The 123985-nt window shown below is 40.8% G+C and overlaps 18 protein-coding genes and 1 long non-coding RNA gene across 34 annotated transcripts; 4 read left to right on the top strand and 15 right to left on the bottom strand.

The window, feature by feature from the left end:
- The first annotated feature begins 14144 nt into the window (after positions 1-14144).
- LOC127243440 (uncharacterized) lies at positions 14145-17542 on the top strand. Of its 2 annotated transcripts, XM_051263455.1 has the most exons (4): positions 14145-14398; positions 14526-14640; positions 15225-16177; positions 17222-17542. In XM_051263455.1, exons 3-4 carry the CDS (start codon positions 15227-15229, stop codon positions 17225-17227), a joined length of 957 nt encoding a protein of 318 aa, XP_051119412.1. In that variant the 5' UTR covers positions 14145-14398; positions 14526-14640; positions 15225-15226; the 3' UTR covers positions 17228-17542. The 2 variants fall into 2 exon arrangements, with proteins under 2 accessions (XP_051119412.1, XP_051119411.1); XM_051263454.1 differs by lacking the exon at positions 14526-14640 and having other exon boundaries at positions 14147-14398.
- A 575-nt stretch (positions 17543-18117) lies between these two features.
- On the bottom strand, positions 18118-20070 carry LOC127243506 (polygalacturonase-like). The gene is made up of 3 exons (XM_051263564.1): positions 19354-20070; positions 18626-19174; positions 18118-18517 (listed from the first exon to the last, which is right to left on the bottom strand). The coding sequence occupies exons 1-3, from the start codon at positions 19897-19899 to the stop codon at positions 18257-18259; spliced, it is 1356 nt and encodes a 451-aa protein (XP_051119521.1). The 5' UTR covers positions 19900-20070; the 3' UTR covers positions 18118-18256.
- A 2387-nt stretch (positions 20071-22457) lies between these two features.
- Positions 22458-25653, bottom strand: LOC127243399 (ATP-dependent Clp protease adapter protein CLPS1, chloroplastic). The gene is made up of 3 exons (XM_051263392.1): positions 25387-25653; positions 24866-25010; positions 22458-23305 (listed from the first exon to the last, which is right to left on the bottom strand). The coding sequence occupies exons 1-3, from the start codon at positions 25445-25447 to the stop codon at positions 23035-23037; spliced, it is 477 nt and encodes a 158-aa protein (XP_051119349.1). The 5' UTR covers positions 25448-25653; the 3' UTR covers positions 22458-23034.
- A 351-nt stretch (positions 25654-26004) lies between these two features.
- LOC127243597 (kinesin-like protein KIN-8A) lies at positions 26005-29248 on the bottom strand. Its single transcript, XM_051263688.1, is given in 8 exon segments — positions 26005-26151; positions 26561-26792; positions 26794-27217; positions 27220-27295; positions 27386-27751; positions 27830-27914; positions 27916-28224; positions 28352-29248. Coding segments are annotated over 8 exon segments (2277 nt in total). The 5' UTR covers positions 28990-29248.
- Positions 29249-29797: 549 nt separating this feature from the next.
- Positions 29798-32917, bottom strand: LOC127243612 (cysteine-rich receptor-like protein kinase 29). Of its 4 annotated transcripts, none has more exons than XM_051263710.1 (6): positions 32309-32917; positions 31591-31801; positions 31275-31512; positions 30986-31136; positions 30525-30565; positions 30259-30446 (listed from the first exon to the last, which is right to left on the bottom strand). In XM_051263710.1, exons 1-6 carry the CDS (start codon positions 32495-32497, stop codon positions 30410-30412), a joined length of 867 nt encoding a protein of 288 aa, XP_051119667.1. In that variant the 5' UTR covers positions 32498-32917; the 3' UTR covers positions 30259-30409. The 4 variants fall into 4 exon arrangements, with proteins under 4 accessions (XP_051119664.1, XP_051119665.1, XP_051119667.1 ...); XM_051263709.1 differs by having other exon boundaries at positions 30525-30625; positions 32309-32916; XM_051263707.1 differs by lacking the exon at positions 30525-30565 and having other exon boundaries at positions 29798-30465; positions 32309-32908.
- Positions 32918-34033: 1116 nt separating this feature from the next.
- Positions 34034-36313, top strand: LOC127243486 (protein PLANT CADMIUM RESISTANCE 6-like). Its single transcript, XM_051263530.1, has 4 exons — positions 34034-35024; positions 35302-35373; positions 35477-35689; positions 35819-36313. Exons 1-4 carry the CDS (start codon positions 34448-34450, stop codon positions 35893-35895), a joined length of 939 nt encoding a protein of 312 aa, XP_051119487.1. The 5' UTR covers positions 34034-34447; the 3' UTR covers positions 35896-36313.
- Positions 36314-38925: 2612 nt separating this feature from the next.
- Positions 38926-56533, bottom strand: LOC127243657 (DENN domain and WD repeat-containing protein SCD1). The gene is made up of 30 exons (XM_051263781.1): positions 56400-56533; positions 55372-56178; positions 54603-54744; positions 54394-54494; positions 53999-54062; positions 53710-53823; positions 53054-53268; positions 51883-51937; positions 51715-51798; positions 51355-51550; positions 51091-51220; positions 50934-50997; positions 50807-50851; positions 49335-49410; positions 49098-49171; positions 48969-49019; positions 46526-46683; positions 45463-45510; positions 44330-44387; positions 44143-44226; positions 42826-43078; positions 42551-42750; positions 41757-41821; positions 41479-41602; positions 40997-41178; positions 40811-40882; positions 40578-40738; positions 40422-40463; positions 39751-39959; positions 38926-39463 (listed from the first exon to the last, which is right to left on the bottom strand). The coding sequence occupies exons 2-30, from the start codon at positions 55839-55841 to the stop codon at positions 39368-39370; spliced, it is 3633 nt and encodes a 1210-aa protein (XP_051119738.1). The 5' UTR covers positions 55842-56178; positions 56400-56533; the 3' UTR covers positions 38926-39367.
- Positions 56534-56557: 24 nt separating this feature from the next.
- On the bottom strand, positions 56558-59720 carry LOC127243658 (uncharacterized). The gene is made up of 5 exons (XM_051263783.1): positions 58977-59720; positions 58171-58323; positions 57291-57389; positions 57046-57201; positions 56558-56972 (listed from the first exon to the last, which is right to left on the bottom strand). Exons 1-5 carry the CDS (start codon positions 59553-59555, stop codon positions 56808-56810), a joined length of 1152 nt encoding a protein of 383 aa, XP_051119740.1. The 5' UTR covers positions 59556-59720; the 3' UTR covers positions 56558-56807.
- A 6692-nt stretch (positions 59721-66412) lies between these two features.
- On the bottom strand, positions 66413-68423 carry LOC127243314 (T-complex protein 1 subunit delta-like). Its single transcript, XM_051263279.1, has one exon. The coding sequence runs from the start codon at positions 68307-68309 to the stop codon at positions 66711-66713; it is 1599 nt and encodes a 532-aa protein (XP_051119236.1). The 5' UTR covers positions 68310-68423; the 3' UTR covers positions 66413-66710.
- A 115-nt stretch (positions 68424-68538) lies between these two features.
- LOC127243309 (DExH-box ATP-dependent RNA helicase DExH3) lies at positions 68539-78376 on the top strand. 3 transcript variants are annotated; one of them, XM_051263267.1, is made up of 20 exons: positions 68539-69078; positions 69949-70103; positions 70196-70283; positions 70474-70716; positions 71185-71280; positions 72135-72323; positions 72432-72591; positions 72658-72788; positions 73046-73213; positions 73295-73567; positions 74497-74691; positions 74807-75010; positions 75091-75160; positions 75281-75429; positions 75888-76193; positions 76476-76535; positions 76651-76803; positions 76892-77002; positions 77123-77342; positions 77434-78376. In XM_051263267.1, exons 1-20 carry the CDS (start codon positions 68716-68718, stop codon positions 77484-77486), a joined length of 3387 nt encoding a protein of 1128 aa, XP_051119224.1. In that variant the 5' UTR covers positions 68539-68715; the 3' UTR covers positions 77487-78376. The 3 variants fall into 3 exon arrangements, with proteins under 3 accessions (XP_051119224.1, XP_051119223.1, XP_051119225.1); XM_051263266.1 differs by having other exon boundaries at positions 68540-69078; positions 77123-78376; XM_051263268.1 differs by having other exon boundaries at positions 68949-69078; positions 69920-70103; positions 77123-78376.
- Positions 78377-79336: 960 nt separating this feature from the next.
- Positions 79337-82554, bottom strand: LOC127243317 (cyclin-dependent kinase D-3-like). 2 transcript variants are annotated; one of them, XM_051263282.1, is made up of 9 exons: positions 82001-82554; positions 81446-81590; positions 81292-81364; positions 81083-81191; positions 80821-80946; positions 80452-80687; positions 80064-80375; positions 79756-79881; positions 79337-79675 (listed from the first exon to the last, which is right to left on the bottom strand). In XM_051263282.1, the coding sequence occupies exons 1-8, from the start codon at positions 82109-82111 to the stop codon at positions 79818-79820; spliced, it is 1176 nt and encodes a 391-aa protein (XP_051119239.1). In that variant the 5' UTR covers positions 82112-82554; the 3' UTR covers positions 79337-79675; positions 79756-79817. The 2 variants fall into 2 exon arrangements, with proteins under 2 accessions (XP_051119239.1, XP_051119238.1); XM_051263281.1 differs by having other exon boundaries at positions 81292-81590.
- Positions 82555-84830: 2276 nt separating this feature from the next.
- LOC127243321 (uncharacterized) lies at positions 84831-86765 on the top strand. The gene is made up of 2 exons (XR_007836974.1): positions 84831-86316; positions 86483-86765. It is a non-coding gene; the product is annotated as an uncharacterized LOC127243321 (long non-coding RNA).
- On the bottom strand, positions 85575-92953 carry LOC127243318 (peroxisome biogenesis protein 3-2-like). 3 transcript variants are annotated; one of them, XM_051263283.1, is made up of 8 exons: positions 92572-92953; positions 92088-92249; positions 91788-91987; positions 91583-91713; positions 91191-91318; positions 89620-89670; positions 88535-88762; positions 85575-88227 (listed from the first exon to the last, which is right to left on the bottom strand). In XM_051263283.1, the coding sequence occupies exons 1-8, from the start codon at positions 92574-92576 to the stop codon at positions 87972-87974; spliced, it is 1161 nt and encodes a 386-aa protein (XP_051119240.1). In that variant the 5' UTR covers positions 92577-92953; the 3' UTR covers positions 85575-87971. The 3 variants fall into 3 exon arrangements, with proteins under 3 accessions (XP_051119240.1, XP_051119241.1, XP_051119242.1); XM_051263284.1 differs by lacking the exon at positions 89620-89670 and having other exon boundaries at positions 92572-92944; XM_051263285.1 differs by lacking the exon at positions 92572-92953 and having other exon boundaries at positions 92075-92215.
- Positions 92954-93842: 889 nt separating this feature from the next.
- On the bottom strand, positions 93843-95747 carry LOC127243320 (guanine nucleotide-binding protein subunit beta-like protein). The gene is made up of 2 exons (XM_051263287.1): positions 94743-95747; positions 93843-94148 (listed from the first exon to the last, which is right to left on the bottom strand). Exons 1-2 carry the CDS (start codon positions 95625-95627, stop codon positions 94047-94049), a joined length of 987 nt encoding a protein of 328 aa, XP_051119244.1. The 5' UTR covers positions 95628-95747; the 3' UTR covers positions 93843-94046.
- Positions 95748-96940: 1193 nt separating this feature from the next.
- On the bottom strand, positions 96941-102671 carry LOC127243311 (uncharacterized). Of its 6 annotated transcripts, none has more exons than XM_051263273.1 (12): positions 102053-102140; positions 101721-101773; positions 101253-101629; positions 100849-101048; positions 100260-100427; positions 99505-99819; positions 99249-99407; positions 98999-99148; positions 98696-98899; positions 98577-98621; positions 98277-98483; positions 96941-98203 (listed from the first exon to the last, which is right to left on the bottom strand). In XM_051263273.1, exons 3-12 carry the CDS (start codon positions 101421-101423, stop codon positions 97162-97164), a joined length of 2661 nt encoding a protein of 886 aa, XP_051119230.1. In that variant the 5' UTR covers positions 101424-101629; positions 101721-101773; positions 102053-102140; the 3' UTR covers positions 96941-97161. The 6 variants fall into 6 exon arrangements, with proteins under 6 accessions (XP_051119230.1, XP_051119231.1, XP_051119226.1 ...); XM_051263274.1 differs by having other exon boundaries at positions 101721-101767; positions 102053-102076; XM_051263269.1 differs by having other exon boundaries at positions 101253-101773; positions 102053-102671.
- A 920-nt stretch (positions 102672-103591) lies between these two features.
- Positions 103592-106377, bottom strand: LOC127243315 (beta-glucosidase 44-like). The gene is made up of 10 exons (XM_051263280.1): positions 106101-106377; positions 105948-106006; positions 105720-105795; positions 105526-105597; positions 105345-105432; positions 105010-105262; positions 104793-104908; positions 104457-104674; positions 104306-104337; positions 103592-104210 (listed from the first exon to the last, which is right to left on the bottom strand). Exons 1-10 carry the CDS (start codon positions 106324-106326, stop codon positions 103836-103838), a joined length of 1515 nt encoding a protein of 504 aa, XP_051119237.1. The 5' UTR covers positions 106327-106377; the 3' UTR covers positions 103592-103835.
- Positions 106378-107271: 894 nt separating this feature from the next.
- LOC127243313 (actin-interacting protein 1-2) lies at positions 107272-111443 on the bottom strand. Of its 2 annotated transcripts, XM_051263278.1 has the most exons (6): positions 111404-111443; positions 110704-111146; positions 109916-110077; positions 109333-109519; positions 108243-108665; positions 107272-108156 (listed from the first exon to the last, which is right to left on the bottom strand). In XM_051263278.1, exons 2-6 carry the CDS (start codon positions 111093-111095, stop codon positions 107488-107490), a joined length of 1833 nt encoding a protein of 610 aa, XP_051119235.1. In that variant the 5' UTR covers positions 111096-111146; positions 111404-111443; the 3' UTR covers positions 107272-107487. The 2 variants fall into 2 exon arrangements, with proteins under 2 accessions (XP_051119235.1, XP_051119234.1); XM_051263277.1 differs by lacking the exon at positions 111404-111443 and having other exon boundaries at positions 110704-111284.
- An 847-nt stretch (positions 111444-112290) lies between these two features.
- On the bottom strand, positions 112291-114497 carry LOC127243319 (uncharacterized GPI-anchored protein At4g28100). Its single transcript, XM_051263286.1, has 2 exons — positions 113423-114497; positions 112291-112866 (listed from the first exon to the last, which is right to left on the bottom strand). The coding sequence occupies exons 1-2, from the start codon at positions 114119-114121 to the stop codon at positions 112513-112515; spliced, it is 1053 nt and encodes a 350-aa protein (XP_051119243.1). The 5' UTR covers positions 114122-114497; the 3' UTR covers positions 112291-112512.
- Positions 114498-114864: 367 nt separating this feature from the next.
- LOC127243312 (mitogen-activated protein kinase 9-like) lies at positions 114865-120593 on the bottom strand. The gene is made up of 11 exons (XM_051263276.1): positions 120053-120593; positions 119181-119589; positions 118979-119106; positions 118829-118888; positions 117724-117873; positions 117387-117542; positions 117162-117299; positions 116991-117067; positions 116365-116466; positions 115549-115777; positions 114865-115449 (listed from the first exon to the last, which is right to left on the bottom strand). Exons 1-11 carry the CDS (start codon positions 120482-120484, stop codon positions 115378-115380), a joined length of 1953 nt encoding a protein of 650 aa, XP_051119233.1. The 5' UTR covers positions 120485-120593; the 3' UTR covers positions 114865-115377.
- Positions 120594-123985: the final 3392 nt, after the last annotated feature.

Below are 123985 nucleotides of genomic sequence, written 5' to 3'. Positions count from 1 at the left end.
AATCGGCCACCGTCAGTCGCCTCGCCACCCCCATATAAACCCCCCCCTACACCAAACCTCATCACCGGAAAACGCCCCCAGCCGCCGCTCTCGTCAAGGCCCGAAACGACGTCTCCGGCGAACTCGCCGTTCCCGGCGTTTTCGGCCCGGCGCTTCATCAGCATCGTGACCGCCGTCCTTCACAACCCCCGTAGCCGCCTTCCCGCTGTCGGAAACCACCCCGCGGCCGCCGTCACCATCCGCCGGGATCTGCCCAGCGCCGTCGAGTTTGTCGCGGCCCCTCCTGACGTCCAACGGCGATTCGGCCACCGTCACTGAACTCGCAGGGTTGAGGAGTCCCCGAACCCACCCCTCGATCGCCGGAATCCGCCGCCGGCCCCGGCCCCGACGGTTTGCCTCCTGAACCGTCGCCACCGCTGTTCGGCATCTCCCCGCCGTCAGACCACTATTCTGACGACGGCATCGTACTCCCCGGCCCGGAAAACCCCTAGGACCGTGCTACCGCCGCGAGCTGCCACCTCTCCGCCGCTGCCGCCGTTGATCTGATTTGCGTCACCTTCGGCGCCGCCGTACTCCCATCTCCGACGCCGGTTCGTCATTCGGCCACCGTCACCGACCTCGCAAGGTTGGGGAGTCCCTGAACCCACCACCCGACCACCGGAATACACTGCTGGAAGCCGCCGTCGACTTTGCCCTGCCGGTTGACCTCCGGCAACCCCGACGATTGCCCTCCTGACGGTTGACCTCCCGACGGTTGATCTCCCGACGGTTGGCCTCCTGACGGTTGAGTTCCCGAGACGCCGCCTCTGCTTCTTCGGCCGACTCCGCTGCCCGACCAACTCTCTGGTCCCATTACTGTATCACCCGACCCCGACATACGCCTTGGTCGGTGCTCCTTGACGCCAGAACATCTCCCGACTGAGGCCCAGGGATCGCGACTGTTGTTTCTCCCGACGGTTGATCTCCCGACCGAGGCCCGACCGAGGCCGTCTCTGGTCCCGAAGGTTGATCCCGACCTAGGCCCGACCGAGGTCGTCTCTGGTCCCGAAGGTTTCCCGACCGAGGCCCGACCGAGGCCGTCTCTGGTCCCGAAGGTTGATCCCGACCGAGGCCCGACCGAGGCTGTCTCTGGTCCCGAAGGTTGACCCCGACTCGGCGCCTCTCCGCCCGACTTCGCTGCCCGACCACAGTTCTGGTTCCATCAGTTCCCCGACCCCGACAACCCCCTTGTCGGTGCCCCTGACGCCAGAACCGTTCCCGTCCGCGGTCCAGGGATCGCGGTTGTCACTGATCCCGACGGTTTATCCCGACTCGGTGCCACCACTGTTCTCCCCGACCCCGCCAACCCCCAGTCGGTGCCCCGACGTCAGAACAGTTTCCGACTGGGGCCAAGGTGTCGCGGCTGTCACTGACCCCGACTTTTGACATCCCGACACGTCGTCCCCGACTCTCCGCCCGACCCTGACGTCCGACCACCCCCCCAGACGCTGGAACAGTGCCCGCACGGTGCCAAGGAATTGCGGCTTCCTGCCGCTCTGGTGCTCTGATCGCAGGTCGGACGGCACTGTCTGGACTAGCTGGCCCTGGAAACCCCAGACCCCCACCCTCTGCCGCCGTATCTGATGACAGACGCTGACTCCTTCCGGAGCTAGGTTTCTGCTGTGGATTTGCCGGACATGGCTGCCCAGACTACTGCCGGCCGCCGGCAGCCTCCCGAAGTTGATGGTTCGATACGCCCTGTCTCTGCTGATAACCATCCCCATTCACGCAAGTCTTTCGCCACTGCCGTGACCTCCGGACTCAATTCCGATGCTCCTGAGGACAGTCCCTACTCCTTTCTGGCGGAGCCTCGTCCGACTGCTATTGGACAATGGATTTCCACTGCCGGACAACCGCGCCTTGCTTTTACTGCTGACGAAACAGCAAGGTACACCGCCTCGCATCCGTTCACTCTTATCGGTAAATTTTCTCACGGGTACTCTTCTTGGAAAGATCTTACCGACGGTTTTGCGAGTTTCTGTTTGGCGGGGAAGTTTGTTTTGCAGCATCTTAATCACCGCCATATTGTGATTCGCCTCACTACCGAGGCTGACTACATGCGACTTTGGATTCGGGGGACTTGGTTCATCAAAGGATTCCCGATGAGAGTTCTCAAATGGACCCCCGATTTCAAAACTACCGAGGAACCTCCACATGTTCCGGTGTGGGTTACGCTCCCACTTCTTCCTCTCCACATGTATCACAGAGATCTTTTATTTACAGTTGCTGCTGGCATTGGGACCCCTCTGAAGGTTGATACCCCTACGGCGACTCGGAGTCGGTGCTCCCACGCCAGAGTCTGTGTGGAAATTGACCTTACGAAGCCCCTTCTGCATGCCTTCGAGATTGATGTGGGTACTGGTGTGCTCGAGCAGAAGGTCATCTACGAGCGGCTCCCTAGCTTCTGCTCACTCTGCCGCCATCTTGGGCACAAAGCGGAGGCTTGTTTACGCAGACCTTCTTCGCAGCCGGTACCAGTTACCATCTCAGCTGCGCAGGATCCTCCTGCTGCGCCTTCTGGTCGCCATGACTCGGTGCATGGCCCTTCTGAGATCTCTGCAGCCCCCGCCTCTGGTGATATCATGGAATCCCGGCCCCCCACTGCTCGACGCCGTCGTCGGCGCCGCAATCGAAATAGGGGTACGCCTTCTACTGGTATTACTAATGCTTCTGGCTCCTTGCAGGCCCCTCCTCAGCTCCTCCGACGGGACCCCCAGCCTTCTACCCGGAGACCTTCCGATGACATCCCGGAGTTGAATGGCTCCAGACGTCTTCGCTCTGGTGTGCGGGTGACCTTTGGGGAGATACAGGTGGCCCCAAATCCATCACAGACGCCCGAGAAGTCACTGCAGCTCACACCGGCGCATCTCAGCGGCCCTGCGGAGGCTCATCGCCCCCACGCCCCTCCTCGGGTGACCTTTGCCCACTCACGGGGGGATGCCTCCGCGATGCTGCTTACTTCTGGTGTTCGAGTTACCTTTGGGGACTTTCTGGCGCCTTCGGAAACCTCGCCGGCCCGCCCTCTGGCCGGACAGACTACAGCTGAGCCTCCGATTGACAGTCCTGCCTCCCCTCTGGATGACTGTCGACTGAGTCCCACTCCAGCGACTCCTGCCACCGCCTCGGCCCTTGGTCTCCTTCCGCAGCCCCTATTGGCCACTCAGGTACCCTCGTCGCCTTTACCACTGCTTGCTGATGATATGCAGGTGCCGCCGGAGCCTGTGTCGCCTCCTCCTGCTCAATCCTTGGCAATTTGGGGACTCCCCTCTGGTCATGGCCTGGATAAGGGGAAGGCAGTGCTGCTCTCTGAACCTCCTGCATCCCCTATCCGCGATCGACGTGATCTTTCAGTGGACACATGCCTATCGGCTACTGGTTCCCCTTCCTCGGACACCCAGCGGGACGAGGACTCTGCACTACAAGCCACCTTCGCCGAGGACTCGGATGGTGACTCGCCCCTTATTAAGGATGGCCAACCGCCCCTCCTCGATTCACTATCTCTTTCTCCGAGAGGTACCACTGATTTTCACTCTGGTGATCTACCTGCTGATGCAATTACAGGGACAGAGCTCCTCCCTGAATCTGGTCCGAACCCACCCCTCCTGCGGACTTCATCGGAACCGCTCCCTGTTGTCGCTCTGTCGACGGAGTCGCATCCGAGCAGGGGGGTGTGCGTTTTAAACCAGGCCGCTGAACCTCCGTCTCTCAGCGGATCTTTGGAGACAGTGTCAGATGACCGGCCACAGGCTCTGCCGCCGGCCTTCTCTAGACCGATCACCCGCAGCATCTCCCGTCAGCAAGTAAGTGCCTCTCGTCGCCCTTCTGCCAGTTCCCGATGACAGACACCTCCCTCTTGGTTTGGAATGTGCGCGGAATTGGCAACCCCCGAGCTCAACGAGAGGTACATTGGCTCTGCAAGCAGCACCGTATCCGCATTCTTATTCTTCTGGAGCCTATGGTTTTTGCGGATGTTGCTTTCTTTTGCCGGCGTTTTGGCTTCTCCCAGATGCTTACTAACGCGGTCAATTCTATCTGGATTCTTGCTGATGACTCCTATAAACTGGAGCCTATTTCGGAGATCGATCAGTGTCTTCATGTGCAGGTTTCGTCTCCGCAGCACCGCCGGCCCTTTTTCCTATCTGGGATCTATGCGCGATGTTCTGTCACCCAGCGCCGTGCCCTCTGGTCTTTCCTACAGGACACAGCGGCCTCGTCATTGGGGTCTCCTTGGCTTATCGGTGGCGACTTTAATGCCATCGCCGACATATCTGAACGGAAGGGCCCAGGTCGCCCTAAGTTGCGCTCTATTCAGGATTTCTCAGCGGCTATCCTTGATGCGAATCTTATCGATGCCGGTTTTGAAGGCTCCCCCCATACATGGACAAATCGACGAGTTTGGGAGCGCCTGGACCGCATTCTCTACAACACTGCCTGGGAGGATTTCGCTGAGACGACTCGTGTCAGACACCTCCCGCGGATGCACTCGGACCACGCCCCGCTCTTGGTCCGATTCTCGCATGAAAGACACCGCCTTGCCTCTGCATTCCGGTTTCAGAACATGTGGACCAGACACCACACTTTTCAGGACCACGTCCGCCAGAGTTGGGTTGTCCCGACGGGCACCACCGGTCTCCTCAACCTGCGACTGAAACTTGGACGACTCAAACAGGCTCTGAAGTGGTGGAACAAACAGGTATTTGGGAATGTTTTTCGGGTATTGGCAGCAGCAGAAAAAGACGCAGAGGAGTGTGAAGCGGAGTTCGATCGGGATCCCTCTGACGCCAACCTCCTCCGCCGTCAGCGTAGCGCTGCGGCTTTGACGCACGCGATTGCACTGGAAGAGGCTTACTGGAAACAGAAAGCAGCCTGTCGGTGGGCGGTCGAGGGAGAACGGAACTCCCGTATGTTCCATTCCATGGTGAAGGAACGACGCCGGCGGGCGACAATCTTCTCGATGGCTGACGGTGCTCGTACCCTCACTGATCACTCAGATATTAAGCAGTCAGCCATTTCCTATTTCTCTGGGATGTTGGGACAGCCTGATGATGCCGACACGTCGGAAATGGATGCCTTGGCAGACCCACCGCCCCAGGTTCCGCCGGCCGAGTGCACTCGGTTGCTTGAACCGCCTACACTTGCGGAGACTCGTGCTGTGGTCTTCTCGATTGATCAAGATAGTGCGGCTGGTCCCGATGGCTTCTCTGCCGCCTTCTACCAGAAATGTTGGGAGATCATCCGGGAGGATGTGTTTGATGCTGTACTGGATTTCTTTTCGGGAGCCCCCCTCCTGAAGTTTTATACAGCGACGACTCTTGTACTTATCCCCAAGAAGGAGGGGCCACTTGCATGGGCTGATTATCGACCTATCAGCCTCTGTAATGTCAGCAGTAAGATCTTCACAAAGCTACTCACCACGCGCCTTAGCCCTCTACTGCCGCGGCTTCTATCGCCGCATCAGAGCGGCTTTGTCAAAGGCCGCGCGATTGCGGACAATATCCTGTTAGCGTCGGAGATGGTCCATGATCTTAATCTGAGAGGAGGCTCGCACAATTTATTGCTGAAATTGGACCTTAACAAGGCGTACGATCGGGTGTCATGGCGGTTCTTACGGCACGCCCTTTCCAGGTTCGGTTTCCCGGCTCACTTCATCACTTTGATTATGAACTGTGTTGAGCATGCGTGGTACTCGATCCTTGTGAATGGGGACCTGGGTGGCTTCTTCCCCTCCTCGCGAGGCCTTAGGCAGGGAGACCCCTTGTCCCCGACCCTTTTTGTCTTGGCTGCAGATCTCTTATCACGCGGCTTGGAGCGCCTCTACAGCCGTTTTCCGGATCTGTACTATCGGTGTCGTGGTCGGTTCCGGCTGACGCACCTTGCTTATGCGGATGATGTCCTCATATTCGCTAATACCTGTGGCAATCGCATCAGCCTTCTGACCGACTTTCTGACGACTTACGCACGGATTACTGGCCAGAAGGTGAACTGTCAGAAAAGCCAGCTTGTTTTCAGCCGCCAGTGCCCGGAGACTGTTCAACGACAGCTCCAATCGGTGACTGGTTTTGGCGCAGCTGAACTCCCTCTTACATATCTTGGCGCGCCCCTCTATGTGGGCAATCGGCGCAATATTCTTTATGAGGAACTCCTTGGAAAACTCCGTCGTTATCTGCAGCGCTGGGATCGCTCGGTTCTATCTCACGGGGGTCGATTACAGTTAATCAGGAGCACTTTGTTCTCGCTCCCCCTATATCTGCTGCAGGTACTTTGCCCCCCCCAGGCGGTACTTCACTCTGTGGAGCAACTTTTTGCTCGTTTTTTCTGGGGTTCTTATCACGGGCACCGCCGCCGCCATTGGATCTCCTGGGCGGATATTGCACGGCCACAGGAGGAGGGTGGGCTTGGCATTCGTCGCCTGGCCGATACGGTTCGGGCCTTCTCGTTTAAACTGTGGTGGCGACTCAGAGATGGCTCCTCCCTTTGGGCTCGCGCGCTTCAACAGAAATATTTTCGGAATTCCTTCCCAGGACTTGCACCCTGCAGGAGCTACGACAGCCCGGTTTGGAAGCGTCTCTGCCAGGTTCGAGATGAGGCACAGACTCAGATCACTTGGAATTTGGGGCGCGGGGACTGCTTCTTCTGGTATGATATTTGGTGTGGAGATCGTCCGCTATGCGCTGACCGCCAGGACCGCCCTCCGCCGATACGGGTGAAAGAGATGTGGGTTAACGGGACGTGGGACATGCCGCGCCTCCGAGCTTACCTCCCTGAAACCCTTGTTCAGCAGGTCTCGGCGATTCCTCCTGATCTCCAGACTGCGGATCAGCCGATCTGGAAGGCCTCGACCACAGGTACTTTCTCTACAACCTCAGCATGGGAGATGAGCCGAACAGCTGGAGCACGGAGCTGGCTCTCTTGCAGCTTGTGGTCGCCGCTTCTTACTCCTACAATGTCGGTATTCCTATGGCGTTTATTTCGCCGTCGGATACCCGTCGATGAGGCCTTACGGAAGATGGGCCTCCCTATTGTCTCTTGCTGCCAGTGCTGTCGGGAGTCTGAGACGATCGAGCACTTATTCTTCTCGTCGGCGGTTGCCCAGCGCGTGTGGCGCCATCTTGCTGATCTATTTCATATCCAAATCCCGCGGACACATGCGCCCCACCTGATGGTTTCCGCTTGGCGTCTGTCCTCCCCACATGCGCGGAGTATCCGTACTTATATACCGCTCCTGGCCTTCTGGTTTCTTTGGACGGCACGGAATGACGCCAAACACCGAGGTATCCAGATTTCATCTGACCGGATTATTTGGCGTATTCACTGTCATTTGCAGGTCTTAGGCCGTGCTGGCCTCCTTCAGCGTCAGCACTGGCCTGGGGAGGTGCACCTAGCCTCTAGTCTCGGTCTTCGCCTCCCACCTCCGGTTCTTCGGCCGCCGGTCATGGTACGCTGGGAAGCCCCGTCTCCAGGCTGGTTCAAACTCAACACTGATGGGGCATCGCTCGGGAATCCAGGCGCCGCTGGAGCCGCGGGCGTCATTCGGGATGCCACCGGCGCCCCAATTGTGGCATTCCAAGTTCCCCTTTTGAATACGACGAACACTTTGGCCGAACTGCAGGCGATTCGATCTGGAGTGGACCTGGCGGTTGCCCGCGGCCTCCTCCCTCTCTGGATCGAGACGGACTCGGCCAGCAGTATCTCTCTCATCTCCTCCTCGACGGGACACTGGACTCTCCAGCCTTGTCTCCACCACCTGCGCCTACAGCTTCGCAGCATCGAGTGGAGGATCTCTCATATTTTCCGCGAGGGCAATAAAGCGGCGGACAACTTGGCGAACACCTCTGTTGCCCTTCCTCATATGCGGATCCTTGAGCCGGCGGACATCCCAGCGAGGACCCGTGGCCTCATCCATGCTGACGCGGCGGGCCTCCCGTGCTTTCGCTTCCGTTAGCTTTTAGTTGCTTACAATCTTTATTTACATTTACAGCACTTGTACCGAACTTTGCAGAACTACGTATGGCTTGATCCCGTTGGGGTACGTAGGCAGCTCTTTGAGCCCAGCCAAAAAAAAAAAAAAAAAAAAAAAAAAAAAAAACCCTAAACCCTAAACCCTAAACCCTAAACCCTAAACCCTAAACCCTAAACCCTAAACCCTAAACCCTAAACCCTAAACCCTAACCCTAACCCTAACCCCTAACCCCTAAACCCTAACCCTAAACCCTAACCCTAAACCCTAACCCCTAACCCCTAACCCCTAAACCCTAAACCCTAAACCCTAAACCCTAAACCCGAAACCCGAAACCCGAAACCCGAAACCCTAAACCCTAAACCCTAAACCCTAAACCCTAAACCCTAAACCCTAAACCCTAAACCCTAAACCCGAAACCCGAAACCCGAAACCCGAAACCCTAAACCCGAAACCCGAAACCCGAAACCCTAAACCCTAAACCCTAAACCCGAAACCCGAAACCCGAAACCCTAAACCCTAAACCCTAAACCCTAAACCCTAAACCCTAAACCCTAAACCCTAAACCCTAAACCCTAAACCCTAAACCCTAAACCCCAAACCCCAAACCCCAAACCCCAAACCCCAAACCCTAAAAAAAATAAAAAAAAAAACCCTAAACCCTAAACCCTAAAAACCCTGAACTCTAAATGCTAAACCCGGACACTTCTTCCGACAGATATCCCTTTGTCGATTAAGGGTCTCCTTCGAGCAGATGTAGATGGTTTCCCGACTTTCCATTTCAGGTAATAGGCTTCACCCCTTACTAATTTTTTGTGACAGTTTGTGTTGATTATTTAGACCTGATAGGCTTAGTGTTGCTTGGTTGGTATTGATGCAATAGGCATGGTGCCGTTGGCCTTGATAGTTTAGTACTAGACTTGATGCCTTAGGCATATTGCTTTAGGCCTTGATACTTAGACTACTAGCTTGTCTTGTCTATTTGCTTCACTACAACTATATAGTTTGTATCTCTAGAACTACGTATGGCTTGATCCCGTTTGGGTACGTAGGCAGCCCACTCTGGGTGCAGCCATTGCTATATAGTTTTTTTTAAAAAAAAACCCTAAACACTAAACCCTAAACCATTCTAGTGCGAGGACAGCAGCTGCGGCAGTAGTGGCCCAAGACGGATAGTGAGCAACTTCGTGAAGATCTTACTGCTCATATTGCAGAGACTGATCGGGCGATAATCAGCCCACACAATCGGCCCGTCCTTCTTGGAAATGAACACAATAGTTGTCGCTGTATAGAATTTAGGGATAGGGGTGCCCGAGAAAAAATCCAGGACTGCAGCGAGCACATCTTCATGAATGATATGCCAACACTGCTATAGAACGCTACAGAGAACCCATCGGGGCCAACAACACTATCCTGAGCAAATGAGAAAACAACCACACGGACCTCTGCAATCATCGGCAGCGCCAAGAGCCCGGCACACTCAGCCGGCAGAACCTGTAGCGGCGGGTCAGCCAACTCATCCATATCGGAGGTGTCCGCATCGTTAGATTGCCCAAAAATTATAGAAAATTAAGAAACATCCGACTGCTTGATGTCCGAGTGCTCCGTAAGATTGCGGACACCATCCCGCATTGAGAAGATTGTCGCCTGAAGGCACTATTCTTTCACCATGGTTTGGAACATCTTGGAGTTTCGTTCCCCATCAACCACCCATCTACAAGCAGACTTCTTCTTCCAGAATGCCTCTTCCATGGTGATTGCATGCGTCAGAGCAGCCGCACTACACTGCCGACGAAGAAAGTTAGCCTCGGACGGGTCCTGATCAAAGTCCGCTAGTTGGAAAAAATTACCAAAGACATGTTTATTCCACCACTTGAGAGCCTAGTTAAGGCGCCACAGCTTCATCCATAGGTTGAGGAAGCCAATGGTACCGGTTGGGGTCTTCTAGCTCTATCGAACGTGGTCCTGGAAAGTATGGTGGCTGGTCCACATGTTCTGAAACCTGAAAATAGAGGTAAATTGATGTCGTTCATGCGAAATATGAACTAGCAATGGAGCATGATCAGAGTGCATGCACAGCAGATGCCGGACACGGGTCAACCCGGAAAAATCCTTCCATATGGCATTATATAGCATCCGATTGAGGCATTCCGAAACCTGCCAATTTTTCGATGTGTTTGTAGGGCCCTCGAAACCGGCATCGATGAGATTTGTATCGAGGATTGCAGTTGAGAAATCCAGGATTGAGCGCAGCTAGGGCCAGCCAAGGCCCCAACACTCCGAGATGTCCAGGATGGCATTAAAGTCACCATCAATCAGCCAAAGAGAGCTCACTCTAGAGGCTACTACATCCTGCAAAAAAGACCATAGATCCCAATGTTGTACATAGAGCATTGAGCATAAATACCTGAGAACAAGAAAGGGCGGCGGAGCTGCGGAGATGATATCTGCACACGAAGACACTGATCAATCTCCTAAAGAAGCTCCACGCGAAAGGAGGTCGCATAAAGGATTCAGATGGAGTTGGTCGTGTTGGTTAGCATATGAGAGAATCCAAGTTGGCGGCAAAAATAGATAGGATCTGCCACAACCATAGGTTCCAAAAGGACAAGGAGGCGAATATGGTGATGTTTGCAGAGCCAATGCACCTTCCACTGAGCGCGGGGGTTGCCAATGCCCCAAAAATTTTAGATTAACATAGAGATGTTCGTCATTGAGAAATTGTGGAGGGGTGATTGGAAAAGTTGTCACGTTGACGAGAGATATTGTGGGTAACCGGCCGAGAGAAGGCCGGCAGCAATGGCCACTGCTGGGTGCCCGTCGATATTGTATCAAACGAGCCATTGAGAGATGGGGGGTCTGCAATTGTGTTCAGAATGCACTCCTCCCTGCTCAGAGCCGCCGCCAATAGAAAAGGGAAGCGGCTGCGAAGAAGTCTGCAGGAGGGGTTGCTCAGAACCACGGCCGTCCCCAACATCAACTATGTCAGGTGGTTCCACACTAGGGGTCCCAGTGCGAAGGCCCCGAAAGGGACCAGCTGTGTCATGGGGGGATAGCGCTAGAGAGTCAATAAGAGGAGCTCCATCCTTGATAAGGGGCGAATCCCCTTCTGAGTCATCCACAAAGTCTGTCTAGAGGGCAGAGTCATCATCATATAGGGGATCCAGAGAAAATGTGTGAGAAGCTGAAAAACATGTGTCTACTGAGAGGCCACATCGATGGCGATTAGAAGTCTCAACCGAATCAGAAACTAGCACCCATTTTCCTTTATCAAGGCCATGTCCAGGGGGAAGCCCCCAGAAGGCCGGTTGTGTTTCAGGGGTACCGGCATATGGTCCGTAGCAGCCACCAGGGAGGCCGAGGGCACCAGACCGCCCCTCAAAGGTAGCAAAGAACCAGGGGAGGTGCTTGGCTGTCTGGCTTGCACAAGTAAGGTGTCAGCGAGCACCTGGCAGAGGTGTAGTCAAAGGGGTCCGCAGGTCCTGCAAGGGGCTGCTGCATAGCTTCCGAGGGTCCTTGTGCACTATCAGGAGGCACACGTGTTGCCCCAAGGGACTCATACTCGCCCGATGAGGGCTATTTAGGTATAGAAAGGGCAGAGGCGGTGGAAAAAGCCGTCCGAGGGTAGGATGGCCGCCGCCCTTGCAAGGGGCCATCGTTGGCAGGTCCAGCCGAGGGCTGCATAGTTGAAGGACGTTCTCTCAACTCCATCAGCGAGTCTTGTACATTCCCAAAGGTCACCTACAATAAAGAAGAGAGGTGTAACGAGGGTCCATTTCCTGTGAGGGGCGCAGGAGTTACCACAGTATGAGCTGGTAGCACATGGGCCACCGGGGGGACATGGGTGGCGCCGATTTGTTCTGGGTTAGACAACATCGATTGGTTGTCATACAGTGAGTTATCCGTGACAACCATTGCATCCCCAAAGGTAACCTTCACCCCGGAGCAAAGTTGTTTTGGGCCCTGCGGTCTATGATAGGTAGCGGGAGGCGCCCGATTGGTGTCTTGGGATGGCCTCGGGTGCTCACGCCGGAGGATTTGAACAGCTCCCTGCACAGTGTCATGATTAACAGTAGGGTCATTAGTAAGCTTACCCTGGGTGCGATTGTGGCGACCACGACAGCGGCGCCGAGGGGGTTGTCGGGACTCAATGGCGGCGGCAGGTGTCGGGGCCCCAGGGTTGAGGGAGGGGGCAGTGACACAGTATCAGGGCGAGGAACCACGGGAAGAGGGAGGCGGCTGGCTGTAACCTTGACCTGCAGTGGCGGGGGTGCAGCTTGGCGTAGGCAGACAGAAGCTGCGTGGACGAGGTGACGGCAGAAGGAACAGAAGCTAGGAAGACATTCATAGAGGACCTTCTTTTCGATCACGCCAGTGGCAAGATAAATCTCATAAGTATCAATGAGGGGCTTTGAGAGATCAACCTCCACAATAAAACGTGCATGGAAGCAGCGGCAATGGTTGGCAGCGGCTCCGGTTGGCAGTGGGGTGTCGACTTTTAGTGGGGAACGAATACCTAAAGCAACTACAAAGAGCATATCCCTGTGGTATATATGGAGAGGAAACAAGGGGAAGGTCACCCACACTGGAACATAGGGTGGCTCCTCTGAAGTTTTGAAGCTCGGGGTCCATTTGAGGATGCACATCGGGAATCCTTTGATGAACTAGGTCCCTCGGATCCACAGGCGAGTGTAATCAGAGGTGGTCATCAGGCGAATCGATATGCCTATGGTTCAAACGCTACAAAACAAACTTCCCTTGCAGACGAAAGCTTGCAAAGCCATCGGTAAGATCCTTCCAGGAAGAATAGCCATAAGAGAATTTACCAATCAAAGTAAACGGGTGGGTGGCCGCGTACCTGAAAGTTTCATCAATAGTAAAAGAAAACCACGGCGGCGCTCCCTTGCAAATCCATGTCCCGACAGGGGAGGGATGAGGTGCTGTCAGAAAGAAGAATTGATTTTCGTCATCATAGGGGGTTGCAAAGGCAGTGCCAGAGGTGACTGCCCTAGCAAAAGACTTGTGGGCAGATAGAGTGGTAGCACTAGTCGGAGGTGTAACTGCCTTGGTGGGGCCAGGTGACCGCGGCTGAGCACCGATGGCAGCCGAGGACGGCAAAGGAGACCGAGACATGATAAGCGGCGACAGTGGGCATCGCAGCTAGCGACGGAGCAAAGCGGTCCTCGCATGCGACCGCAACTAGCGTTCCAGTCACTGACAACGGGTGAGGCCCGGTTTCGGCAACAACACTGCTTTGGGTTTAGGGTTAAGGGTTCAGAGTTTAGGGTTTAGGGTTTTTATTTAAAAAAAAAAAAAAAAAAAAAACTATATAGTTATGGTTGCACTCAAAATGGGCTGCCTACGTACCCAAATAGGATCAAGCCATACGTAGTTCTACTGATACAAGCTATACAGTCCAAGTTAAGCTTAGATACTAGAATAGGTTAGGTAGTCTAAGTATCAAAGGCTAAAGGCAACATGCCTAAGGCATCAACACCAACCAAGCAACATTAAGTCTATCAATTCTAAGTAATCAACACTAAGTGTCCCAAAAAATAAATAAGAGTGTGAAGCCTATTACTTGAAATGGAAAGTCGAAAAATCATCTGCATATGCTCGAAGTATCATACACCAGTACAAAAATACTTATCTTTTTTACCTAAATTACAAATATATCATTACATATACAATTATTTTATATATAAAAATAAATAACAAAAATGTCAAAATTTCTTATATAATTTAACTAACTAATAAAAGATTATTTTTTTTAATTTAGTACAAAATTCCGACTCTTTTGCCCGGAACGAAGAGAGTATGAATTGGGGTAAATGAAAGGATACAATTTACTTTTATTTATTTTGTTTTATAAGTGGACATTTTATAATAAAATTAAACACATGTCTATGGTGGCTTTTTTTTTATTATTACTGTTAGCTTTTTTTTTTTTGTCTGTTGCTTTAAGGACGGTAGATGTGTGGGCAATGAAAGATCGATGGACGCTGAATAAGGACCGTAGATGTATGGGCCACAGGAGATCGATGGACGCTGAATAAGGACCGTAGAGGCTCCTCCATCTGTCCAGCCCGCTGTCGGCAAAGTATAAATCAGCACAGCGGATATTAATTAATTGACTAATAATAAAAATAATCCTGTGTATTGTACTACTTGATGAGATACCCTGAGGTGAGGTGGGAACACAGCACAACACAGAGGACACGACCGAACGGCACCACCCAAAATTCTACGCCACGTGCTCTTTGCAACTCCGGTTGCTTCCCCTTTTCTGTTCGGCGCTTGATCTTATGTCCTCTCCACACTCCACACTGATATTGTCATTCCGTCCCTTCATTCGTTTCTGATTTCCTTCCACCTTGCCATCCGCTTCAGCGCTTCATCTCGGTATAGTAATTTATCTACCCTTCTATTTATCTGTGATTGACATGCGTATGTGGCTTCATCCCTGCGGATTTGTTTTCAATTGTATGCTCAAATTTTGGTCTTTTACCGATCGGTGCATTTGGATCAGATCACTCCTCTTAGGACCTACGTTTGTTTTTGGAGGACAATCTCAAGTAATTGTGGGCATTGTTTGGTCCTGAGCTTGTTGGATGATGGATCTCTAGTCTTACGCAGCTACACACGTATACACATATATATACATACATATATATTATATATATATATTCGAATTTCTGATTTCATTTGCAATTGAAGTCTTCGAAAGATGATTTACAGGGCTGTGAATGAGAAGGGTGCAAAAATGGATAAAATCTGTGATCTTATCAAGTTACTTGATAACACTTGCCTCTGGATTTTGGATCTTTCACCTTCTCAAGTTTATTCTCATGGAATGAGCTAGATCTGCAAGAACTCTTGTTTCACCAAATATGATGCTGATGTTTCTTTAATAATTATTCTTGTTTGGGTTCCATTTTCTAGTTTGAACTTCCATTGCATAGCTAATGGGCCTTGACCTGACTCTATTTCACATTTGGAGTTCTGCTACTATTAAGTGGGATTGATCAATATATTAAAACTACTGTCATACTAGTCTCCCACAATAAAACTAGGGACTACAAATGCAGATCATGATTATCGCGCTTATTCTTTGCATTTTCTAATTTCAATTTGATATATGCTGTACGTAGCCCTGTAGCTTCACTGAACTCAATTTCTCTTTAGTTGGCTAAATTATGTTAACTATTTTAATTTCATTGCCTGGCAGTTATGGAATCCGTTGGTAAATCAGAGGTTATTGAGAGGGAAGTTAAAGACAGGGAACACAAGGAAGACAAGAAAGACCAAGAAGATGGTGGGTTTCTTGGAAAGGTTAAAGATTTCATCAGCGATATTGGAGAAAAAATTGAGGAGACAATTGGATTTGGGAAACCAACTGCAGATGTTACTGGGATTCATATTCCCCACATCAATCTTGAAAAGGCTGATCTAGTTGTGGATGTCCTTGTGAAGAACCCGAATCCTATTCCCATCCCTCTCATTGACATAAACTATTTAATTGAGAGTGATGGGAGGAAACTAGTTTCTGGACTTATTCCTGATGCTGGGACGATACACGCACATGGTTCTGAGACTGTTAAGATACCAGTTTGTTTGATATATGATGATATCAAGAGCACTTATAATGATATAAAGCCCGGAAGCATCATTCCTTACAAAATCAAGGTTGACCTCATAGTGGATGTGCCAGTGTTTGGTAGGCTTACTCTGCCTCTTGAAAAGACTGGAGAGATCCCTATACCTTACAAGCCAGACATTGATATTGAGAAAATTAAATTTGAGAAGTTCTCTTTTGAAGAGACTGTCGCCACTGTTCATTTAAAGTTGGAAAATAAAAATGACTTTGATCTGGGGCTTAATGACCTTGACTATGAGATTTGGTTATCTGATGTGAGCATTGGTTGTGCAGACCTTGCTAAGTCTGCTAACATAGAAAAAAATGGGATCAGCTACATTGATATTCCCATCACTTTTAGGCCAAAGGACTGTGGTTCTGCGCTTTGGGATATGATTAGAGGGAGAGGAACTGGCTACTCGATGAAAGGAAACATCAATGTTGACACACCCTTTGGAGCTATGAAGCTGCCCATTTCTAAGGAGGGCGGTACAACCCGCCTTAAGAAGAAGAAGGAAGATGGAGGTGAAGATGATGATGATGAGGTATGCTACCCTCTTATCATAAGTAAATCTGAGTGTGGTTCATTATACATAACCTGATATAGACTGGCTGGATATTTATTTGATGTCAATGCATATAAGAAATGTGAGTCGTAACTTGTTCTTTAGTGATAGGTATTAATATCAAAATTATGAGGGAATAAGTCACAGAAAATTTTACAACCTGGCATTGAGAGACAGCTTCCATGATAATGTTTGAATATGATTTACTCTGAAAATTGTGTATATCTGGAAACAAAACCACTGTACGGTTCCAATATCCATTTACTTTGGGGCATGAATTATGAATCTCTCAAATATTTGAGTGCCAGTGTGGTGAGTTGTGGGACATAATTGAAGTACCAATAAAATTTTAATTATGTTTGAAGTGATTTCTTGGATGACAGATTATCAGTTACTATGTTTTTTAGTGTTTACTTTTTAGGACAAAAATAATTATTAGAAGTGTCTTGTAGTTTTCTTTTGTATTTGTATTTCTGTGGGATATCTCTCACTTTTTATATATTTTGAACTCAATGCAAGACAAGACCTGGGACGGGAATTTGGTTAGGTTGGAAAGAAAGCATGCAAACTTTGTGTTAGGTTAGAACTTGGGTAAACCACCAATCCACCATATCCATCCCATTATCCTAAATGTTCCTAATTTCTTTGTGATAATACTTAAAAGAAATAGACCAGGGTTAAGAGATTTTTGTGATCTGACACGAGCAACCCACTGCAGTATCTTTTTCTTTTTTTTCCATTGAGTTTGGTAATCAACTTTATTCATGTCTTTCATACATAGCTACTCCATAATAGAGATTGTTAGATTAGTATAATGCACTATATTAGTTCACAAGCATGGAGCTCTATGGGTGCGTGCTTGTGAATACATATGCATATTGTGCTCCATTGGTTAATGGTTATGGTTCTCCCAAGGTTCATTAGAGTAACTTGATGGGAATGAATATTCATTGTCCTTCATATATTATGGATGGATTATTTCCTTATTAATGAGTTGGGCTGCGGCACTCTTTTCTTGTGTAGGATTGATGATTTTGTTCAAGCTGGGAGATGGTGCCTTCTGTAACGACTGGATATCTTATCTGCATTACTATAACATACACATGAGTTGCAGCTCATGTATTGGTCAGACTGTTGATGAGTCTGTGTTTGTTTAAGATTGTCTATGGTGCAATACTACTACATGACTTGTTGCTGCAGTTTACATGAGCAATTAGTTTGGTGATTCTATGGTGGGATTGCTAGTGGACCGAGATATGATTCTGATCCTTTCTTATTTAGTACTATTTGGTCAGACTGTTGACGATTCTGTGTTTGAATTTGAAAGCTGATGGAGTCTTATTATGTCATTTGGCTCAAAAGTTGAGCGTGGCCTTTTTTTTTAAAAAAAAGAAGAAATAAATTATATATATCAAATCAATAAACTGTCTTGATTTTGTCCGATAAAAAATTTTAATTCCTGAATCTTTCCCAAATATAAATTTTTTGGACTAAAAACAACCAAGAACCGCTTGTTGCAATCCCCAGCCCTGTTTCTTCCATCCTTAAATTAATTTACTCGAGAGTTTCAACCAATGCCGATTGCAGTGCATGCATACACTAATGCTGTTGGCTATTATTCTCACTCCTCTCACTCCTACATTCGACAAGATCTCTATGCCTTCCTCTTCTTCATCAAACTTGGTAAATTCCGCCCGTACTCATATCAACCCAAATTAGTGGGAGGGAATCACCAGCCCCCTTCCCTCCCAGCCCCACCCACCCCCCTCTCACATACACTGTATGTGTATATATGTGTATGTATATGTGCATTTATATGTATATAAACATACATGGATACATACACATGCAATGTGTATCCCAAATTAATATTTGTTTTACAGTAGCCTCAGCTCAGCATGCACGTTTGTCTCTATACTCTTACCGCAACAAAGTAATTAAGATTACGACCAAATAGGAAGTCAGTCTTGCCTTTTGGCCGGTTACATATATATATATATATGTATGTACGGAGACAGGCATACTAACATGTATGCATATAAATGTATAATTAATTAATTAATGCATAGAAAACAAGCAGCTGGAGGGTTGGATGTGGCCGAAGGAGGTGCCGGCTGCATTTGAGCAAGATGATTGTGCTGCTCTCTGACTCCGATTTTGGTTGTCGTTGTCGTCGACATCGTAGCTCAGGTTGACGTTGTCCAGCCTGATGCCGCGGCAGGGATTGGCCTTGCTGCACTCAAATTTGACGGCCACTTGTGTTGCTGAGGTGCCCCGGATGTCTCGGTAGGTAACACCGCTGATTTGCACACCGGATACCTGCAAAATTAATTAGCAGATGGAGATGGCACGAATGAAGAATATGTGTATAATGAGTGAGTGAGTGATGAAGCTGGATGACGCGCGGCGCGGCGCGGCGTGGCGCACCTGCAGCCCTCGCCCTTGGGGAGGACATGAGCGTGCAGCATCATTGCGGTGGTCCGGGCAGTAGTTCTGGTCGATGAGGATGGGGTTGCGCACGTGGTCCATGAGCGCGCGGTCGAAGAGGACATTCCTGACAAATCCCCTGCTGGGCCTCCCCCAGGTCTTGATTCGGAAGCCGTTCTGGGTGCCCCTGAAGACGGCATTCTCCACCGTCACGTTCTCCACCCCGCCCTCCTCGTACTCCTTCCCCAGGCTCCCGATGCTGATCCCGTGCCCCGGCCCGCACTCTACGCCCTCCACCCGCAGGTTAGCCGTCCCCGGCCCGACCGACACGCAGTCGTCCCCCGTCCCCACCCTCGCCTTCACAATCTCCACCCACTTTGACATCTGCACGTGGATCCCGTCCGTGTTGGGGCTCTCCCCCGCCGCAGCCACTTTCACTTCCTCCACCCTCACATTCTCGCACCCGTCGATCACTATGTGGAACATCTCACTGTTCACCCACCTCAACCCACTCATCACCACATTCCTCGAATTCCACAGCCCCAGAGTCTGCCAGCCAGCCAGCGAGCAAGCAAATATAATTAATTATTGTTTATTTAATGCACGCCTGTCCAATTGTACAGGATGCATGGCGACGGCGTGGTAGTAAGATGATCGATCAGTTGTGTACATGCATGTATGTATGTAAGTATGTAATTAAGTACTAAGGTGGGCAGGCAAGCGGGTACCGTGAGGCCGCTGGGACAAAGGGTGGCGTCGGCGGCGGATTGCTTGCAAGCCCAGAGGGCAGCACCTTGGCCGTCCAGAGTTCCGGCGCCCCGTATGGAGATGCCGTCTACTCCTTCAAATAGAAACCAGTAATTGCTGTTAGTATTACTATAGTTATGGCGGCGGATGGCATTGACGAGGGTGCCGTCGATGTGCAAGGTGATGGCTTTGTTGGCGCAGGGACCCTTAAAGTGCAGGGGGCTTTTGAGCAAGAATCTGCCTTGGGGTATGTGAATTGTGGATGGCTTCGTGGAGGCACAGGCTGAGGACCATGCCTCCACTAAGGAATTGGAATTAGAACTTGAATTAGAATTAGAATTTGAATTTGAATTGGAATTGGTGGCTGCCCATGCCATGCCGCCATCATCAACCTCTGCTCCCAAGTCCAAAATGTTATACGTGGCAGCAGCAGCAGCAGCAATGGGGATCAGCTGGTGCAGGAAAAGGTTTCCAGCCGTTGCGATCAATATTAGATAGTTAAGGGTGGTCTGAATAGTCACGGCCATGCTAATATAGATATGTGTATGTATATTCGTATGGATGGATGCAGAGGAATTTTGATATATATATATAATGGTGAGAATGTCAACAGTGCAGCTGCAGGCAGGGTAGCTGTTGTATGTCTGTAGGTGGTGATCGATGAGATGGAAGAGGGGATGCAATTTCGATAGCGTGGGTTGAGTCGTGGGGGATGAGTTAGTTGAATTGAGGCGAAGACACATGGGGCCGTGTGGTGGTATTTATAGTGGAGTTTGACTGAACGTGGCACACACGAATATAGAGATTCTCTCTCTCACTGTGTCTCTCAATAAGGTTAGAAACCTTTATCAGTTCGTTAATTATCCAAATAGAGAGGTAACTGATGTTCTGGTGGCCCGAGGGTGGACTTACGATCCTTTGTCTTATCGAATTTAATTTGCAAATTATTAAATTTGATGGGCTACCAGTTTTCATATTATAAATAAAATAAAATAAAATATACAGTTTTCATATTATAAAAAAAATAAAATAAAAAAAAGATAGAGAAGTAACTACAATTAATCTTAATTTTTGTGGATGGGATGTGAAGGAAAGGGAACGATACATGTTATAGGATGGATCAAACAGATGCATGCATACACTCACGCAGCAGCAGCCAAATCTTGGGAGTATAGATTCTGCAAACGGTGCAACGAATTGAATAAACAATGTGGACTATATGTATGTAAATATGATCGTGATTTTGATTGTGGATAAGATTGATTAATTAATGCATGTTTAGGAAGGATTCATTTTTACCATTAATAATCCATATTAGTATGGCAGTTGGTTGTTCCTTGGCTTATTACACAGAGCATTACTCGTTCTAGAGAAACCATGCACGCAGGCAGGTAGGCCGGCAGGCACGCATGAATAATAATTATTGAGGAAGGAAAGGATACCAATCATTATTATTATTATTATTATTATTATTATTATTATTACTACGTGGTGTGCGGGTGGTGTTGTTTAATAGTTCGAAATTGCATGTATTTTATGTGATATTTAATTGATTTTGATTGGATTTTATGTGTATTATTTATTTTCGATATACAGGAAAAAAAACAAATTTGATGAATTTGAAAATAAAATAAAAGAACAAAAATCAGCATTCCACAATGAAGTTGAAGGCCCAAAAGCCTAACTGCTACAAAAATATGGCAAAATTAAAAGAGAAAATGAGAGAGGGAGTTACACAGAGACGAAGAGGACGCCGTAAGCAACAGAAAAGATTTTATCTTTCTTTATTGTTCATGAAGTAGATATTTTGGAGATTCTTAACTTTTTTATTATCAATATTTATCTAATCCCGATAATAATATTTGTAATTGTTAGATTGATTTGATATTTTGGTACTGATATTTAAATTGGTTTGATAATCTAAAGTCAATTTAAGTATAATATTTGCAATTGTATTCACACAGGTGATAAACGAATTGAATAGTTTCTTATAGATAATCAAATCTAATTGCTCATCTGAGATAGTAATTGCTTAAAATTGAGTTTTTCTAAATTAGAATGCGATTATTTTTTATGGACATACCTATGTTTATTAGCTTAAGTAGAGATAGTTAACGGCGTACTTTAGTTATTTACACAAGAAAAAATTGGTTGTCAGATCTTATTATAACTATAACCAATTTATTGATAATTTAATGAACTAACTTATTGAATTGATAATAAAACACAACTGTATAACTGCATCATCCTCGAGTCATCCATCCTTTAATAACTAGTTCTTCGTTAATTTAATTATTTTGTTATTTTTATTTCATTAGACAATAAAAAAAAATTCCTTTTTATTTATTCGATTATAATATGAAAGAGTGAATCACACGGTTCAGACTATTCATTCATATGTATTGGATTAAATTGTGATCATAAAATACCTTGAGACCCATCATTGCATTGCCCCACCCCCCTCCATGCCCCACTCCCCTCCATTCTCAATACATGCGTCATTTGTGGATGGATAATTTTTAGCCCATTTTGATTATTATATTATGGCCTTCAATGGGGCTGCTCTTCCTATTAATGTAGGCAAAAGTTCCAATGATAATATTAATGATTCCTAGCATCCTCGATAAAAATGGGAATGGGATTGATTATCGCAATTATAATCATTAGAGGACAGGAAAATAAATATCACTACCGTAATTTACCGTAGAGGTTGTTTCTGTCAGCGTCAATTACTACTCTTATGGGTAGTTAACGGGACATGCTATACGAAAACCAAGCTCCAGTCCAGGCTCCGACATCGTAATGTTCACTGTATATTTTAGCCAGTCAAGTGCGCTTGAGGCAAGAAGTGCAGTGAGTTCAGTTCCCTCTGTCTGGGAGTTATTAAGGGTTGAGTAGGGCTCCGGGTTATAAAATACTCCTTCCGTCCCACGTATCGTGTCTGCTACACAGACATGTATTTTAAAAGGGATGTAATCAATAGAAAATAATTATCCAATAAGATTAAAGTGTATAATTATTTTTCAAAAAATGAAAGTGACATAGTATGTGAGACGGACAGACATAGTATGTGGAACAGAGGAAATAATAAGTAGAGCTGCTCCTGCTGTTCCAGGGAGAACATTCGTTTTCGAATCCATTCTTGCATCCCACCCTACTGCTCTTCTCTCTCTCTCTCCCCTGTCCCTCTGCGTGTACTGGGGTGATTGCAAGGGCAACCCATGGCTACCTAATGCATGCATGCATGCATTCAGGCTGTTGCTTACGATCGTTTGGCCTTTTGTTTGCACAATATTGATTACTACTCTTGATTATATGCTACCCTATCCTATCCTATAAAATCAAAAGCATACGCATCTGTAATTAACAAATAGTCAGTCTCTTGGCACTAGTTCCTTGTATTCTTCGTAACCCAGGGGTGGTGCATGCACTGCCATAGTAAATTCTGCTTACCATACTATAGTTACTATACTGATACACCAAACACATATGAAGAAGGTTGTCCTGAATAGCAGTCATTCGGCACTGCACGGCACAGCACTGCACTGAAAAATATGTAGGGTTCTCATGGTAATGTGGATGAACTATCCAATTTCCAGAGTAGCTTCCGTATGTACACGCCAACATATTTGTACCATTAGCGGCATGCGTGCATCTCCTATTCAACATCCCCCACCACCACCGCTGGCAGGCTCTATTGAGCTCAAAAGCCCATTACCTCTGAGTTGCATGCAATGTTCCTCTGCATCATCTTGACCGCATATTATCACCACAGACATTCCATTGTAGTGTGCCTCCTGCATTATATTCACAGCATTGTCAAGAGTCATTCCTGGTATAACCTTCATGAGCACTTGCACCACGTATTCTCTCTTGTTGTAATTGTCATTATGCAGCAGCACCCTGTAAGGAGGGGACATTTTCCTTGCCTTCCTGGAGATAGAAACAAAGGATTTTTTACTCATCCTTCTAAACAAGAAACATTGAATCTCAAATCTTGCATTTGTTATCATGACAAGAAACCCCTCAAAAATCATATGATACCAGCAGAAACTAGATGCAAACAAAAGAATTGCTGAGGTTGCTGACTGAAGGCCAAGCTTTTGTAAAACCAAATCAATTGAATCCGTTCAAACCGTAAAGCAACAATATGGTATCACATACTGCATAATTATTAAATGGAATTTTGGCATTATAAGTGTTTAGAACACAATTGGTTTGTAATAAGCATAAGCGCAAAAAGCTCCTGCCTCCAAACATGGAGAATAAACCAATACGAATGAAGCAATATTAAAGAATAATATGGAACACTTTTTAATGATACCAACTAACTTCTGGTGAAAGTTATTCATATTTTCCATTATAAGAAACTCCATAATGCCATGAACAGTGACAAAATTGATAATCAGACAAATGAAAGTAATATGGGGCAATAATCACACTAGCCAAGCCAGACGCTTGCTTGGTTTGATGATTAAATGGTGAGGGTCTTACAAGACTTATGGTAACATAAAATTAGGGAGATGTTAATATTCTAATATGGTGTGAGTTAAAAGCATCTACCTTTCCCAGTATTAAAGTATTAATCAAGTTGGGATAATGGAGGAATGCAAGATAATAGATGACAGTATTAAGGTATTCTGACTACAAATAATATGAGTACCGAGAATATGACCCATATAATTTCGTACTTCAGATACAAAGTAGTCATCTATATTATGTGACCATAAAGTCCCCATTCTGACCTAAAGGACAGAAATTTTAGGGCAAGAACAATGATGGATTGGAATGTTTAATGATGATAAGGTATGTTGAAATAAACACAGAATGAGGGTGGCTAAAATTAGAATGGTGAGATGACATGCAAGTATACAAGACTAGCCAAATTAGGTAATGTATACATTAGAAGGGAAATCAGGACAGCTCTAATAGGTGAAAAATGAGAATATAATGCAAAACAAGGTTTGGAAATGTGAGCATAAAACCTCCAGGCCCAATAAAATGCAGCGAAAATAAAAACTCGTCACTCCACATTAATAACGATAAGGAAAATTCCAAAAAAAACTACAAAGAAAATAGAAGAAACATATACTGTGAGTCTTAGATAAAATATGCCCACTTGAGAATAAATGCTTAAATGAAGATAATTACGACATTGATGATTAAGGATGGAATCAGCCAAGTACTACATAGGGAGTTTGATACGTTGTTTATGGGACTAGACTCCCCTTCAGCACTGAACATCCAAGCTTACTGACACTTTTTTTTTTTTTTTTGTTAGTTAAAAGAAAACCCCAGAAAATTATTGTGGTGAATCTGGACTAGTTAAATAGATAAACTGATTTTAAGAGTTACTAATGTAACACGGAATAAAACAAGCTTATGAAATGGTTTAGGGTGCAAGTCCGATATCTTAAGCTAAATCTTCATTGAAGTTAGTGCTCCAGCGATGCCATTGAAAGTATGGGCAAAAGTTTCAATATCCATCCATACCTCAAATCAAACTCAGATTCACGGCCAGGAGTGGTCTTTTCTATGACAGGTTTATCCAGAACCCCGCCACCTTTCCCAAGACCAGCAATCGGCATTGTCATAGAGGTATTTCGGTTGATCAATTGTTTGTGAAGCCATCTATCTCCTGTATGGTAAGAAGAACAGTTGCAGTAAACAGAGTGACCTAGGCAATACAGGGGCTCGCTCAAATATGAGGCTGTAACTATAGCATAAGAAATTGATTGAATGTATGTAGTACACGCAGCTGGCAATCCAAATCCAATATAGTGAATTTATAGGGATGGTGGTATTGTGTGTCTGGAACTGGAAGGAAAGATATCCCAGTTAGAGCACTTCATCAACATGGAATTGATTGGTTTCAACTTGTGAAAAACGTTAAGCGGAATGAATGAGTATGCAGAAGTGTTCCGTGTCTTCATCGGTAGTCAAAGTTCCTCCTCCTCCTCGAGGGGGGGGGGGGGGGCACAGGTGCGAGAAAGAGAAAGCGTTGAGCGAGTTACCAGATGGAGAGGGAGAGGGAGGAGGAGGCAAGCAGCCGCATCTGACGACGACGGTTTCCATATGCCGCAGCAGCCCTTAGCAGTTCCGGAGGGAAGCGGTGTCTGCAAAATCAAATCAATCGACAATCTATTCAATCCGAAACGCACCAAACCGTATGCTAGCGCTGCGCGCGTGACTCCGATTGCTATTGATATTATTAATTTATTAATGGTGGTTATGCTGCTATTGTGGTGTACGTGTGAGGCGACTCTTCAGTCTGCCTGCCCACCTAAATTGTGAGGACAGAAAAACATACAAAAACTAAAAAATCTAAAGGGATCTACTCTCCTTTTTTTTTTTTTTTTTTTTTTTTGCTGTTTATTTTTTAAAGCTCTCAAGTCAAGAGAGTTCATACGCTTTAGCTCTCTTCTCTCCCTTCCTCATTCATCACATTAGTCCACGACATTCTGATTCTTGACCGGTAGGCATTCTCCTCTTCCTCCCACTTTTGAGGAGCGGCCTAGGAGAGCTACTTCAGATGTATGGAATCCCACCACAAAGTTTTGTTTTCCAAGTGTGACATTGAAAAGCGGGCTTCTCCTTTGCTTTCGAGGTCCCTTTTTTGCCAGTGCTGCTGCTTATCCGAAAGGGTTAATAGTGGCCTTATCTGTGTCCTTTTTGAGGGCAATGGACATGTCCTCTTGGCTGCTCAAAGTCTTGGATTGGGACCTCGTCTGACGCAGGCAGGTAGGCATTTTGCGCTCCATTCCTTCTCTGTGGGATTTCTTGATAGCACAGAAGAGTCAAGGATGATACAAGATAAGAGTTGAATCAGGTTGTGTAATTGCTGTAATTGGGGAGAAGAGACAGAGGGCGGGCGTCAGGAAGAAGGGTTGTTCTCCGAATTGAGGTTGGGGTTGATTTAAAATTTTGGGTTGTTCATTGGGCATATAATGCAATGTAATGAAGGCAGTTGCTACCGACGGTAATAAATCATTCGCTCCTCCCCCAACAGTAGCATACTTTGGCTAATTGCTTTCCAACGATAGATTCAGCAAACTGCCATGCACCCCCACCCCCCCCCCCCCCCCCCCCCACCACGTAAGTTGGACAGGATGGATTGGGAAATGGGAACACGTAAATTTATGCATGCACTACTCCTCTTCTTTCTAGGAAACAAGTAAACACAACTACCTGGGGAAGCATGGAAGGAACTGCTGCTGCAGTATGGCTTCTGGTCTTTCTTACAGTTAATTGCACTACTGAAGGACTGGTTGCTGTTGCTATGTCCCAAAAGCTGCGTTTTCTGACAGTGGAAGTGGTGGGTGATGATGACGGTACAAGCATCTTGTTTCGGGGGCTTTTCATCAATCCACCACCACCACCGGTTGTTGCTTTATTCTTCTGCATCAAATGAGCTTTTGCTCGCCCCAGCCGCTTCACCACCGCCTAGCTCTGAAACCTTACTTGAAAGCTCACAGATCAGTTCATCTTTTTGCTTTATTTGCACCGCAAAATCCTTATTAATTCTCTCAATTTCTGCCTTCAGTGCCCTTACAGTTTTTGCCAGTTCTCCTAACATCTCATTTTCCACTCTTCCATTTAATCTTGGTGAAAAGCAACCCCCTCCCAAGAAAGAAGGTTTCAGCTTCCTTTTTCCATCGGTCTGATCATGAGAAGATGGAGTAGGGGATAAGAAAGCCGCAGCCTTTAACGGGGTTGGTGCTGCTGGGGATAAGAAAGCCGCAGCCTTTAACGGGGTTGGAGCTGCTGCTGATGCCAAGGTCTGCGCTTGGATTGTCATCAGCTTTTGGTGCTGCTGAGCCAATTCCATTCTCAACTCTCTGTTTCCTTCTCCAACTCCAACACTAACCTGTCCTGATCTGTTTCAGAATCTGGTTTCAGCTTTTCCTCGTGTATGTCAGAGACCTGCGCAGCATCCTGCTTTTTATAAACCAAAACTTAATTGTATGTATGTATGTATGAAGGGCAATAGAGACACGGTGAAGCAAGACCAACCTTGATGCAGATCTGTTTGGCTCGGTCTGCCCAATGAAGTGTGTTTTGAGTTTCTGCAAAGGACAGGCTGCTGGGGCTGATGTTTGCAATCATCACTGTGATGCAGGTGCCACCAAGGGAATCCTTGAGCAATTGAGTGAGCTTGGAATTGCGATATGGTATGTGCTTCTTGCCCTCCGCAAGGGCATTCATGCAGCTGCTCAAGGCAAGGAGAGATTTATTGATGTTAGCGCCCTCAAGAGACCTAAGTGTCCTCTGATCTGTTGCCAGAGCCCTCTCCGAACCAGCCAGATCAATGAGCGATAGCTTTCCTACTGCATGGGCATCATTATTCAAACCATTCTGCGCTTGGTACCTAATCACAACCTGAGATTGCATTATGCGGATCGAATAGACAATTATGTAAGAAGGATAGTTTTACAGATAGCAGCTGCTGCTAGCTACCTGCAGAATTGCATGAGACCTTGACGAAGTTTCATTGGCACGTGTTGGTTCCATTGTCCGATTTAGATTTCCTTGAAGAAGAAGAAGAAGAAGAAGAGTTAAAAGAGGTACCCACCTGCTTATCTTCTCGAAGAACAAGGGGCCTGCCAGGGGACAGTAAATCTCTCACAGTTTCATTGTAAACCTCAAGGTATGAGAAGTGAACCACATGGTGCCCTTGCCCGCCCGAGCTCCTCAGCCTGATCTTGTTGAAGAGATCGTTGATAGCCAGGATCATCACCCCTGGATTCTCCACCGTACCGAGCATCGTGTATGTCTTTCCAGCCCCCGTCGCACCGTAACAGAACACCGACCCATTTCTCCCCTTCAAAACAGCTTCTACAACGTGTGCTGTTCTGTGAAAAGTTGAACATAACTCACAATCTAGATTGTTTGTATCATCTTATATACAAACATTAAGGAAACTTTGCCCAAAATGTTCATGATGGATAGCGAAATGCCAAATCTTCATGAGCAACTTACGTGGTGGAATAAATTTGGGGCTGCGAGGTGGAGTCTGGAAATGAAGCATCAAAGGTGAGGTGGCGGCTGCGAGGCCTTTTCAGTCGGAGATAATCCTAGTCCTTGTCATTTGAGATTTCTGTTAGGCAAACATCCCTCTTATTTACGACTCTGACGCAACACTTGGATCCTGCCTCTCTCTCCTTCCTCGTCGTAGGCCTCAGCCGCACGAACACCAGAATTCGGCCACGACTGGAGCTCTCTAATTCTGCGGCATTCTCCTCCTCCTTTTTGGGAGGGCCCAGTGAGAGCTTCCTGGCCACTTTAGGTTGATGAGCTGCCACAAAGTCGTTCTCTTTGAAGACGTCGGACCCTGAAGTCGGGCGTGGCGTCGCATGAACAATGTTTTGAGAAGAAACAAGACCCATCACAGTGGGTTGGGTGGAAAAGTGTGCTTCTTCTTTGCCTTTGAAGAGGGCACTTTTGTGCTGCTCATACAAAAGGTTTAATGCCCTCATCTTCTGCTTGAGGGCATCGTCATCCTCTGGTTGACGACATTGGTCGGGGGTGGAGAGTGGTTGGGTTCTGCGTGCTGCTGGTGTAGTTGGATGGCTTTTCTGTTGGCTGCTCAAATCCTTGGACCTAGTCGATACAGGCATTCTACGGTCTAGACTTTCTTTGCGGGATTTCTTTCTTGGCAGTAGAGAAGAATCAAGAACGATGTAAGAGCGAGCCCCAAATTGGAGTTGGACCAATCAAAGGAGAGAGGGGGAGAAAACTTAGGGGGTGCAGGTGCGAGAGAAGATGGTGGTGTTACTGTAAATGTAATTGTAGTTGTAATTGGGGAGGAGCAGAGAGGAGAAGTGGAAGAGGAGGATGTAGAGAGGGCGAGGAGGGTTGTGTGTTTGAATTGCTAAATTGCAGTAGGGGTTTGGGCGGGTTGGCGTTGGCGTTGGCGTTGGGTTTAAATTTAGGGTTGGGCATTTAGGCAACAAAGAAAGTGCGTGCAGCTGCTGCTACTCCAGGGGATAGTCCAAAGTAGGGTGGGTGGTTGTGCAGGAGGGCCAACTTCAACGGTCGGTAACAATAAAGCATTCATTGAGGAGTGTTTGTATGATATTTTAAATACACAGTTCGTCCTTTTTTTTTTTCTTAAAAATATTAAATTAAATATTTTTTTATATAATATTAAAATTAATTTTATATTCAAAATATCACATCAATATCTATTTATTATTCAAATTTAAAATTTTTATTCTTTAAATCTCAACTTAAAATTCAACTCCCAAACAAACACAAAAGATTGGAACCTCCAGCCGGCGTCGGTGTCGTCAACTAAGAGTTTTGAACTCAGGTCTTACACCAACTAAACCTTGAGGATGACTGGATGTATTTATTTATTAAAATCGAATAAGGATACTTTGGTGCCGATGATCCATTCCATGCTATGGTACAGCCCCATGCGTCTGTATAATAATATGTATACTCTTTCCACTCGGCGGGAAGAAAAAAAGAAAAAAACACAGAAAATAAAGAAACCAACCTACCCAATCAAGGGTCGACGACACCCATTAACAACTCCCTCTATCAATTTTTATCGCATCTACTACGTACGTATGTATGATGTATGGTCATTCTACCTTTTTACCCAATTGTATTCATAAGAAATATTACTACTAGACAGAGCGGGCACAATGCATGTCAGTAGTCAACACATGGTATCCTCTATCTACCTATCTGCCTTCATCTATGGACGAATAGGACATTGAATTTGTAGACAAGTCCTCCGAAAGATTATTTGTTGTTGTCGAGACCTTGGCGGTGGCACCCATCGTCACCGTGGCTGTGCTGCCGGCATACGCATTCTCCGTGAAAGGATTAGAGGAGGCGGTTGTCCACCCTCCCACACGCCCGTGTACCGCAGGTTTCCCAGGCCGTGGTAGAGTGAATGAATCACTTGACAGCATGAGGTGAACTGCATGCATCTCCGGTCTCTCCACAATCCTACCTTGACAGCACAAGAGTCCCAGCTGCACGCACATTGCCATTGCCGCCTCATCCTCAACACATCGACCTGCCTTAAGGGTTGCATCCACTACTTCCAGCGCCCTCCCACCTTCAAATAATTTCCAGGCCTATCAACAATAAAAAATCAAACAAACAAACATTAAGGATCAAGGATCAACCAACCTACCATGACCATGACCATGAATGCTTGGGGCGGGGAGGGCATTTCTGCAGTTGACATGAAGTAACAGCAGTGCAAGTCACACTAGAGAGCACAATAGTATAAACCTAGATCAAACCACAACTGTTTAGCTATCAGGTTAAAATCATGCGCATAATCGAAACCATATTAAGCCAACTGTTATGGATTTTGTAGCTGCTCAATAATGATGGTATACAGTATAGAGTAGTCTATGACTGAAGTGGCTGTTTCCGGTGCCAATCAAGCCAGTTCTCATTGCTCCTTGACTTTATACACATTAGCAACTTTAGTGCAACACTTCTTTAAGATACCAATTCTTTTTAACCCTCTTGGAAAACACCTTCCCTAAATAGTCGAGGATTTATATCACCACAAACCCACACCCAGACACACTATCTTGACTGAGGAAGAAATTGCAGAGAAAAAGAAACCGCATTGAGTCTTACAAAATTCAGCAGGTCGGCCTTTTCAGAACCAAGCGAGCGATCATGATTCTTCCTTCCACTAACAATCTCCAGAACCAGGATTCCGAAACTAAAGACATCAGTCTTCACGGACAAGTATCCACGCATTGCATACTCAGGAGCCATATAACCGCTGTTTTCAGCAAAAAGCAAGAAAAAAAAAAAAGAAATCAAAATTCTTGCCAATATGAGGGCAGGAAGATGGAGCTATACTAGATGTAAGGGAGATGACTTCAGAAAAATTGAGACAGATGGATAGGTAACTGCTTACAGAGTTCCAGATATCTTAAATGTGCTTAGATGAGTCTCGTCCCCCGGAAACAACCTTGCCAGACCAAAATCTGCAATTTTTGGATTTAATTGATCGTCGAGTAAGATATTACTGGCTTTGATGTCTCTATGGATGATTCTTTCCGGAGCTTCTTCATGCAAATAGAGAAGACCTCTGGCAATACCCTTCACCATTTGGAATCTTTTTGCCCAGTCAAGAAGTGGAGATTTCTTTCTATCTGAAAATGAATGTTATCATTTTCAATATCTTATTCACGATCAACATTCATCGCATGCAGAGCCAGGTAGGTCCATACCAAAAAGAAAGTAGTCGAGACTCCGATTGCGCAGATACTCGTAGACAAGCATTTTTTCAGGTCCCTCCACACAGCACCCTAGCAACATGACTAAGTTCTTGTGCTGTACCCTCAGCAACAATTTGACTTCATTCGTGAATTCTCTCAGCCCTTGTCTTGAATTCAAAGACAACTTCTTGACGGCAACCTCCTGACCATTTGGCAACAATCCCTGAAAGAGAAGCCAGCCAACCTTAATACTTAAGCATGCACAAGGAGATGAAAGCATTGATTGGTAGCCTCCCTCCTGTGTAGTTGCAGGAACGGGGAAAGCCAAAACCACTGGGGATTCTTTTATTAGATATACAAAAATGATGATACAGAAAGCAATAGAAGAAGAATTATTCATGTATCCTGCTTGTCTGGACCCACCCTCGTGGGCATCACAGTGGGGAAACAAACAAACAAATTGAATAAATGTAGGTAAAAGAAAAAAAAAAAAAAAAAAAAAAAAAAAAAAAAAAAAAAAAGATCAGTAATTGATTATCTGTGATCACAAGCAGACTGATCCCCCTTTACGAGTTACGACCGCCGCCAAATTAAGAACGGAGCTCATGGATGGAGGGGCATTTGGAATGGAAACCTAGCCAGCAGCCTAGCTTGCTGGTAAGGATAAGATGGAGTTCGGAGAGGAAATTAATTAATTAATTAATAAAATTCAAAGAAATTGATGATAGACCTTGTATACTGGACCAAAGCCGCCGCGACCAAGCTGGTTCAAGTCGGAGAAAAAATTAGTGGCAATCTGCAACGCCTCGAGCTTGAAAAACAAACCGGAAGAATCTTGGTGAGCGGCGTCGTCCGTGGGGGAGGCATCGGCGTGGTTGGCTCTTCGTAGGCAGGTGCAGATATTGGAAAGGATCCCCATTGGGGCGGCAAGGAGAAAGCTCCAGGGGCTTTCCCCGGAGGTAAGGCCACAATCCAGGTTGATCGTGAGTGAATTAGCAAGACACACACTAAGAGAGAGAAGATCGTGGAAATGAAGGGGGTGTTCAATGAATGGTGAGGATTGAGAAACAAGAAGATGAAAAGACGCCGGCGGCGGCAGTGGTGGAGGAGGGATAGTTGACCTTGACCAAGTGGAGATGGAGGCTGTAGGGGAGAAGAAAGAAGAAGAAGAAGAGGAGGAGGAGAAAGGAAGTGGTTGGAAGTCAAGGACGTCAAAGGCTCTGGATGTGCCGGCTGCCTGCGGCTGCTGTTTAAGGAAATGATGAACAATGTCACCAACACCAGTCAAAAAGACGTTCGCGTCGCGTGTGAATTGCCTGTGGACCTAGTTTGCAAACAATAGATAACGGATTAATCAATAGCTTGTCGAGAATACCAGGTGTGTGTATTGGTACCCTCTAAATTATTTATTCACGGAACAAAATATTTAGAATGCTTTCATTTGAGGTTTTCAATTTTCAATAATAAAATACTATTTTTTATTTTTTTCTACTTTTTTAAATTTGTGTATGATCAAATATATATATTACCATACATCTTCAGTCTAGAAAAAACATTCTCAAAAAATGTAAAATCACATATACGTAGTTTAATTATTTATTTAAAAACAATTTTAAATAAAAAATATCTTAGCATATACTAAAATACAATCAAATGCGTCACCAGGTAAACATGTAACTATGTTTATTTGGTTGTTGTATGAAATCATTTTAAAATAAAAAAAAATTTATTTAAATTTTTGTTTAAATAATAATTTGATAGGATGTTTTATAAAAAAAATATATTTTTATTAAAAATGGTATAAAATAAATAATACTATTGAGTTTGATTTAAAATGATAAAAGAATAAATCATCTACTAACTCATACTATTTGTCATATTATATACATATATATATATAGATGAAGAGAGAGAATTAGTTGTTAGTTCATATGCGTAGATGATTAATAAAAACGAAATTAAGTCGGGTTTTGCGAGTCAACCAATATTGTCTCCACGTATTCACTATTAATTAATTAGTTAGTTATATATGAAATTCATCGTCTCTCTCGATCCTCTACCTATCTATGTATCGATCTATCTGTCTATCAATGGCCACAAAAGTCAAAACTTGGGATTGCCAACAACAGGAGGCAGGCCAGCTTGCATTTTAATTTGATTTTGTCGTCGCTATACATCCCACACACACACACACACACGGAGGGATCTCAGCATCGCCCCTCCTTTCCTCTCTCACATCATCACATATCCACATATAGATAAATAGGTATGTATCTATAAAGTCTGATAAATATATACAGCTGCGGTCGCCTTATATGCTTAATTGATGATATAAAATCAATATAATGAGATATTAATTACAAGTAGTTTGTTGAACTCCCTGACTTGCTCCCATAGTCCATATATATTTGCATTTATATATATATATATATAGCTGTACACTGTATCATCATCGTCATTATTGTGATTATTGTTATTGTTTTCTGGAGTTAGGAGGACATATATAGTTGGGTTGGGTTAATATGTGCTTGCCCTTGACAGTAATTGGGTTGGGTTAATATGTGCTTGCCCTTGACAGTAATTGGGTTGGGTTAATTGAGGTGCAAGCAGTGTAAATGAGAACTAACTCGTCGGTTGCTGCTGTAGGCATATGCATGCACGCAATGCATTCCGAGAGAGAGAGAGAGAGAGAGAGAGAGAGAGAGAGAGAGAGAGAGCTACAACGCAGTAGTATTATTCTTTGTTTTATATATAGAGGGAGAGGGAGAGGGAGCAAGCGAGCGAGTGCAGAGCTACAGATTCCTCCATCCATCCGTCCATCAGAAATTAATTAAGACTTAACATCAGATCAGATCGGATCGGATCAGATATGGGACGGGTGGGAGACAACGCCGGCACCCCTTACCACCACCACCGCAAGGACCAAGATCTCTATGAACCACCACCACCACCACCACCTGCGCACAATTTTGATTCTAACAAGAAGAGCAGACCTGCAGCAACTCAGGACTCTGTTGCTGCGTTTCCTCCGCCTCCAAATCATGATGAGGATGATCATGAGGATCTTTTTAAGACTCAGGCCTTTCCTCCTCCTCCTCCAGATCATAATAATAGTAATCATTATAATCACGGCGGTGCTGTTGTTGTTGATGATGATGATGATGATGATGACCTCAATAAGACTCAGGCCTTTCCTCCCCGTCGTCGTCGTCAAGATCACATGATGATGAGCACCACCACCACCCACCTGCAGCCTGCAGCTCTCCCGCCAAGTACTCGGCCACCTGCTGCAGCCCAAACTAATAATAATTATATCGGGATTCCGGTGGGTCATCCATTCACTGCTGCTGCTCCAAATCCAATGCTGCAGCAGCCCCCCCTTCAACAAATCCCCAATCAACCTTGGAAGACACATCTCTTTGATTGCATGGCCAACCCCCAAAATGGTATGTGCGTACTAGCTCAATTAATATACGTACCGGTATTGTTAATTAATCCCTTTTTGTATCTATATTTCATCATCGATCAGTAGCTAGCTAGCTAGCTAGCTTGTATGAAGTCACATATATATCTAATATATAGCTGTTGATCTTGTTGTTGTTGTTGTTGATGATGATTATGATAATATTAGTTACACCATCGATCTGCTGATAATCAAGTGATATATATATATATGTATATGTATACACGTGTGACTGACGACTGTCCTCTCGGCCACCTCAGCTCTCATCACAGTGTTGTTCCCATGCGTGACATTCGGGCAGATTGCAGAGATCGTGGATTCCGGCACGACATGTAAGTACGAAGCTAGCAGCCAATGAGGTAGCTAGGGGCAAATGATTAGTAATTGATTGATCAATTAATATATATATATATATATTGGCATATTATCTTACAGCCTGCGGGACGAGCGGGATGGTGTACGGGGGGGTAGCATGCTGCTTGGCGGTGCCGTGCGTGGTGTCGTGCGGCTACCGGAGCAAGATGCGGGCCAAGTTCGGGCTGGCGGAATCCCCCGCGCCCGACTGCCTCGTGCACTGCTGCTGCGAGTGCTGCGCTCTCTGCCAGGAGTACCGGGAGCTCCACGCCAGGGGCCTCGACCCTTCCATTGGTAATTAATTATATTGGAACATACCTCCATCCCTACATACATACTACATCTCATTCATTCATTAATTAATTGGTTGATTGATTATTTCATTCATTCTTTTACTGCTACTGCTGCTACTACTACTACTAGGATGGGCTGGGAACGTGGCCAGACTGCAGCAGCAGATTGGCATGATGACTCCTCCCATGCGGCAGATGATCGGGTGATGCATTCATTAATTAGTTATCTTTATCTTATATTGCTCTCAAATCTCTATATATCATATATATATATAATATATATATCATATATTTGCTCATATATGCTGCTGCATGCTTAATTTCCTCAATATTTCCAATCCACTTCCATCTATATATGTTATCTAAATTCTGCTGGTATGGAGGGCGCTTATTGATACTATATAATATGCTCTAATAATTACAAACATCCAGTACTATACTATACTTTTTTTGTTTTTTAGGCTTTGTCCTCCATTTGTCTACGGCTGGTGACCTTAATTAATCAAGGAACAGCAGCCACACACACTTATATATCTATTCATATATATATATGTCTGCAACAACATGGTGAAGACTGTATACTTCCCGAAAATAAAAGTTAAAATTAAAATAAAAATAGTCGGTGTTCTAGCTCATCGAAAGTTTCCATGTAGCTAGTTATATCAATAACCTTAAAAACAAGTTCTCATTAGCTCTGCAATACTGGCAAATTAAACAACCTCAAGCTTAATGATATGCAAAAATATCAATCTATTGATCAAAAGTACTTGCAACATCAAATATTGCAGTGACCCGGCTGTGAACTATATATATATATATATGTGTATATATGTATACATCTCTACTTTAATGATATGTGGAATATATATCGTTAGCACAATATAATAATTTTCGGTAAGGAATTTTAGTATTTAAACGAGCATTATAGCTTATATAATTAAAGCTATGCCACAATTCAATGCAGGTTGACATATCAAAGCGTAACAAATTATATATATATGTTTCTAATAAACAAACTAGTCATATTAATTATATTGTTGTATTATAAGTATGCATATTGTCCGCTTTAGGTGGAACCTACACAAATTTATTTTTGAATTTTTTCCTAAAGACCTCGTATTAATGATATTATATGTGGGACTTAAGGTGTAGATATTTCTTCTAATTTTTTAATATAGAACTTGAGTTTGCATGTCACTACATTTGTATTATGATAATATTGTGATAACGAAGGAATTCGTTTTCCAAGGGAATTAAGACAATTTTAATGGGTACAAAGGACAAGAAGTGTTATATATTTTAATAGCTATCTCCTAGTACGTAAGGAGTAGAGATCAAAGTAGCAGCTAACTAGGAAATTATGTATGTATTAATTATATATATACCAGTCCATTGGGTGCTACTTCAATTAATTAATGTGCTTCAAAGGAGGGCAAGAGCTGTATGCATGCATGCATGCCGATTTCGTTAGTAACACACACACACACATATATATATATATATATATATATATATATAAGCGGAGGCTGCTGTCATTATTGGTTTATTCAGTAAGAATTTAGTGATTTAAACTGGCTCAAATTAACTCTCTCTCTCTCTCTCTCTCTCTCTCTATATATATATATATATATAATATGCAAAATGATGGTATATGGAGATCTACTAATTGCTATATATGCAAGAAGACGCTTAACCAATATAGCGAATTAAAACAAATATAAGACAGAAGACAACTGATAAAGGCCAGCTGGCATATGAGAAACGGTGCAAATCGGGTAAGAAATTAATTAAGTGACTTAACAACAACAACAAAAACACGAGGAGAATTAGTCAATCATCGACTTATGAAATAAATAAGTAAACAAGTTGCAGAGGAAGGGGAGGGTTGCATTGACAATCCATATATATATATACATTGACAATCCATATATATATATATATATATATATATAGCAACTTGTTTGAAACATGTAGCAGCAATAAAGAAAGACTATGCAGCCATAGATATAACTAGCAGAGAAGCAGTCAAGTAATGCCTTTTGTATGTGCATGCATTCAACTTCTTCAAAACGTACCGTACTACTAACTACAGATGGTTAGTCGTCATAATTAATTTGATATATGGGGCTGTATACTGTTATAAATAATGTTAATAGTATTATTTATTGTTGTCTGTATGAATATGATTGGGATGGATGGGATGAGAGAATGGGAATGGGATCCAGCCACCCGTAACAAAATGTAATCAAAGTTGGCTGATTGCCCCCAGTCAACGCTCTTACCTAACTTTGCACTCACCTACCTCCTCACAAAGTCAACTTGCCCGCTATCAGTATGCGATTAATTAATTTGTCGTGTTTAACACTTAATATACATGCACGTCTATCAAATGTTGATGAACTCTGATTCATTGCTTAAAAAAGAGGGGGGGGGGGGGGGGGGGTGAGTGATTATAGTGGAAAAGAAAGTGATTATAGTATATACTATATAAATAAAGAAGAATGATACGAAACTGTGGGCAGGGCAGGGCAAGTATGTTATCTATCATATGTTGATGAACTCCGATTCATTGCGTTGCTTAATTCGTGGGTTTTGCATTACCGGACCGGAGGAATTAATTTTCTTTCCAACTCTCTAGTTTTCTATCATAATAAAGATGCAGGGAACAGTGGTGTGGTGTAGTGTGGTGTGGCGTGGGAGTGGGAGTGGGAATTGGTGGCAACACTAAGGAATTGTTAATTAAGTGAAGAAGCAAATATTATATATATATATATATATTCATCATCCGACTGTAATGATAAAGGAGTAGAGAGAGAGAGAGAGAGAGAGAGAGAGAGAGAGATTGACACTTGGGTAGGTGTGGGCACGCAGTTTGTTTTGGTGCTTAGCCAACAAGATAGACAACACAACACAGGACAGGACAGGCAATGAATGGCATTGCATTGCATTTGCACCAAGTAAACGTGATATTAAGATTCATTCCCTCATTCATTCAGTGTTGCTTTAATTTGCTTCCCCTTGTGCCTGCCTGCCTGCCTGATGTGGTGCAGCAACACAGACGAGTAGGTTTCAAGGGCCTCAGGGGTGGAGCATTGATGGCTGCTGCTGCATTTCATTACTAATTATGTCCGCATGCATCTTCCCCATATTATTTGTGAATGGATACTCAATGCCCCTTTTTATCTTCTTCTTTTCGTTTCTCCGTACACACACACACCTATCTATAATGCATCCAAGGAAACTAACTCACATGAAAATTTATACAAAACAAAAAAAGGAAAGTGATTTCGGTAAAAATCAAACCAATTGAATGAGAGTGCACACAGACAAGACGAGAAAAAGATGGAATCATAATACCAAGACCAAGACAAGACCAAGACCAAGACCATACCAGCCTTGAAGGACGCCAGCTTAATACACCACTAACACAGCCAGGCAATGCATAGCCCAGCGAAGCGAGAGATGAACAAAACTCACGACACTGCTTCATACCTGGGAAGAACCACCCGACCAACCAAAACATCGCATTTCCAATTCAAGCAGCAACAACAGTTGTGCATACCTACCTAGCCTAGCCAACGCTCCACTGGTTCTGCTCCAATCCCCGACCGGCGTAATTCAATATCGCTTCACTGGTTCTTCTCCAACTGTATACAGCGTGCAATCCAGGCAAACAAGTCTAGATGTTAATAGTTGCATCCCACAACCTCAGCATCCCATTTCGTCCCCCACTGCAGATCCTCTTCCTTTCCAGGTCAGAAGCTACACATCTAACCTGAAGCCATCACCAACAAAACTTACTTGAATAGTGTTTTTGAGCATATTTCACTCTCATGCTGTTGATCAGACCCAAGGGGTATCTGCTCAACGCCATAGAGTTCAGTTACCGATAAACATGGAAATTCTGTTTTTGTCATAGAGCCAGTGGCCCATTATCAGATACATCAGAATATACTGATAGTGTGAATAAAGAACCTGATGGCTGTCTAGAGCCAGTGGCCCATTCATGATGTTACTTTCCAACGTAAGTAATAGTAGTAGTAAGTAAAGAGGGAACCTCACCATAGCGACTGACTTTTGCGGAGTCCTATAGAGCTGCCACCCAGCCATCTTTGAACCTGTACTGGAGAGTCCACCAAGCCTCTCTTGAGGTCGGTGGAAGAGGGACATCGAATTATCGGCTGCTCCTACTCCTAACCAGTGCTCACTGGCATTGATAGACAGTATCGAGGCACTATGGATAGTAACATTCTTGACGCATCTTATACCGCCTGCATAATGAAACATGAAAGTATTAGCAGTGTGTATCTATGCTCCAAGAACATAAGTCCTACATGAACAAAAAGCGTGCAGAAACACAAGCTGTTGAGCTGTGTCAATCACAGACAATTCCTTGCATCCTAAAAAACAGAGAACAAGATAAATTTATAGCGTCTCATTATGAAATCCTTGTTCAAAGCATTTAACCACCAATCACCAATATCACAACAATTCCAAAAGATACTCATTTCAAATTAGAATTAAAACTTATTTTGTACAACGGAACAGAGATGGAGAAAAATAAATCACATTCCTCAACAAAATCAGAGAAGCTAAAATAAACTTGTAATATTTACATTGATTAGTTGTATCTAAAAGAAGCTGGTGCAACTTTTAAAAAGGAGGCATGTGTAGCTGTGTACTATACCCATGAGATATCCGATAAACAACTGAACAAAATTGAACCCTGTTACCTTCATCAGTTTCCCAAAAGCGAAGAAGTCCATCATTGGATCCTAAATATAACAAAAAATGTGATAAGATGCGAACAATGTGACACATTAAAGTAAATTTTAACTTTGCAATAACAGCCACAGAAAAGGACTGGTTGCAAAAACAGTGGTTTTAACCTGTAATGATTCCTTTATCTGCTATAGAGTACTCCACAGATAACACTGGACCATCATGGCAAGCTAGAACAGCATCACATGTTCCTTGAGAGACAGACCAAATGCGGGCAGTCCAATCATCACTGCCTGTTACAAGCATGTCTCCAACCATTCTAATGGACCTGTGTAGTCACCAAGGAATTTCAGATTCCAAACTTACAAAGCAGCAAAAATTGTTCAAATGACCATCTCACCTGATCCATTTTGAATGCCCTGTAAGTTTGTGCATCTGTCTTCCAGCCCGAATGTCCCAAATGTTTGCAATCCTTAAAAGTGGACATACAAAGAGGGAAAAAAAAAAGTCATTTTCAGTGGCCACTGCAACTAGAATTTCTCTTCATTGCGAAAGGACACCTATACAAGGAAATTAAGTAGCTTACGAATCTCTGCCTCCAGCTGCCAAGATCCCATTGGAATCATCGTATTCCATGCAGAGAACCGGATTAGAGCAACGGCCAACAGTTGCAACACATGTATCTGTCCTCACATCCCACATCTTCACAGTTCCATCATGTGCAGCAGTAAGGACACGCTCACCTGAAAGCATCCGCACAATGCTGACCTAAAGGAGATATAACAGACAGTGTGCGCTCTTAGGAGAAGTAACTGAAAGGTATACAATTGTCAAGTAAAAGGAACATAGAAACATTATATGTATTGGAAAGAAAAGTTAGGATCTGAGATGTAGAGTGTTCTCTTTTGCATACAATTAACAAATCAGACCAAAACCTTCCTCTCTAAGCAGCTTTTTCAACCTATACTCCCAGAAGCAGAAGAGATATAATAATCAATGCGGGGGGGGGGGGGGGGGGGGGGGAGGTGTTTACACATAGTGCAGTTTAACTGTAATGCCCAATCAGACCTGTGCATCATGGTCCTTCAGCTCTTCCAGAAGCTGACCTGTCTGTTTATCCCATACAAGTACTGACAGATCATCTGAGCCAGAAACCACCTTCCCTCTATCAGAACTTATGGCCCGGACAGTTCTGTTGAAAGATGTTAAACAGGTGATTATAAATTATATATGTCAGCATTAAATTCTTTAGCAAGGGGAATCCACCAGTGATATTAAATAAATCATCAAAGAATGTTGATCTAACAGATGTGCGCGGGGGGTAGGGGTGGAGGGGACGTGAATACCTAGTGTGGCCCTTCAAAGTAGCCCGCAGTTCAGAACCACGGAGACTAGGATCCCATATCTTCACCTGAAATTTTGTTCCATAAGCTATCAAACACAATCAGCACAGCACAGAAAAGAACACTTCAATGACTGCAATTTGAAAGGCAACAGGTAGGATGAGGTCATTTTTAAAGTCTTGCGCAGGTTATCTATGATGAAATCATAGATTATGGAGTTTCTGTTTGGTACATCTAAAAACCACGAGGAGAATGGCATGAAATTAATTTCAGATCTAAATATTAAATTTAAAAGGGTTTTCACTCAACTTAGCAAAACATAGTAAGAGATTTAGATATCTAACACATGACAAACAGAGATAATTTTTCTTTTTGTTAGGAAGTATATTAGTACAATAAATATATAAAAGAACTTTAGGAAATGTTCACATTTGCCATCTGGTAATCCTGAACTAAAAACTTCTCTTTCTTGGAGATTTATATGTGTATCTATGGATCATATCCGATAGCATATGATGATTCAAAGTGCAAAATAGTCACAGTTCTGTGTTCTGACACATTGCACAATCACTTTGCCTGGGCAAATAAACAGTGTTTAAATATCATTTTTTACTGATATATTTTTTTAAGAACAATGCGCCAGTTTATAAGGTAAATAAAGTGCTCAACAAAAGTTTCTTCGGCTACAAAAAAATAAACATTAGTGTGAAAAAAGAAAAAAATCAATAGAATGCTTTACGTTTTTCCTGGATGATCACATTTGAAAGTAAAAACTTTGAATTATTATCCAATCTTACTGTACAATCTGTGCTTCCACTGATAATGAATCCAGCATCCTCACGGTCACCAACGAGATCCCAAACCTCTCTTTTGGTCACACAGTGCAATGCAGTGACTGCTCCGCTATGACCTCTTAGCATACGGATGTTTGTCTGTATTTTCTTCTGCCCTGTTGGGGACAGATCTTGCTTCTGAAGGGATCCATTTTCATTTGCAGCTGTATCAAAAATAATAAATTATTATTTAAGAGAAAATTTAGGTAATTGTTCCATTCTAAAGAAGACTAACATACCTAAATTGCCACCATCAGATGTCCATTTACGAACTCGACTAAAGGAGCTCGCTCGATCCCGGCTAAACATGCTCTGTACCCAGCTCCTTCCTACGCCAGATGCCTCGGATGATTGCTGAGTGCTATCAGCAGCATGTTGTGGACGCGGAGAAGGCAATCCAAAGGAGGATGCAGACTGAGTTTTACCAGAATATATTCCCCAATATCCAATCCAAATTTGTCTGATATGCGATAGGAACCCTCTAATCTTTATCTGATACACAGCAAATTATTTATAAAAGGATATATAAATTTATCGATATAAGAGGAATATAATGATGCATTGAATGACAATAATAAAGGCAAACCATGAGCATCTCACGAGACACTATGGACAAGCATATTGATATCCTGGCATATCAAGTTGGGCATCTTAAAAGCATGCCTCAAAGGATTTACAGTTCTTTTCAATTGATTCAGGTGGTATTGGTTAGCATGCAAATACAATGAAAGCAGAAAAACGAAAATGGGAAATAGGCATCATTCATAAAATATTACTACTAAGCCTATTCTAGATAATCAAACATGAATAACCATACAACTACACGATATTTGTTCACACCATAACGCACATAAATATTTGTTCACACCAAAACGCACATAAATATTCTGATAGATGAATATGGAAGGAAGACTCACATAATTTTCTAGTATTCAAAACATGAATCAAATGTCAAGGACTAATGTCAATTTTCAAATATTTCGACACGTTAAAAACATGACAAGATAATAATGATTTGGAAAGTAATATTTGAGCAAAAAATAGATAGAGTTAAACATGATGGATAAAATCATAAGGTATACATACCATGAGTTGACAAAGTTTAAGTTATCCAGGAGAGTTTGTAGTAAATTAACTAATAACACTTAATTTGGTTAGAGGACGCAGATCTCTTGCTTATTGAGTCAACCCAATCTACATATATACTAAAGGTAGGTAGACATCAGATGCTCTGTTACAAATATGCTATGATGTCTACCTTTATTATGCATATTGATTTGATCAAATTAGCACCATCCTGATTTGACCCACTCACTAAGAGATCCGCCTCCTTGGTTAGATTATTAATACAACATTAACTATTACAATGACGAGCAATTTCTCAAACCAGGTCTCATATAATTGATGACAAATATAAAATTAAGGTAGATAAAATAGCCTATCAATCCAAATCCTTATGATAAACGTGCCCAAAAGTAAATCAAACTATCAATAACTAATGACAAAAAGATCAGGTCAGATTAAACCATTTGACAAACATGGATTATGTATCTTACGATGTGCTTATATCCAATATTGTTTTTCCCTGCTATTGTCTCAATCATGTACCATGCATCGAGGTCAGAAAGTCCCAAGCCAACCTATATAGGAGAAGAAAATTGATATTCAATTGAAAAAACGAACCTTAAAAAAACAGAGAATAGCAATAGCATGAGAGAATGACAGCAAGAGGTAGAACAATACCATATGAGTTGCTACTATGATTAGTTGTGTTGTCACTAACGTAGCATAATTGGTTGACCTAAGATAAGAAAGACCACAAAGATAACTGGTGAGTGTAGGCATTTCAATTTCAGAATGGGGTTTTCAACTATTTTGTGCATGTTGCATATGAAGAAAAAAAGCCTTCCGATCAAAAAAAAAAAAATGCCAAATCACTAGCTAAAATCAAGGATTAAGACTACAGTACATGTAACAAATAATAATCAATTCACAGTCCAATATACTGGAATGGTTTACAAATATCTAAGATTCAAAATATATAGAATATATATCAAGCCACGGAAAAGGAGCTCAAGGCTGCACCAGATCCTTCCTCAACTATGTATACGAAGTAAACAAGATCATTTCACCTTTTTATCTATAAATCTTAAGCACTCTTAAGGAACACTGTGCAATGTTAACCAAACTACCACAGGTTGCCCATCAAAGCATAAAACTTGACTCATAACAATCTATTGGCAAGGGAAACACTTTACACAAGTACTTGTGAACAAGATTTGGTATACCAAGTTTTGTAGAATATTACTTTGCGTCAATTGCAACCTAGACTTGCTTACAAGTTCCTTGCACATCATCAAACAGCATGGAAGATCAAACAATGGTTGCTTCAAGACTTTATAAGTTGCAATTTGATTTATAAGATGGGAGAGTTTAATGACCATAAGGAACTAGGACTCTGTGGCAGGTTCAACATTTATAAGATGCTCATGACTCAACCGTTACAGTTTAAGCAAGGATAAAAGTGGAGGTAGTTGATATTTTTCTTGTGTGTGGATCTATCCATGTTACAGTTTAAGCAAGGATAAAAGAGGAGGTAGTTGAGATTTTTCTCGTGTGTGGATCTATCCATGTTACCTGGAAGAGAGCACCATTTACTGACATTCATGAAACTAAATGCCTCTTAATATAATCATTTGAGAAAAATTGACATCATAAATTAAAAAGCTGGCACATTATAAAACATAAAATAAAATAAAATAAAGGACAAATTTTCATTACTGTATCATAGACTGAATGAATCAATTTAACTGCAACACGAAAATGATTTTGATTCCATTAACTGAAATAAAATGGAGCATAAATGATGTTCTTACTTGCTAGAAAAGCGGTCAAGCAGGTACTCAAAATATCCTTCCCAAAAGCTGCAACAGATCATAGAAACAATCAACAAAGCTTATAGCAGAAAGGTCTAGAGAACAATGTGTCACAAAGAGAGGTGAACAGCTTCATAGAAGACTCAGACTTTAATTTCTACTTATTAACATATGTCTACTTATTCAGGGCATATCAATCTATTCTACCTTACAATTAATGAATCGTTCTCAAATTTCAGTTGGCAAGTTACTGGTTAGCAGCAAACAACCTATTCTTCTATTTTATTTCCATATTCTAATTATGTGGTTTCTTTTTTTCATTTATTTCATTACAGGGTTCAGGGTAATCACACCATACAATGAAATCCACAAATGAGGGGGAGTGGGGGGTGGGGGTTATGCCAGCCAACATGTTACAGATGCAAATAATCTCTCTTTAATGAAATAATTCTTTTCTATTCACTTGATTTGGGAACTAAAAGATCTTTCTATAGAGTATTTAGCACTAGTTGCTGACTGAGCATTGTACAAGATTAAATCCTCAATCCATCAACAAAAAACACCATTTCCTTGTCCATGCTGTGTATTTGTAGGAATTGAGGAATTTTATCTTTTACAATGCACAGTTAGTGACTAGTCCTGAGAACTATTTAAAAATGTAAAGATTCGGTCATTCACTATTAGGGTGATTTTGAATCGATTGTGCCAACCCATATTTCTAAATCCACCCCACACCACAGGAATATGCTGCTATTGCCGCGAGTGTGTAAATGCACTGATATGGAACAGCTGTCGTAGTGGACAGCTGTTTCACTCCTAGGCGGCGCAATAGCGCTACTATTGACTACTATGTCACTCAAAAATTGTTACACTTGTGTCTTCATCATTTTTAATCCCCAGAATTGTAAGGCCAATGTCCATTCAACAAACCAAGAAGATCAAAAAATAGAAAACATCCAGAGGAATGACAGTCGGACAAATAAAGTGGAGCACAGATCATGAATTATATTGCATTACATTAGTAAAGAAAGCAACATCACCATATGAAAGAATTCATGCATACCGTAGTTCATCCCAGATGGAAAGAGAGCGAAGATGCCTCTGAACATAATCTGGAATATTGTTTACATCCTTCTTGTGCATTTCAGCAGAAACTTCAAGGGCATCCCTGATAGTTATCATGTCATTCCGGGCTGTTGCCAGGCTGATGGCTGTTTTCAGCTGTTAAAAGCCCAAGTGTTACTGTAGAGCTCTAGATTTTGCCCAATATAAGGACGCTTCCTTACTGTAACTATTAATTGTGTCATGTAGGCAGTAATATTTCATATTGTTAAAGTTATTATAAGATCCTGAAAATTTGAGGATCTCAGACTAGTTCAGAATTGCGGATGTACCTTATACTATGGATGCTTTATAGACAATCAAAATGCATTCGTTCAGGGGCCATAACGACTAATGAGGTCAATATGTGAAACAGAATGGAGGGTAGAACCATATGACATTCATCTTCTATTACAAAATGGAGTCGAGTTTCTGTCAATAAAAAGCTACCAGCTTCAGGTTGTTTCATGATTTCTCACTATCTGCATGTCAGGAGATGCATCTAGTTGTACTACCGAGGAAAAAACGATGTTATGTTTCACATTCTCTTTAATTCTACAGTTTTATTGGTCCCCTTCTTCTCCTAACCCCCATAATAATATTGACATCTATTGTTACAAAATATACACAAACAAATAAGTAAGGTAATAGACATACGCAAATAATCATCACTTAATCTAACATATGATAACAATAACCATCTAATCTAATATATAGTAACAAATATAGTGCATATATGTATATATCTAGCATCTGCCCTCAAACTTAAGGTTGTGTTGTAGAAGCTAGGTTGCGTAGAAAGAATAAAATGAAAATTATCAAAATCTTCCACAAGTCAAAGTCAGAACAAACGGGTCAGGAATTCCTTCTAGAGTCAGGGCGAAAATTATCAAAATCTTCCACAAGTCAAAGTCAGAACAAACGGGTCAGGAATTCCTTCTAGAGTCAGGGCGAAAATTATCAAAATCTTCCACAAGTCAGTCAGAACAAACGGGTCAGGAATTCCTTCTAGAGTCAGGGCAGTCGCCTTGGGAACTCTAACAAGCGACAATGTCCGAGTCAGAATAGACAGGGTCAGTAACATTAAAAGGAATTAAAGTTAGAATAGACATGGTCGGGAACTCTAGGAGTCAGAGCAAAACAAACAGGGTCAATAACTCTGAAAGTGAGTCAGAATCAAAACAGGATCTAGAAATCTGAAAGGAGTCTAAGTCATAATAGACATATCACAGAAATTCTGAAAAGAAGAGTATCATAAGGCTTGATCAAAACAGGAAACAAAGTTGACAAATAAGTAGGAAATATTCCCCTGATGCTGCCTCTGGGACAATTTGGTTGCCAAACATGGGACGCTTTCTCACACGCAGCCAGCAGTGACAGAGGGCGAAACTGGTTGGTGTGTGTGGCTCATACTTGCAGCTTCTGGTGGCAGCATTCGGTGGTCGGCTTCATTTTGAAGTTGGAAATTCGAAATGTGGGTAGCGACGACGGAATTGGTCGGGAAAAAGGAACAAGTCAGAATGGTTTTGATATATTTTATTGTGGCTCATTGCGTTAGAGAGAATTCAAGTGGGATGGCGTCAATGGAGATTGGAGTGGTGGTGATGGCATGGGGTAGGATCTCCAGGTTGAGGATCTCATATACCTATAGAAAATATGACTTTAATACCCTATTACATATCTAAAGATATTTTGAAATGTATTGAATAATAAATCATTGCTTATATATAGGCGATGTACAAAATAGATGGATGCAAATATTAACCAACTAATAATATATATGGAAACAATAATGACCACTTAATTTAATACTCCCTCCACTCCATATAATTTGTCCATATTTTTCATTTTGATTCGTCCTACATAATTTGTCCTTTTTTTTAAATATGATTATACACTTTCACGTTTTAAATTTCATAATTTATAATTTTTTAATTTTAATTAAACTAATTAATTTTCTTACTCTTTAAGTATAATTATTTTATTATACAATAATTATTTTTACCAATACACTTTTTAATTACTTACTAATTATACTTTACCTAAATTATCGTATCTATAGTAACATGGACAATAAAGCTGGGAAGGAGGGAGTATACAGTAAGACATATATCAAACATATGTATATATCTCAACATCTATCAAGAAGTTCATTTGTTTATCTATAGTGAAGGTAAACCATATTGATAACTTTATAGCTGACAAAAGAAAGTTCTCAATAGACAACCTCTGGAATAAAGCCTTTAGACATACAAATTTGCCCTAATGACCAATCTGAGGGTCTTGCTTTCTATTCACGTTTACTCACATTTGCGGTCGAGAGCATCCATACTTCCATAGCTTATTGATAGTGTTGAAATGAAATTTATATGAACACAGCATGCGAAGAATTAAGTAAAACATACCAGTTCTTTCACTGCAATAAACTGTTCTTCCGTCAATTGACCAGTCCATCCCTGGGGTGGAGGGTTGTCAACGTTATTTTACAATATGATGGCATATTTAACCAAGTTTGGCGGGAACCGAACATATACCGAATGGATGTGCTCTCGTATACATTCAACAAATCCACTACCGCCAATTCCCTCAGCATCAGACTCTATTAAAGCTGATAAAGCAATAACAAACACCAAGATATATATTTGTCATTTCAATGCCCTTACTAAAAAAGCTACAACTACAGAATCTCCAGAAACGGAAATCAATTTCGCTGCATTAAATCTTTCAGAAAAATAAAAACGAAAATGAAAATCACTATCTTAAAATCATACCCAGGATGGTTCCATACTCAAATGATGAAAGAGGATCATCAGTTGGTCCCAATTTCAAAAGCCGTAGCCACAATCCCTGCTCAACAAAACCCCAAAATATTACAAGTTCTTCACTGTATCAGACAAGATATTCTACTTTGGGGAAACACCTTATTTCAAAGAAGAATGACATGTCAAAATTGATTATAATCTATTAATGTTATTATGTGCAAGTTCTGTTTGTAAGAAAACAAACATAACAAAAACTTTTGTAACGACAAAACAAAAGAACTACATATAAACAATAGAAAGTTTCGGGTCAGTTTGATCATGAGTTAAAGGAAAGTTGGCGCCGTGCTCCCAACATTTTCCATCTCAAACATTTTCCAATTTTTTTTAAAGTTAGACCACTAATCTTGTATTCCTATCTCTCTACTAAGTAAACATATATAGTTATATATATTAAAAAATCCCCTTTTTTCTATAAAATTAATTCATAGATCATGTATAAATATATATTTATTTATTTATTTATATTATATAATTTTATTTTTTACAAAAAAAAATCATTCATATTGAATATACTTGTTGAAGCATAGTTTTTAAAATACTTCAATATATTTTTTTAATTAATTTTTAATTAAATATATATTGCATGATAACTCAAACATTAACCAAATATCTTTCATTCCAAATAGTAAAACCGAACTTCCAATCACATAACCAAACAGACCTGAAATTTTGTTGAAAAATGAGATTAGACAATCAAGGTGCACCAGGTCTAGTACAGCACAAGCAACTTCAAATTTCACGATTCCTAATGAAGCAACATACTTTAGGGTGTGTTTGGAAATGGACTAGGGGTCACACTCCCACTATTCATCACTTTTTTTTTACCCTCAAAAAATAAAATCAACTCCCTATTTCTTACTCCTCTGTCATGTGAATTTTTCTAGTAGATTAAAAAATAATAATACTTTATTTTTCGTACTCATTTGAAATTTTGAAGTAAAATAAGAAATATTAGTATTTTATTTTTCGTACTCATTTGGAATTTTGTAGTAAATTAAAAAATAATAGTATTTTATTGGTTAGTAGAAGTATGTAAGATGGTTTTGACATTTTTTGTCTTTATATATTATGTATATGTGTAATAGCATGTGTACAATTTATGTAAAAGTTAAAGGATATTTTAGTATTAGCATACTTTCACTATAATAGGAAAGTAATACCGGGACAAATATAAAAACTAAAAATGGTACTTTTAATTATGAGTGAGGGAGTATTTTTTAATATTACATCAAAATTAATTTTCCATTCAAAATATCATATATTAAACACATATATATACATCACATCAAACACCTATGCTAATTCAAATATATACTATTCCCAACCCCAAGCCCAACCCCCTATCCTACATCCAAACACACCCTTAATATTCCAACCAATCACAATACCACCGAACAATACTAAAAAGAAAATCAACATACCTGCAACTTCACTTTAATGTCTAGGACCATGCGCTCACGTTCAGCCTGGAACAAGTTGAATCATATTAATGCAACCACAGAGATGAACCAGTGGAAACCATTAGAACTACAATGATAGGATACTCACAGCTCTCTCCCTCGGACTCAGGCTTTCAGTCTTAGAATCTTTACCAGAATGCATTGAGGGAGAACTAAATGAAGAGACAAGAGAAAAGAGTTAAATTAAAGAAGCAAGCTTGCTTAGCAGCAGCAAAGGGAACTACCAGCAAATTTATACAGCATACCTAACAGTGTGCTTTACAGAATATTCAAGAGCTCCAGTTGCTGCTGCTAGAATCTGCTTCCTCTTTTCTTCTTGCTCCTCAGTTCTGATGTTTGCAGGGAACCTATCATAACGATACTTAGCACCTGACCCTGCGGGGCAGAAAAGACAACGACAAAAGAAAAAATAAAAAAGCATTAATATCATATCCAGTCAGTAGTATCACGACTTCTTTTAAAAGGTGTGCATATCAAGCAGATCCAGTTCAAAATGCATTTTAAATTACCTGACATTCCCAATCCAGGATCAGAAATAGTTGCAATTTCTGGCTCTGTCAATAATGATGGAAGAATTGAAAAAGGATTTTGCCCCCTCCCAATAGCATCTTGTAATTTATCAAGAAGATTGCTTCCATGTTCTTCAGAACCAAGGCCTCTCTCCAAATAATCTAAAAAACCTTGGGAATCTAGAAATTGGCTTATCTGTTATAGTAGAGCACATCAAACAAGTTCACGGATCTTATGTCCTCGACATGACTATTTGAAGAGCAACTAATATACATAGTGCATTCAAATAGTCACTAAACATCTGAAAAAAAATCAGAAAGTACAATTTGGCACCCAGAAAACACAATTAAATGGCTCACCATAGGATCCAGTGGCTGGTTTGTAGACCGAGAGCGCTTTTTCAAGAAGGCCTGGCTGTTGAATATTTGGGTTGCAGTATTTTCCTAACAAGAAACAAATTAGTCATAACTTCACAGACTGCTGATTGCTAAACTATCAAGACAATAGTAAGGTTAGAGCTGTCATACTATAAAATTGCGATAGCCACCTAAGATTGATGCAAAGAATTTTAGGAATATAAACCTGCAAAAATCAAACAATATTTCACATATGAGACAGGCATATAGCATCATTTTCCTCTTAAGAAATTGAGAAAAGTAGGCAGAAGATCCTCAAGTAAGACCATAAACCAACAAAATTATCAAACTGTCTAATTCCACACATTATAAAACAAGTCTAGTGCAACAAGCATCTGAAAGTGAAAACTATCTATAGTGTGGGAAAATATGTGAATCAATTTATTTTAGGAAACAAATATCTTGTTGGTCATGTTTCCTTTGTATAGCTAGAGATCCCATGAATATGGGATTAGATAGAGGTTAGTTTCTTTTATTTTTAATAGGATGTTTTGTATAAAAGCCTGCCTATCCTTGTATGTAAAACACAGTTTTTGATAGAAATTAATATTTCTTTCATTTTGATTTTTCTGTTCAAAATCGGAGATGGTACCAGAGCAGCTCTGTCTTGGGAACAGTTTTTGATTTTGCTAGTTCTCCTTCTTCCATTCGACCAGCCTTAATTTCTGAGTATTTTGGACTAATTCTCAAGTTTATTAGTCCTAATCACCTGAGGCTGCTAATTATAATATGTCAAACCTAACAGAGGCTGCACAGTCTGGGGATGAAATCCGAGTCCAGCATGCTGGTGAACTAAGGGATTCAGTCGGCTTATAGACTAAATGGAAAAAAACTACTTCAATTGGCAATTAAAACAAAGACCTGAGAATAAACATGCAAAACACTAGAAAAACAAAACCATTAGCAATTAGAACAACATTATAGGTTTCTCATACAAAAGGATTGCATCTAATGCAAGGAGACAGTTTCTTCGTCAAAGACAGATCTCCCTTCAATCACATGACCACATATCGAGCTGTATGAATCATGTAATAAGTTAGAAATCAAGTTAAAACTATTGTGCACAAATTACCTGACAATCAACTGTGTACTCCATATAACTCAAAATTTTATTAACTTAAATGTCATTGTCAGAGCATGAAATGCTACAATAGAGCAGAGGAACTATCTAACTGCAGTGGGAAAGTCATTAGGAAGAGACCAATCAGGTAACTAGATAAAGAGTGAAGATAAGCAACCCATGATTACTTGAGAAATTTTTAACGGGGCTGACAACATTCACCTGAGATGGAGATCGTGATCCTCTCCCCAAACTTTGCTGCCACCTCTAATAAATTGCTCAGAGTAGGTGCCACCCTTCATCTGGTCTATGCCAACCACATTTGGATATAACAACTTCATTATCTCTCCACGCAAAGAACTAAACTCAGGCTCAGGTATCACAGGGATATCCTCAGATGTCGTAATGAGATTATGCTCAAGATCAACCACAACTACCTGCAATGTAATATAGAAACCAGAAACTAGCCTCGTATGTAATGATGATATTCAACCAACATTGCATACAATGCAAAACTAGAAGACCCCTAGCCTAAGACAACAAAATATACCAACAAAGTTTTTCAGGCACGACAACAATGAACTAGTAGTATTCTGGGAAAAAACTTAGGTTTGACATTAGAGAAAGACAAATCAATGGATAATAAGCTTTGTCCTTCAGCTGCTACCTACTCTAATATATATTGTGAATTCCAAAATCATGCCGGATTGCAATTAAAATTATAAAGTTATGCAAATGTCCAGTTAAATTATGGAAGTAGAATATAATATGTCTTCCTACTCACCAGCAATCAAGCTTTAAAGGCTGCAAATTGAATAAAAAGAAACATGCCATATATTACACAATTTTTGTACATCTAAATTCAAGAAACAACTTACCCCATCCATGACTAGCCCGTAAGTGTCAACTCCTGAATGAAGCCCCATCATGTATGGTGTTGGAGCATCAATATAGTCAACTCCACTGAAAAATAGTAATGGGATGTATACATGCTTCAGAAGAAGAAGAAGAAGAAAATCAGAAACTGGTCCTCTTAAATAGTCAATTGAATAATAATAATAATAATAATAATAATAATAAATGATGATGATGATGCAACAAAATGTGTAACTCTAGTGAAGCGTGGGAAGTATTATAAAAATGTGTATTTATATAGTATATATATACCTGCCACCTAAATGGGTATATTAAATGGCATATGGCCTCCGAAACAAGAGTTAGAAGAGAATATCTGCACATGGAATGCAAATAACCACTGTAAGAAACATTGAAACAGAATAAGGACAAGTTGATCCACACTTCCAAGAATTAATCCTTTTACTGAGTCAGCCCATCAAGTCTCCAGCGACAACAATTTTCCAAGAGTGACAATAACAAAGTTGTGTTGAAGGAGTAGCCAAAGTATCATAGCATTCTCAAACAGTCAATGAAAATGTAGAACCGTTGTGTAAGCTTTCTAACACAACCACCCAAATCAAAAACATATCTCTAAGTGATGTAAACAATATTTGTAGATTGTTAGAGATGACAATGGATCCTTAATTTAGTGCCAAGGAAAATACTTGTCTGAGCGGAGTAATATCCTTCTTTCAAGCAGCACAGCCGTAAATAGTTTGATGACATTATCAACATCTAAACACTGGACCAATGGCTGGAAAGATATCTACATTGCACAAAAGATACAGTTACTATCAAATTAAAATGGTGCCGACCATCAAGTGAAAACATTGCTTATATCAAACTTTGAGTTAATCAACAGTTGGTGACATACATCAGCATGAGGGAGCCCATCCCTTGGTGGAACATCTACAGCAAGCAGGCTATTCTCAATTGCAAACAACACTCGGTCCTTTCCAGGTGTAGGCAAAGGGACATTGGAGACTATATATGCAATGACATCCCAAAGTGGCTTGCTGAAATGGTTTCCAAAGCAAGGTATTACAGGCATTTACAAACAATTACAATATAATTATACAACAGTGTGAAAAAAAAAAACAAGGAAATGAGAATTGCTTCCTATTCAATGGTACAGAAGCGCTATTGCAACTATGTGCTATTTTCTAGGTGACAAAGTAACAATGCTCTAGGAATATTACCAAAAGAGGTCTCCTGTTTCCATAAGTTCTGATTAAAGATACAAAAACACATATTGGCTAGAACATGACATGATAGTCATTTCTTAAAAACACTAGGTATTTATTTACAACACTGCCTAGCCATAGGAATACAGAATTCAGGAAGCACCAATGCTTCAGAGGGTATAGAAAATTAACCTGGATGGATGATGCTCGGGAATCTATGCGCTACAATGCGGATTAAGCAGAAAAGAATATGCTCAAGCCTAACAGAAGTAATACTACAAACTACAAGTTTGATTGCTAATTCGCAACTTGCACTGAACTAGAAAAATGTGACTTGTTGTTGATGATTATCGCCATGGTGCACAATTGAGTTATCAGCACTTGAAAACTAGAAACTGAGGTCCCCATGCTTGCGGGAATCAGGCTAAACTAGATACAAATAAACCCGATATATAGTACCTGCTTCCAGAAGTTGAGAAACAAAGTAGGAATATTTCCTCTAAGACGTCGCGCAGAATGCGGAAACTAGGAGACCGCGACACGAGGCAGATGCATTTATCGGCAAAGGAATTGACAGGTATCTGATAAGCTTCCGAAATGTCATCACACACAGGATCTCTAAAGGCAATGCAACTGACATAAATCTTGGACCCATCCCCCTCGGTCAACACTATGGGATAGCTCCGAGGGAAGGATGAATGATCATTGGAATCGAAGCCGGAGGCATAGAATTGGACACCGGCGGGTAAAACGCAGGTGGGCAGTTGAGGCGGAGGCGGAGGATAGAGAGAGTGATCGGAGGGAGGGTATTGATCTAACAGAGACGGCAAGTACATGATGCCGGTGCCATGGTAACCCCTGTTCCCGTCAAGGGTCCGGATTTCTGGCCCAATTCCACACACCACGAAGTACTCAAAGATTCGGGCCATCGGATTCAAGTTGGTTCGTTAGTTCCAGATCACCCGAGAATGGCTGCTCTTTAAGCTAAGCAGCCGTCGAGCATCTTCCGGCGAATGAATTGTTGGAGGAGAAATATGTTGGAGACCAAAAGAAGGGCGTGGGATTATATGTTCTGTCTCTCTGGTCACGGGCATGGGTAAGAAAGTGATTTGCATATGAAAAGGCCGGAACTTGGCTTGGCGCGACAGCGAGATCAGATCAGAGGAGACGGCAGTGAGTGGGGTTCACTGGTCTAGATTTGGCATCTTGCCCGTTCGGTTCGAACCGAACCCGGTCTTTACACGGGTTCGCTACGACATATCTGGCCTGGCACGCCATATATAAAAGCAAGGCAAGCAACAACAGTCAACAGCAACAAAAAAACAAATTAGGTAAATAAATAATAATAATCATAATAATAATAATAAAGTATGGATAAATTGATTATCATTTATTCAAATAAAAATAAATAAAATTATTTATTACTCCTATAAGAGAGTTTGCATGTCGGATGTAGGTAAGAGTTAAGTAAAGGCAGGGTCACTCACTAAGTCACTAGCTGCTGCAGATTGCTCTAGCCAGGCCAGGCCATGTTGTGTTAATCGGATCGTCACTGCGTACAAGTACAAGCAACTCAACACAATACAATGCAATGCAATGTAAAACAAAGCAAACAGATGTGTGTGATCACAAGTACAAATCGGAGTTCCATCAACCAGACAACAAACTGCAGCCAATCCCATTTGGGATGAAGAAGAACACACCACATCTGTGATCAACAAAAAGAGAGAGATGGCACGGCATGGCAGTAGCCCCTGCCACACCACATCAAAGAATGATCTTTTTCTTTTCCAGAAAATGAAATTTGAAATCATCATCATCATCATCCTTATATACATACAACACATCCATCCGTCTGTCCATCCATTCTGTGAAGGAAGGAAGGAAGGTTCTATTCAGCACGTTGAGGAGGGAGGCGCAGGTATAGGCTTGGCGGTGGCTGCTGCTGTTTTACATATGGGGCAGCTGTTCTTATTCCCCAGCCACTGCTTTATGCATTCCAAGTGATACAAGTGCCCACACCTCAGCTTCCCCATCTCATCTTCTCCTTCATATTCCTCCTGCAATGGCAGACAACAGCATAAAATAACCGCACTCAAATCAACCAGGGGGAAATTCTTGCTACGACTCTACCTGGCATATACTGCATTTTCTTTCCATTTCTGAAGCAAAATGTAATGACAGATCACCCAACATTGCCAGCTTTGTTCTCCTCAGGCAGCGAGTGATGTCGTCTTCGCCCAGTCCAGTGTTCACGTACCCGATCCTATCACCAAGTTCCAGTAATTCCTGTTTGTCATACCAACCAAAATTCTCTTTCAGGGAGGAGTCACATAAAGCAAATCCATTTACTCCATTGGTCAGGTCCGGTCAGATACCTCATATGACATGTTGTCAACATCAAGTCTCAGGTCTCTGTATCTATCGAGCCCATCCAACCTCCCTCCCATCAACAGACTGTTTTGGAGCATCACAATCTGCAACAAGAACACAATAAATGCTATAAAAATATAGCTACTTGCCAACAAGCATGATGCTTCCCTGCATTCAAGAACACTAAAAATCCTCATCCACAAGCCATTCCTTGAGCTGGTAGGGTAGCGGTAATAATACTTTCAACTAAAACCTATGAAATAAACACAAAATGTCAACTCTATATTACACTAAATTCTTTGTACAAGCACTTCATAATACCTGGAAACTACATATACAATCAAAATGTGGAAAGACGGTTTCCAATCGGTGACACTGGACATTCATGTTATAGTTTTTATCTTCGAACAATCCAGAAGAATACCCCTTCCTTTCACAAAACTATTCACTTCCCTCCAGCAGTCATGATGAAGTGCTGTACTGATGTTGATGGGCAAACATAGTTGCAAGATTCTTCTCCCATTAGCGCAGATTAACACAAACTACCAAATTCATCACCTCCATTGGATCAACCACTTTCATAGACTTTGCTATAAAAAGCATCTAGTTAGTTTGAATTCTAAGATGATATCTGTAGAAGTGAAGTACATCGATACTTTGGTATCTGTGTTCCCTTATTCCAATAGAAAAAGCTTACCATCTGTTCTAAGAGTTCAAAGGACAGTTTATTGATATGCCCATTGAGTATAAAAATAACAGCATTCACCATATCCATAGAATCAGATATCAGTGGGCATCTAATATAGCTAAAAATGTGCACAATTCTGATGTAAAGAGTAATAGTAGATGAAACGTCTATAAAGTTGAAATATTAGGGGACTTAACCTCAGCAAGCCCTCCATGGAAGCCATGTCTGGCATTTCGATAATGTCTTGATGCTGAAACCCCAGTATGAATGCGAGGCACTCCAGAAGTAGTGTCAGAGTCAAGGAAAGGATCGTCTTCAGGAGCAACCATCCTCCTCATATTATTTGAACGCTGCAATTAACAGAAGCAAAAATTGAGACACTGACGAGCAAAATAACCAAAAAAGAAGAAAAACAATAGCCAACAAAGGCACTACAAAGCTTATATCCAGAGCATGGAATGAGATTATACACACGAAAAGAGACAAATGATGTGAGATGAGAAGAGATCCAGAAGGAAGTAAGTAGAAATCAAGGAGTCATCATAAAACCCAGGGTGACAATGCCCAGTAATCTATATATTGGATGTAGTACTGCCAAATCTCACGGAGGAATGCAATGGAAAACAGCTAACAAGGTGAAATAAGATTTGAGCAATCCCCATTTCTGAGAAATCATCTTAGCAATAACAAATATGAGAACTCATTATTTATATATGCCACCCAACGAATTCTAGTCCAGGAAACTGTTGAGCTAAAAACCACAGCCGAAAATAAGGAACCATTCAATTTTGAATGCATTGAAGCGGCCAAGAGTCAGTTCAGACGATAACTAAAATCACGAGAAAAACCATAATTGAATAGATCGGATGAAGCCAACCTTTTCTAAAATATACCATTTACCTTAGGGCGAAAGGCAGGCAAGGCACCCATAAACAAACGCAAAGGCGAGGCGAGGGAAAGAATAAGAAATCGAAAAAATCAGCAAAAGAAATATCACGATTACCTCCCTCGGACCAAGAACACTTCTGTCGACACCATCAACTTTGCCCCTGGCAGGGCGTCTCGAAACAACACAATCTACAGAGGCGGCATCAGTGGTTAGCCCCATTCCGGGTCCGCACCAGACATCGGGCACACTCACACAAGTGGACGACAATGCCAAAGAAAGCGAGGATTGTGGGGAAGGATTGTTGTTGCTCGTAGCAGCTGAAGCAGAGTTGTTTGGAACGGGGGGTATCTTGTCGTGGGCACTTTTCTTGGTCTTGGTCTTGAGCCTTTTCTTTTTCAACTTCTTGGTTTCCCAATTGGCCGATGTTCTTATTACTGCCGGCACCGAGACTTGCGAGGAGGCGGTGCAGCCCAAACCTCGGAAGGTTGCAGATGTGAAATTCTTTTTCTTGGAGTTGGAGGCAGTGGTTTCATTGGCAGGGCTGGAAGAAAGGAGGATAGAGGAAATGGTGGGCTTGCAGCGGACGGGATCCGGATCTCTTTCGGGGTTGTGGTGGAGGAGAGGATTTCTGGACTTTCTGCACCTAATTTGCTCAGCCATTGTGGTAGAGTCGTCGGCAAGCACCACAGGCATGGTTGTTTTTGTTGGTTCTTTTCTTTTAGTCTGGTGCGGTCATGGAAGAAGAAATAGGAATCCCAACAACAACAAGGGGTAAAGGGTAAAAGGGTAGGAAGTGAGGTGATGAAGAAGGGGATGGGATGGGAGGAGGTGGGGCGTTGATGGAATTACAAGAAAGAATTTTGTGAATTAGAAGAGAAGTTTCTATAATAAAATATAGTATGTATATTTTTTATTTTAAAAAAAAAAAAAAAAAATGTATGTGGGCCTCTGGGGTGTGTGTGAGAGAGAGAAAGAGAGAGGCAGAGTGGTGGCGAAGGAAAATGAAAGAGGAGCGAGGTTGAATGAGTGGATGGAAGGAATTTCGAGAGGCCCAAATCTCTTCTTTGGAGAGAAGGGTGGAGTGGTTGGAGGGGAGGGGAGGGGCTCTACCGGGACTGGGAGGCATCAAAATTTCAACTCATCGTGTGATATTATGATCATGAATCTATTTCATATTATTATCCTGAACATATTTTGTTCTGTAGTAGTAGTAGTAGTAGTAGTAGGAAGGAGGGGTTGAGTTGAACTTGAGGATAATTACAATTATAAATTAATAACAGTAAATTAGTAATAAAAGCTGGCGGGCACAAAAGCTAAAGCCTAAAGGCGTGCTTATGGACTGATTGGTGGGTCTGGTCTGATTGATTCTTAGGTGTGTTTGTTCGAGGGATTGAATTTTTTTTTCCAAAAATATCAAATCAAACATTTATTTTTTATTTTTTATATTATACTAAAAATTAATTTTACATTCAAAATATCACATCAACACTTATTTATATATCACATCGTACAATTATTTAAATTCAAAATTTTTACTGTTTAAATTCTAATTCAAAATCCAAACCTCCAAATAAACATACAGATGACACTGAGCGTGTCAAAATGCTCTACTGCTGCTATTTTTTATTTTATTTTTTTCATAAAACAAGCAAGCTGCCAGCCGCGTGATTGTAGAGTTCCAAGCAGTAGTGTATATATATATATATATATCTCTAACTATAGAGTGATAGTCTCTCCGGCGGCATGTAAAAATATGATCAATTAGTTTAGATATGAATTTTAATATGTTGTCTATTTCTTGCGTTTAAAAAAAAAAAAAAGAAGAAGAAGAATTAATTAAAAAGATTAAAGAATAGTAATTTTTTTTTGCTAAAATAAAATATACACGCACAAACCAAAAAATAAACATATCTTTTTTTTTTATGACAAAAGGAACAGTAAACAAAAGCTACAACTAACAATGGTATTAGTATTGATACCAATGGTGACATTATTATTAAGGAAAAAAGTTTTGTTTTATTTAAATAACAAATTATCAAATTTATTTTGAATATTAAAAATTCATTAATTTTAATTTTATTATAAATAATTTTAATTAATTTTGTTAATATCATTAAAAAAAACTAATTCAAAATATTGACGTAGACATAATAAAATTTGATGTGTGATAGGATTTAGATCGAACATAGTTGTATTTGTCCAATTAGCAAAAGAACGCCTAATAAGCGTAAGAGCAAAAACAATGGCTGGCTCGGCTCTTGCCTTCATACGGAGCCTCAGTCCGACGTGTCAGGTGCTACCAGCCTGTCAAATTGATTTGGAGAGGGTAATAAAAAATTCACATCACAGTGCCTCTCTTCAACCCACTCTCGAAATTCAATTTTTATTTCTCCCATTTATTTGTTAAAAAATTTAATAAATCCTTCCTCCCTTGAAGCCCTAGCACCGCGTTGCCCTTTTCCGCAAGTCAAAATGTACTTTACTAGAGTGAATTAAAATTGATGAAATCTGACTTGTATAGTTAAAAATATGGGGAAGTCAAAATGTGCTTTACTAGAGTGAATTAAAATTGATGAAATTTGACTTGTTTAATTAAAAAATGGAAAGTATCTTGATAAAATATTTTTTAATACTTGTATAAAAATGTGAATTTCCTCATTTGCCGGCTCGGTGGTTGTGGCGGTGGATAAGAAGCAGATTTAGAGGAGGTTTTATTTTCCCGCCTCATCCTTTTATTGTGCCTACGCTGCTGTTAAACGATGATGCGGCGGCGGCGGCGGCGGTGCTGGTGTAGGTGAATGAAAAATAGATCTAGAAGAGGTTTTATTTTTGGTCTCATCATTTTATTGCAGCATACGATTCAAATACAATAGTGTATTGTGTTTGGTGTAACATGTCGGATCCTATTAAGTCTACATTAATTGTAAGTTAAAACTAAGTAAAATCATTTGTAATTGAATTGAAATTGATAAATTTTTTTTATATTAAAACTAAAATTGATTATTTGTTGTTTCAATAAGACTAATTTAAATTTTTTAAGTTTATTTTATGATTACTTGCAAAATTCTTTATTATTATATTTTCATTTAAAATAACTATTTTATATAAAAATGTGATAATTAAATATAGCATTTAAATTTATAATAATAAAAAAATAATTAAAAATACTCATTGAAAAAAAAGAAAAAAAGAAAAAAAAAAGGGAGGAAACAAAATCAAGTTATATAGTATCATATAGTAATAGTAACAGTAATAAGATAAATAAATAGAATTTTCAAGTAGATTCACAGTTATTTATATATAAATTATGGAACAAAACAATATTATATATTGATCAAAAAAGCACTGAAAAATGAGTATGACCATTCTGCTCCGAATATGCATGTGTGTTTTGTGTATGAGTCCTCTGCCTGGCGGCCTGCCTATATACTGCATATTGATTCATGTGGCTCGCTCGATCGATCTATATAAGTATAGCATTAATTCATTCCTTAGTTACTCGATTAATATTCATGTGCACTGCTGGTAGTCGTCACTGCGCCTCGTCTTGTCTCGTCGCAATCAAATTAAATTAAAATCGTTCGTTTGATATATATATATATATATATATGTGGATTTATTGGCGGAGGGGATGAGGAGAGGAGAGGAGGATGCACAAATCCGTAACTGAGTCCGAGTCGGAGTGAGTGGGCTGCTCTATATATATGTACAGACAGATAAACATTGCATCAACAACATACATAATAATATATGTGTGTATGTATGTATCCCTGGAATATATATATATATATATATGTATGGAACTGAAGATGATACGATGATATGGTGTGATGTGATATGGATCTGCAGCTAGCTAGCACGATTATTATTATTACTACTACTACTACTACTACTACTACTACTAGGAGGATACATAACATATATGGTAGCAGCTAGATAGATGATAGATAGTACATACACTCACTCACTCACTCACTGATACACACAATACACAATACACACGCTGGATCGGATCGGATCGGATCCAAACTAACTCAACAACCGTATCACACGCATTTATTAATTGTTGCTGTTATTATTATTTATTTATTATTATTATGAATGAATGAATACATACCATTGCTATAGTGTATCGTGTGTGTGAGTATCAAATGTGCAGCACAACAAAGAATGCAATGCTGCTCAGCTGATGAATCATTCCTTGACGTAATACGCACTATCAGTAGTAGCAGTAGGAGGCAGAATTAAGAAGAAGTAATTACTAGTAGTAGTAGTAAGTAGACTGTCGATAGATGGGTACTGCTAGCTAGCCCTTCATATTCGTAGCCCCAGCCCTAGCCTGCCTGTCACTCCTACTATACATATATATATCATATATATTTAGTTATTTATGCATCACTATACATGCATGCATGTGACCCTCCCTCCCTCGTGAGAAGCTCTGTTACAAACAACCAACCCTCTTTAATTTGTGGTGGTGGTACCCACCCGTACACACCTCGACCTCGACCTAGTACTAGAAGTAAGTAGCAGTACAAGGGAATGGGAAGGGGAAGGGGAAGGGGAAGGGGAATGTGAGGCGAGTGCTGTGCATGTGTATTGTGTGTGCCTGTGACCTACCTACACTACACCTTCATTTCATAATAATTACCATCATATAAATTAATTGATCAACTCATGAACTGAGAATAATAGAATGAATGAATTAAATGGTGACAACTCCACTTCCGGGCCTCCTTCTTTAAATACACCCACACCCCGCGCATCCCATCCCATCCTCTTTCACTTCTCATCTCCCATATCAATGCTATATGTGCTCTGCCTCTGTACCCACGCACGCACTACGTGTGTATATATACATGCCATAGCATAGCCTAGCCTAGTGCGTGCATTAGAATATTGTTATGCACAACACAACTACCCGCCTAGCTAGCAAGCTGTCAAGAGGGAGTTGCAGCTGAATGAATGAGTATATGCTCCCCCACTGCAACCTCATCCTCATCCTCCTTCTCATTATGATACATACATACTACATATTGAGCGCAGAGGCGAGTTCAGCTATCCAGCAGCTAAGCTAGCTAGCGGGGATTTGGCTGGCTGAGTAGTAGTAGTACTAGTAGTGACCAAAGAGAGGGGGGGGGGAGGAGGAGGAGGAGGAGGAGAACTTTGGTTGTTGACAGAAGATAGAGAGCACAGATGATGATGAATATGCACTTTCACCCATTCATTCATTCATCCACTCATTACCACTTACCAATTACCCATTACATTCCCTCCCTCCCTCCCTCTCTCTCTCCCATCTCTCACTACTACTACTGCCACTCTTTTACAATATGTATATACATATATATAAATATATTCATTATTATTCCAATCCATCCATCTATTTGCATCTCACTCCTTTGTGCTCTCTATGCTTCTGTCATCATCAACACCACCACTCTACTCCATTCAGGATACCCTTCTACCTCCTCCTGGTTGCTCCCTCTCCATCTCTCATCTCAACAAATTCAATCAATTCCCTGCTACTGGCATCGTCCTCTCCTTGCTACATATATATCTCATAAATCTAACACCTCAATCAATTCACTTCCCATACATGCGCATGCTTCTCTCTTATGTAAATAATCCCCCTGCTTTTCATTCCCTGCAGGTTATCACAATTTCTTCCACCAAATTCATCTGCCTGCAGGCTACGGACCGGCACCAGCACCTTCCATGACTACCCGCTCTACCACCATGGTCATAGTTATAACTTTCCTTCTTTCTCAACCTATTAAGAGAATCTCTCTCTCTCACACACACCCACCCACCTATATATCTGGAGCCCAGCTCACCCATGACAAGGATAACCATGTTGGCCTAGGCATGCATGATCTCTAGCCATGTATCCATCTATCAAAAGCTTCAAACATAACCTTACTTCAATTCCAACAGCATGTCATGGTCTTCTTCTCCTAATGCTTAATACCAATTGTGTCAGTTCTTCTTCTCCTAATGCTTAATACCAATTGTGTCAGTTCTTTACTTTGTCCTGCTGACCATTAACGGTGGCCCCTGGCTACTTTGAATGAAGACAGAGGGGGCGGTTCTCCTTTGGAAACGTTTGTTACAACTTGCCCGTGTTCCCAAAAAACAATATGGGGGCCATGTTATATACATTCATCTGCATAAATCAGTTTAGTTTCTGCATTCTTTGTTTTCAAATGACATGAAAAGCACATAATCAAGGAGTCTATCTCGCATGATTGAAATCAATTTTACTAAAACGACAATGATTGGTTCTTCTCACAGAGGGAAAGACATGCAAATGAAGGAACTAAACAAAACAAAACAAAACTCAAGAAAGGTGGACCTCCTCAAGCTAATTAATTAATTGCTTCACATGCCTATGTATTATTATGAAACAATTAATTCTGTGTATCCAAATTAGAGGATTCTGAATTCTGAGAGTATTTTTGTGATGCATGTGCAAGTGCTTACCAAGACCAAGACATTCGGTTTTTCAATGACAACAAACTCAAACCTTGACCCCCTCCCTCCGTCCCCTAATTGATTAAGTCTTCCAAACATGATTGATTACCCAATTTGTCAGTGATACAAGTTGCTGCAGGGCACATGGTTCATACAGATGTTTGGGTTCATGTTGTAACTGCTTCCCGACACACGCAAGACTCATTCTTATTCAAAGTACCAAGCAATAGTAGATGCAGTGAAGGGTAACGGATATAAAGTATAGCTATTTAAAAGTGCTCTAGCTCAATAGATTGCAGAGATCTCTCAAACATTAAACTGATTGATGGGTGAGCAAGGAAACTCAGGTCGCAGATAATTGTAGGCACAGTACACAGCTGACAATATGTTACTACTGAAACCAAATGTTTTTCTAATTTTCTGACTTAAGAAAATTGCCAACTTCCTTCATTCCTACCTCAGTGTCATATGGGATACAGCCTTGCTTAATTGGGACTCTACTCCTTAAGAGTTTGCATTAGAGATCACAACTGCTAATTATTATTATTATTATTATTACATTTCTTTTGGCTACTTGATGACTGAGAACGCAAGACCACCTTTCTAATTTGGATCCAAAGAAAAGAAATGCTGTGGCTTCATAGGGAAGAAATAGGGCCCACCCAATCCCTCTGCCTTACATTCTATTTGCCGTGTCAGTATTCTCGAGTGAATTATAATAATACCATCATTGGGTTAATCCAATGTCACATCTATTATGGCTGATATTGGCCAGCAGCAGCACCAAAGCGAAAACCAACTGGATTAGCAAGCATTGTTTCGCCGATCAGTTGGTTTCTTAAACCATACATTTGTAACCACTTTGCATATTAAATAGCCTAATATGGTGCACTTTGGTAGTGGGCTATGCAGTATAAGGGCTTTCCTTAGCAGGTTCCAAGAACAGCATCAAGGCTATGTTTACTTTAAGATTTATTTCAATTTCTTCAATATACAAGCCTCACGATTCCATGTAAAGTTACAATATTTTTTTCTCATAAAATATCACATAAAACAATAGCACAAAGGCAGCAAGATAGGTTAAACATCGAGGTATCTGTTTGTCTTCACAACATTTCATCACGTCTAAATATGACTAATCACCAATTAAAGAAGCTAAAAACTAATATCACACTGTGAAATTCAGTTTCAAAATGGCCCAAAAGACAACACAGAGCATCATCTAGTAACCGATATCAGAAACTAACTAGTGTTCAAAATAACCCAGAAGACAAGACTGAACATCATATATTAGCAAGCACACCAAAATGCAAAGACAATATGATGAGACATGTGGTTTCTCATAAAGCCAAGATAAATGGTTCAATTGTTGCTCTACCTTACAGTAACAATGTCGTCAATCTTCAAAATCATGCGCACACACTCTATGGCCAAGGTAATTGCACTTGTACTAACCAGCAGGGGCTGGACCACATTCTCCTCTAAAATGTTAGTGATTTGTCCCTTCCTCACATTGATCCCAGCGTTGTTTTCGCCTTGTGCATGTCTATTCCTCAACTCGGTGACAATGGAAATTGGGTTCAATCCTGCATTTTCAGCCAAAGTGTAAGGAATGACCTCAAGAGCTTCCGCAAATGCTTTCACACAGTACCCTTCCATGCCCTGAAGCACCTTTGCCCATGCACCCAGCTGTCTTGAAAGCTCAATCTCAGGTGCCCCACCACCAGCAATCAGAAACTTCTTGTTCACTAAACACCTCACCACACACAAAGCATCATGCAAACTCCTATCAGCCTCATCAATCACCAATTGGTTTGAACCACGGACAAGTACACTGGTAGTCCTCCCCATCTCCTTAATTCCAGTAATTTTCACAATCTTCCCACCATCTCCCAGTGGCACTTCTTCCACAAGATCTGCATGCCCTAACTTTTCCGCACGGAAATGTTCAATGTTTGCAATGGGCAAACAGTTTAAAGTCTTGGTGATGAATTCAATCTCATCCCTCTCAACATCTTTAATGACTAAAATTTTAGCCTTGGCCAAATAATGCAAAGACAAGTCTGTGACAGCATCCCTCAAGATACTCTTCTGGATCAACAAGACATTACAGCCTGTGGCTTTAATCTTCTTAATCATCCCTAAGATATAGTTTCTCTCTTCTTTCAAAATCCTATCCATCTGTGAATAATCAGATACTACAATGCTCTGTTCTATATCTGTTTTAGGGGGCGAAATCTGAAACTGTATCACACCAATCTTAGCATTTTCAACTCTAGTTGGCCCTCCAGCAGCATGACTCACCTTCTTATCAAAGACCAGCCCTTGTATCAATTCTGTATCATCAACAGTCCCGCCTAATTTCTTGACAATTTTAATATCCCTCAAATCTACTAAATCAGGCTTATTGGGATCCACCACAGACAGCACAGCGTCAACAGCTAAAGGAGCTAAAAGAGTAGAGTACTGCGAGACTACCTTGGAGTTGAGAGAAGTCGAAGCAGATTTGACGAGGGAGTCCCGATCCGACAATTCCACAGGCACCGCCATAGCAGATAAAATCTCAACGGCTTTGTTGGAAGTCTTGTGGAGAGAATCGGAGACGATAGTAGGGTGTATGCCCGAGGTCAGGAGGCTAAGCGAAGCTTTTAGAAGAGCGCCAGCAATGACGACAACAGTTGTAGTGCCATCTCCCGCAACTATGTCCTGAGATTTGGAAAGCTCGACGAGGAACTTGGCGGCGGGCTGGAGAACTTCCATCTTGTTGAGAATGGTGGCGCCGTCGTTGGTAATGATCACCTCGCCGGAAGAGGTGGAGATCATCTTGTCCATACCCTTGGGGCCGAGGCTAGTCCGGACAGCATCTGCCACTGACTGCGCAGCTGCTATGTTGGCCATGCGGATGTCGTCTTTCCGCTTGTTGTCGACAAAGGTCTCCGATGACTTGGGCTTCGCAACTGCCGGAGCAGCCATTGATTGAAGGTGGATCGAGGAAGATTGGATGGATGGGTTCAAGAGCAGAAGCCCTAATAATAAGAAATGGGGTGAAGAATAGGAAAAGAGGGCCTTTCTGGAAGTTAGTAATAAGTGAAGAAGGTGGAAGTACGGATCACACATGTATATCTCTATTCACACACATGTGTGTTGTGTGTATACAATAAAATGCTAGTAAATAAATTAATAAATAAAATAAAAATGCAGGACCAGTGAGGGAGCGCCACCTGCTGCCGCCTTGCCTTGCCTTACCCCCTCCTCCGCCTCCCTCGTCTGTTCCAAACCCTAAACTAAACAGCAGCAGCGGCAGCAGCAGCAGGGGCCTGCCTGCCATTGCCAAGTTTTCTGGCATCGGAATCACTATCATGACTTGCTGTCGGTGACCATGCCCTTCCCCTTGGCCTTGGCCTTGCCCTTGCCCTTGCCCTTGCCCTTCTCTTCCATGTTTGTCCACCGCTCTCTCAAACGTTTCCAGCTCGGAGCACTGTCTCCAGCACGCCTCACCTCCGCACCAATATCATTGTCTTCCACGCACCGCCGCCTCCATTACCTGTATCCAAAACATCGTACCTACAGGACCATCGCTGTCACTTGTCCTTCTCTTCTCCTGAGCCGCACCCGAAATGCTTCTTCTTTTCTCTTGCCGGCTTTTTACCAGCGGAATATCGGGTACGGTAGGTTGGCTTACGATGATTACTTATCGTCCGAGGATTCTGATGCCGAAATTCAGTCTTCTTCCAAACAATTGGTAATCCTTGCTCTCTAAAGTAGAAACCTTTCCGAATATATCAAGTCTCTAGCCAGAACAAGTATCAAGAAACTCACTAGCTATCATATAATGCACCTTGCACTGCTTGCTTGAGTATTCGCGGTTCTCTACCTTTTCTGTATGGAGTTTGTGTTTATTCTTGCTTAGTTGTCAGTATGTCCTTTAAGGCACTCGTTTCTCTTAACATTTACTTGGAATTTAATGATGATTGAACAAGAGAGAAACACTAAACCCTGAATCACATCAATTAGTAGCCTATCCTGTGATCTCCAGAATTGTTTTTATGGTCTTTTGCTGTCAGGGCAACCTTAAGGCTCTTTCTTTTCTTTTTCTTTTTTTCTTTAGCTTTGTTTCAGCTCTTCTACTATGTAATTCCAGCGATTTCCCATGAAAATATCCCATTTTCTGTATCAATACATCTTATTCAAACCACTATTTAAACTAAAAATACAAAATCAAAATCCAAAAGCCAAAAGCCAAACTCCAAAGTAACACAACGTAAGATTCTGTATGCAATGGCAATTGTTCTTTGGATTATAACAGATTAAGCCATATATATCTTATACTGTTTTTGCTTTATCTTACTATATACTTTGAAAGTATTTTATGTGGGGATGCAAAAGGACTGGTTTTTTTTTATAGATGTTGAAATTAATCTAAACTTTCATGTTAGACATTACCCAAAAAGTTTAGATAATGTCAATTATACAGCTAGGAATTTGATCTTTGATGTTGGCTTCAGTTACTTAGAAGTTTTGCAATGAAGGTCCTATTTTCTGGTTGAATTTGAATGAACTTTACAACATTTAAAATCCAATAGTTTGCATGTTTTTTATTTATGATTACCAGAATGCCTCAACACTTGATAATGTTGAAGACTGGAGGCATAAGTTGACCATGCTATTGCGATGCAAAGATGAGCAAGAGTTCATATCAAGAGAGAAAAAGGACAGACGTGATTTTGAGCAACTTTCAGTACTTGCAAGCAGAATGGGATTGCATAGGTACTTGGGAGAGATATCTATGCTTATGTTTCTTTTGGTTTTTTTTTTTTTTTTTACTCGGAAGTGACTCTTAACATATCTCTTCATTGTAGCCGCCAGTATGGAAAAGTAGTAGTGTTTAGTAAAGTTCCTCTTCCAAATTATCGATCAGATTTGGATAGCAAGCGTCCTCAGCGAGAGGTTTGACTCAATTATCTAAATTCATCTTCATCTTTAGTTGTGAGGATTTTACGGTTTAACTCGTGATTAATAACTGAACCTAGTTTCGACAAGATGCTTCTTTAACATCAAATGCGGTTTAGCATGGCAATAATAGTTTACTGATTGATGAATTTAATTAGGTGTTGACACATACAATATTTCTTCATAGGTGATATTGCCATTTGGGTTGCTGAGGCTGGTAGATTCTCATCTCAGGAGTCATCTATCGAGAAAATCTATGGGCAAGAAAGAGTTTTCACATGATGCCTTTTCAACATTAAAAGAGAATTGGAGTTCATCACTTGATGAAGGATTTAATGAGCCGAAGATGCCTTCAGGCCAAAGTGTTATAGCTGAGAGAATTATTAGGCAGAGAAGCTTGCAAATGCGCAGCAAACAAGAAGATTGGCAAGTTAGTATCATGCATATTGATTGCTGAGTGATAACCTATTTGCTGTGTTGGATTTTTTTTTTTTTTTTTTTTTTTTTTTTCTGTTTGTCTTTATACAGTTTATTTATGGTCATTCTTCCATGATTTTTGCACTTTGATTGGATTTTTCAATAGTTGAATGCTGCCATTTCCTCTTTGGCTTCTTTCTTTTTTTATTTATAACGGTTTCATGCTCTTCTCATTTCCTTTATACGGAGGAAAAAGCACTCTGTTACGAGTTAAGTTATTCCTTTTCATAATAATGCCAGACTATAAACACCGGATTTATTGAAGTATACTTTCTTACCTAGTATAGAAACTAGCTTTCTAATCCCAACAATTGTTGGGGTGTAGCTATTTGAAGATGATTGTATTTACTTCTGGATTGAAATATGTTTTGTTGAAGTGATTGAAGTAACTGGCAGTTGTCCTGACCTTTGTATCTTACAGGAGTCTCCAGAAGGACAGAGGATGATGGAATTTCGTAAGAGTCTTCCATCATATAAGGAGAGAGAGACTTTTTTGAATGCCATATCTCGAAATCAGGTTTGTGGTTTAACTGGTGGATTATTGCAAAAATATTTGGGTGTGTTTATTCGAGTGATTTGTTTTTATTTCCACTATTTATAAAAAAATTCTCCTAAAAACATCAAATCAAATACCTATTTTTTATATTACACTAAAATTCAATTTTACGTTCAAAATATAACGTCAATTCCTATTTATATTGCATCAAACAACTATCTAAATCCAAATTTTTACTATTCAAATCAAAACTCTCAAACAAACACACGCTTTATATTCTCCTTGGTGACTGATTGTTCAATCATTTTTTAGGTATGTTTAATAATGGTGTTTGGTTAGATATTTAGTTACCCAAAACTATTTGCTTCAAAGATCAACAGCCCTTGATTAATGACGTAAATGAAGGGATAATTCAATGGACAGGACACAACGCTCCACAAAATGAACATTGTCCCTATGTGTAGTTAGCCTCTATATAAATTTCTTTATGATACTATGCTTTTGCATGAGTTGGTGGTCTAAAGAAATTTCTATGTTTGTTATAAATCCTCAGTGGTCAAGAATGCCCTGGAGGAAACAGCATGAATTTTTCGTACTGTTTTGTGCATCTGGGAGGCGTAGGGGTCTTTCTTTATTCTTCCACACCTCTCAATGGTTGAGAGCCCCCTGGCAGCTATGAGATTAATTAATGCCTTTCATTTCCATGTGCTTAACATATTCTCTATCTCAACCCCACCACATCATTGTGCCTGCAGGATAATTTGTCATCATGTGTCATGCTGTTATTAAACCAAATCTTTAAATACTCTCATCATGTAATTTAAGGCAGGTCACTTGTGATTAGCTGGTAACCTTGATTGGAGTTGGATTTGTAGGTAGTTGTTGTCTCTGGTGAAACTGGCTGTGGAAAAACTACACAACTGCCACAGTATATCTTGGAATCGGAAATTGAAGCAGCCAGAGGAGCAGCCTGTAATATTATATGTACCCAGCCAAGAAGAATATCTGCTATGGCAGTTGCTGAGAGAGTAGCTGCAGAGCGTGGTGAGAAAATAGGAGAATCTGTAAGTCTTTTATCTCCTAAGATGTGGTCATTATTAGCACCATGATGGCTGTATGGCAATTGAACCTTCAGTTTTTTTTTTTTTTTTTGTGGAACTTACACCTTGAAGGTTGGTTATAAAGTTCGCCTTGAGGGAATGAAAGGACGAGATACTCGCCTCCTTTTCTGTACCACTGGGATACTTTTAAGGAGGTTGTTAGTTGACAGAAGTTTGAGAGGTGTGACCCATGTTATTGTTGATGAGATTCATGAGCGTGGAATGAACGAAGGTATTTCCCATATTCATTTCCATATTTTTGTTTGATTTCTTAAAGACATTTGCTTTTTCATGTCAGACTTTCTGTTGATTGTGCTGAAGGATCTTCTTCCTCGTCGACCAGAATTAAAATTAATCTTGATGAGTGCAACTCTAAACTCTGAGCTCTTCTCTTCCTACTTTAGTAGGGCTCCAACTCTCCACATTCCTGTGAGTAAGAAATAGTAAATTTTACGCTGATATGCTGCATACTTGTTGTATATTACTGCAGAAGGCGTGGTTTGTTTGATGCATTTCCTTTCTAATTTATATCTAATCTTGTTTTTGCTTTATCAAAAAAGAAATTACAGTCATGTTCCTCTTAACTCATTCTTGCAGTATCTTTTTCTTTTCTCCCATCTTTCCCCCTATCTTTTCTCACTAATGTCCTAATTCTATCTTCTTTTATATATGGATCTTTTTCTCAGGGTTTTACATTTCCTGTGCGGACTCATTTTCTGGAAAATGTTCTAGAAATGACAGGCTATAGGCTAACAACATATAATCAAATTGATAACTATGGCCAAGAAAAGATGTGGAAAATGCAGAAGCAGGCTGTAAGGAAACGGAAGACTCAAATAGCATCTTCTGTTGAGGTATGTCTTCTGAGATTAAAGTGCACCTCCTTGGCTCCTATCTTTGTTATATTATTTCATTTTTTCTGACTGTATTACCAGGATGCTCTCATGGCTGCTGATTTTAGAGAGTATAGTCCTCAAGTTCGGGAATCATTATCTTACTGGAATCCTGATTCAGTTGGCTTTAACCTAATTGAGCATGTGTTATCTCATATTTGTCACAAAGAAAGGCCTGGTGCTGTGCTAGTCTTTATGACAGGTTGGGAAGACATAAATTCTTTGAAAGATCAGCTTCAAGCTCATCCCCTATTGGGAGATCCAAACAGAGTCCTGTTGCTTGCATGCCATGGTTCCATGGCCAGTTCAGAGCAGGTTACTTGCATGCCCTTTAGTTGTTCCACAGCATGCATTTGTAACCCAAAATTGTTAGAATGTGCAAGTGACATATTAACAGCTGATTTTTTTTTATTTTTTTTATTTTTAATGACATTTCATTCTGTGAAATTAAGCCATTTTACCATAGTTATGCCACAGTTACTCCATATCTTTCCTTTAGTGCAAGGATAGAGGATTTATTATCATGGTATGAGATCCCCCTACACCTTTTACTCTCTCTGTATGCAGGCATAAATGTACAAAGTGTACTCATTCCATTTTTAGACTTGAAAACTTTTGATCTGACTTGTATTCTTTTGTGTTAAACTTGTTTTTATAGAACTTACTAGTATTTTAGGTTGAGTTTAGATATGTTTTGAAAGTGTTTGGAGTTTTGAACTTTTGTAAGAAATAGGTATTTTATATAATGTTGTGTAGAAAAATACTTGTTTATGTAATAATGTTAAATAATAAATAGGTATTTGATGTGCTGTTTTTTTTTTAAATATATATATATATATGATGTTGATGAATAGTGCAAAAAGTGATTTGACAACAGATGCAAAAAGAGCCACTTTTTCTATAGGTGTTTTTACCTTTAGCATGGCGTAAGATTTCTAAACATGGAAGTTTAAGTTTATGTGCAGATCCATTTGTAACCTTAAAACTTTAAAGCATGCATGCATCTTTTCTGTTAATTGTTTAATTCTTCATATTTAACTTATTACTATCAATTTTAATAGGTCTGTTTACCTATGTTTGGCACCTTACTCAAGTTCCTAATATATTATTACAAAAATAAGATTGAGTTGTTCAATCTATTGGCATGTTAATTGAACTTATGGTGCAAATTGCAACAAATTCTATTCAATCAGCCTATTATGTAAACTTTGATCGATCTTTTACATTTTCTTCTTTTTGGACAGAAACTGATTTTTGATAAGCCCGCTGATGGAATCAGGAAGATTGTTCTGGCAACAAATATGGCTGAAACAAGTATAACCATAAATGATGTGGTATTTGTTGTTGATTGTGGAAAAGCGAAAGAGACCTCCTATGATGCTCTAAATAACACTCCTTGTTTACTTCCTTCCTGGATCTCAAAGGCTTCTGCTCGCCAAGTAAAATTTTTTGCCTATTTTGTTATTTCTTAGCATTGTCTATATTGGACTCTCAAGTCTCAGGAAGAAATATTGGAGCAAAGTTCTGATTTGATTGCATAAAATTTGTTATCAGAGAAAAGGCAGAGCAGGCCGTGTTCAACCCGGTGAGTGTTATCATCTCTATCCTAGGTATGTGTATGACGCCTTTGCAGATTATCAATTGCCAGAACTTTTGAGAACACCCTTACAGTCTCTTTGTTTACAAATCAAGAGTCTCCAACTTGGCAACATCTCAGACTTTCTTTCAAGGGCCTTACAACCACCCGAACCTCTATCAGTAAGCATAATATCTTGAAATTATATGTACCCCACGTTTTGACATTGTATCTCATGTTTAGCATTGTATCTGATTTTCAGGTTCAAAATGCAGTTGAGTATCTAAAAATGATTGGGGCTCTAGATGAAGATGAAAATCTCACTGTGCTGGGTAAATGCAAATATTTTGACTTAATGTGCTATTGTTTGCAATTCCAACTTAATCTCAATGGGAAGTTCTGCTCTTAAAATTTCTAATACAAAAGATGTACTGATAATTGTTTGCTTACAGGGCGCAACTTGTCTATGCTTCCAGTTGAGCCTAAGCTTGGGAAAATGCTTATATATGGTGCTATTTTCAGTTGCTTGGATCCAGTAATGACAATCGTTGCTGGCTTAAGTGTCAGGGATCCATTCTTGATGCCCTTTGACAAGAAGGATGTAAGTGGCCTAATAGTGTTAGAATGTAATTTGGTGCTTCATTCTCCATTCCATGTTTGTTGGGTATGAAAATCAATGTAATGTATATCAAAAATAATGAAATTAACTATAGTTATTTTCTGATTCTCAAAGTGGCGCTATTTTGTGTGGTATCTGTCACACAACTCCAGTTTCTTGTAGTTACATTATCCTATTGCTATATAAATTTCATTATTCCACCCATTGCAAAAAATGTTTCTAAATCGAATGCCTGCATTTGTATTAGTTATCTAACATTACTGTGCAATGCCTGCATTTGCACTGGTAAGTGCATTATGATTTGTGAATACTGTATATACCCTATGACAATATCAACAATAGCATTTTATTTTGATCTCCTTTTCCAGGATAGTTTGTGTTTAGGTTGTAATTATTAAATGTTGAAAAAACAACTTCACAAATCTTGTGACTTCTTGCAGCTTGCTGAATCTGCAAAAGCCCAGTTTTCTGCTAGTGACTTCAGCGACCATCTTGCTCTTGTCCGGGCTTTTGATGGTTGGAAAGCTGCTGAAAGGGAACAATCCGGTTATGAGTACTGCTGGAGAAATTTTCTTTCTACTCAAACACTGAAAGCCATTGATTCCCTAAGGAAGCAGTTCCTTTATTTGCTCAAAGACATAGGTTTAGTTGACAACAATGACAGTTGTAACACATGGAGTCATGACAAACATCTCATTTCTGCAGTTATATGTGCTGGTCTTTTCCCTGGAATATGCTCTGTTGTGGTGAGTTGCCCTCTTAGCTCAGGTTTACTTTTCCCATAATTTAGTTCGTCGGGGCGTGACCTAAATTCCTGTGTAATGTCTCCAAACTTTTGTTACTTCAGTAACACAGAGTTCCAGTTTTCCCTTGTGTTTTTATGGGTTTCTGCAGGAAAGTGGGAATGATTTGGTTCCTTTCTATGTAGATTGGTTTCTAATGACTATGCTCTAATAAAATATTGCTTTCATATATATCTTGTTTAGTTTTGGCACTTTTGAGGACTAATGGAAATTGGATTCATGCAGAACAAGGAGAAATCAATATCACTAAAGACAATGGAAGATGGTGCAGTGCTTCTACATTCGGTAAGTTAGTGATTATAGTTTATACTAACAAGCTTGAATGGATTTATTGTTAAGATTTGTTTGGACTTTAGATAAGTACCCTTTGGACTAATGTCTGTCTCACTTTTCTGGTCAGAACTCTGTGAATGCCCAGGAAGCCAAAATTTTGTTTCCATGGCTTGTCTTCAACGAAAAAGTAAAAGTCAATTCGGTGTTCCTCCGTGATTCAACTGGTGTATCTGATTCAATGGTTCTTTTATTTGGGGGAGATGTCTCTAGTGGTGGACTAGTAAGCATGATTATATACATTGTTGAACTATGGCTTTCAGTTTTGATAAATTTTGGCTTCTTGTAAATGCCTTCATCATTGTTTATAGGACGGTCACTTGAAAATGATGGGTGGGTATTTGGAATTCTTCATGAAGCCTACAGTGGCTGCTACATACCTGAGTCTGAAGAGAGAGTTAAATGAGCTTGTTCAGAATAAGGTAAATATATCTATCTGGCTCCAATAGACAGAGTTAACCAAAACTTAATGCGCTGTATTGATGTGCCCCATCCATAAAGATTGTGCACTATCTACTTCTGATCTATTTGCTTGATTGTAGCTTTCCAATCCCAAGTTGGACACACATGGCCATCACGATCTTCTAAAAGCAGTAAGATTATTAATCTCGGAGGACCATTGTGAAGGCAGATTTGTATTTGGGCGTCAGATACCAACATCCTCCACAAAGTCCAGAAAAGATAATCAATCTGGTTCTGGTTCATTGAACGGAGGGGGCACTAATGCAAAGTCACACCTCCAAACCTTGCTTTGTAGGGCAGGTCATGAGTCACCTTCATACAAGACAAAACAAGTGAAAAACAACAAGTTCATATCCACTGTTATGTTTAATGGACTAGATTTTGATGGCAGACCTTGCACTAGTAAGAAAGAGGCAGAAAAAGATGCTGCTGCTGAGGCTGTGAGGTGGTTGACTGGTGAAAGCCATTCATCTGAAAGAACTGTTGAGTACATGGCTTCCGTCCTGGGAAAAAGTAGAAGGAAACGGAAAAGTTGTGTTGCAAGGTGGAGGTAGTTGTAATGAACTGTCTCCACTGTCAGGCAGCAAAAATACAATACAGTCAAGATCTTGATGTCGGAGAGAATTCTTTGTTGGTGGAAGCCTTTGTATTGTGAAAATTATTTGGAGCGGAAGAGCAGAGTGTGTTAAGATTATGCTGCCACAGAGAGAGGGAGGGAGAGAGGGAGGGCATGAGCATTGTATGACGTCTGTATATAATATGACGAGAGGGAATCAAATGTGGAGTTGGAGCTGGGAGTTGTGCTAATTCTTGCTTTCCTTCTTTCTTTCAGGGAATGCGGTAGTAATCCTACTTGACTGAATTTATGATATGAGATTAGCACGTGGGCTACTTACTACCTGTTATATGGCATTTTAATATCGACCTATTTTTTTGCGGTTGCTGCTGCAAGATTTTAACTGAAGTTTGATAGATGATAGCTTATGCGAGGAGGCGGGGTTAGGGAGACAAAAGGATGGCAGCCATTTCAGAGAGAGAAAGATAACTCTTAATTTATGTATACTAATGATGCAGACTCAGGAAATAGTATTGGTTTGGAGGTGATGAGTTTCAATGGTTTTCGAGATATATGTATTACATACACATATCTATCTGTTCTCGAATTGAAAGATGCAGAGCTTTTTTTCCTTTTCAGCTACGATACGTGAACGTGATGTCTGTCCCAACAGAGCAGTAGTAAGTAAACATTTAGTGAGGTGATGACTGATTGTGCCATTTGCATGTTGTAAGCTAAAGCCAAGCAAGAAAAGAAGAAACAATTTGTGTGCGATGCATGACAACCAGAAATTATATAATAAACATATATATATATATATATATATGCTGCTACTGTCTTGCACAAACAAACAACACAGATAGAAAAGCTGTTGGTGTTGGCGCGTCAATGATTATAATAATATTGATGATGATTCTACTACACTCGTATTAATTGTGTTGATCTTCTTGCATCACTGCCCAGACATGCTCCCTATACAATTCAAATTATGTCTGCCTAGCCAAGCCTAGATGTAGAACTGTAAGTAATATGACTAATGACCACGGTAGGGATGATGGATGATTCAGTTTGAGCGATAGTGTAACAAGAGCAGAGGAGAGCATAGCATAGCAGCGTGAAGCAGTGGAGTTGCAGCATACACAACACAAAGAGCAACCCACGCCAGGCCCTGCTGTTAGGACATTCTCTACTCTATTAAACCAAAATGAATGTTCTCTACACTCACAAACCCATCCATCCATCCATCCATTCCCTCTGGCTGGATCTGCCGTCTTCTTCTCCCTATAAAAGACCAGGGCAGAGCGAAATCGGATCCACACAAGTTTGCTGCCAGCCAGTTCAATTGAGAGCGAGCGAGCGAGCTAGCACGCACTCTCCCTCGCGACCCTGTCAGCTGCTGCGCATTGCACTCACCTGTCGTGCTCCTCTGCAGACTCAGTCGAGCAAAATGAGAGCAATACCACCACCGTGCATATTAAATCACAGGTTCAAATTAATTGCCTACCACCTTCTGAAAGAGCCAGCAATAAGCAGGATGAAATTAATACATGCTTTAAAAGCCAGATAATATATATGTCTCTTTAAGATGCAAGCAAACAGTTGTCAGCATCTTAAATGAACTTTTTAATACTAAGGGAGAAAGAAGGTATTATGGATGCAAGAAATACACCAGAAATTCTCTAATTTAACTTACAACCCAAGGAATATGCTATAGTACCAATAGCAGTCAGCAGTTCACTCAAAAAAAATAAAAATAAATGCATTTAGTGAAGATAAAAAGTATTCAATGCCATACTAAACACAACCACGTGTGTTCTGTAGTGAAAAAAAAAAAAAAAAAAAAAACCCTCAAATACACACAATCATATATCATATACAGAGAATGATTCTTATGTTGGATGTAGCCCAGGTCGCTGTTATCTGTCAATATATGATTGTTTCTATAGTGCTTCAAAAATCTCATCTCTTTCTAGCGCACACATTATCAATTTCATTATCCGACAGTTTTATGTTGGTTAAAAACATCAATCTTGCATCTGACTTCAGTCTTGTGAATAATTCAGCCTCTGGAATCCTCCTGTTGATGGGCAAAACAATTAATGTTTTCCACTACGTGAGAAAAATCAAGGTTTCAAGTTAATCAATAAGCTAACAAACCTCGGTATGCATGCCTTTCAACACAATCATATCAGGAAACCAGATATCTCTATGTCTACAAGTTATTCTTGTTCAGGTATTTGAAATTCAAGATCCAGCTTTCTCTTCAGATGTGATCTGTCAGCACTGTATAAAGAAAAACATTCAGGACATACAAGATAAACATAACCACACTCATCATATTCAAGTCTCGCTTTCTCGGTGTGGGTAGCAATTCCTGGCAGAGGAATATGCACTCTAAGACAAGATAACTTCCTAAAAGTATTCCACAAACGCAAGAGTCATGCCTTGGATGATAGAATGCCTACCTGTTAATTGTTGGTCTAATGGGCGGTCTCGTTCCAAACACAGAAAAGTCCAGAGACATAGGAGCCTGTCCACTCTTCTCCCCAGTTGACTGCCTAATGTCATTTCCATGTTCATCAGGCTTATCAACATGCTGTGCATTTAAATCAAAAACCTCACGATTAGGCATAACTCTCCTCAACTTTCTTGGAGGAGACAGAACAGTGGGACCATCCTGGGGATTGAAATCTGAAGCCCTTGAATTGGACTCTTTCTTCGGGGGAGGTCTAGGCAGCAAAGCAGGTTCTGTAGGTGGAGGGATGGAAGAAAAATACCTACGAGAAGCATCAGGTTAACACCCATTTCCAAACTAGTGCAAGGAAAAAGCAAAAATGTTTGTTTTTAACACACCGATGTTCCAGTGCCTGCTGTGCTGTGATCCTTGATTTTGGATCATACGTGAACATCTTTGATAAAAGATCCAAAGCATCATCAGCAGCCATGGGGAACAAAGTTCTCAGTGGTTGACCAGGAACATGTTGGTATTCCACATAATCAGGGAGGTAGACCAAATCTGGCCATTGGGAAGGTTTTGGTGTCCCAAAAGCAGCAAAAATCTTCCCCAGTTGATCTATATCACTGTTTCCCTAAAGCAATGCGAAGAAAAAAGATTAAAAAATATTAAGGCTGATTGACAACATCATTCCCGCTAGATCAATGCCATTGATAATCTAAAATATTAAATGATAACAACGAATCTTCGCCAGGGCTTAGATCAACCTGAAGAAAGGGTCTGCGTAAAAGCAGTTCAGCAAATATACAAGCTGCAGCCCATACATCAACCCCTGGGCCATATTGCTTGGCACCAAACAACAGCTCAGGGGCTCTATACCATCTAGCAAAAACCTAACCAGCATATGAAAGTAGAACAGAATTTAGTTTACTTTGCATATGATGAACAAAAACAGCAGATCCCAGGTTATTAATCAAATAAGTAAATGATATTTTGTGACAGGTGATATCATGACAGGAGACAGCATACCTGGTGTGTGAACCTCCTATCTGGGCTACCAAAAATACGAGCCAAACCAAAATCAGCAAGTTTAAGCTGTCCAGCACCTCCAATGAGCAAATTGTTTGGTTTCATATCCCTGTTTCCAGAAAAAAAAAAAAAAAAAAACAAAAAACAAAAAAAAATGGAAAGCAGGAACTGAAAAAAGCTGATGCATAATGAAATTGACAGAGAGGTACCTATGCAAGACCCATTTCCTGTGGCAAAATGCAAGCCCTTTAAGTGTCATCTGAATGTATGACTTTATATCGGCTGGAGAAAGAACAATGTTTCTATCACGGATAACAGCTTCTAGATCTGTTTCCATGAACTCAAATACAAGGTGTAAATTACCCTTGTGAGGGAATGCATCGATTAATTCAATTATGTTTGGGTCCTTAAGCTCCTTGAGCAGCTTAATTTCTCTTAAAGCGGTAAAATTCACCCCTTCCTTCTGCTTCCCAAGTCTAATTTTCTTGATTGCAACTGTCTGACCGGTCTGCAGAGACGAGGCGTGAAGGATTATTCATTAGTCACCAGGCCATTTGAAATACAAGGGGATTGTACCGTACAAACCGTCTATGCTCTTCTGGTAACCCAGCCACACAAAACTTGATGTATATCATATTACAATCAATAGCTTAGAAAAGCAATCAAATTTCACATTGCAGCCGAAAAAATCAGACCCAGAATAATAATAGTAGTAGTAGTAGTAGTAATAATAATAATCTAGCAACGTTGGGCATCCAACAGTAATGCGAGGATTTCGAATAAACCGATAACTGGGGATTAAGGGAATAGATGTTGAGAGGAGCAAAAGTAAAAGCAGAAGAAACGAAACCCTAGAAGATAGACAGGAGAGAACAGGAGAGGAAGCGGAAGCGCGGAATCCATCCACCAAAAGGGTACCTTAGTATCGATGGCTTTGTATACGACGCCGTATGTACCTTCACCGAGGACTTCGCGCTTAAGGTAGCGATCGGCTACTTTCTTGGTAAGCAACTGATCCACCTCCGTCATAATTGCTCGAATTTGACGGAATTAATTGAGGGTGGAGAAGGTGGAGGAGCTTGGAATCCTTGAAGTGAAGTGGGTGTGGGTGTGGGTGTGGGTTATTCCATGATTGGAGAAATGAGTAACTGAAGGAAAGAAACCCTTTGTTTGATTGAGTTGGGAATGAAAAAAGAAGAATATAATGAGAAAGAGAGACACAGACGACACACAGTAGTAAATCAAGAATGGAGCGGAAGGGGAAGGAGAAGCAGAAGCAGCCAGCAGCGGTCGGTGGTGGTTTAGGGCCTCCTCCTTGTGGGGAATCGATTCGGGAATTAAGAATTGGGAATAGGGTGTAGACTCGCCCAACCCAACCGCGGTTCGAACCGGCATCTCGACGAATCGAATCGAATCGACTCGGGTGTCTTTTGTGAATGAACGAAGAAGAGAATTAGAGAGGAGAACAGGAGGGGGGCGCTGGGGCATATACGGACAAGGAGAAATGCCCTCCAAACAATACATATGTATATGTATCAACACTAGTATTTTGTTTCAAAAATAACCCTTGTAATCATCATCAGAGTAAGTATGTTTTTATCTTTTAGCCTTTATTCGAATAAACGATGCCATATCTTAAACTTTCAAGTACATTCAATTAAACATTGGTAAGTAATATCATTTGTTCGAAGTTGATGAGATTTTAGTATTTAGGCCTTTACATAGATGCTGCCGTTGCATGGTAAGTATAACTTGACAAAGTTTGTTGAGATCCGAGTTCATCAAAAACCCGTATCTATATAAGAAGAGCATCTCCTTTTTTAGCAATATCGGAGCTCACACCTATTGCTGATTTTCGAATATAATTTTACGATTACAAGTCCATCTACATTAATAGGTTATTTCTTGTATATTTGGAAAAACATGTGTTAGAGCCTAACAATCTTGACTTTAAATATTTTAATCTTCGAGTATGCATTTAGTAAAGTTTTGAATAAAAGTAACAATATACGAACTCCATCAATCAAAGAACTTGAGTAATCTTTTTTATTTTTTCTTTCTATATATAATTATATTACAAGTTTAGAAGGGATGTGATGGATAGATTGGTGGATGATCAATTGTTTATAAGTTACTTATGAAGTTCAACTAATATTAGGTTTGTTCATTCTATGTTTTAAAATATACATATATTTTTTGTATTAAGTATCAAAAATTATATTGATAATATAAAAATTAATATTTTATTTATAATTGTTGACTTTTCTTAGTAAATAGAATATATATTATATATATTGTGTTATGTTAATATATGTGTATATTTACTTTTTTAATAATTTTTTGAAGATGTTTCACCAAAAAATACTAAGGGTGGGTTTGTTTGGGAGATTTTCCCTAAGAACTATCATTTATAGATTTATTTTTTTTTTCAAAAACATAAAATTAAACAATTTTTTTTTTTTTTTTATGACGTGAGAATTTGTAATCATTACCCGAAAATGTTAGTAAGAACCTATAACTTAAATAGGTCTAATAAGACAAGTCACAATTTATTTTGTAGAAACCCATAACTTTAAGTTGGAATCAGGTCATTGATATGTAAAGCCTAATTTGTCATGTCATGAAAGTTTGTATTTATTTTGTATGCCCCTTCGATTCTTGTATTTGTGGGAGTATTTTTTTGTTTTTAAAACTTGGCCTCGTAATGTGGTCATAATTTGAGTTGAGAAAAGAAAAGTTTGTAAGTTATTATATTAAGCTCTTTTATTGATAAAGGGGTAAAATATTTTTCTCAAGCTTGAGAGCAACATCTCGAGTTCGATTTTTGATGATGTATCAAGTTATGTGTACGAGCTGTAGAATCAAATTGGCAAGGATACATAGATGCATAAAATCTTACAAATCCTCCAACACACACACAAGTGTTTCATCTCATTTTTAAGTGCTTTGCTTCCCTTTGCCACCACAATCACTGGTAAAACACACAAGAAAGGTGTAAAGTCCTATTTTTTTTTTGTCTTCTTTTATTTACTAAGCAGTATTTACAATATTTTTTCAATATAAAATATAACATTTTAATTATTATAATTTAAATAAAAATAAAAAATGGAAATACCAAATCAAAGACCCAAAAATAAAAAGAAATTGTAACTGTATAAAAAAAAATCATAAGTGTTTTTATTCTCATAAATATATTATGGCATTCATGTATCCTATTATGCAAATCTTCTATGTATGATATTACTACTGTTGTCATCGTTGTTCTTATGAAGTCAAAAGAAATGGTGAGTGGGCGGGCGGGCAGGGAGGGAGGGAGGGAAAGAATCTTCCCAAGTGTAAAGTGCAGGATGGGAATGGGAATGGGAATGGGAATCCGATGGAAGTCTATCTCCTCCTATTATTTATTATTAAAGTCGTGAACCCAAGTGCACAGTGACAGGCAGACAGGCAGGCACACCAGACCAGACAGAGACGACGCTTCCCGATGCACTTCACTTTACAGTGCTTTGCTTTTAGTTTATGGAGTAATTTTCACTGTGACCGACCGGTAATAATACTATACTACTATGAACAGCAATAACTGTAGTAACTTGTTCGTGGTGTGTATGAATTATGAAAGGCGCCACAGCACCAGCACCAGCACCGCCCACAAAGTCGCAGGCAGGCTCGCACAGCTGCCCTTCATCTCATATCTCATCTGATGACTCATCCCATCCCATCCCCCACCTACCTACCTATTTCTCCATGACCTAGCTGGCTAGTTAGCTATCTGAGCTATTCTCTTCCCTTTAAATAAGCCCCCCCCTCCACCCCTTTTCCCTTCATTGCCAATGGGTGGATCATGGATCTCCACACCCCTCCTTTTCTTCTTCTTTCCTTTTCTTTCATTAGGGTTTCCGCTTTTTATTCAAACCCAGTTAGCCGCCGCCGCAGCAGCAGCAGCAGCATGTACATATGTATATATATATACACATGTATGTTGGTGCTAGCTAGGGTTTCGTTGAGCTTTTTTTTCCTGTTCTTTCCTTAGCTTGCTATATGTATGTATATATATATATGTGTGTGTATGTAGACTATAGTCAGCCAAAGGTCCAGCCTCGTAAGAGGTTGCTCCCTTCTGCAGCAGCATCTCATGGATCTGAACATATATCCATCCACGGGGTGCCTGCAGGCTGCCTCACCAGTAGATCTGGGAGATATATGAGCATTTCTTTTGATTTTGAATCATTTTTAGCGTGTTGGTTTGACCTGATTTTACAGGATTTTCTGGATTGGCTTTTATGCTGCGGATCTGTTACTTTTTTAGCTGAATGAATCAGCATCTTATTGTCTCTCGTTTTTTTTTTTTCTTTTCTTGTTAGATCGATCATTGTTAATCTGTTGAGGTCTGGAGGGAGGGAGGACTAGATTCTTTGGCCTGAGATGGTTTGTTTGTTTGTTTGTTTCTTTCTTTTAGCTGGGGTTGAAGGCGCAAGATTAGATCTAAAATTACTGGTATGTGTATGTTTTGGGGGTGGGGGTGGGGGGTGAGATTGATTGATTGGTTGGTAGGCAGGCAGGTAGATAAATGGATAGGTAAATAGGGGTATGGGAGTGGAGCTCCTTGAAGTCCAATAGAGGAACTTGCAGGGAAAATGAAGCTGCTGATATATGGATCCCTCAGCCCTATCCGCATGCCACGCCCCGCCTCCCACCCATGTTCATGTTACAGTAGATCGGGTTGGGTCGGAGTTACAGTGGCGGATGGGTCTGTGGCTTGCATACCTCAGGAGCTTCCATTACCCTAAGGCTGGATCCTTGTTTGGATTGAAGGGAGCTCTACGCCTTTGATTTGCCCTATATACATATATATATATATATTTATACACCTGATCTGTGTGTGTGTTTTGTTGCGTCATAGGGGATATATATACATATACGCAGTATTATTGTTTTCTACAAGAAAAAGAGTTATTCTTTGAATGTGTGGTTTGTTGTTTTGTTGTCTGTATACGTACATGTGCCCATATATATATATGTATGTATATGTATTGCCCTTAGATTCATTCCGTTGCCCATTTGGATTTTCTGCGGAGGTCATCCATACCTAACTTTTCGGCGAATCGGGTGCCCTCCCTCCCTCTCTCTCTCTCTCTCTCTCTCTGCATGGAAACTGATAATAAATCTCTTGAATCTTTTGTTTAGATCTACCTTGCCATATTTGGTTTTTAAACGGGTCAGTCAAATGCGTTTGGGTAAGCTTTCCTTCAGTAAATATTCCTGAACTTGTCACTCTTTATTTTTATTATTATTATTATTATTATTTTTTATATTGTTTGTCCTGCATATAAAATCTATAATATATACTTGTTTCTTACCCATTTTGAATTTGACATTTCTATTAATATTTTTTGATAACAGGTCGGATCGGATGCGTTAGTATTGCAGCAGTCTGGCACAAGAAAGATGGGCGGATAGGATAGGATAGGATAGGAGAGGATAGGATATTTGCCTAATTAAGTTATTTTTTGTTTGTTTTTCCACTTGTTGTCATCATCATCAGAAGCTGAATAGGTACTTGCGTATTCCAACAAGAAAACAAAACCCTCCATGGATCGATCCATCCATCTGTGGTTTCATCCAAAGCCCTTCCTTGTATATATTACTACTCTACTAATATGTAATGCAAGTATATATCTGTATATGTATCATCATCAACATGCATGCATTACTGATATGTGGATTAGTTGAGTACAATATATTCATCACAGGATTTCTAAACAGACAGATACAAAAGATAAGATGTTCATTTATGCACAGTTCGATTGGTCCCCAACTATACCCTCTCTCACTGTGACATTTGCAATGATACAAGAAATAACGTCGTTAGTTATTAATTATTACACCTACCTCTCCCCATAAATCAAACTTTGAGATTTTTAAAGATAAAGGTTTGTAATTTTCACTGCTGCGCAAATGAAAATAAATGGTGATAGGGTTTGACAGAATTATTTATTTATTGATCTCTGTTCAGCCAGCCAGCCTGGCAGTGTCGTCCTTGTTGCAGAAGAGTAGTGAGTGCCGTCGTTGATCAGTCGGGTCAAACCGTCCAAGTGGGTGGGGGAGGGGAGGCTGCCTGCCCTAATTTAATTCGACTTCCAACCTGCTTGCTTTTGCATTGCAATTGCCTTCTCACTGCTGAAGTTGCATCCGTGCAGTGCAGTGCTGTGCTGTGTAAATGTAGAAGAAGAGCGAGCGAGCGAGTACCACAAGAAAGAAACAAGTCAACAAACAATTCATTACCAGTAAGTACCACCCCCACACGCACACACCAGTAGTAAGTAGTGGTAGGTAATTACTAGTAGAGATGAAAACGAATCCCCTCCTCCAATCTAATCTCTACATGGGTAGGCGGGCGGGGTACTGTTACTTCTTCCCAGACTAAAATGGCAACCAAAACCCCACCCCACCCCTTCATTCTTTTTCAAATAAATAAACAGCGAGAGTAAGTTGAACCTGGCCTGTCAAAACTTCACAAACTTATAATAATAGCTTTTTAATTTTGCAGATTATTCCCAACACTTGAGAAACATATTATTCCATTCCGTTCCATACCATCCCAAAACAACACACTACTACTACTACGGTTTGTTATACTCAAAGATTATATGATTGTAATGGGAGAATTCAAATCTACAATATCCCCCAGGAACCCGATTAACATTATTACGGAAGGGCATATAAGAATTATATAATTAAGATATATATATATGCTGCTGCTGCTGTCTTGCACAAACAAACAACACAGACAAACAAGCCGTTGGTGTTGATGTGTCAATGATGATGATGATGATGATAATAATAATATGATTCTACTACATCCACTCACTCACTCACTAACACAACCCTCTTATGAAACCAGTGTGGTTGAGTAGAGTAGAGTAAAGAATAGTTCAACCTCTGGTATGCTTCGGATAATATGGATGTATCTACTTCTGTTCGGTTCGGCAAGCAGCAGCTGCCCCCGGCGAGCTATTCTTGGTATCAGCCTTGCAAGCGCCATCCCCGACTTCAAATTATTTTCTCCGCACTCAATAACCATATCATTCGACACTTCATGCACCAGCCTTCTCAGGGATATGTCCACAACATTCGCAAATTCACCACTGCTCCAACCCATGCATTTCACCAACACACGCTCATGTTATTATTGATTTGTCATATATTGCAAACCACCAAATGGAAGGAACCTTCTACAACTACCACATGCTTTATTACAAGTCGTGGGTTAGGAGGAACTCAACATACCTAGAAGAAATTAAATAAAAAATAAAAAAAATCCATGCAAATACCTGAGCTTGCTTATCTACTATTCCTCTAAAACTCTGCTATAAGGCATGTATTACTTTCAGATGCAAAACAAAGGCATAGTAGTGACCCAATTCACCGTGACAAGCTGCACATAAAACATACCTCGATAATACTGCACGAGTTTCTTCCATAAGTAACTCAAACTTTGTATTGTGTAGAAGATCTGACCCACTGCCACTGGAGGAAGCAAGAGTTCTGTAGTCTCCAGCAACTTCAGGCATTAAATATCCCACCCAATGATGAGGGTTTCCCATGACCATCAAAGTTTCCACTATGTGAATCAATGTATCATAGAGCACTGAATCATCGAAGAAATCCTTCAGTTGCTTTCTGCACATAAAAATCTAACAGTTAATATGCACATCTGCTCAAAAATAAAAATATACACAAATGGCAGAAAAATTCTTGCTCAAAAATAAAAATACACAAATGGCGGAAAAATTCTTGCTCAAAAAGACGAATAACAATCATAAATTTCACTTCAACAATAGTAAATAGGATTTATACCTGCTTCTCAAGAATAAAAAATTCAAGGGCTAAAATAGGAATATGCTTGAGGGAAGTAATAAGAAGCACTATACTCTATGGAGAAGAGGGGGAGGATATTAATTTGAAATGACTGCAGAGAAGAGGACAAAGTTCTGAAACTATTCTTTGAGTCTGAAAAGGCAATATTCTTTCCTAGACTAGATACAAATGGGAACAAGACATGAAATGTCTGCTTGTGGAAATAAATATGGAGGTCAAACATCCTTGGTAATAGTGGGTTGCTCATGTTTGAGCATTAGCACATCATGCATGCTCAAATGATGTTAGGCACACCGGTGAATTAACTTTATATATGTATTCTTGTGGTAGCTTTCCAGAATTAATACTTGCCCAAAATTGCACCTATGCACTTGTTTTCTGTAGAAAAAGTACCAGAAAACAGAAATGGTGACGAAAACAAACCAAATGAATCAAGAGAGAAATCATTAATAACAACTAGGGGAAGGAGAAAAACAACAGGCTGAAAAACAAATTTAGAGAACCACATAAATGAGAAAGAAAGTAATAAAAAGGGAATGAAAGAAAAAAAAAAAAAAGGCAAAGAAGAAAGGAAGTGCTTGAGCCCTTTACAATGGCACAAACTGTACCAGGTAATAGGAGAAAAAGGAACTCGGGTCTCATTTATATCCCATGAGTACCTTGAGAAGCTCTGAATCTTAACGTTCTTGAGTCCTTTACAATGGCAAAAACTGCACCAGGTAATAGGAGAAAAGGAACTCAGGTCTCATTTATATCCCATGAGTGCACCTTGAGAAGCTCTGAATCTTCAGGGAAAGGGACAAAAGCCGCTCATCACCCTGATTCTAGCCATTAACAACTACAAGTATGGAAAACCTATTGCTATTGGACATATGTGTATAGCGATGCGAACAGAATAGATGACTTGCATGAAGAATTCAGCTACAGCAAAAAGTATTTGGTAGAATACCAGGTTCTGGGGGAAGTCAAGTCTATAAGCATAAGTAAAATCATTTTATCGAGACAAATGATAATCCTAACCATGTTCAGGAACAATGGGTTCACAACCTTAAGGGCAGAGAACCACATGAAGGGTACCCAGGCCAAGGGCGACACAGAGGAAAACTCTTTAGGTCCAATGTGTGGTTAACTTACATGAGTAACATAAATGGTATCCCGGGAGCCAATAAGAAATACACAGCTTTTAACACATTTGTACGCAATGAAAAAAGGAAAAAAAAATAATAATGGAACTCCAAATCATAGGCTACACTTGGTTTCAAATGCCTATTTTACAAACATGCAACTAATTATGTAATATATAACACCATTTGCATCATTTCATCATTCTGTAGCTTGACAAACAGTAAATGATTTCATTAATAGGGTGAGGAAAAAAAGAAATAGGAAACCAGAGCATGGAGTGAGTGTGAGGAAAGAGAATTTCAGCTGAACTCAAGGATCTCTAATGAACTAGATTCGAAAAGAAAGAGATCTTACTTCTAAACTATTTCAGCTAATTTCTGTTGTATCTTCTTCAGTTAGCAGCTAAAAGCATTCCAACTAGACAGAGTACTGGATAAGCTGCTAGGGTTATTGAGAATCATAAGGTGTATCCAAGATGCATACAGCTGCAGGGGCACATCAGTTTTACACAGTTAATTCTAAAAAAAAAAGACAGAGGGTGAGAGGATTGACTAGCCCTATGTTCCGATTTGACAATACCATACCAAAATCAAAAGGCACAACAGCCACAGTCAGACTTAACATAGTTGCAAACACAAAACACTCTTGCAGACGCCAAAAACTGAAAGAAAAATTCAATAATCTAAGATATCATAGCTGAAATATGTGGGAATGAAAAAGAAACCATTACAATCTAAAGAGTACTAACAGTACACTTTTTGAATAAGAAGGAAACTAACTTTCATCATCTAATCCAATTGTGCAACAGATCTTTGAAGGTTCATGTTTGAATATGTAGGCCAGAATTTGCTTGTCAAATTCAATATGAAAGATGTTTTGGAGGTTTCAGGACTCCCAAGTTCTCCGTAGATATTGAGGCAATTGTTTATGTGATCATTTAACAGGTTCAGTCCACACAGATTTGCATGTCCTCCGAATTTGGCATGATATATTATAAATAAACACAATGACTACCAGAGAGAATGTAGTTTAACTTAAAAGAAGTGAGTCAGCACAATTGTAAAGAATATTCAGAAACTGAGTGTTAGTTAATCTAAACACATACCCCTTGAGGACTTCTACTGTTGCAGCCTCTACAAGAGGAATTAAACCAACCAGGCCAGAATGAGAAAGGTAATCAGCACAGGCCAAAAATTGGCGTTCATCATTTTTGTCAATTAGTTCTGCTTCTTCCTGAATCAGAGAGATGAACAGTTACTGGAAGTTAATTAAAACAGAAAAGGCTTGAGGCTACAATAACATCAATTAGCTTAGCTACTAACAATCTAGATTGCACCTCAAAGTCCCAAGTCCTCTAATAATTACTAATAGTGACTTGTGACAAGTAACAAAAACATGCCAATGCCATTCATCAATATAATAAGACTTCTCAAAAGGTATATAACCAAAAGTAAACGTTAGTATGCATATCTTTTAACCATAGAAAACACCACTTACAAGCAGCTGAGAACTTTCCAGACCTCGTGCTGTATCTATATATAGATGCCTCCCTAGTATGTTCACTTGCACCCTAATGTAGAGGCTCAACATAGTCACGGCCCAAATTGATGACAACATTTTTGTAAAACCTGGAAATTGAAAAAGTAAAAAAATGGCAACAATGGGGTGAGGGGAAAGTAACTTAACGAGTTGACAGCCCTACTCAGAATTTTGAGCCTGTCCCATAATTCAAGCTTCTCGCTGGCAGTTAGAGTGTTTGGGTGCCCCTTTCCCTGGATTAGCCTCTCAGTCAAGTGCGTAAGATCCAAGTTCTCATTTATTTGATTTTCTAAGAATTGCATCACATGAGGAAGTGTGGTTGAGTCAGCTATTATCTGAACACTCTCAAAATGTGCTTGAATCCTATCCATAAGCCAAGAACAGAACGAAATTGTGATGTGAGCGTTCAGTTAACTTCATCAAAACAATAAAAGCAAGTGCTGTGGATACACTAAATCTTTACTGGGTTTTTATGAGCTCCTCGCTTTCCCTCTCAGCAGAGAGTTGCGTCTCAAGATCACAGAGCCTACGTCTGCGAGCATCATAGATCTTGTAAAGCAGATATCCACTGCCAAAAACTCCAAGTGTAACATACACTTTCCTCTTATGCTTTCTCCAAAACTCCCTGAAATCACGCCAAAAGTACAAAACTCGAAATATCAGCAACTTCCACTGTAAACAGATCAAAATAACCCAGGTATGCGATGCAGAATATTGAAGTCCACAGGATGAAGAGGAATCTGAGACGAGCAACAGTCAATTGAATTAAAAAAAAAAAAAAAAAAAAAAAACAGCCCCGTCTGACTTTAAAAGGAAATTGAAAGGAAGAACACCGGCACGAAAATACTTAAAAGATCAAAACTTGGACGGTTGAAACCCCAAAGCCCCCAGCAAATATACTAATTATGCAGTAAGATGGGGCGAAAAAAGAAGGAAAAGGGACGAACCACATTCAAACAATTGACCGAATCCTTTGGGTTTTGATGGTTTCGCCGGCCCGTAGAAGGCCGGGAGGTTTCTTGCGTCAAATTGTCGGAAACCACAAACAGCCAAGTCGAGAGAGAGGGAGAGAGAGAGAGGAGGCAAATAGATGGTGGGGGGTTTCGTGAAACGATAGTGGTGAAGGGGGCGAGGGTGGGGGTGCTAGTGCAACTGGACGAGATGAGGAGACGACTGCAACCTGCCTTGCCCTGCCCTCCAACTCATTAATGTGATATATTAATGTGCACTACTACTGCCACTTATTAATGAATGAATGAATGACTGAATGGATCATAAGTAAAATCGCTGTGAAGATTTGATTGATTATACAGAAACAAAAATAAATAAAGCTGAAGAAATTGCAAATCATAATAGAGGGCTTCAAACAGATAGATGAAAATAATAAAAGCCAGCAGCCAGCAGCCAGCAGCCCAATGTACAAGCCGCATTGCATTGTTAGCTACTTTGCTGGTAGTAGTAGTAGTTGCTTCCCGATTAAGATTTTCATAAAATTCGAATTAAAATAATAATTTGCTGGAAATAATAGTTTAAATATAAATTTAATTTTCAATATAATATGTAAAATAAAAAATAAAACACAGCCCAAGATTCCACAAGTGATTCTGCTATGGATTCTGCTCTGCTAATCAGATAGCAGCTCTACCGCGCTGGGCTCACCCCACCAACCTACCTATTGCCCATGCATACATTATTTTGGTTACCTCATTATTTGCAAGGACTGGAGAAATTCATCATCATCATCCAATCTAATCACATCACTTTTTTTACCCCCACCCCTCCTTCAAGTTATGTGGTGGTGTCTGTGTTTTATAAAATAATACAAGGAATGATGGCAGCGCAGCAGGTTGCTGGTTTTCTATCACCCTCAACTTTCATTCACACATCCACTCACCGAGTATCACAACCACAACCACAACCACAACCAGAATCAGAATCATATTTTCTTTCTTCTTCCCATCCATCCACCCATCCCATTGCATTGCAGTCTGTGTAGGCAAACATGCATTCATTCCATGATAATGCTAATGCCAATGGTTAACCACCACATTCACAGTTAATAAATAGGTGATCAATCACCCACTCCCCTCATGCGCATTGCAAACCAACACACCAAGGAGAAAGAAACAGTATCTCATTCAGGATCAGGATCGGGAGCAGCAGCAAAACATGCAGCACACACCTCTCAAGACCCCAGTGTAACGTACCAAAACCCGTGTTAGTTAACATCTTCCAATACTCATAAAAGTTATGTATGCAAAAATACCAACTCAAAATTCAAAAAGCCAAGGCCTTGAGAACAAATGACACAGAGAGCGAGTCCAGACATCCTCTTCCATTGTTGTGAACTTGAAACTTTTGCAGAAAATTAAACATCAATGTAAAAACAAAAAAACTCCAATAAATGCAGCAGCAGCATATTCTAGTAACGTCCAACTCCCCAAACTCTCACAACACCATCTGTATAACCACTGAAAAGAGTGCTTCCATCAGCGCTCCAGTTGAGGCAGGTACAGTATATGATCTGCACCAAAAAAAATTCAATCAATCAGAATCCACATAGGAAAGCAGCCTTTGTTTTGTTTTGTTTACAAGATCACCGCTGAGTGAGAGCACAAACTCTACATTGACAGTCCTCTGTACAACTTCAAACATAAAACAGTGCCATACAACTATGATGCATCATTCTGTCTACACAAGCATAAACAGTTCATCATGAGGAAATGGGATCTTGACCGATCAACTATGGAAACTACAAGGACGACATATAAATTGAATTAAAATGGCCATCGTGATCATCCTTGGAGAAAATAAATCCACAGTGCTAAATTGCTTGTATCAATCAAGTTAGAAAATTAAAAGCCCTACAAAGAACAAAAGCATGCACCCACAAAATAAAACCGGAGATGCATGCTTTAGCTTCTACACACTAAACCTGACACATGAAACCTAAGGAAGTAAAAACACCAATAGATGTCAAGTCAAATTTTATGCCAATCTGGACATATGATTAATCATTATAATTTCCTAAAGATCAAAAACATTTAAAACAAATAATTTCAAACAAACAAAAAAATCATCAATGAAACCGTTGTGCATAATCATGTTCAGTAAGTACCTTGTTTTTCCCCGCAGAAGCTTGGGTCCCTTCCGAATCCATCTCACTCTCCTGCTTTAAGTCCACCTTGAGATCCACAACCACACTCTTGCTCTCCAAATCCCAAATCTTGATGCTAGACTCCGTTGCGGCGCAAAGCCAGTACCTGTTGGGGCTAAAGCAAAGCGCATGGATGATGGAGCCTGCCTCCAGCGAGTACAACCTCTTGCCTTCCGCCAAATCCCAGAGAAGAATCACCCCATCTTTCCCAGCACTTGCACACAAGGAACCATCCGGCGACACTGCAACAGTGTTGACATAGCCAGAGTGGCCGGCCAATGTGGAGCGCAGCTTGCAATTGCTCAGATTCCAGATCTTGACAGTCTTATCCCAGGAGGCAGAGACGATGGTGGGCTGCAAGGTGTTGGGGGAGAACCTGACGCAGGACACCCAATCGGAGTGGGCGTCTTGGTCTTGGATGGTGTACTTGCACTCCCCGAGCGTGTTCCAGAGCTTGATTGATTTATCGCGGGAACCAGAAACGATCTGACGGTTGTCGACGGAGAAGGCGACGGAAAGAACGTCCTTGGTGTGGCCGACAAAGCGGCGAGTGGTTTTGCCAGTGTTCAAGTCCCAAAGCCGGAGCTCAGCGTCCCAAGAAGCGGAGAGCGCGAACTGGCCGTCAGAGGAAAGGACAACGTCTTGGACGAAGTGGGAGTGGCCAGTGAGGCGGCGGCGCGCGAGGCCGTAGGTCCTGTCCTCCTTGGTGAGAGCCCAGACGATGATGGACTTGTCGCGGGAGGAGGTGACAATCATGTCGGAGTTGTCGATAGGGGTGGCGATGGCGGTGACCCAGTCGGTGTGGGCGCGCATGGTACCGCGGAGGACGAGTTGCTCCTGAGCCATTGGCGATCGGAAAAAGGCTGTTAGGGTTTACAGCGCGAGCGAGCGAGAGGAGAACGAGGCAGGCAGCAGGCAAACAACACAAAACAACAAGTACCAAAATCAAGCCCCTCTTACTCTCTCTCTATATATATCCAATCATCAATTTTAGGGTTTTCGAGGGGAGCGGGCCACGACCGGTCCGGTCCGGTCCGGTTTGCCTCTGAATACCAAATAACCGAAAAGAGCTGCGCAAGAATAGGAACAACCTTAACTAACAGGATGAGAGGAGGAGGAGAAGTACAACTAATAAAACAGTATGTACATAAATTAAGAAAAGAAAAAAAAAAGAAAAGAAAAGAAAAGAAAATAGACAGATGGACTGACGAGATCCCAATACCCCCATTTCCCATTAACATACGCTCTGTCAAGACTTGTAAATCAACAAATATGCATGCATGCATACCTTTCGGCTAAAAATTGAGACGAGGGAGAGAGTGACATATAGAGGGGCTGCTGATTGAATAATAATAATAATAATAATAATAATTGTTTATCTATTTTTTCAACAATAATAAAAAAAAAGTGAAATTATTTTCGAATTTTGATATATTTAGGAACCTCTGACCAACCACTGCACAATACACAAAATAAATTGGAAAATAAAAAATTGAAACTGAAAATTTAAATAATGATCTCCAAACCACTGACTTTGCTGTCGTTTGAAGATGATTGAAGATTCTTTGTCAATTGCATCCTAATCCGAACGATTACAACGCATACGCCTCATCTCAACCGTTCGCTAACCCTTCTTTCGCTGACACGTGTTCTCAGCCGACCAAGCTATTATTCTCACTTGCCTTCCGCGGCATCTGACCTCCACAATAACCAACAATTCACTTATCCAACTGTGAATCAACCGATTTGCCTATCCAACCACAAACCAACCGACTTATTGGTCCAGCCGCAAACCTCCCCACTTACGGATCACCCGACTTGTTGGCCCGACCACAGACGTTCCGACTTGCATATCGTTCGACCCACTGACCATCCGACCTGCAGACCTCCCGACCGACAAACTGTCCGACCTGCGGACCTTCCGACCTATAAACTGTCCGACCTGCGGACCTTCCGACTTGTAAACTATCCGACCTTTCCGACTTGTAAACTATCCGACCTGCGGACTTTCCGACCTGCGGACCTTCCGACCTATAATTTCCTTAGAAATACATCTATTTAACCCGATTTTCTCGAAACACCCCTTGATCAGTCCAACAAACCCAATTATAGGCCCATATTTTCTTCTAACTTGGGTGACACTAATATATCAAATCAAATTAAACAATAAAATAAAATATCATATAACTGGAATGGACCAAAGAAACGAGAATTCCCTGCAAACCCAACCCTAATTTTGAGAGGGCACAGATATAGATTAAAAAGTAAGCGGATCCGTCCGTTCATATCCATTCCTCGTGCCCCACCAGTCCCAATCCCATCCACGCCTCTTTCTCTCCCTCTCTCTCTCTCTCTCTGCCTCTCTTCTGCAAAAATAGGACTATGTATTGCTATTTGCTATTGCTATTGTTTTTGAGTTTTTGGGAGGGGGGAGGGACCTCTCCTTTGCTGTGCTGTGCTTGTGCTCTGCTCTGGTCCTGAATTTCCTTTTCTTCAGCTTTTGGTATAGAGCAGCCAGAGTTGTATCCTCCTCCTCCTCCTCCTCCAACCGCCCATTTCCGGAACTACTGCTACTGCTGCTGCTGCTGCTGCCATTTCTACCTCTTCGCTTTTCAGGTATAACTGCACCAGCAGAGCTGCTCGGTGCCTGGTGAGAATTCCCCACCAATTTACCAGGATCACCATTCCTTCGCGCTCCATCTGCTCCTCCTCCTCCTCCTTGTACTACAAGTAGTGAGGCTGGGGCTGGGGCTGGGGCGGGGGCGGGGGCTGCATTGCTATCTCCAGTCTCAGACAGCCTTATTATATCATTTTCCCTGTCAGAAGAATACACACTAAGATCCTCCATATCACCCCACACGACTACTGCACTCTGGCATAAAGATGGTTCATCTCCATCAACTGCTGCTGCTGCTGTCGCAATCGCATTTTGGCCATCAACAGCCAGAGATGCACAATCAATACTGGAACATATTTCTTCACACTTCCGCCTCCTTTTCCTACCTTTAGCTCCACAATCGACTCCCACCTCTTCACCAACACTCATCGGTGAGGTTGAGGTCGTGTTTGGGAAATGTGAACTCTGATCATTTGTAAGATCAGACCTCTTCCCGCTCCTCTTTCTGGTCTTTGACATGGCTCCATCTCCGCTTTGTGCACGCACTTCCGGTGGCCCTTCCTCTAGGGTTCTACAATTTCGCCTCCTCGGCTGCAGCTTGGAAGCCTTGTAACTTTTACTGGTAGCAGGCCCACCACCCACAGCTTCTGCATCCGGATGCAGATTGACAAATGATTCTAGTGAATATTCTTCCATTCCACCAAGCAATTCATGGTCCACCACCTGCTGATCAATCGCCCCCATATGCCCTTCATCAGCTGCGCTGGGTGCATGGTCGTCAACATATAGTGATTTGGATTTTACACTGCAACAAGTGCGGACAGTGAGCTATGCAAGAAAGAATCATGACAGAAGCAATTTGCAATGCTGTATCTCACCATGATCCCACATCTTCACATCTGGATGCAACAGTTAACACTGTATCTGGAGAAGGAGATGGAGACAGCTTGCTTGTTGAGCTATGTTTTTCAATTGCAAGTGTTTGTTCACCCCTTCTTCTCCTATTGGTGCATCTTGGTCTATGTTGCACATTTTCAACCAGACAATCATTTGTTAAACATGGAATATCTCCCGAACACATCTTACTGCAGCATGAAAAATAATTTAACATGAATGAGAGAGAGAGACAGTGGCTCCGCTAAAGGAAAAGCAAGGGAACAAAGGAACAAAGGCTTTACCTGGAAGGGGTGTGTACTACAACAAGTTCACCTGCCTTCCTTCGCCTGTAAAAGACCAGGGAATCAGTACTATTCCCACATTTAGAAAGATGGCAAGTTTCATTACCTAAAAATCATACCTTGATCCTCTCTTTTGCGTTGTGGAAGAACCAACAATTTCAGATCCAGTTATACATTCTTGCTTTGGCAATACAAAGTCATTGGGTCCAAGGGAAGGTTTTTCAGACTCCCTATCAACAAAGTTTGATATTAATGCAGCCCTTTGTATTTTTCTATCTTCTTGAAGGCGGGGTACTTCATTTGGAAATAATACCTTCCATCTCCTAATAATTTAAAATCAGGAGATATAGTCAACCAGATACAAAGAAACTGGATAGTATTTGATGTGTGGGGATGTAAAGTATTTGGTCTATTATAGATACCTCCAACACTGATTATCTGTTCGATGAGGAATATAACCAGCAACCTTGGACCAACAGTATCCATGCTCTTTAATGGCTACTTCCAGTTTATAATCTTCTTCTTCCGACCATTCAGCTGTGTTTAGGGAAGGATTCAAGCAATTTACCCATCTGACACCAATGAATGCCCATTTCCATATCAATCCACACCTCTGCATGTATAATCGCTAAATTCAAGAATTTAAATACGATTAGGCTGTTGAAAGATTACCTTTCTCTGCACTGCACATGTGTTCGACCTGGAACACAACTAGCTACTTTTTTCCATGTTTTTGCACCAAATAGTGTTACAGCAACTTTCAAGCGTTTGTCTTCCTCTTCAGTCCATTTTCCAACTCTTCTTCTTGCTGGATGAAGAGTTTTCAACCATCTGAATCGTCACCATGAGATGCAACAACATATTATCATGAAGGGTTCCTACTAAAGCTGCAAACATGTAAGAGCTAAAAATGGGTATGTTAACTGACCTATTAGAGCATTGGGTACCAGCTCGTCCTTCCAGCACAGATGCAACAAGTTGCCAATTACTCTCACCAAAAGTTTCCACGGCAGCTCGAAGTTGGTCGTCTTCCTCTTTTGTCCATTCTCTTTTGAGTATAGAAGCGTTAAGACTCCTTTGATAGCGTGCTAGACACTGAAACGGTGTTCTATTTGTCCCCAGTGATGCAGCAATATCTAACCAATTACTTACTCCCTTCTGTTGTACAATATGCAAAAGATTCTTGTCCTCCATTGTAGTCCATGGGTTATGATTGATTAAAGGGTCCTCAAAGTTCAGAAACCTGAAAGGCAAGAAGTTGCAATTCATAAATGAGTGTGATCCACACACATGTGCAATGTATGTGATTAATCATCATATAGTCATGAAGGTTAGGTTGAGTGTAATTTCTTTACTCCTAACACTTTCTCTTAATTATTGAAATGTTGGCTACGACAAATTGTTGATAGCATGTTTCTTTTATTTATGCACTTGCGTTGTGTAAACATACTGATAAACAGAACTACCACATACTCACAAGCATCACACTATCAATTGATTCCAACGAACAACTATCATGACAAATGATCACACTTAACCAAATCCTATTATGCTATTGTTCATGGTAGTGAGTAATGTGAGAAGGTATTGTGTCTGTTCATACCGTCAACCATTCCACCAACATTTATGAAGTATGATTGTTGTTAAAACATCATATCTCTTAGAATACTATTCCAACTTTACCTTGCTTGGCATTCAGCACCAGAATGGGAAGGGACATACATAGAAGCCAGTTGATTCCAATTGACCTCAGGCAAAAATGATCGTATTTTCTCTGGTGTTACATCGAGGTCTTTAATGGATCCCATGATGCTATCAACATTACTAGAACCATATGATCCATCTGCATCACTGCAAGAAAACAGACAATGTTTTACAGCTATGCATAAATCTTGAACAAGGAAAATATCAGAAGCGTGCACATATCCAAATATGCAAAGACATGAAGGCCAGTATTTATTTTACAAATATCAGGCTCAATGGAGAGCTGGATCAACTTATGAATTTCCATATCCCAGAACAGTTTAATTCTCACAATGCCTCCAATTTTTCCCAACTATAATATACTGCGACACAAATTAATTATGTTGACTGCTCCCTAAGAGTTTTTAGTATCAGCGCTGTAGGATTAGAAGATCATGATAACCACCGCCATATCAAATGACATGCAAAGGACATGTAAATAACCACCTAGTGAAAGCAAAAAACATGAATGTGTACATGCTTCTCACAGTAATGTCCATGACACAACACTCTCCATGAGAAATCATACCTAAGTCCATCAACAGATTGCTGCAGCAACATTCCTTGATACTGTTGTTTCACTCCCTTCAAAAGTTTTTCTCTATCTTCCTTTGACCATTTCTCCAGATTAACAGAGACGGCAAACCTTTCCAATGTCTCCTTATAATCAGTAACATGTATATTCTCAGGAGGACCCTTATAAGCAGCAGGGACTTTATTCTCATTAAACTGCAGGAATCCAAATGAAGTTTGATAATCAAAATGAATGACTTCAATAAGTAAAATCCAGTAACATTCAGAATATTTTAGCAGAGGATAATTTGATGGATAAGAACAATAAAAAAACTAACTGTGGGAAAATAAAACCAAATCTGCCACAAATGAACAAGATAAACTGCAGTTAACAAGGTAAAATGCAAAAAATAGAAAAACCTTCTTAGTTGCCCTTAGTTTTGGCACAGATATTAACTGCACACGAGGATCCTTTTTTTGTGACAGGGCTCGTCCGGTCTTCCTCTTACAAGCGAGCTGGAAATCTTTCAGGATTTTGACCCGATTGATGAGCTTTTTGAGTTCTTCAGCCCTAGCTTCCAGCTGCAGCATCTTACTCCTTAAAAGTTTCTGACAAGATCTATTTTTCTTGATAGCATCAATAAATACCAAGGCAGAATCTGGGAAGTGAGAGGTTTGAATGGGCAAATTAGCCAAGTCATCAGTTACTGGTCCATTACATTCAACAAAATCAGAAGTTTGTCTTCCGCCAGCATCATCACATGCTTTGGAACTCTGGACAGGAGGTTCACTTGCATCTACACAATTCAGAAACCCTTCTCGAGCATTAGTTCTCTCGACAAATCTATTGGTACTTTCCTTTTCTGAACTTATAATAGTAGCACCCACCTGCACAGGACTAAAAGTAATGTCTTCCCCATAGGCTTTCAAGCCCCCTGTATCTGATCATGCAAAATGAAGATGCCACAAGTTACTCTCATTGAAAATCACAAAAAGGGTCTCGCCTCTGCTAATACACATCACTACCAAAACCAAACGGTAATCTTTACAATCTTTGGTAAAACATGCAAGCCGAAGAGCAAACTTCTTTCCAAATTGCGACAAGGTAGCAAGCAAATAGAATTTCGAAATAACTTTCAAATCAATACGAAAACTTATAGTGGGAGAGGCAAAGAAGCCATAGGACTGAATTAAAACAATACGACTCTATCAGAGTTTACCGTCATTATACGCGGAAAACCGACGCTGGATGGCTCGGAGGGTCTCGTAATCATCCTCACAATTATCGCTATCAGACCAATCAGCCGGCAACATACACAAAGGTTTCGCGGACAGAGACTCTTCGTCAATTGCGAAGCGATCCTGAATACTGCGCACCAATTGAAGGTCATCCGCACCGTAATCGTCCCCATCGGAGTCCCCACTTTCGGATAGATGGCCGGCGCCGGGGCGCGACTGCGGAAGCGGATTATCGTCTGGGTTTTTGCCGGTTAATCGGCAAGCTCTCCCGAGAGCATCTAAATCGGCCTTGAACCCGTCGTCGGAATCAGAATCTGACACGGCTTCGTCGGGAGAAGCCATGTCGAAAATTGAGGAGGATCGAGGAGCTTAGGGTTTATTGGAAGGGAGGGGAGGGGGGCGCCAGGAGAGAATTGGCGGCAGCATGTTTTGCCCCCATATATATATATAGCAGTATATCTGTGGTTGTAGCCGACCGACTGGATTTTAATTTCTCATCCTCACTTCGTCACCAAAAAGCAAAACCAAAACCTAGACAAGAAAGTAGAAGAAGAAGAAGAGAAGGAATGCCGCCTTCTTCACATTATTACTGCTATTTTAGTAATCTAATTTAACTACTTGGTATATTATTTACCTGGAAAAAAATAAAAATCATTAATATCAATATAAAATAAACATAATTAGAGTTGTTTTGATATTATATATATATATATGTATTTATCTCATTTTTTTAATAAGAGTTATTTATTATTTTCAAATTTTTAAAATATATTTATATTTATTACTTATAAACTTATTTATAATAATATATTAATTTTTAATATTTTAAAATAAATGGTACATATTAATAAATTAATAACAATAAAATAATCTTGTTACTCAAATAAAATCAATTGTACAACAAAAGGCACACAGCTAGCTAGCTAACTCCAAGTTAATTATTACTCCTTCCGTCCCAGATATTATCTCCAGGGTTGTAGTTTTTGTCTGTCCCAAATATCGGTTATTTTCCTTTTTTTAAAATAATTACACACTTTAATCTCATTTTAAATTTTTAAATTTTTTTTTAAAATTTTAATTAAACTAATTAGTTATTTTAATTTTAATTTATAATTATTTATATTATAAAATAATTATTTTTACTGATATATTTTTAATTATCTATTAATTATACAGTATATTATTATTTATTTTATTTATTTTTGATAATTTGAGAATAGGCAACTGCTACCTACCTAGAAAACCGGGTGAACCTACAAACTAGGGCAGGCAAGTCACACCATCACCAACTTAATTATTTTTGATACAGCTAGATATGAGCATAATATTTTTGAAATAAAAGACGACCCAGGTAAATACTAGTAGTAATGATAACATGAGATTGTTGAATCATCAACTCCCAACGTAACAGCATGCAAATCTGCTACAAGAAATGGAACCGGAAGGAGGGAGGGAGGGAGGGAGCGAGAGAGCCCACTCCATTGCACTCGTCAATTCAAATTTTAATTTGCAGGCGCTGATTATCTATGATCACGGGGTTTTATTGATCGACTGATGATGATGGTGATGATGATGATGTCCAAAAGGAGGGAGAGAGAGAGAGAGAGAGAGAGAGAGGCAGAAACAACAACTACTGCTGCACTACAGACGACAGACAAAAAAACAAGCAAGCAGTAAATTAGTGTTGTGCAGTGCAGTAGATGAGATGGGATGACGATGATGGGAATTGGGATTGGGATTGTTCTGATGAGAATGTCTGTCAGTCTAATTCCTCTGCTGCAGGCGGCGGAACCATTCGGCGGACTTCTTGGGGTACCTCTTGAGCGTGTGGAAGTCGACGTAGACGATCCCAAACCTAGAGGTGTAGCCCAGCCTCCACTCGAAGTTGTCCACGAAGGTCCACTGGAAGTAGCCGCTCACGTTAGCCCCCTCCGCCATCGCCCTCCTCAGCGCCTCCAGGTAGCTCGCGTAGTAGTTGATCCTCACTGTGTCCTCCAGCACCGCCGGCAGCGTCAGGTTGCCCGCCTGATCCATTCCGTTCTCCGCCAGGATCACCTCCGGGTTCCCGTACCTCTCCTTGATGTAGCTCACCGCCTTGTACAGCCCCCACGGCACCATGTAAAGCCAATCCGAGTGCGCCTGCCACATTCATCCATCCATTCATTCATTCTCTATCTCTCTCTACCTACCTATGTACATAAATCATCATCACCATAACTTGCTCGCTCGCTTACCCTTGGCCCGATCGGCACTCCGTTACGCTCATCTGCCAAGGAGTCAGTTGGATCAAATGCTCAGGTCAGCAACCTTAACAACAATTACTACTAAACAAACTTATTATGGAAGCAACCAACACCAGCAAACAGGTCGGTCACGGTCACTTACAGGCAAATCCACAGTCCCAGTCCTGCTGGTACCCCAGGTTGGTTGCATTTTGCTGCTTCGCGTCGTACATATAGTATGCCGTGTATTGGTTTATCCCCACAAAATCGAACGATCCTTTAACCATCTTCACCTCATCCCCTGAGAACTTTGGCAGCCTTTTCCCCACGATGTTCTGCATTGTTTTTGGATACTCTCCGTACACCAGAGGATGCAAAAACCTACATGAACAAACAAACAAACAAACAAACAAACACATCTTGCCTTTTCAGCAAGTGAGGACAGGACAGGATTGCGTGTTACTAGTGATTTGGTGGCAGTGAGTATTCTAATCTTTACCATCCGATGTGAAAATCTCGGGCGCGTTGAGCAGCATAGTTGTCTGCTTTGGACCTAGTGAGGGGCTCGTACCAAACAAAATCGAGTAGGATTCCAATCCTCCCCTGCTGTTTTGCCTGCAATAAGTCCGATCCGATCCAATCCAAAGTTATAGCCACCACTGAAGCGATGTTACTACTCCAGTAGTTACTAACTAACTAGGTCAATTATTCATTACTTGATACTTTTGGCGATATCGCTGAACAGCAGCTGCGTGGCTTAAAATGAGATTATGAGCAACGATGTAAGGCTCAGTTGAGGAATCCCCCTCGGTGCAATTCCCAAACGCTTTGGAGCACCTCCCCGGTGCAAAGAAGCCGTTGTCGTATCCAAGTGCGGCCACCACTCTGGGCTCATTGAACGTCTGCCAGTTCTTCACTCTGTCCCCGAATGTCTTGAAGCAGAAATCCGCGTAGTCGGCAAAGTCCTTTCTGCATCAATCACCCACAAACACACATTCATGTTACATTATATTCTATTATATTACACACACACATTATTCTCCACACTTACACTACTTCATGGCTCAGCCACCCCTTGTAGCGATCCTGAAGAGCTTGAGGAAGATCGTAGTGGTTCAGATTGGGATACGGCGTGATACCTACGTAGAGTGATTAGGACTCGACTACATCGTCATCATCATCATCATCATGGATCCACATATATCTAGTAAGAAAGAGGTTTGCTCCTTTACCCTTTTTGAGCATGTAATTGATTAGTCTATTGTAGTAAGCCACTCCCTTCCAGTTCACCTTTCCAGTTCCATCTACCACCATTACAAAGTTTTCAAGAGCATGAATCATCATCAATCATTATATTGTATGTAAAGTGTGTGTGTATTATATGATGTGATGTTTCAGATGATATGATTATGGCTAGGTAGGTTACTTGGGAAGATCCGGGGCCATGAAATCGAAAACCTGTATGCGTCGAAATTGAGCTTCGCCATAAGATCAAGGTCGTCCTGGAAGACAGGAGGAGGATGATTAATGAGGCGGAAATCTCAATAGAATAATTGATTGTTGTTGTTGTTGTTCGGACATAAATAATAAGAGGAGTAGTAGTAGTAGTAATAAACAGTTGTTGTTGTTGTTGGGAGTGGAAAAGAAGCCTTACTTTATACTTGTGATACTGATCCACCGACACCTCCCCGGAAGCATTGTTGGGCTCGCGCCCTGTGTCCCAAGTCAAAAACAAAATCAATAATGGAATCCAAAGTAGCCTAGTCTAGTAATACTCAGTACTCAATTCGTACAGAAGAAGAAATACCAGGTTGTTTGATGAAAGTATCCCAAATGCTGGGGCCGCGCCCGTCCTTGCTGGCCATGCCCTCCACCTGGTAAGCCGACGCCGCTGTCCCAAACACAAAGTTCTTCGGGAAGTTGCTGCGGCTCAGACCGGAGGAGGAGGAGCATGGTGATGAGAACAGACCTAGAAGAACAAGAACAAACAAGAGGAGCAATGATGGCGATGGAGGAGTGCCCTTGCTCGTCATCTTCGTCTTCGGCTTCACTACACAAACTATAGTTTGTGGCGTGGTACTTCCTACTTGGCTCGGTGTCTATTTATAGACCAGGAAAGGAAAGGAAAGTATCAATTCACGGCCGCCCGATTCACTGTTTCGGCTACTCCCCAAATTTAGATGGATGGATGGATGGATAGATACATTTTCCGTTACACAGTCGCAGCCGCAGTCAGAAATTGCGTGCTGTAAGGAGAAGATTGCTGCTGCATGTTTTGTTTGTATGTTTATTTATTGGCCTCTCGCTTGTTTTGCTCTCTGAATGTTCCCATCCCTGTTGACAACCAACTAACTGACCCTGCCCTGCCCTGCCCTCCCCTCCTTCACGCACACATTCCATTCATTATCTGCACACATTCTATTCTGATTCTGATTCTATTTCTATTTCTATTTCTATTATAGGAGTCCACGGATACCCATTCATTAAATTAAATTGCTTTAATGTATGTATGTAAATGTAAAACCAACCAACCAACCCCATCACTCACTCGCCATGCCACATTATCCATATCTTTCCCTTCCTTGTTGGATCCAAGAAAAAAGAGCAATAGGCAGCAAATAGATACATAGGCAGGAAGGCATTGGTGATTGGTGATTGGTCCCTGGCTGGCTGGGCTGAAGGAGGAAGAAAGTACAATTATTACCTTACCCCCCCAACCCAACTTGACACGTGACGGTGACGGTGACGTGATCCTCTCTCCTCCCCCACTCCACTCCACACTAATGATGGTCCTCCTCCTCCTCAGTCATCATCTCTCTCTTGTTCTCTCTCCAACTTCCTAAATGATATCATCTCCTCTCCTCGGACTACGGAATTTTCATCACCTCATCGTAATTTCAGCTGCTGCTGCTGCTTCATTGCCATCTCATCTCATCTCATCTCTCTCACTCTGCTACCTAAGCTAAGCCATGCTAATATCACCACAAACCAAATACCATAAACAAAAATACAAATGAAGCATCTTGCACACAAAATCCGCGATTACAACACACGCACCATTTCAAACAGCACACAAAACACACACTCACTCTGCCTATTACTGTTACATTATTCTTTCCACGAGAACCAAAACAAGCTCATCAATATTTATATTTATATCTATGGCAAGAAAAGAAACACAGAAAATTCAAATACTAGTCCTGCGCTGTTACCTTCCACACCCGGATGCATGCATCCTCGCCCGAGCTGACCATCGTTGTCTCGTCTGTGAACCCCAATCCGTACACCCCGCCCAGGTGCGCTCCCTTTATGGTTACCCGGCTCGACGCTGGCTTATCTAATCTGTATGCTATGACACAAGTGTCCAGTGACCCCGTGGCCACCATGCTGCTGTCCGGGGACCATGCCAGGCAGTTTATGCGCGCCGTGTGGTATAGCATGTTCTTAAGTTTCACCTCGCGGGAAGCACGGTCCCATACAGTGGCTTCTCGGTTTGCATCTGCCGACGCAAACATGGAAACATCCGGAGAGTAGCGGATGACCGTGATAGCTCCCCGATGTTTCTCAAGCACTGCCTCTTCATTCAAACTGTCGCCTGCAACAGAGTAGACGTGTAATTTCCCGTCCTGACTGCCAACAATAGCTTCATCTCCATTTGGCGCAATTGCACACGCTGTCACTGTAAATCCAAGGTCAATGGTGGACACAATTTTTGTGCCGCGGAGGAACACAACCCCAGTTTCAATGGATACCAATGCAAGATCGGGAGAAACAAGGGCAAGACTCAGGTCCTTGGGCTGATTGCCAATATCAACGCTGTCTGCCTCCCCGCATTGGTCTCCTTGCAGGGAAGACCTCCATACCTTTCTCAAATAACAAATGTAAAAGAAAGATTTTACAACAGTGCAGAGAAAACAAACAAACCGGCATAATTGACTCATTTTCTAACCTTATTATCGAATCCCGTCGATACAATTTCTTGTTCAACGGCTGCAAAACATTTCATTTGGGAAGTCACATTCCTCTCTAACTTTCCATAGCATCCTGTGCCCTGAACCCACTTAAGGAGTAAGCCATCATAACTGCCCGTCAGTATGAATTGGGGATCACTTTTCACCACAGAAAGGGCACTAATATTTTTCATGTGTCCAGCTAATTCTAGCGGAGCTTTTTCAAGATCGCTGGCTGTGTAAATGTATATAGTTCCACCAAGAGAAATAGTAACAATGTAATCATTTTGCCAAAGACATCCAACCAACATATCATCCACTCCACCAGAACCAGGGCAGATCAATGTTTTCTTCACATTTCCGGTATTGTCATCGGATATCTCCCACAATTTAGCAGACTTGTCTGCAGAGACGGTTACCACCTGAAAATATGCTATAATGGTTAACACAGCTGTATACCACGCAAAAGAGAGAAAGTGCCACGATGTAACATATGCATAGATCTATCTATGAATTATAAACAGCTACTGTGCATTCAGTGACACCTAGTTTATGTAGAGGTAATTCATGCTTTCAGAGCTTCTCCAGAAGCTCTAAATACATACCGGATTACAGATAAGCCATAACAACAGAAAAGACATTAATGGTTACTAGTACTAAAAAGGTCCCTAATTTTTCACCTCTCATTCTCACAAATAAAACAGATACAAACCTGTAACTTCACTTTGGGACTTTGCTATATATATTAAGTTCAACTTACATGAGTGCCTAAATGATTTAGCGAAACACAATGAGCTGAACTTCTGAAACTTGTTCCCAAAACATGCAATGGTGATCTCATTCTTAACATCCAAAAATTTAGCTTTAGAGAAGCAATTCCTCAAATATCAACGCTCCAAGTCATAAGATAGTTTTCTAGTAAGAAAGAAAAAAATTGCATTGTCCTCCATGCATAGTGAACTTATATATAAGAGATAAAAGATTATTTTCGTTTTTTTCCGCCTCGGCACAGAATAAGCAGATACATGGAACCAATATAAAATCATTTCAGAAATATCAACAATATGTGATTAAATGTATCAGACTTGCCATTTTACTGTCAGGACTCCAACTAACTGCATATATGCTGCCTTTGTGTCCATCCTCAGAAGACAGCTCTCCAATTTTCTCTCCAGTTTTAGCATCATATAACAATCCCTTTTTGTCAGAGCTTACACTAATAAATCTATTTCCATCTGGAGAAAAGCGAATGCAATTTGCAAAATTTGAATGATCCCTGGAGGCCAAATACCACTAAATCAAAAGGCAGAAACATAAACAGTAAAGGGAAAAAAATAGTTCACAACACAACAATGAAGAAGAAAGTTGTCCCCCTAACTATTAGAAACATGCAAAAAAAAAAAAAGGGCCACCAAAGGATCAAATAGACAGGTGTTAAAAATTAAAATGTCAAAGAAACTGAGTAAATCTTGTGCTTCTATTTAATAGGTTTTTCCTCTTAGGGCTCACGAATTTCTCAATGCAATGATGACTATCTTCTATATCAGTCTTTGAAGAAAGAAAAAAAGGATAAAAATATCTGATATCTGAACTGTAAAATTATCGCAATGTTGTTTCCGTTGTTGTAAGTATAAAACAGGCTCCAATTCTCATAAATGAAGAAATAAGAAACCTGTGAGACAGCTTGAACTTAAAGGGAGGTCCTTCATAAAAATTGATCAAAAAGTCTTCGCCACATGTTACAATTCTGAATGGTCTTGATGGCTTAAACGCACAACTTAAAACCCTTTTAGAATGACCATCAAATTCTCCAACATTACTTCCTGAATCCCACCTGCAAATAAGAACACAGTATCATGCAATGGTACAATGGAATTACTAATTCAATCACATCATACTTAAATGAACTACGAGCAGCGTACATATGCCATCAAACAAACTACACATTTGATTTTGTGCTTCAAGAATAAGGATGTCACCGAGGAAATAGGAAATTGGGAGCTTATTATCTAGAACTAGAAGCATCTTTTGCAGGGTTAACTAACATGGTTGAAGCAGAGAATAAAGGCTTTCCGCAATTTGATCACTTCAATTCAATCAATACGTGAATCAGAGCATCCCTCAATCATGATACAGAAATCACACAAACTAAATGTAATGCTGTCAAGATGCCCAGCAGGGAGGTCCTATGAATCTCAGAAGGTGCACAAAAGAAATTCTTCTTACAACTCCAAGAATCTAAATCAAAGGCCCAGTTGCCACACAAACTCATGCCCAACTGTCATGATGACATGAAAGATCAGAATAATCTTAATATCAACCGAAAAGTTTCCAGCCATACAAAGTTCGAATCTTGACAGACACCAACAAACCATTTCCAGCAACACATAAGGTAAGAGGTAAGGGAAGGGAAGGGAAGGGAAAGAAGACATTTGATCTGAAAATGAAAGAGAGGCTTACACAAAGGCGCGGACAAAGGACTTGCCCTTGCCATCACCACAGGCGACGATGCGCGCGCCATCAGGAGACCACTGGAGGTCGTCGATCCGACCAGACAGGACACGATACTCCTTCTTGAGCACGAAATCGTTGTGGGTCCCCCAGATCCGGACGGTGCCGGACACGTCAGCGGAGGCGATCCACTCCCCATTGGGGGAGTACCTGGCAACGGTGGCCGGGTACGCGTGCTCTCCGTACACCTTGACCTCCAGCGGACGGTCCAGATAACGAATGATCACGGATCGCCCGTTGCAGTAGAGGATCGAATTGGACTTGGGGTCGCCGGATATCAGGATGCCTTGCCCCCGCTCCGTCGAAGGGGCGCACGCGTAGGTTTCCAGAAGCTCCGCCATTATTCGGTACGGGTCTCCTCCTCTCCTCGAGCGACGAAACGAATTGGCAATCTGGGAAATGGGAAATGCGAAAGGCAGAGGAATTAGGAAGCAGGAGGGAGCATGATATGATTTGATATGTGTTTCTTTCTTTATGTAATATAGTATGCGTGTGTGTGTGGGCGCGCGCGGAAGATTGGGAGAGAACAATAACTATAAGCAAGTGGGTGGCATGATGTGGTGTTGTAATAATCTTTTATTGATTTCCTCCTTGATTTTGAAAATTGCAAGTGAAGTGAAGTGCAGTGCAGTGCAGTCACTTTACTTACCGCTTAGCTGGGCTGATTTCCATTTGGATCTTGTTCTTGTCTTTGTTTCCTTCAGTGGAAAAGAAAAGCAAAAACGAAATCGTTCCTTCCTTGCTTACATATTCTAAACTCTATAGACAGACAGAGAGACATTACCATTGCATAGGCATAGCATGGCCGTAGGCCTCCCTTGGGCTTCCCCTCCCCAACATCAATTGCTCAACAACCACATGACATAATGCATGTTCACATATTCATTGAGTAATGATACAACATATTCATCCTCACTGCAAAACCATAATTAAGATTAAAGAAGCACCATGCATCCATTCTCTTCCTTACTAATGTTAAATGGATCCTATAAATCATCACAACTTCTTGTAATATGAAATTGCTTGAGTACAACTTTTTCAGAATAGACTAGAAATAAAATATGCATATTATATACCATTAATATATGTAATCATTTGTTTAAAACTACATTCAAATTTGAAATACAAATATAAATTTTTTTCACTTGCCAATCTTTGTCCCACAATGCAATTCACTAATTCATCCAACTTAAAAATGTGTAAGTTCATCCGTTGAAAATAATATAAATCAAAATTAAAATATAAATTTAATATGATATGAATAAATATTTAATTTCACTTTTTTTTTAAAAAAAAAAAACAAACTTCTGATTAAATATTTCAAATAAAAACATAAATACGTACTCTGAAATTTTCTTTCAAGGAAAGAACAAAAATGACAAATAATGCAAGTCTTGAGAAGACCTACATCCAAACAAACTTGAAGCCCCGAGAAGGTGGACATTTGAAATGGAAAGGGTATTTGCCCAAGTGCTTGAAAGATAGCTGCTTAACATATATGCATAATGTATGTACAGAGCGTTTGTTATTCTTCCCTGAGTAAATTCTATGCCGCCACACAAACCTCACTATAATGCTTCTTGATGTTGGAATGGTCGCTGTAATAATTCAGTTGTTTCCAATCAAACAAACAAAAGGCAAGACAGGCAGACGAAAACTAGGCCACTTTCCCAGGCTGGTTCTCTATTTACATACAAAAACAAAATGGAATGAATCGCCAATACAGGAAGCTAAAACAAACATATATCAATCATCGGCCTAATACCAAGCCAACAACAAAACAAGACCCGCGTGTAGGAAAGAATGATACGGATGAGAGGACATTGGCATTGCCCAAAAGCTTGACGAAGATTGGTCGTTAATTTCAGAGGAATCGACCGCAAGCGGCATTCCATCGCTGTTGAGGCTGCAATACATTGGATCAGATGCGCTATTGTCGCTGTCAGCATTGGTGCTCATCATCAGACTCCTCAAGACCGCAGACACGGTGTGGATGTAGGCGGGGCGATCCTTGTTGAGAAGCCATGTTAGGCCCATCAACTCGCAGTCCCGGTTGTGCATTTTGCTCGTCCTCTCAGTTCGGTTGCTTCTCCCAGCTTTATCCCCGTTGAGCTGCATAAGTTTGCACTAATAAGATTTAGCAATTAAACCTATGACGATTAGATTATACTCCTGTTATATTGATCTGATCTGATCTGATCAGATCAGGTTGAGTTTGACTGCTAAGGGAATTGGAAGGCTCAAAGGGATATCATATCATCGCCAGAAAGGTTAGATAGATCAAATGAAAGAATTGCCATGATACGGCTGGCTGATATCAGCAGCACTAACAATGACAAGTTCAAAATTGTGTAAGATTCCTGCAAATTATGCAAGTGTGCGCTCTCTCTCTCTCTCTCTCTCTCTCTCTCTCTCTCTCTCTCCTAGTTTTGATGTATTAGGATGATGATGATGATTAATTACACGCTGATCAATCGCTACACAAAACCCAAACAAATGATTGTGGGAACAAGAAAAGAGCAGCAGGGGCCACATTCTGGAAAATGAACATGACCATGTGACTTGTGCAGTGCAAAAGCCAAAAAGATACAGCCTTGCCCAAACATCCATGAGAGAGAGAGAGAGGAGATGAGAGGGGGATTGGAAAACCCTAGGTTCGTGTGCGTACCAAGTGAAGGGCGGTGAGGCACTTGGAGCAGCCGCCGAGGCCGCCATTGGAGGAGCAATCCCTCTCCAATTTCTTGACGGCCTTTCCACCCTCCAGCTGCCCACCGGAGTTGACCGAAAAAGACTCCGGGCAGCTGAATGGATGCAGCCTGATACCACAGTAACAGAAGACCACATCGCAGGTCTCGTTGGGCCTCCGGAGCTGGACGCCTTTGTTGTCCAATGCCTTCTCCAGAGCGTCCACGCACGTCTCCGAGTCGTCCGGCAACACCGGCATGTCGAACGGCGCGGCCGTCTCGGGGCGGGGGGCCTTGGCAGCGGATGCCCGCAACCCGGTTCTTGAATAGGCGGAGTAGAGCCAGGCCGCCAGGACAGGGCAGCACCGGCTACGGTGGAGCTCCCCCGAGTAGAAATTCGGGTCTGATCTGTGGTGGGGCTTGGAGGCGCAGGCCGATTTGATGCCGTGGAACAGTTCCTCCGGGAGGTCGAGGGGGCACGCCGAAATCTCGGCCTGCTCCGGGAAGGCGGGGATGGTGGCGGGTGGGGCCCGGTGGAAAGTCTGGGTCTGGGTCTGGATTGTAGCCGGGTCAGGGTCGGGCAATACCGGCAAGGCCGGTAGTTGCCATGGCAGATGGAATGTGGTGAGGACGAAGACGAGAGAGTAGAAGAAAGGTGTGCGGTGGGGAGGCAGAGACGACATGGCTATGGCTGCTTTGGGAAGCGTGGGAGGGAATATTAGGGAAAGAATATTACTGTATTGAGAGGAGAATGGAGATTGGAGATGGGTAGACTCTTCCTTTTTCGTACAATAAAATAAGCAAAAGCAAGGGTGTGTGAGAGTGTGTGTTTTCGAGGAAGATGATGTGAGAAGAGAAGGTGCTGTCTGTGGCTAATGACTATGGCTATGAGGGTAAAATGTGGGGTATGGCCATAGATTAGAGCCCCTATTGCTATATTGGATTTGGGGGGTTGTGTTGGGTTGGAGGATATGGTCTTGTTTTGTTTGGTTGTCTGTGATGTGATCTAAATAGGACAGATCTATCTAAACTTGATTATTTCTTCGTTTGCTGAAAAATCATACTGTTTTGGCTTTAAGAAGTGCAGAAAAACATGTGCATACATAATATCATCTCTCTCTCTCTCTCTCTCTCTCTCTTATCATATGTGCGCTTAGCTTACAATTCTTAGTTCAGTGATGGCGGTGAAATCTTGTGAAGGAAGCTATCATTTCCATAATTGCATTTGGTGGGTTTACTTGCATTTATTTACTTGGATGACAGACAGGCTGCTGAACAAGAAGGGTAAAATTTAGATAATATCGGATGGGAAGGAAAGAAGGACATGCAAGAAAATCATTTTACTAATTCAACTTTGAATTGAATTTCCTGAAAGGGACAAATCACATGGCTAGTGGAGGGATTACTGCTACATCCAAACATTTATTCACATATGGACCTGCCCCATGGGCAGCATCTGCCCCCCTCTATTATTTCAGACCTATATGTATATACATTCCTGGAATTGTACACCAGTTCGAATGCAAAAATAGCACAAAATAGTGCCCAGGGTGGGTCATTGCCAAACAAAAAAAACAAAACCACATGTTCAAATGTTACAAGGAGATATATTAATTGATAGATAGATAGATGGATGATGCAACCTCTCTTATCTGCACCTACTCCAATCCAATACAACCCAACCCAACCCAACCCAACCCAACAACCCCTAGTTTACAAATACTACTATATATATACTCTACTACTATGTAGGTGGTTGAAACCACAATCAGTCCAACAGCGTTAGCCTATCTCAACTCTACCAAGCCAAAAAAAGGCAAACATAACATAACATCCTCAATGGCTTATGCCAAAAGGAAAGATCCTAAAAATGAATCAACAAAATTCAAGATTACGGAACTACCATTTATCTCCAGGGTAGTTGCAGCAAATTCAATGTTCAAGCATTGAGTGTACCGATTTTCTCTGCCAAGCCCTCAATCTCTTCCTTGTGCTCTGGCAGGGTATCTTCCTGTCAAACATCACAACAATCAATGTTTTAGCATCCATTCAACCTTAATAGCAACTGGCATAGTTGTGAGTGAGCCATGACAAAGAAGCATCAAATTACATCTTTATCTTTCTTTTCTTTAACACCGATGCATTTAGAAGCGCTGATACTAGCACTCTTTAACAAGCTCCGAGTGCTCTGGTTTCCCTTATTAGGTCCATTTTCTGCAGCTCCATTACTTTGGTCTTTCCCTGGTGGGCTCTCAAGAGTAGTAGCAACAGCAGCGGAAGTTCGATTTTCAACATCATCCTCTTTAGCAGCTTCGTCTTTTGGTGCAGGGACCCTCTCTCTGTAACCAGAATAGATGACTGTTAATTCCTATAAAAAATTACTCACAAATCTACTCATATAATGTTTTGGACTCCCATATATGCCATGCACAACACCTCCCTTCCGTTTTCTTCAGGTTGTATACAGTAACAAGTCATTTGTATCAATTGGCTTAATACATAAGGAAACCAATAGGAAATTACGTATCATCATATTCAAATAAACCAACAACATAGTGCAAGTGCATGATCTCATGGTACAGAACATACTGTCTCATTCTCATTATCGCTACAAATAATAGCTGACATTAATCTTTCCACAAGCACAAAGAGACCACAGAAAATGAACAGCAGCTAAACATCACGATCAACCCCTAGTAACAAATATTTCTGCAAGTGTATCTAAGCAATAAACCAGAAGTACTTGTTGCTCCGAGTTCTGACACAACAAATGGATCCACAAAAAAATTTCAAACTAGCATAAACTTCGTACATTTCAAAGGAACACTATGAGATACAAGAAAGTATATGCAAATGGACAAAGTTCAAACAGCCAACCAATGAAACTGATATTGAAAGAAAATACCAATTGGTGTCAGTTGCATACCTAGGTAACGAAGCATGCTGTCTTTGTAAAGGTGTGCTTCTTTCACCTTTACCATAATGCTCTTCAAGATGAGCAAACTGTCGCTTAAATCGATCAACCCCACTGAAATATATGAATAATGAAGAGAGTCAACGAGAATTATTGTTATATCAAAATAATTGAAGCACTTTTCTGTTTCCTAAAACCTCAGCACAAAAGATGGCATATAGAGCCCCTGTTCACCTTAAATAATTAATAGAAGGGAAAAATAATGAAAAGAAAACCTAAAATTGCATACGAGCAAAATGGTAATAAGTCACAACTATTAATAATGCAAATTTCGTCTGTTAAAGATAATAATGTCCATCAAAATGTCCTTTACAATAGATTAGGTGTGCATATCAAGGGCTCTTGTTTATCTCATGGGCATAGGAGGAAGATCTGAAATATAATTTTCCGTCAATCAGCAAAAGGTAAATAGGGAGGAAATGCAAATTAGTCAACAAGTGGGTACTTGATCAGGGTATATCAAGCATTCATCAAATGTTCTTTGGGGGATGCATGCAATACAAGTTACATATTATCAATAACTACCAAATACATAGGAATTTAAATAGCATGAAGATCCATGGCAAAAGAAAGCTAACCTTGGGTACATAAAGCCACTAGTCTGATCTCCACCACGCAGATATTCCTTAAGCATTTGAGGGTGATACTCCAGAATCTGTTTACTTGTGTAGTATTTTCCAGATTAATAAATAGTGTATATCTTTAACAAACGTGTAATAGGAAAGCTAATGAAGTGCAAGGAGGGCTACCTCTCTGTAAATCAACTCTCTAACATCATCTTTTGTAAGTTTTCTCCTTTCAAATTCAAACTCAAGTTTCGATATTGGTTGAGTTGATGGTTCACGCTCCACATTAGCTAACCCATGAAAGTAGGGATCAGCCAATGCCTACAAACAAAAAACGGAAAAGTAAGTTTCTCACTGGAAAGCATCATAGATGTTGAAGAAACTAACCTAACCGTTGTCATAACTTACTTCTTCAGCAGTCGGTCTATCTTTAGGGTCAAAGGCAAGAAGACGTTCTAGTAAGCTAAGAGCCAAAGGATCTGCATTGGGAAATTTCTGTGCAAATGGAATAGCCTGTTTCTTCCGCATATTGGTGAGATACCTCCTTGCCTTTTCATTTCTGATCTGCCATAATAACAATGAAACTCTTTTAAAATGGAAATGCCACAAGAAACAAACAACTGATTATTTGCTGCTTTGTGGGAGCTTTGATTTCAAGAAATGTTGTCCACGAAATCCCTTAAATCAGCACCAACTAAACTTCTTACATTAAATAAAAAATAAGAAGATGGGACTATTAACTAACCCTTGCAATAGATTCAGGAGGAGGAGTACCGAGCAAATCTGTCATTAAATCTAGCTGATGCACCACATTTTTACCAGGAAATAATGGCTTTCCTGTAAGCATTTCAGCAAATATGCAGCCAATACTCCAGATGTCAATAGCAGGAGTGTACTGCAAACAAAAAGATCATACAAAGTTTATACAGTATGAGGATACGGGTCATGTGCATGCCTAAAAATCACATATATCTATATACTGCTTAATTCTAATGTGAATAAAGGAAATGGAAATCATTGTATCAACAAAGTTATGCAGCCTACAGTACTCTGTAGGAGTAACATGGGACTTGAATGATTTTTTAAATGTGTCATGTAGCAACATTTGTTGGGTGGGTGTTTTGGGTCCATATTGGATCAAAAAAAGAATGCAATAAATAACCTTAATACCATCAACAACAATGCCATTATATAAAAATTTAATCATATAGTAAATATTATTATTATCATCATATTTTGTTTTGGACCAGTGCAGACATAGATCACTGGAAGGGGTCCCCCGAGCAGGATATGCCCTTCATATGCTTGGCTTCAGATCTTAATAACATAGTCAATATGTTTAGTGGAAAGATCAGTTAGTTACCAAGAGTTTAGATGGCTATGGGTCGGGGAGGGGGGTTTCTCATAGTACTGTTGGTTACATTTTGTTCTTTCTCCAATAAGACCTTGGAACTATAAATTCAACATGTTTTGGACACAACTAGCACATTCACAGTAGGCTTAGTTTACTTTGCTATGTGTTAAAAATCTCTTCCTGCGGAAATTCACAAGTCATTTTAGTAAAGCCCATTACTCCAGTAGAGTACAAATCTTGGGAGTATTGCACAAATTACCAACTGGAGCATGCTGAAAGGTCCATGTAATGATTTAAGTAACCACATTACACATGCAAGTGCAGTACAGCTGATAGAGAGTCATAAGATGGCCTGAATTAATAAAAAAGATAAAAAATAAAATAAAAAATAAAAAAGCTTTAAAAAACTATGCTGCAGCAAATAAAACAGATTCCTCAATCCAGGACATTTTTATGACAAAAATAAGGTGTAGGCACAGAAAAATAATTAGCTTACTTTAGAGAAAAATGAACCGCATAGCTCAGGTGCCCGATACCACCTAGTTGCAACATAATCCTTCAACAGAAGCAAATAAAATTTAAAAAAGATTAGGACATTCTACATCTCCAATGATGGAAAATGGAATTTCTCAGAAAAACTACTTACCGTCCAAAATATTGCTGATGGGGCATCATTAAAGGACACTCGTGCCAAGCCAAAATCACAAATCTTCAACTTACAGTCAGCATTAGCAAGTATATTTTTTGGTTTTAAATCTCGGTGAAATACATTGGCTGTAGATAACAATAAAGGCACATCAGTAGGTTGCATGTAAAAATTAATAAATGTAGCTCAAAAGTATGACAACCTGAATGAATATATTTCAAGCCTCGCAGGAGCTGGTACAAGAAAAACTGAAAATGCTCAGGTGTAAGGTCATCGTTAGCTTTAATTACTTGATGAAGGTCAGATTCCATCAGTTCAAAAACAACATAAATATCCCGAAATTCTCTGCGAGAAGGAGGAAGCATTATGTGCTTAATTTGAACAATATCCGGGTGACGAAGCAACCGAAGGAGCTTGATTTCTCTGAGGATCCGCGTTGCATCAGAGACATGCTCAAATACATCATTGATCTTTTTTATTGCAGCCCTTTCTCCGGTATGAGTGTCTATGGCAGAACCAACAACCCCATAACTACCTTTGCCTACTACTTCTTGGATCTGATATCTACTTGCCTCCCCATACTCTGTGAAGAACTCTGTCTCCAGATTATTCTGTCAAAAGTTGCTCAATGAGAACTGTTGACAACTCTTAAATTTGATGCCACAATTAGAATTTTATACTGCCCCCTTTGTCAATAACAACGTAAATGGATGGAAAGGGGCAAGTCTTATCAATCACAGAATGAATTGTCCTCCTTGATAGAGATATATAAAAGTGGTATGAGGAGTTGTTGGAGGAAACATAGATGTAGCAAAAGACACCGCCAGGGCCCAACCGATCCCATAATGTATTAATTAAATAAAAGACAAGGAAAATTGATGAAGAAACGCTCCACGGACTAAATCAAAACACAAACTAACATTAGTTCAAAACATCGAAATAAAAGTGCAGGCAGATCAACGGAGTGAAATAAATACATAAAAAAAAAAAAATTGCATACAGATAGATAGATAGATAGATCCATAGAGGAGGCCCTCGACAGCATAACAAAAGTAGAGGGTAGGGAAAGGTAACCTTCTTGTGTGGATCCATGTACGAGATGGAAAGCCGGTCGGGGACTTTGAGCAGCTTGAGTCCCGAAATATCAAAATGTGGAACGATCGTGAGACCTTGTGGATGTTGATGTTGATGTGGGTGTGGATGTCGATGTTTATCCTTCAATCCCTCCTCATCGGTCCTACTACTAATATTGGAAGGAGTAGACGTTGAGAGGCGTTGAATCCAGCGACGAACCCCATCCACCAATATTCCCACCCCCATACAACAAACTCCGCAACACACACGAAGGGACTCCTCACTCCCCGTATTTGGCTCCGTCGCTGTCCAATCGATTCGATGACGATGATTGATTGATTGGTTCCCAATTCTCTCTCTCTCTCTCTCTCTCTCTTCTGGTCGTGGCGCATCAAACAACCAGTCCGTTACATCGCCACCGTTTTTATGCATAAAATGCAAATAATGTGTGTGGCATCTTTTGATTCACACAAATCACACACCCTTCTTACAGACGTTGAACCAAACCAAAAATAATAACAAAAACGCGTCATGTCATGTGCATCTGTTTTCATTATTCCAACATCTTCCATTATTAAAAATATCTCTGCTCTCTCTCTCTCTCTCTCTCTCTCAACAGGGAACACCTCTCGGACTTATAATTATGTTATTTCTATCTTTATTTATATGTATATTCAAGTACACCAGAACCAGATATTAAAAGAAAAAAGTCAAATTACTCCCAAGGAAAATTTAATTAATTAAATATACATAAAGATTGAAATGCACATGTCTATTTGGAGAAAGTTCCAAGAGTGAAAATACCTTTTCTTAAAAATTACTACTAAAGTGATAGGTAGATAGATAGATAGATAGATAGATATCTGCAGATGTGCAGATCTCAATCTCCAGGTTGGGTTGGGTTGGATTGGATTACAAACTTAAGTGGATTTAAGACCCTCAATGTCACTGTCACAAATAAACTTGCCTGCCTGCCTATTACAATTACAATGGGAACAAACACTTATTATATTGTATTGTCCTCTGAAATCATTGATGTAATCAAATAGAAAGCTACACAGATGTCGTATTCTAGCTAGGATCGACCCTAAATTAATTATATCATGTAATGTGACTGAACAAATCCTCGAATTCCTCTTCCTCTTCCTCTTCCTAATTGCAGTGCGTGCAGCAGGTCAGTGGCTTCTTCCCAGCCCCTTAATTCATTTCTTGTTTGTATTTTTGTCTCATAGATGATACAAGATCCAATCTGCATCTCATTCAAGAGATTATTGGATTTGAATCAGAGGAACAATGAAATCCAATCAATATATCAAATGAAGAAATGAACTGCAATATTTCAAAACATCTACCAATATGAATTTGATCCAAATCATTTTCAACTAATCTATAGAAGTGATCCCATCTTCTTCTTTTTTCTTTTTTTTTTTTTTTTTTGTTTCTCATTGGGTCTGGACTCAGTCTGGATGGAGACATAATTTTAGCAACGGCTAGCATTGGCCAATTATAAGCTCAACTATAAAATCAAGTGACTCAAGTGCTAACAGTATCTTCATTTCTATCTAAAATTAAAATGGTTACTATTTACTTTCCTATTTTATTTCGTATCAAACTATATTTTCCCTCTATCCCAATGACATTTTTTTTAATTATTATTTTGAGTAAAATTAAAAATATATTAAAAAAATATAAATTTAACTTGATTAATTATATAAGATGTCACATCATAAAAATCCCTTTATTTCTTACAATGACAAAAATTTTTAAAAAAATACTATTTAATTTTTCAATAAAAAAATTATTATTTTAAAAAATATCTCGTTAAAATATTATTTAAATAAAAAAATCAAAAGTTACATTTCTCATTTTTAATAAATTTTAAACTACTCAAAACAAAAAATACAAGATTGTCACGTTTCATTAGGGATATATTTTTTAAGAAAATAATATTTAATTAATTAATAACAATGAATTATGATATTATTTTATTTTTTATATATAAATAATAATATTAATAATTTTAAATTAAATTTAATATATATAATTAAAATTATTAAAATATGTATTTAAATATTTTAAAAACTACTATATCTCAAAATTTTATGTAATATAAATATTATTTTGTAAAATATAAAATTGTTTATAATACATGTAAATAAACAAAACTTTTATTTATAATTAATATTATAAATTAATTTTATAAAAAATATGAAGTTTTAAATATAGATAAAAATATTTATGAGTTGTTGAGTAAAAAAAATAAAAAATGAGATTAGAGTTTAACCCCAGAAAAGAATGATGAACGGTGGTGATCCAGTCGAGGGCTAGAGTCATGCTGTCGGATGGTTGTTAAAGCCAGGCCGGCCGGATGGTTGCCTCTACAGACAGTTTTCATTCGAGTTTGGACCTTGAGACAACTACAGAGGTTATTGACATGGAAACGGTTTTGGTGGGACGACTGGTCAGTTGGTCACAAAGGTTAATGACTAAAAAGTGATTTCGGACGATTCAGATCGGTAACCGATGAGGAAGCGGTTTCGGGCAGTTCAAATCGGTAACCAATAAGGAAACGGTTTTTTACACTTACCAATGTGAAAACGGTTTTTTGGGCGGTTTAAAGGTAACCGACATGGAATCGATTTTGGACGATTTGGTTTGATACATATATAAGCAACCTCGGCGATAAAGATGGACATCTTCAATCAGATAAAATTTCAAAAGAATCTCACTCGGGATCATCATTTTATTTCCAATTATCTTGTTCAACTTTCTTTTTTCTTTTATTATGTATTGTTTGTCTAGGAATCCGTGATCTCAAACACTTGTTCAAGTTCGAAATAAATTTTCGAATTTTACTTTCTATTGTTGAAATTTTACCATCAACAAATTGGCAACCACAGTGGGAGAAACGCAAAATTGTTGATCCTACTATGAAAATTTCATACAACTCCGATCTGGTCGAATCGTCATTGCAGGTTCTCAATCTCAAAGCGTTAGCACGACAACGCCACTATCAATCCCTACTACGGCGATCGTCTCCCAAATACCATATGAATAGTTAAATCGTGTTCAACAAATGAACAATCAGCAAACAACAACCCTGTAGATAATGTTGCACGAGCAACAAAACTTGATACTGAACATGTTAGATCAAGCCCTGTCGAGAGTTACACTTCACTTCGCGCTTTCACCTCCAAGAATGTATATGTCGCGCTTTTCAGGCAAACTTTGCAGAACCGTCATTTGTGGACAGCACCATTCTAAGTGCAATCGCAGGGCCGTCGTTCGTGGATAGCACCATTCCAAGTGGTATCACAGGACCGTCATTCGTGGACAACACCATTCCAAGTGTTATCGCAGGGCTGTTAATCGTGGACAACACCATTCCAAGTGCTATCGCAGGGCCGTCAATCGTGGACAACACTCAATGAATGTCTCTGATGCACATTCAGGCAAACTTCGCAGGGCCGTCGTTCGTGGATAATACCATTCCAAGTGCGACAACCCCTAGTAGGGCAGAGAGAGGAAAAAATCCCCTAACTTTTCCAAATACTATCCCTTTGGGGACTCGGTCTGAGCCGTTTCAACAGAGGGATAACTGACATGGAGATCATCCTCATGATCTCATTCCAGTTCCAGAATATCGATCGGTCGTATTGGACCCGGACGACGTCGCACACGTTCTGAGAGTTCATTTCGGTATAACTGCACAGGTTATCAATTGGTCCGCATACCAACAATCGTTCCCTGAGAGGATCGTCAATGAACATCCTATTCTCAGGAATTATCGAACACCCGACTTTCACAAATTCTCATAAGAGGACGGGTCTTATACTATTGAGCATCACATGCTTTACGGCCGAGTTGAGGGAAGTTGGTTAGCCTCACATGGGAAGGATTCAAGACAACCTTCCAGCGAGAAGTCGGTTGACC

The sequence above is a fragment of the Andrographis paniculata genome, unplaced genomic scaffold, assembly GCF_009805555.1.
Source record: "Andrographis paniculata isolate CXL003 unplaced genomic scaffold, ASM980555v1 Contig95END, whole genome shotgun sequence".
NCBI lineage: Eukaryota > Viridiplantae > Streptophyta > Magnoliopsida > Lamiales > Acanthaceae > Andrographis > Andrographis paniculata.
This window is presented reverse-complemented; position numbering and strand designations above follow the sequence as displayed.

Coding starts and splice junctions, on each gene's coding strand:
- LOC127243317 (XM_051263281.1), bottom strand. CDS start 82,111: ATGACGGAGGTGGATCAGTTGCTTACCAAGAAAGTAGCCGATCGCTAC. Junction 81,591..82,000: donor ACAAAGCCATCGATACTAAG/GTACCCTTTTGG, acceptor TCGTCTCTGCAG/ACCGGTCAGACAGTTGCAAT. Junction 79,882..80,063: donor ATTAGACCAACAATTAACAG/GTAGGCATTCTA, acceptor TTCTTTATACAG/TGCTGACAGATCACATCTGA.
- LOC127243657 (XM_051263781.1), bottom strand. CDS start 55,841: ATGGCCCGAATCTTTGAGTACTTCGTGGTGTGTGGAATTGGGCCAGAA. Junction 51,799..51,882: donor GTGGCTATCGCAATTTTATA/GTATGACAGCTC, acceptor GTTTCTTGTTAG/GAAAATACTGCAACCCAAAT. Junction 45,511..46,525: donor TCCATCTGGGATGAACTACG/GTATGCATGAAT, acceptor GATCTGTTGCAG/CTTTTGGGAAGGATATTTTG.
- LOC127243440 (XM_051263455.1), top strand. CDS start 15,227: ATGGAATCCGTTGGTAAATCAGAGGTTATTGAGAGGGAAGTTAAAGAC.
- LOC127243314 (XM_051263279.1), bottom strand. CDS start 68,309: ATGGCTGCTCCGGCAGTTGCGAAGCCCAAGTCATCGGAGACCTTTGTC.
- LOC127243311 (XM_051263269.1), bottom strand. CDS start 102,413: ATGGCTTCTCCCGACGAAGCCGTGTCAGATTCTGATTCCGACGACGGG. Junction 100,428..100,848: donor CAATCTGTTGATGGACTTAG/GTATGATTTCTC, acceptor GTTTTCTTGCAG/TGATGCAGATGGATCATATG. Junction 99,149..99,248: donor CATGTGCAGTGCAGAGAAAG/GTAATCTTTCAA, acceptor CATTGGTGTCAG/ATGGGTAAATTGCTTGAATC.
- LOC127243315 (XM_051263280.1), bottom strand. CDS start 106,326: ATGACGAGCAAGGGCACTCCTCCATCGCCATCATTGCTCCTCTTGTTT. Junction 105,796..105,947: donor ATCAGTATCACAAGTATAAA/GTAAGGCTTCTT, acceptor CCTGTCTTCCAG/GACGACCTTGATCTTATGGC. Junction 104,211..104,305: donor GAGTGCCGATCGGGCCAAGG/GTAAGCGAGCGA, acceptor TGAATGTGGCAG/GCGCACTCGGATTGGCTTTA.
- LOC127243318 (XM_051263283.1), bottom strand. Junction 91,988..92,087: donor GAGGAGCTCATAAAAACCCA/GTAAAGATTTAG, acceptor GCTTATGGATAG/GATTCAAGCACATTTTGAGA. Junction 91,319..91,582: donor TGGAAAGTTCTCAGCTGCTT/GTAAGTGGTGTT, acceptor TCTCTGATTCAG/GAAGAAGCAGAACTAATTGA.
- LOC127243309 (XM_051263266.1), top strand. CDS start 68,716: ATGCCCTTCCCCTTGGCCTTGGCCTTGCCCTTGCCCTTGCCCTTGCCC. Junction 71,281..72,134: donor ATGCCATATCTCGAAATCAG/GTTTGTGGTTTA, acceptor TTGGATTTGTAG/GTAGTTGTTGTCTCTGGTGA. Junction 74,692..74,806: donor CAAAGGCTTCTGCTCGCCAA/GTAAAATTTTTT, acceptor ATTTGTTATCAG/AGAAAAGGCAGAGCAGGCCG.
- LOC127243312 (XM_051263276.1), bottom strand. CDS start 120,484: ATGCATAAAAACGGTGGCGATGTAACGGACTGGTTGTTTGATGCGCCA. Junction 119,590..120,052: donor ACATGGATCCACACAAGAAG/GTTACCTTTCCC, acceptor AACTTTTGACAG/AATAATCTGGAGACAGAGTT. Junction 119,107..119,180: donor CTTGAAATATATTCATTCAG/GTTGTCATACTT, acceptor TGTTATCTACAG/CCAATGTATTTCACCGAGAT.
- LOC127243320 (XM_051263287.1), bottom strand. CDS start 95,627: ATGGCTCAGGAGCAACTCGTCCTCCGCGGTACCATGCGCGCCCACACC. Junction 94,149..94,742: donor CTTCTGCGGGGAAAAACAAG/GTACTTACTGAA, acceptor TTTTTGGTGCAG/ATCATATACTGTACCTGCCT.
- LOC127243506 (XM_051263564.1), bottom strand. CDS start 19,899: ATGGCCGTGACTATTCAGACCACCCTTAACTATCTAATATTGATCGCA. Junction 19,175..19,353: donor TTTGTCCCAGCGGCCTCACG/GTACCCGCTTGC, acceptor GCTGGCTGGCAG/ACTCTGGGGCTGTGGAATTC. Junction 18,518..18,625: donor CCCAAGGGCGAGGGCTGCAG/GTGCGCCACGCC, acceptor TTAATTTTGCAG/GTATCCGGTGTGCAAATCAG.
- LOC127243658 (XM_051263783.1), bottom strand. CDS start 59,555: ATGCCTGTGGTGCTTGCCGACGACTCTACCACAATGGCTGAGCAAATT. Junction 58,324..58,976: donor GTGTTCTTGGTCCGAGGGAG/GTAATCGTGATA, acceptor TGTTAATTGCAG/CGTTCAAATAATATGAGGAG. Junction 56,973..57,045: donor GAAAATGCAGTATATGCCAG/GTAGAGTCGTAG, acceptor CTGCCATTGCAG/GAGGAATATGAAGGAGAAGA.
- LOC127243399 (XM_051263392.1), bottom strand. CDS start 25,447: ATGGAAACCGTCGTCGTCAGATGCGGCTGCTTGCCTCCTCCTCCCTCT. Junction 25,011..25,386: donor TCCCTCTCCCTCTCCATCTG/GTAACTCGCTCA, acceptor CTTACCATACAG/GAGATAGATGGCTTCACAAA. Junction 23,306..24,865: donor GAATCTGAGTTTGATTTGAG/GTATGGATGGAT, acceptor TTCTATCTCCAG/GAAGGCAAGGAAAATGTCCC.
- LOC127243313 (XM_051263278.1), bottom strand. CDS start 111,095: ATGGCGGAGCTTCTGGAAACCTACGCGTGCGCCCCTTCGACGGAGCGG. Junction 110,078..110,703: donor TCCTTTGTCCGCGCCTTTGT/GTAAGCCTCTCT, acceptor TCTTATTTGCAG/GTGGGATTCAGGAAGTAATG. Junction 109,520..109,915: donor AAGTTCAAGCTGTCTCACAG/GTTTCTTATTTC, acceptor TTTGGCCTCCAG/GGATCATTCAAATTTTGCAA.
- LOC127243319 (XM_051263286.1), bottom strand. CDS start 114,121: ATGTCGTCTCTGCCTCCCCACCGCACACCTTTCTTCTACTCTCTCGTC. Junction 112,867..113,422: donor GCCTCACCGCCCTTCACTTG/GTACGCACACGA, acceptor AAACTTATGCAG/CTCAACGGGGATAAAGCTGG.
- LOC127243486 (XM_051263530.1), top strand. CDS start 34,448: ATGGGACGGGTGGGAGACAACGCCGGCACCCCTTACCACCACCACCGC. Junction 35,025..35,301: donor CATGGCCAACCCCCAAAATG/GTATGTGCGTAC, acceptor CGGCCACCTCAG/CTCTCATCACAGTGTTGTTC. Junction 35,690..35,818: donor GGGCCTCGACCCTTCCATTG/GTAATTAATTAT, acceptor TACTACTACTAG/GATGGGCTGGGAACGTGGCC.
- LOC127243612 (XM_051263707.1), bottom strand. CDS start 32,497: ATGGGGATCCTTTCCAATATCTGCACCTGCCTACGAAGAGCCAACCAC. Junction 31,802..32,308: donor GCTTTGGTCCAGTATACAAG/GTCTATCATCAA, acceptor CTTCTCTTTCAG/GGATTGTTGCCAAATGGTCA. Junction 30,466..30,985: donor AGGCCGACCTGCTGAATTTT/GTAAGACTCAAT, acceptor TATTGTTGATAG/GCCTGGAAATTATTTGAAGG.